A 121,896-nucleotide genomic window follows, 5' to 3' on the forward strand; every position below is an offset into this window, starting at 1 on the left:
AGTTTACTGGGTGTCCTGTAAATACCTCCAACTTAATAGGTCCAAAATAGAAATCATTCTTTCCTTCCTAAAACAACCCTCCCCCAAACTTCTCTATTTTTGTTTTGGGAACCAAGATCCTCCCATTCCTCCAGATTTATAACCTCTAAATCATCCTTGGCCTCTCTCTCCTTTAGACCTCCCCTCCATATCTAATCAGCTGCTAACTCCTGTTGATTCTACCTCCCCACTTCTCACATCCATCATCATCTCTCCACTTATATGACCATTGCCCCAGGTCAGGGCCTCATCACCTCTCACCTGGACTTACGGAGGAAATGGCCTTTTCAGAGGTCTCCCCACTCCTCTCCAATCCATCTCACACAGCTGCCAAAATAATCTTCCTAAGGCACAGCTGATCATGTCACTCCCCTGCTCATAAACCTTCAGCAGCTACCACTGGCCTCTTGGGCAAGATACAAGTTCCTAAGCCTGGCGTTTAAAGCCCCCCAAGTCGTTTAATTGTTCATGCCCTTTGAGGCAGAGCTTGTATTACCAGGATTATATTCCAATGAGCTTCACAGGGTCATATAGACTTCAAGCTCTCACTTCTAATAAACAGCTCATCCTAATATAGACTTTCAGGTTTACAACTTAAGTTGCTTTTCCGGAGGTTATCACAGAGGTCATCTAGTCCTCTTTTATTTTGCAGGGGGAAAACTGGGGCTAAATGCCTTGCCCAAAGTTCCACAGGTGATAAGCAGCAGGGCTCTGGGGCTCTAACCTACTCTAACTCCCTGTCTAAAACTCTTTTTACTCAGACTTTGTGACTCTGGATGGAGAGATCAAGGACTGAATGTTCATGAAGGGATGGAATTTTCTGAAAAATCTGATAAATGAGTGTCATGAAAGGATACTCCTGCCTTTGAACGATGATTCTGTCACTTTCAAGATCTATAGATACTGAGCAAGTTATGAAACCCTTCAGGCCCTCTTTCTCCATCTGTAAGTGAATGGCAGGAGATCAGCAGTCCTCAGACCTTTTGGCTTCAACCCCTTTTTATAGTCTTAAAAATTGAGGACCCTAAAGAACTTTCATTTGTGTGAGTTATACCTAACTATATTTCCTGATTTTAAAAATTAAAAAAGAAAATGTATTGTAAAATTTTAGTTACTTTATTAAAAAGTAAAATGAATATAATAAAAATATCAATTTGTTTAACAAAGTCATTATGTTAACATAGTTTTATTAAAAATAACTAGTTTTCCAAAACAAATAGTAAGGAGTTACTATGTTTTACATATTTTTACAACTATCTTTACTGTCTGGCTTAATAGAAGACAGATTCTCATATTGACTTCTGTATCCAATCAGTTGGTGGCAGAGTTGTGCTAGGTGGTGCAGTGGGGAGAGAGCTGGGCCTGGAGTTAGAAAGACTTGAGTTCAAATCAGGACTCAGATATTTACTAGCTATGTGATCCTCAGCAAGTCACTTAATGGATCTCAGTTTCTTCATCTATAAAACAGGAATAACGATAGCACCTAACTCCCAGAGCTGTTGTGAAGTTAAAATGAGATATTTGTAAAGTTCTTTGAAAAACCTCTGAGCATAAACACTTTTTTGTTGTTTAGTATAGCTGACTCTGTGATCCCATTTGGGGTTTTCTTGACAAATATACTGAAGTGGTTTGCCATTTCCTTCTCTAGCTCATTTTACAGATGAAGCAAACAGGATTAAGTGACTTGCCCAGGGTCAGTAAGTGTCTGAGGCTAGATCTGAACTCAGATCTTGACTTTAGGCCCACTACTCTATCTGCTGGACCACCTACCTGCCCATATACTAGTTATTACATGTTTTGGTTGAAGCATTTGAAGAAAATTTGGTCTCACACAGATATCTGTGTAATGAGGAAAGGAAAAAAGGAAAGGAGAATTTATATAATGCCTACTATGTGCCAGTCACTGCATTAAACTCTTTACAAATATTATTTCATTTGATTCTCCCAACAACCCTTTGAGATAGGTGCTATTACAGTCTATATCTTACAGTTGAAGGAAAGTTACTTGCCAAAGGTCTTGCAGCTAGTTAAATAGCTAAGGCTGAATTTGAATTCAGGTCTTTCTGACTCCAGGTCCAGCTCTATCCACTGTACCATCTAACTATATAATAATAATAATAATAACTAACATTTAGAGTGTTTACTATGTGCTAGGTACTGTGCTAAGTGCTTCATGATTATTATCTCATTTGGTCCTTACAATAACCTTTCAGCTATTATTACCCCCATTTTACAGATGAGAAAAGAGGCAAATAGAAGTTAAGTGACTTGTCCAGGGTCATACAGCTAGTAAATGTCTGAGACTAGATTTTAACTCAGATCTTCCCTAGTCCAGGTCAAGCTCTCTATTCACTGTACCATCTGGCTAGTAAATAAAAAGTGTTATTTGCTTAAGTGTTATTATGAAAAAAGTTTTGACCCCTCAGACTTCCTGAAAGGCTTTTGGAAACCTCTGAAATACTCAGACAACACTTTGAAAACTATTGGACTAGATGGATCAGGCTCAAAGGATCTGTTCTAAAACAAAGCTGCCCCTTTCCATCGAAGTTTTGCAAGTTCCTGACCTGAGTTTTGGTCTGAGCAACAACCCTGTGGGCTCACCCTATTTAGAGTCTCAGTAGATCAATGGTGGTTTCAGTCCTTATCAGTCTGCTGGACAGCTCTGCTATTTTTGAGTTACAGAACTGTAATCTTCCTTTTGGTCTACAATTCTTGCATTTGGTTATTCCTTTACGGATTTCAGACTAGGCTAGAAGCTAGAACTAAAACCCTCTTTTGTTCCTGGGGTCTGAGCTTCACAGTTGCCACTTGCTACATAACCTAGGACCTACAACCACTTCTCACCCTGGAATACTACCCCCAGGGACGGTCCTCTTCTATTCTACCCTGAGTCTATGATCTGGAACTGGGTATTGACAACTGACAAAGCTGTCAGCACCTGCTCCTGCATCCCAGCTAGGTGCTGGTTCTGCTGTAAGGCTTCTTCTTTCCCTGGGGCACAGTCATTTAAATGTTCTTCATAGGGTGTTTCCGGCCAGACCATATCCCCATTGTCCTCAGACCTCTTGGTTTATCTCCCTGTGATAACCTGAGCTGGAAAAATGACTCTTCTTCTTGGACTTCAAGATTAGAATTCCACCTGATGCTAGATCTGTTTGGAGTACAGGGGGCAGTTAAGGAGGGAGGGAAGAGTTCCCTATATTTGCAGCTACTCTGACATCTTTCTTGACTCTGCCTGGAGCTATACTTTTACTTGGGTGTTTGTTGGGAAGTATCTGTTGTGTAAAAATCAAATATAAAAGTACTTTTTAAAAAGCCAAAATAAAGCCCTTTAAAATCTATTTCCAAACTACTTTTCCAGCTTTATTATATAATACTATCTTTCCTACACTAGATGTTCTAGACAGCCTAGACTATTAGCTATCCCCAAATTAGATTTAACATCTCCTACCAGCCATTTCCCAAGCTTGTGTAGCACTTATAGTCTCTGGAGCTACTCTCCCAGCCCCTATTCCAACTAACAAGTTGGGTCTCCAACGCAAAACACATTTTGGCTATTAGATCTCCCCTTAGAGTTCTAGGGGTAACCCTAAGGAGTTGCATGGGGGAGCTGAGAGGAAGGGAGCCCCCACTCGGATTCTTTCCCATAACTATTATTTAATATCAATTAGTCATCCAGGCTTTCTCAGCTTTTGGAAAGGGGCAACTATTAAAGTGGCATGACAAGAACAGTTGGTACAAAACATTCTACCCAAAAGTCTGTAGCACACATTGTAATACAAATTCTGTAGGCACAGAATCCTAGGGGAAAGAGGGCCCCCAGGTTTAGAAAGCACATGTGGCAAAGGGTAACTCAAAGCTCCTGGAAATCCTTTCTTTCTGAACACTTCAATATATTCTTACATATAACTTTTCTGCTAGACTCCTTCGATCTACTTTTCCTCATCATATTCAGCCTTCACCAGCTCCTAATGCTATCATATATTGCTATTCTAGAGACACTGCTAGGATGCCCTATTTTTATTTATTATTTATTTTTTAAATACTTACCTTCCTTCTTGGAATCAATACTGTGTATTGGTTCCAAGGCAGAAGAGTGGTAAAGGCTAGGCAATGGGAGTTAAGTGACTTGCCCAGGGTCACACAGCTAGTAAGTGTCTGAGGTTGGATTTGAACTCAGGACCTCCCATCTCTAGGCCTGGCTCTCAATCCACTGAGCTACCCAGCTGCCCCTATGCCCTATTTTTACAAAAAGTCCAAATCTTCAGGTCTTTTATAATTCATGAAGTCCTTCTTTGGGTCAAGAGGGGAGAGGAGGCTCAGACTATTCCTTCTCAGGAATTTGGCTGGAGGCTTCTGCCATTAAGCTTGGAGAACTTCAAATCCTTGATTCTATCCTAGCTCCCTGACTTTATGTAAGACCCAAAGGGTAGGGGCAATTTAGTTTAAAAGCCTAAGTTTTTGTTCATGCCTTGTTCACACCTAGCTCTCACCAGTGATTAATTTGGTTGAAATACATTCTCACCTGACAAAGTTATCAAGGCCTAGAATCTTGTCAGGTACTTTTAATGGGCTTGGGGCCATTGATTGACTTGATTCCATTATACCTGGATTGCTCATCCTTCTCAGAATCCTTATCTTGTTCAAGGCTGTCTTCCTTCTATGAAGGTCCTTCCTCATGCCACTAAAAATTAGCCCTCTCTTCTTCCTGAAATAATTTTCTATTTACTTACCTGTATGCATACTGTATCTGCCAGTAGAATATAAGCTTTTTTTTTTTAATTGCAGGAGTTGGGGGGACTATGGCCACCGAATATTGTCCATATTGTCTGACAGTTGATAGATGCATTTTGCTGAACTGCTTTCATTTATTTTTTTTTTATTTTTGTCATAAGGGATGGCTTGCAGGGTAAGGGAAGAAGAGGATTATATTCAGAAATGAAACTGATATAAAAACAAGAGGTATCAGTAAAAATATGAAAATTTTAAAAGATATAAGCACTTTGAAGATAGGAACTATTTCCTTTTTCTATGCTTACTGAATTGAGTGAGAGTGTTTCCAGTTTTTCATTTTTGCCTAGGTCATAGCTATAGACAAATGATCATTTACTAAATGTAGTCCTTGAGTACAGGAGGCCAGTCAATAAAAATAAGATCATGTTGTCAAGAAATTTTTCAGTCCTGACTGACTCTTTGTGACCCTATTTGGAGTCTACTTGGCAAAGATACTGGACTAGTTGGTGGTTTTCTTCTGCAATTCATTTTATAGATGAGGAAAAAGAGGCAAACAGGGTTAAGTGACTTACTCAGGGTCACATAGCTAGTGAGTGTCTGAGGCTATATTTGAACTCAGGTCTTCTTAACTCTAGGCATGATGCTCTATCTACTTGACCATCAAGCCACCTAAGAACAGAATGATGAATCCTAAAACGGAAGGGGACCTTAGAAGGTATCTAGTCTAACCTATTTATGAGTAGGAATCCCCTCCTATAATGTCCTGACAATTCATCTTCCTCTTGAAGGAATTCAATCAATGATGGACAACTCATTCCCTTATGCCTTAGTCTAGACAGCTCTTTTTGGGAAGTTTTTCCTTATATGAAGAAATTGGATTCTGTTGAATGCTTCTTCATTACTTCAAGCCCTTGGGCCCCAAGCAGGATAAGTCAAATCCTTCTTCTACAGAAACAATAACATATACACAGAGAAATAAATAAGTACAAAATTCAGTTCAGTTATTTTTCAGTTGTGTCTAACTCTTTGTGATCTCATTTGGGGTTTTCTTGGCGGAGATATTGGAAGAGTTTGCTATTTCCTTCTCTAACTCATTTACAGGAGAGGAAACTGAGGCAAACTGGGTAAAATGACTTGCCCAGGGTCATATAGCTAGTAAATGGCTGAGGTCAAATCTGAACCTAGGAATAGGGGTCTTCCTGACTCCAGGCTCACCCTATTCACTGTGCTACCTAGCTGCCCCCTCAAATACAAAATATATAAACAATGATTTTGGGAGTAGGGAACTTGGGGGAACCAAGAAATCCTGATAAGAGGCAGGAGGTAGCATTTGATCTGAGCCTTAAAAAATGAAACTGGAGTTCTAAGAGGTAAGAGAGAGGAGGGAGTCCCATCCAGAAATGGCGGACAATTCAGTACAATACATGTTAGTCCTTTAAATGTTAGAAGGCAGGCATCATAGGCAGTTAGCGTCAGAGTGGACTTGGATGGAGGAAGACATTGATTCCATTATGACCCAGACACTTATTAGCTGTGTGACCCTGGGCAAAGCATTTAACCGCTCTCTGCCTCATTTGTAAAATTTTGTAAAATTTGCAAAAAAAAAAAAGTTTCCTTATTTGTAAAATGAAGAGGGCAGACTCGATGGCAGTCCCTTCAAGCACTAAACCTATAAAGCCGTGACTCTATGTTTCTTCTTTCAGTCTTAGGAGGAACAGCCCTAGTTTCTTCAACATATCTTTCTGTGGCATGGTGGGCCACTCTATCCTGATGGCCCAAGTCTAGGGGACCTACTCCAGCTTGTCATTACCCTGACAGGTCCCTAGAAAGCAAGGGAGCTGTTTCCTCTGGCCTTGTGGAGGTAAATATGCCTGTTCTCTTTGAGAAGGGGGGCCAGAAAGCCTGCCCCACGGTGCTCCCAGATGTGGTCAGCCCGCCTTCCAATTTGAAATGATTGGCATGTAATGCCTATTTCCAACAGCAGGTGGTGACAGTGTCCTTTCGAAATATGATTGCTTCTCATAGCTTTTGTGAATAGCTGCTATTTACATGATATTCTGTTTTTTAAAGCAGGTCACCACCAATTGTCTGATTTGAGCCTCACACCAGCCCTATGAGGTAGGAAAATCAGGTACTGTGAATCCCAAGTTGATGGAGCAAGTAAGGAGGAATTGAATGATTTAGTGGTCACACAGCTGCTATATCACAGTGGCAAGTCAGAATTGGAACCCAAGTCTAATGCTTTTCCTTGCATACCAGAGATACCTCACATAGGTGTCTGTGTATGGTATTTAATTCAATTAAAAAAAATAATCACCTTCTATGAGTACAGAAAAACAGTACGACAATGTCTCAGGATACAAAGATTTAAAAAAATAACAAAAACAATTAAAAACAATAATATAATAGAAATGTAACATAATCATTATAATCTTTTCTCCCTGGAACTGAAACAGATTTATAAAAGTGATATTCATTCTGTGATGGAGAAATAGTCAAAAGGCATGAACTTTTTGGAGGACAAAATACAAACCATTACTAATCACTTGAAAAATTGTTAAAACTCTTTAATGATCAAAAAATAAAAATCAAATCAAAACAACTTTTGAGATTATAATTTATACCTACCAACTTGGCAGAAAATAACCACCACCACCACAAAACAGTACAATTCAGTGTTGACTTTGCTGGGGGAAAACAGGCACTTTCCCATATTTCTGTATGATAGGATGTTTCAAATTTTTTGGAAAGCAATTAACAATGTTAAATTGGCCTAAGAAAACAAATCTTTGACTTCACTAATTTCACTCTTGGCCACAGCTGTAACAAAGGTGAGGCAAGCTAAGTTTAAGGGGCAAAGAAAAAGAAATAAGACATTCAGTACTATCCTAAGAATGCTATGCGATTATATTAGGAGGGCAGTGTCAATCTTGGCTCAGTAGCAGATTTCACTAGTTATAATCCTGCTCTTTGGGACTTTATTCTAAGGAGAAACTATTTTTTATTAAAAGATTGGTGATGGAATGATAACTTAAAGATTGGTAAAATGATAAAGATTGGTGGTAACTTATTGGTGATGGAATACTATTGTGCTATAAAAAATAAGATGATTTCAGAAGAAGCTGGAAAGATCTGTAGGAACTGCTGCAGAGAGAAATAAGCAGAACTGGGAGAACATTGTACACAATAATAGCAATATTTTATGATGATTATCTGTGAAAACTTGGTTATTCTCAGCAATGCAATGATCTGGGACAAACCTGAAAGACTTATGACAGGGAATGCACTTCCAGAGAAAGAACTATTAGAGTCATCTTTCACATCAGTGTATTTTGGATTTTATTTTGGGGTTTTGATTGGGCCTGAGTGTGCTCTTACAATAATGAACAATATGGAAGTGAGTTTTACATGGCAATAAAAATAAAATAAAAGATGAGGACTTTGTCTTTTACTAAAAGAAAAAAGATTGATATGTATCAAAATATTAAGAGGCTTTAACTGTAGTGATGGCAAACAGGAAATAATCTGTGTCCAAAGATTTGGGAATGGTCGAAAGAACTGTGGTGCATCCACAGAACAGGATGTTATTGTGTCACAAACAGGACAAATATGAGGAAACTAAGCTTTCTTTGAAGGTAGCATAGTTTTTCACATCAGTCTCCAGCAGTGAAGTCTTGGATTTAGAGTCAGAGGATTACCTCTATCAATATTTACAACAGAAGTCATTTTTTTCCCTCAGGTAAAATAAAGATAATTTGTTTCTCCTAGTTTAAAATTGTGAACTCCTTGAGGGCAGGAACTGTCTTTTGCCTCTTTCCAAGTTCCTAGTACTTAGTACACAGCCTGGCACATAGTAGATGCTTAATAAATATTTATGGGTTGATTTAAATCAGTGATCTTGTAATGTAAAATGAGGTCAGTAGAACAGAACCCAAGAACAAAATTGACATTGATTAAGAATGTGTTGATCAGGGGGCAAGAGGTGGCTAAATGGCCAGGAATTGGCCTTGAGATCCGAAGTCCTAGGTTTAAATCCAGCAGGCACTTTCAAGTTATTGCTCATCTGCTTTAAAACCAAAACATAGTATTGATTCTAAAACTGGAGGCAAAGGTTAAAAAAAAAAGGTTATGTTATAGAAAAAAAAACCCTAGCAACAAAACAACTCCTCCTTACCCACTTAAAGTGTTTTGTTTCTTTATGATAATAATAGCTAGAGAGCTTTGTGGTTTGCAAAGCTCTTTCACATGTGCTACTTCACTTGATCCTCGCAATAAACCTGAGTAGGTGCCATTATTTTTATTTACATTTTAATATTAGAAAATTGAGGCACAGAAGGGTTAGGTGACTGTCCCTGGGTAAGTTGAATCCTTCAGACTAGCACTCACTCACTATGCCACCTAGCGGCAGCACATACACATCTGGTATGTCCCAAAGTACAGTGCATTGTTTGTGTCTGGTCCCACTTAAGACTTCGCAATAGTACAGGGACCCCCGCCTCAACAGTTCACCCAGTTCCATTTACTGCAAGGGTTTTAGAAATAACATCCTCCTTCCATCGAGGTCGGGGCCCTGCGAGAAGAGGGGGAAGTTTGTTAGAGCTGCCGTTATAGGAAGAATGACCGTTAGCCATACCAGATCGTTGTCCTGGAGCAGTTAAGAATCTTGGTTTTCTCTGCTCAGCCAGAATCTGGGATTCCAGATGAGGGCGGGCTACAAGGGTTATGAAAGGGAAGGTGATTGGTTGAAAGGGAGCTTCCGGATGTCCTTCCGGCCTAGTCTGGGACGCTACTGAATGCTGATAGGACAAATTGCTGTCAGGCTGCAAGGTCTGCCGGGAAGTGTAGTTTTCCTGGATCCGTATTCTCAGACCCCAGAAGGGCTTCCATGCAGCGGCCGCCGGCGCCATGTCCCGGGTGCAGGTGCCCTGTCACATCAAAGGGGCTGTGGCGCTGCAGGTGGGCGATGTGCGGACGGTTCAGGGCCGGCCCGGCGTCCTGGTCATCGACGTCACCTTCCCCACTGCCGGGCCTTTTGAGGTGAGCGCCGGCCTGAAAGGCTGGGGCCGGGCCGGGCTGGGCGGGGCGAGGAGGACCGGCCGGCAGACTGGGATTGAGGAAGAAGGCGGGCGCTGCGGGCTCCCCTGAACCATGGAGGAAAGATGGGCCAGCCCTGCAGCTCCACGGCTGGCCCTCTCTCCCTGTCCCTGTGCAGCCTGTACAGTGCCAGGGATGGAGGTGGAAGCCTGCTGCCCTGGAGCAAGCCCCTCCATCCTTTGGGCCTCAGTTTCCCTATATTTAGAAAGAGGTTTGACCTTAGAGGTCCCTGCCCAGCCGAGTGCTTTTGAAAATGATAACGATCCTCCATTCTCCTGCTCTGTGTTCAAGAGCTTTTCTCACAGTGATTCTAGGTGTTAGATAATAAAACACTTACATTGCCCTCAATAAATTGGGGGATCTGTGATCAAATGGGCATGAGTACTTTGACCCATCCTATTTTACTCTTATCTGATGTCATCTTCAAATCACCCAGAAGGGCGTCCACCAAATGTCCTTCCTCTAATTCTCTTGACATTTGTGTCGGTTAATTCTAGTGGAACCAATAAAAAAAATAAAGTAAAATAAAAACTGAAATCATACAATGCTTTAAAGTTTGCACAGTACTTAACGGGCAGATCATTTTGGTTTTACAACTAGTAAAGCAGACAGTTCAGGCATTGTTATCCTCATTTTGCAATAGAGGAAATTAGGGCTCAGAGTGATTCAGTGAATTATCTAGAGTCAAATGTTAAAGGTAGATTTAAACCTACATTTTCTAACCTCTTTCTAGGAAGCCTTAATGCCTTGGATCCCAGGGCTTCACTGGTTAACTCTTTTTACAACTGACCAGCCCACCTGTCATTTTTCTAGTCATACATCTTTCTGGTAAGAATATCCATTTCTGCTATTTTTCCTGCACATTTCTTTGGTAATTGGTGGAAGCCTGTTTCATCCCATTTTGGCCATTTCTTGACTGTCCTCTGGCTGTCCGATTGTTATGGTATTGAACTCAGACCTTTAAAGCCTTGCCATCAACAACTCCTATGCACATATCAAAGTGATAAAAGATTGCTTAAAAGGTGACTCAACAGAGTCTGTTTGACAAACCCTCTGATTATTAATATTAAAAAGCAGCATAAAACAGTCATTTGCCACTTTATGGAGGATACCCAATGCAAGGTCCAAATAGAAGAGGGATTGAGCAGATTACAATAGGCAATTGGACAGAAATTTATAGAATGGATCTATTAATTCTTATAACTTGGACAATCACTGCATAAGTAATGGCCTGGGGCCTGGAACTGAAGAGGAAGAGAGTGAACTGGATTGTTTTGGAGAAATGATGAAGTTCTTTTAATGACTGAAAGCTTTTATCTAAAACAAAGGCCCATCTTTTTTAACATCAATATCCTTTTGATGATGCTATGTGGCTCTGAGTCATGACTTGCTGCAGTTTAGGAATAATTAAAGAACAATGGAGGCTGTAACAAATTGCCAGTGAAGAATTGCATAGAAGTGGCAGATAGGATAACAGAGAGATGTATGATGGGAAAAAGATGTGGGCACATAATGTAATTGTATCAAAAGGTAACTACTGAAGTCTGTGTGCTTCATTGGTATCTACATAACAAGAAGCCTAGAGGATCTATCATATTGAGGGGGATTTATAGTAAGACATGGATTAGAGATGAGGCCTGCTTGGGTTAGGGTGGGAGTATCCACTTGGATGGGATGTCAGATCCATTGACATGTCTTAAGAAGTCAAGTTACTAAGCATGTTATTTTGAAAGTTTAAATTTTTCCTTAAATAAACAGATATCCTCAAGTGAATAAGTTTTCAGAGCTTACCTGGATACACAAAACCTTGTCCACTGTATTTGTCATTGGAGCATAAAGTTAGAAATTTTGCAGATCTGGCCTGGTATTTTTCCCCTCCAAAACTGTGCCAGTCTTCAGTGGGGACTTTTGTGTGTTTTTTTTTCAGTTACAGGAGATCACTTTTAAAAATTATTATACAGCCTTCTTGAGTATCCGTGTGCGTCAGCTTGGATCCCCCAACCACTCACCCAACAAATGGATTACCTGTTTACGAGACTACTGTTTAATGCCCAATCCACACAATGAGGAAGGAGCCCAGGAATATGTGTCTCTATATAAGCATCAGGTCAGTGCCAACTTTCTTTCCACTGGAGTTAAGGTGAGGAGTAAGCTCTGGGGAGAAGAGACCAGACTTCCTGCTCCTAAGGGAGTATGAAGATTTAAGAAAACCCAAAGGCTAGATTTCTTCTTAAAAAGAGAGAGAGAGAGAGAGGTGGGGGCTGGTTATTTTATACTGGATAAATACCAGCAATGTGAACATTTCCACATAAAAAGAACAGAAAAATTAGATTATGCATGAAAGTACACATCTCTGTTATATAAGGCTTGTTTCTTTTCTTTTTTAAAAAAAGCCTTACCTTGTCTTGGAATCAATGCTAAGTATTCATTAGGGTTAAGTGATTTGCCCAGAGTCGCACAGCTAAGAGGTGTCTGAGGTCAGATTAGAGTCTAGGTCCTCCCTACTCCAGGCCTGGGGCTCTGCCCCTTATTTCTTTTTATATAGAGAATTCATTCAAAATATTACTTCAAAAATTGTCCCACTTATCTGTGTTTCCTCTGATTTCCTTCTGTTCTCTGAGAATTTTTTAATGCTTCATTGATGCTTTTATCACTCTTTTATTTATTAATAACCCTTACTGGGTTATTATAATAATCAATATTGGGTATTGGTTCCAAGGCAGAAGAGTGGTAAGGGCTAGGTAATGGTGGTTAAGTGACTTGCCCAGGGTCACACAGCTAGAATGTGTCTGAGGTCACATTTGAACTCGGGACCTCCTGTCTCTGAGCCTGACTCTCAATCTACTAAACCACCTAGCTGTCCCCTTTATCATTCTTTTATTGTGTGACTCTCATCTCACTCCTCTCCCATTCTCCACTCCCAAAAACAAAAATATAAACATCCCTCCAAGCCAATAAGTATAGTTAAACAAAAAAAATCTACACATTGGCTGTCTCCAAAATTTAGGTCTCATTCTTCACCTTTAATCCCTCACCCCTCTGTCAAGAGGTGGGTAGCATGTTTTATCATTAGTCCTTTGGAATCAGTTTTTGCACTCCTAGGGCCTTTTCCTCTATCTTTTAACTCATTGGCATATAACCCCTAGGAGTGCTATCACTGCGTCTATAAGGTTGTAGAAAGTTTAGTGTTTTTTTAAAAACGTATTTCCAAAGTGCTTTCCAGAAAGACTGTACCAATCCACATTGTGGAGCTAGATGTCTATGGTACCTAATCACTTTCTAGAGGTTTTCTGGCCTGGGAAAATAGATTTTCAAATTGGAAATATTGGGTCCAAGAGAGTATAATAATTTTATATGGGCAGTTAGGTGGCACAGTAGATAGAGTTGGATTTGGACTCAGAAAGACCTGAGTTCAAATCCAGCCTCAGACACACACACACACACACACACACACACACACACACACACCAACTGTGTGACCCAGGACAAGTCATTTAACTCTTATCATCCTCAATTTCCTCAACTGTAAAATGGGGAAAATTATAACACCTTCCTCCCAGAATTGCTGTGAAGATTAAATGAGATAATAACTGTAAAGTGCTTAGTATAATGTTGGGAATATAATAGGTGCTATATAAATGTTAGCTATAATATGGCTCTTTGAGGCTTAAAAAGGCTTAGACCTTGTAGACAAGGACAAATGGCAAGGTCTTCTGGGCTGCATCCCCAAGGACTTGGAATGAAGTTGACTCTAGGTTCTTAGGATCTCCATTCCTAGGGAGGAAGAAGTTCTTTCGCACCCCAAAGGATGAGCCTGGGTTGGGGCAGAAGCTCCCCTGGTTATTCCCTGTGACCTGAGGTGGGAGGGTCCCCAGGGGAAGCCTGCTGGTAATGGAGGTGGGCCTGCCTTTATGCAGATGCTGTGCAACCTGGAGAAGGTGTTGGAGCTCCGCCTGATCTTACGGCAGCCATCTCCACTGTGGCTTAACTTCACGCTGGAGGAGTTGCAATTTTTTCAACATGGGCCACAGGTGGGAGACTTTTTCCTGATGGAGGATCAAAACTATCAGATAAGATCCATAATGTTTGTTCTAGGGCTTGTGCTAGACTACAAATTAAACTCTTTAAAGGAACAATAAATCTCAAGCATTTAAAAAAGGCTGGGGAGGTGGGTATACTGAGAATCAGTTCTGGCATACCAAACTCTTTTGTGTGCTTATAGTTGTGGGTATACACTTTCTCTTTGGGATCAAGGCCTGGATAGATTCACTCAACAACTGTTGACTAAATATCTACTCTGTAAAGATGGACCCCTTTATTAGGTATTGGGGAAGATACTGCACTTATATATGACACTGTTTAAACATGTAATTTTTTTTTAAAACCCTTACCTTCCATCTTAGAATCAATACTAGGTATAGGCAGAAGAGTGGTTAGGGCTAGGCAATGGGGGTTAATGACTTGTCACTTAAGTCAAATCGCTAGGAAGTGTCTGAGGTCACATTTGAACTCAGGATCTCCCATCTTTGAGTCTGACTCTCAATCCACTGAACCACCCAGCTGCTCCCTAAATGTGTAATTTAGTAGAGTGAAAATAAATGAACTTGGGGCAGACCATTGGCATGGAAGGGCAAAGCCAGAAGAGCATGGGTGTGTGAAATGAGTGTGAGGGTTAGCAGCCAAAGTAGAATAAGAATTGTGAGGACTATGACAATGAAGAGTTCTGTGGCTTTAATTAGGGCTGCAAATTGTTTACCAGATATCCTGAGAATACTCTGACAACCCTCAGAGTGTCCTGGAATAGGAAAGTGGAAGGTAGCGGGTATAACTGATGTGGGGTCTTCTCCAAAGAATTAATGACTCTGGCAGTCTCCAGGTTGAGGGGGCAAGCTTTATTGAGAGAGGGAGGAAGATGGTGGAGTGGCTCTGATGATAAAGTGCCTTGGTGATGGAAAGGCATGGTGGTAGAAAGGCCCTGAGAGCTTTTCTTGATTAGTTTCCAAGGAAGGGGTCATTTGTTTGGGCAGTTGTTGTCCTGCTGTTCTCAGGAACTGATGTCACTTTTCCCTTGGGCCACTTTGGTCTGTTTGGCCTTTACCAGTGATTCACTCACAATGTAAATGGGATGCTAATGATCTGTTAAACACCCCAGGGCAACTTTTGGTCAAATTTTGCTCTTTTCTGTGCAGCCTCTAAGGAAGGCAGTGATTATGGAAATTGAACATTGTTTGAACCTAGTCCTACCTGACTGACTGGGAAACTGAACCTCTTGTACTTGCTGTGCAGAGACTCTCAACCAAAGACCCGGGTTATATCTAAAGACTGATGTGAGAAGTTTTCCCAGAATTGCAAATCCAAGCCACCCATATGTCTCATCTGAAAGGTGGCCCCATACTCATCAACTAGTTATTATTTCAGGGCTCCTTTGATTGTTCCCAGCTACTTGGCTGTTTGTGGGACATTTCAGCCCACATCACAATGGGGAGACTAGTCTCTCAATGATCATCAGGGGGGATTGTGAATCTTAAGTTTCTCAGATTGTGAATCTTTAAAATTCTCAGACTCTACTTCAGAATACTTGGTTAAGACCATTTCCCATTTTAAACAATGAAGGGACTTAGATCAGGAATGTGAGAACTCTACTCCACCCATACTTAAGCATACTTTAGGGGAAGATAAAGTTGTAAACTCTTTACTGAACAATGAAAAAGTACTTAACTCATACTTATAGTGAAGCAAAAGCCTTAAGCTAAGTCTATTTTTAGGAAGGTGCCAAGTACCTGTGAAGGACAGGCAACTTGCAAACTTGTAAGGGACAAGCCTTAACAAAAGAGGTGTGAGGTTTTAGTCTACTCAGGTGTGAATTACTCAAAAGTTTAATCTACTCAGGTGTGAATTAAGAATGGTCTGTCCTTTGGAAAACGTCTACTGTGATTGGTAGATGTGAGAACTTAAGGGAGGTAACATAGGAGAATATTCTCTTTAAAAGGAGGTCAGAAGCTGAGAGAGAAAACTCTCTCTGAGAGAACTCTCGCTGAAGGAGGAGATTTCAGCCTTGGAAGCTGAAATGGAGCTCAGGAGCTGAACTGGTGGGTCTCTCTGAACACTAGAATCTTGCTTGGGACAAATCTTGTGGTGAGTGGATTAAAGACTGACTGATCTCTCTCTTAGGGCTTGGGCCTAGGCTGGCCTAGCCCTTTTCTCATTGTTTCCTCTTTCTCTCTCTCATTAATTCCTTATTTGTTTTAATTAAAATCTCCATAAAAACCCAGCTGACTTGGGTGTATTTCATATTTGGGAATTTTTCCCTGGCAACCACTTTATATTTTATTTAACTTAAGACACTGTCTTGAAACCATATTTTCCAGGTCACAGTTTAAGGCAACCACTCTTTTATCTGTAACAGTTTATGCCAGACACTACTTTTTAACTGTTACAAAAGTCAGTATGATTTTTTTTAATCCTTACTTTCTGTCTTAGAATTGTCAACTAGAAAAAAACACAGGACTATTAAATAGTCAAAATTACTCTTTAATCAAGGGCTAAAGGGGTTCAGCACTAAAAGAACTCAGCGCTAATAGGCCATGACAACAGAGCTGCTCCCTCCCCAAGACTGCACAGAGTCCGGACTGAACTCTGGCCACCCTGGTCACTGACCCCTGGGAGTGCCACAGACTCAGGATGGACTCCAGGGAGCAAAAGAACTTGTAGAAACTATATACCATTCTAGATGACCCGGGGGCTTAGGGTGAGAGGGACAGTTGATTGACTTTACAATGGTAAGAAAGGAAAATGAGGAGTTCCAGACAGGAATGACAGTGAGGGGCTGATGCCCCACAACAGACACAAAAGGGAAAGACTCAGCCCAGGGCTGGGCCGCCCTGGTAATGGACCTTAGCCTAGGGGGAGAAACCATAGGGACAAAGGACATAGGGCTGGGCAATGGGGGTAAGTGACTTGTCTAGGGTCACACAGCTAAAAAAGTGTTTGAGGCCAGATTTAAACCCAGAATCTCCTGTCTCTAGGATTGGCTTTCAATCCACTGAGCCACTTGATTAGTAGCTATGTGAGTCCTTTGGTGTGGCAGCAATTAGGGCTGCAGAACTCTACCTTGTCATTTCTAATTCCCTAGGAAGACTGAATAAAGCTGAGTTAGGGAAAGAGAGAAGATTTGCATCAATAATGCTAGTCACTGAACCTCTGATGGGATTAGCTATTTCCACCCAAACTACCAGGATGTGTATTGTTAGCTTGAGACCAGTGAAGTAGGACCTTCCCTCAGGGAGAAACTTCCTGTGACAAGGTCAAAACCTGGGGTTTCTACCTCCAAACTAAATAAACTGGGGACTCCTAGATTCCCATTAACTGGAGCTTGCAATCTAAAGACAAAAATGAAACAATTACTATCCTTAAGGAGTTTGTCTTCAATTGGGAGAGGCAGCATATACCACATCTAAGTATTTACAAAACACAAGGCAATCTTATTAGGGAGACCTTGGCCACTGAGGGTATATTTGGAAGATGGCCTTGGAGCTAAACTTTGAAAGAAACTAGCAGTTCTATGGAGAGAGCGCATTCTAGGAATGGAGGCTAGTCTCTTCAGAGATCCAAAGAAGATGGACTGTCTTTTGTGAGTAGTAGTGGGAAGAAGAGTTTGGCTAACCTAAAGAGGGCCTAAAGGGGAGTAATATATCTAATAAGCCAGGAAAGGTGGATTGGTGTCAGGCTGTAGGGTTATGAATGCCAAACAGAAGAGCTTATATTTAACCTAAAAGAATAAGGAGCCCCTGGAGTTTATTCAGGGGAGTAACATCTGACCTGCAGCTGACTGGCAGCTTTATGAAGGATACATTAGAGAAGGGAAAGATTTGAAGCAGGGAGTCCAGGGCAGAAGTGTGAGGGCCTGCACCAGGTTGAATAGAACTCCATGTGAGGAGAGAAAAGTGGCTCTATCCAAGAGATGTTGTGAAGACCGAAGTGATGAGATCTGGCAACTGAATGGATATGTGCGATGAGGGAGGGAGGAGTTGAGAATGACTCTGAGTCTATGAACTTACATAACTAGAAGATGATGGTGCTGTCATTGGAAAAAGAGAAATTTAGAAGAACCATGGAAGGGAGCAAGGAGATAACATGTTCTGTTTTTAATATGTTGCATTTCTTCCCCCAATCCCACCTCCTATGGGGATGTTTTATTTTATAGAGCCCTTCGTCAGCCTTTACCAAGTGGCTCTCCCACCCAGCACCCTACGAACAGCCATCTCTCCTCCTTCAGGTAAGTTCACCTTTTGGTTCGTATTTGTGGCTCCTGCTCCCTCCCCCATCCTCCTTCCTGAGTCTCCTCTCCCCAGATCTCATAGTACCTAGCTCAAAGCTTTCTATTTCCAGATTATCAGTGCAAGTTTGTCTCGATGAATGGGGCCCAGTGCTGGGACTCTGACATGCCAGCAGAACTAGTCTAGTGACACTATACCCACTTTTCCCTGAATCTCCTACGTCCCTGCTTCCAATTCCCTAATGACTTTGGTCGAGACAGGGAGTGACTGTGGCTGTTTTGGTGTTGAGATGGGACTGACTTGTACATCTGTGTGGCATATCTGAGTCACTACCACCACCCCTCTCCCCTCCCATCCCTAGGCACATCTCAGACCTTTTGCCTTCCGCTGGACTGCTAACTGTTGCTTCTAGACCTGTTTAAAAGCTATGATCATTACTCATGGCTGTGGAAGCCCCACTGGTCAGGATTCGAAACTAGAGCTAGAGCGGCTTTACTTCTAGCTACCTACTCCTTTCTAGTAACTCACCCTTGTTTCTTTTAGCAAGCCCTCCCTGACCCAGATAAGGTCTCTTCAGAGGTACAGCAGATGTGGATGCTGACTGAAATGATCCGGGCCAATCGTACTACAGCCAGAATTGGTCGCTTTGATGTGAGTTGTCCAGTTGCCTCTACTTTTATATCCCTTGCTTTTATGGTGGCCAGAATTGACTAGATCCGTTTGTGTTACAGGTGGATGGCTGTTATGACTTGAACCTGCTCTCCTACACGTGAACCCTCCCTCGAGGTTGTTTGGCCTCCAGACTTTGTTCGTGACTGAAATGCTTTACTTTTTATTCCTGCTGAGGACCAAGGCCATCCTCAAACAAAAAGAGGCCCAGTATCCCTTGTCTGCTCCCAGAATATCATTCTCCTCTTTGCTTCTAGTTAGGATTGCCAAACCTTCTTGGTATTGATAAACAGCTTGAATATAAGCTCTGGTTGGAAACTCTCCCATTCCCTGACTTCAGCCTGAACTCTGAGATGCTGACTTTCCCTCCTTCCCTGCCTCAGCTTCATCATAAAAACTCACCAATGTTTTTTCTTTAGAACCATTGTGTGCATAGTATTGACATGCTCTATTCCTTCTAGCACCTTTCACACCTGTGGATAGTTATAAGTCCTACCTGTGTATTACCTAAATAGTAACTTATGTCTTCCTATTGTTTCTGATCCTGAGCTCATTTGGACTTGGGATTACTCCTCCCTAGAGTATAATTTTTGTCCACATACCTGTCAGCAATATCAGGTCTTTCAACCAAGCAAGTGTTTTTTAAAGGGTCTACTATGTGTCCCATACTGTACTAGGTGGGGAGGAATACAAAGACATAATCCCTGCCCTCAAAGAGCTTACATTCTAAAGACATGTACATATATAGGTATATACAAAAGACCGAATTTGAGCTAGTTTTCTACCTCTTTCCTGGATCTGGCTTAATTCTAAACCTTTAAAGCCAAACCTGAACTAATATTTTGGTCTTTGGAAATTTCACAGTCATGGAAAACTGCAAGCAATAGCCATTGTCTAAATAATAGTCCAAGTAGAGAGAGCCCAAAGGTATTTGGGAAAGGATCCCCCATTTCATCCTCTGAACTGACTAGAACCCCTCTCAGATACCCCTGAGATTCCGCAGGTTGTCAGCTGCAAAGCAACACCTTTTTTCCTAGTCAGATTATGCAATCACAGATTGGAGAAAGAAGAAGAGTTGAGAGAGAGCTGGAGCTGGATGGATTGGGACCTGTTTTAGGACTAGATTACTCCTCTCTTTTTCTCCCAGTCTCTCTTCCAGCTCTCTTCCCCTTCCCCACCTCCCCAGACAGGTTTATCTTTGCCGATGCTGAGCTATGCTGAGCCAGGCAGACACTCTACCTATCATCTAATCCTCAAAGTCTATGCCATGCTATCAAGGGTACTTGCTTCAAATGAGTCTTCTTTTGAGTATACTACTTCCAATAGGTAGCCAACTTCCCTACTGTGATTAAAAGGAATAATGCATTATCCCAGTTTTGGTGCCCAGCACAGTTTATTACTAATAATACTTCAGTACTTGGCAAGCCATGAATTAGTCTGTTGAACTCAGGGACGAAGTACAGAACAGGAGTTGGCAGCAGAAAGATATTCCTATAAAAAAATATGGGCCACTTTATTCAGGTGGACAGCAGAAGCCTGCCAGATCTTTGTTCTCTTAACTACTGCAGAATTTTGGTTGTGTAGCTCCTGCTAGGCTAGCAGTACTCTAAAGACTAGATTAGTACTCAGAAGTAGGAGCTTATGATGGCTCAGCAGCCAAAGAGTTAATTGTTTTGACTATTACTTCCCCCCCCCCTCCTTTTTTAATTAAAGTTTAACTATTTTTCTCCTTAATGTCCTCTTCTGACCACAAAAGTAGGGCTTGATCTCTTCCAAAAGCTAAATTCCTTCACATTCCACACAGGCTTATTTGCTCAGCTATCACCACAGTGCAATGACCCCAGCATTCCCTTGGGAGTCAGGGACAGGTTTAGTTTATTTTCAGATATGGAAGCCAAAGAGATAGAAATTCAGTTGGGGTGAATAGACCATTCCTATTGTGTGTACCTGGATGAGTTGACAAATTTCTTAATAAATTCAACAAGTATTGTATCTTAAAGCTTACAGGGATAAGCAAATCCACTCCATAGGGCAAAAGGGGAGGGAAGAGGTGGGAATGATTTCAAACTGTTGCTAGGATTCCCAGATTCTGATCCTTATCTCCAAGCAGGCAGGCCTCTAAGTTCTGCAGGCTTTGGTAATGTTATAGATGAGGGAACAATTTTCCATAAAAGTTGTTTTGTTGACAAGTCACAGTAAGAAGCAGATACGGCTTTCAAACTCGGGTCTTTTGATTCCAAATATATTGCTTTTCCCACGATACAGGCCATGCTCTATTGTCTTCCTGTTTCTCTGGTGGTCCATGATTCTTCGATCATTTTTTTTTATGCTTTAGGAAAATCCGCACCATGGGTGGGAGTCTTAAATTGACATAGTTTTATGAAACATTCCCCGATCCACACGAATACGATGATGGTGGATGAATTTACCTTTGTAAGGTCTGGAAGTTCTCGCACACAAACGATACCATGACCTGTTTAGCAAAATCTTGGACTCTCTCATTCTTGCCCTGCGGCCGAGACGGAAACTCCTAGACCCCCTCGGGTCAAGTGGGAGGGGAGACGGGACTACAACTCCCACTGTCCTCTGCTGCTCAGCCGGCCAGCACTAGCGCGGTCGGAGAGCAGAGCCCCAGGCTAGGGGTCGGGTTCCAGCCCTCTGGCTTGAAGATGCAGCACGCTAGGAGCTCGGCTTGGCGACTCTGGGGGCATCTCGGCGCTGCTGCGGCTGGGGCGCGAAATAGTCGCCCCACAGCAACCCGACGGTCTCTGAGTTCGGGGCAGGTGGGACGGGGTTCGGTTGGAGCGGCCTAGGGGACTAGACAAAGTGGAGGGGCTGGAGCCCTCGTCTGGGGGTGGGGAGCTTCTGAGAGAAAAGGAGACCGAAGGCCCAGAAAAGTGGGCGGGGAGGTTGCGGAAACCTTGGGGAAGAGATGAGTAGTTGGGGTCTTGGGGAGAAAAGAGCAGGAGCCTTGGGGTGGGGGCTCCAAGGTAAAAGAAGCGGGTTGGGGGGCGGGGCGGGGGAGACGGCCATAGGGTGGGACTATGGAAGGAAGCAGGGACTGGGGTCCCAAGAAAAGGATTCAGGAAAGGAGTGGGTGGAAAGGCGTCCTGGGGGATGGGCTACAGGTAGAGTAGGGGAAAGAAGGGGAAAGGGGGGTGGGGAAGGGAAAGGCCCCGGGGAGGGAAGATTAGGGTTTCTAGGAAGTCTTTGAGCAGAAATGGGGAAAGAGGAGCTGAAGCCCCTGAGAGGGGTCTCTGAGAAGGAAGAAACCCTTAAGGTGGGAGTAGAGGAGAATCTTCTTGCAGGAAAAAGGAGAGAGGAGCTAGGGAAGGAAATCCTGGGGGAGTCTAATGTGGACCAGGAAAGGAAGAGGAGCTACCTTGGAGAGGGAAAAGTAGGACTATCAGAAAGGGCTGAAAGTAGGGGGGAATGATACTTTTGGGAAGGGGGTTCAGGTAGAGATGAGGAGGGACCAGATGATCTAGAGAAGCCAGGAAAAAGGAGAGAGGAAGCAGTATTGAGAATGAGAGAGGAAAATGGGGCTTATCAATATCAGAAAACCGGTGGCTGAGCTCTGGGAATACAAAAAGAGGCAAATAACATCCCCTGCTCTCTGGAAGCAGTCTAGTGCCAGAGACAACAAAAATAAGCTATATAAAAAATGAGATAAATAGGAAATAAAGGAGGGAAGGCCCTAAGAATTAAGAGGAATTGCAAAAGGCTTCCTGTGGAAGATGAGATTTTACTTGGGACTCAAAAGGAGAGCAGAAGAAAAGGAAATGTCTCCCTGAGAAGATGGGGAACTGTCAAAGGTGAAGAAAGAAGACCTCAGGAGAAAGTAAGAGTGTATGCAAAGGGCCCTAAGTAGAGGCAAACCTTACCTGCCTAGGGTGGCCTCTCAGACCAATAATTTTACTCCCTAGCAGGAAGCCTTGAAGAAAACCCCACTGTTTGATTTCCACAAGAGCCACGGTGGGAAGATGGTGTCTTTTGCTGGTTGGAGCCTACCTGTGCAGTACCAGGACAGCCACTTAGAATCCCACCTGCATACCCGAAGACATTGCTCACTGTTCGATGTGTCCCACATGCTACAGGTGAATGCTAATGACCCAGTCCCAAGTTCAGGATGAAAGAAGGAAGTCCAGTTCTGACAGTTATAATGTTTTGGCCACTTGTTTTTTTCTGGGCTTTTGGAGACGCTAGCCAGGAACTAAGTAGAACTGAATATTTAAGAATCCCAAAATATTAGAGCTAGAAGAGACCTTAGATTATCTAATACAATTCACACACACACACATACACACCAACTTCCCCCAAACTTAAAGGAATGTTGGGCTTGATTAGTGGGAAGACTGGTGAAGAGATTCTTGAGCAGGCTTTTGAAGTCTGAGAGGCATAAAGCTAAATAGTAGAGCTGTAAGAGGAATGGTTTAGCATTTACTCTAAAATACTGAATTTGGTTTCAATCTGGGCTTTGGATTAGATCACTATACATGGACCCTCTGTTTGTGGGTTCAAAAATCACTGAAAGCTAATACATATTTGTGCTGAAAAAAGTCAGGTTCCAGACAACTGAGTAATGCTAAGAGATATTTCTTATCTACTGGAATAAATGAGATTTTTGGAGTCAGAGGATCTCAATTCTAACCCCTGGCTATACATACATAAATAATCCCATTCCATCTGTCTCCTCCAGCATATAATCTCATTAATCTTCAATCTCTTCCTGTCATCTGACTGCTTCCTTACATACCCCTGTCTCCCATCCTCAAAAAAAAAAAAAACCCTTACACTTCTGCAGAAGTCAGTCTGTTTCTTATTCTCTTAACTCTGCACTTTGGCTTCTAGTCTCAATCATTCAACAGAAATTGCTCTACAAAGTTACCAAAGCATTTCTTTACTATGAAATCTAATGACCTTTTTCTTATCCCTCATCTTTTTTTTACCTTTCTGAAGTTCTAATATTTGGTAAAATTTGCTAAGAATGAATAAATTCTAGTATAAGATTAACATAAAATACATTTTTTAAAAAGCATTTTAATTAACCTTATTAACTATTAGCCTAGCACCAACACACTGACTCTGGGAAAAGACTTGGTCATAAAACTCTGAAGAGCCTGTCATGAGTATACATCTTCACAGGATCAAATAACACCTGGACATGCCAATGCACACTCACCATTCCAAATGAGCACAGCTCATCTGCTGCATGAGTTACAACTTCCCTAGTTAACTATATAGACTATATATTAACTATATATATAGTTAACTATATAGTTTTTATTCCTTCAACAGAAGTTCTTAATCTAGTTAGTTGCTATAATATTCTAAAACAGCAAACTCTATTCTTTCTACTACTATAGTTAATATTCTATTATTATAATTTGATATTGTTTATACAGTTAGTTTAATCACTGGCTTTGACTAAAAATCATAGTTGCCGTTACCTACCCAAAGGATTATATGTGATTACTTGGCTTATGATTAATAATATAAAAGCAATAAAATGCAATTGTTTTTTTTTCCAGAATCCAACTTCTGACATGCAGGCCCAAATCTCCAACTACCTATTGGACATCAAACTAGCTGTCTAGTGGACATCTTAAGTTCAACATGTCCAAAACTAAACTTACTGTCTTTACCCCCAAAGCTCTTCCCTCTTCTTAACATTGCTAATTCTGTTCAGGGTACCATCCTCCACCCAGTCACACCGGTTTTCATTTCAGTTGAGGATATTAACTAAGTCCCCATCCTAAATTCATTCTTAAATCATATCTAATCAGTTGCTAGGGCCTGACAATTCTGCCTTCCCAGCATCTCCCATAAGCCCCTCCTCTCCTCTGAAACTGCTACCACCTTGATGCACACCTTCATCACTTTATACTTGAACTATTATAGTCTTCTGGTTGGATTCATTTATCTTGAAGGCTTGTTCAGTTTGTCCAGTTAGCTGTCAAATGAGCTTCCTAAAGTACAGCCCTAACTGTGCCACTCCCTATCTAGTATCCCCCAGTAGTCCCCTATTAACTACAGAATCAAAAATAAAATCATGTGTCTGGCTTTTAAAGCCCTTCATGACCTGGTCCCTCCCTACCTTTCCAGCCTTTTTACACCTTAATCCCTTTCACATATTCTGGGATCTGATGATCCTGACATCTTTGCTATTCTTTATACAATCCACTCCATCCCCCAAGTTTGGACATTTTTAGTAGCTTTTCTTCCATGTCTGAAATGCTCTCTTTCCTTATCTCCATAACTTCCTTCAAGTCTCAGCTAAAGTCCTACCTTCTGCAAGAAGTCTTTCCTGGTCCCTTAGCCTTCCCTCTATTGATTGTCTCAAGTTTATCCTGTGTATATCTTATTTACTGATATTTGTTTGCATATGATCTCCCCAGTTAGACTTTGAGCTCCTTGAGGGCAGGCACTGTTTGTTTTTTAACCTTTCCTTTTACCCCTAGGACTTGACACAGTGTAGGTAATTAGCAAAGGCTAATAACTTTGTTCTGCCACATATAATCTATGTGGTCTTAGATGAATCCTTTAACCTCCCTGGGCCTCAGTTTCCTCCTCTGTAAAATGAAAGGTTTGGATTACATTACCTCCAAGGTCCCTTCTAGCTATAAATCTAAGATATGATGAACTTAACTTATAAGAGCCCCACTTTTAAACAGCAAGTCAGACCTGAAAGGGTTCTAGGGCCCAACTCTCCCGTTTTACTTTTGTTGAAAACAGGTTCAGGTAGCAGAAGGAACTCGGCCAAAGGCCACCTGCGGAATTAGCAGAGCCAGAGTTGGTGCCTAAGATCTGACTCTACTATTGGGCTCTTCTCATTAAACTGCTCTGCCCCCCAGAGTCCAGTTTGTTGATTTACAATGGTTGCTCTACCTGTCAGGATAATGACTCAGTCATGGACAGTGAAGGACTGTTTTAATAATCCAAGTGAAAAATTATGAAGGCTTGAATTAGGGTGGTGGCCCATTAAGCAAAGAATAGGGAACAGAAGTAGAATCAACAGGTCTTGGCAACTGCTACTATGTGAGTGTGTAAGAAAGAGGGAAGAGTCCAAATGACTCTTAAGCTTGGGGGATGTTGTCTGCAACAGAAATGCGCTTCTTTTGTCAAAATTTAAAGCACCATCTTTATTAGAACCAAATTATATTGACTCATGGCAGGTGCTTAATAAATGCTTGTTCTCTTCCTTTCCAGTCAGGCCTCTTGGCCCTAGATAGTACAAAATTATTCTTGGACTCTTAAAAAAATATTATAAACTTAATATAAACACAACTAATTTAATTTGCTTTGTAACTATTAAGATAATAATAGTTAACATTTTATAGAGTGCTTACTATGTGCCAGGAATTCTGCTAAACGCTTTACAGTTGTTTGAGATAATTGTAGGTGAAGTTATAATCAACATTTGACAGATGAGGAAACTGAGGCAGACATTAGTTAAGTAACTTGGCCAGGGTCACACAACTAGTAAGTTTCAGAGGCCAAATTTGAATTCCAGTCTTTATGATTCTAGGGTCAGCATTTAAGTAAATTAATTTTTGCACCTAAAGCATCCTGGCCTTTCAGGGGCTCCTCCTAAGTCTCTTATCTGGAGTCTGTCTGTTCATTTTCACCCACTTTTCACCTCTTGTGTGATTGGTAGTGTATACTACTGTGCCTCTTTGTTCTGCCTTTTTTCCCCTTTTTATTTTGTATTTCATAAAGGTCTATCTTGAGTTCTACTGCTTAAGATTATTTATCTTAATTGCATTTTAGAATTCTGTTATATTAATGTAAAATTATTTAGCCATTCTCCTTTTCTTGAGATGTATCTAAACCCAATTTTTCCTGCCACACTGCTAACTGATCTTTTCACACATATTTGTTAAATAATGAATCTCATTCCTCATTTTTTTTATTTTCCTGTAGGTTTATCAAAAGTTAATCTTTTGTATTAGTTTGATTGTTGTCTGATGTCTCTAGTCCTGACATTTTCTATTCTGAAATACTCTATTTTTTGCCCAGTTTTGATAATTATTACTTGGTAATACATTTAGAATTGAACTAAATGTCAGAGGTCCCTTTCACTTTGAGTTGAAATGATTCTATGATTTATTTCATGGGCTTGTGCTCGTCCTCAGAGAGACACATGGGTGTCTTTGCTTGGTTCTGCTGCTAAAATCATTTAATCTCTTCTCAAGACCAAGATATTTGGTCAGGATCGAGTGAAGATGATGGAGAGCTTGGTGGTCAGTGATATTGCTGAACTGAAGCCAAACCAGGTAAGGGTCTTCCTTGTCAAGTCCCAGCTATTTCTCTCTCCCTCCCTCCCTCTACCCCCATTGGTTTAGCCCCCACAGAAAGGTCTGCTTAATTTTGCCAGTATCCCTACTACTAGAGGGATGACCCCTTGGGGTTTAGCCCCACGTGAGTTTGCATCGCCTGTGAGCCCAACCCAGGCTTTATATTAGGGCTGCAACTGGCCGTTAGGATAGGCCCACTGACAGATTCCATTTTCAAAAGCAGATGCACTAATACCATGTTACCTGCCGTGTACGTTTGGAGATCCTGCCACTCAAGTCCTATTCACATGCCTCATTGTAACTTGTCCAGGGGTTCCGGTTCTCACAGGCCTTGCCAGTGAAATTCAACCGATGGCAGGTTGTACATATTGAGTTGGTGCCAGTCTGTGTCTGATTGCATGGTCAAGGCTGCTTGAGTTGGTGCACCTCGTCGTCGTCGCAATGTTGGCTGCAGATAATATCAAGCCACAGCACCTGTCAGAGACCATCTTCTAAATTATGAAATGATTTTTCTGTCTGCATTGATAGACCATCCCAATGAGGTGTTTTTTGTTTTTAACCCTCACTTTCCATCTTGGAATCAATACTGTGTATTGGCTCCAAGGCAGAAGAATGGTAAGGGCTAAGCAATGGGGGTCAAGTGACTTGCCCAGGGTCACACAGCTGGGAAGTGTCTGAGGCCAGATTTGAATCCAGGACCTCCTGTCTCTAGGCCTGACTCTCCATCCACTGAGCCACCCAACTGCCCCCACCAATGAAGTGTTCTTGAAGAAAAGACAGAAAGAATGCCATGTAGCATAGACTGTCTGGGTTGTGTTGTGATGCTGTATTTCTGAGGAAAGCTCACTTGTGATGGGGGCAGAAACATGATCAAGACCATTAGAAAATGCCACTGACTTTGCTACTAACAGAAATGCAATGATCTAAGACAATTCTGAGGGACTTATGAAAAAAATGCTATCTACATCCAGAGAAAGAACTGTGGGAGCAGAAATGCAGATGAAAACATGATTTATCACTAATTCATTTGGGTATATGATTTGGGGTTTGGGTTTTATAAGATTATTCACTTACAAAAAGGAATAATCTGGAAATATGTCTTGTGTGATACTACATGTGCAACTCACTAGAATTGCTTGTCAATTCAGGAGGGGGGAGGAAACGGGGAGGGAGACAACATGAATCGTGTAACTTTGGAAAACTTATGTGTAAGTTTGTTATTGGAATAAAATAAAAAGAAAAGAAAATGCAGCTGAAGGGAATTTAACCCCCATATGTAGAGAATAGTGTTAGGAAATAAATATTTAGACCCTTTCTGGGTCCCTCCTGGTCCTAGATGTATGCACCCAGTCACAAATGAAGACTTAAGCCTAGTGCATCCTTTCCTCTGGAAACACAACTCTTAGCACCAAGCTTCCGCTAGCCTGGGAGAGAGATCTTCCTTCAGAGAAGATTCTTAAATTCTCTTGTTAGCTATTAAAGATTAGCATGGTTCTCTGCAGGAGAACAGTTTATACTGTAGCATTGATATTGCATAAAGCAAACAGTTCTGAAAGATTTAAGAGCGCCATCCCACACAGTAATCGGTATTAGAGGGCTGTGATAGAGACGGCTGCCCGCCTCCTGGCAGAGAGGTAATGAACTAATACGCACAACGAGGAACACAATTTTTGGATGTGGCCAGTATAGGAATTTGTATTGCTTGATCGTGCTTAGATGCTACAAGGGTTTTGCATTCCTTTTTTTATATGGAGGAGTGGTAGGGGAAGGGCAAAAAAAAAGTGCTTGATAATTAGGATACAATTATTTTATTAAAAAGATGAGCATGCCCAGTCACTGAGGCGATCTCCTAGATCATAGTTTCTACTCCGTAGTTTTGTAGGAGTTTCCTTTGTAGCTTTTGGCAACTTTGGACCAGAAGGTGATAGCTTTGGTCTTGGCGACAGGGGACGCTGACTCTTTTCACCAATGAAGAAGGTGGTATCATAGATGACCTGATTGTGACAAACACATCTGACAAGTACCTCTACGTGGTGTCCAACGCTGGCTGCCGAGAGAAGGACCTGGCCCTCATGCAGGTACGGGGTGTGATCCACTGCGAGAAGGACTTTTCCCTAAGGATGGCGGGGGAGCATTTCTCTGCGGAGAGCAGTAGAAACTGGGATGGAGAACCATTTGGGACCAAGCCTTTGTCTCTGCTTCCAGAACAAGGCCTCGGAGCTGAGAAGTGCTGGCTGGGATGTGAACCTGGAGGTGACTGATCATGCCTTGATGGCTCTACAAGGTGAGTGCCTTGCCGGGGTGATAGAGACTCCTTTTGAGCATGGCCGTAGCAGCCTGGAACTTAACCAGCGAGGAGAAGGTGGGAGAGAGGCGTCTCCTTCCCGTCTCTTTTCTGGCCCCAGTCGTTCCTGGAGAGCCACAGAGCAGCAGCGGGCAGTGGTCCTAAGTAAGGCTAGGCAGAGCTCTGACCGCTTCGTCATCGTGCCAGGTCCTTCGGCGGCCCACGTGCTGCAGGCTGGGGTGTCCGATGACCTTCGGAAGCTGACCTTCATGACCAGTGCCGTGATGGATGTGTTTGGAGTGCCCGGCTGCCGTGTGACCCGCTGTGGTTACACGGGGGAAGATGGTGTGGAGGTACACGAGGCCACGGTAGAAAGAGCGTTTCATTTAGAGGCAGAAGACCTCGGCTCTGATCTTTAGGAGCTGGGCAAGTTCCTTCCCCTCCTACGACTCAGTTTCCTCTCTTAAAAAATGACAGCAGTGAGCTAAATGGTCTCCAGGGTCCCTTCTGGTTATAAAACCTCCTATGTACATTTTCTCTTTTCCCCAGTTTCTCAGCAAAAATTTCCTTCTTCTGTGGACCTAGGATGATGTCTGCCTACTTTAGAGTAGCTGTGTTTGGGGGGCAGCGAGCTCGCCTTCCCATAACCTGTATTCCACACAGATCTCGGTGCCAGCAGAGAAGGCCGTCCACCTGGCAGAGGCGCTGCTGAAGAACCAGGAGGTCAAGCTGGCAGGGCTGGCAGCCAGAGACAGCCTGAGGCTGGAGGCAGGTCTTTGCCTCTATGGGAATGACATTGATGAACGCACCACCCCTGTGGAGGGGAGCCTGGGCTGGACCCTGGGTGAGTCTGGGCAGGGATATCCGTGGTAGCTTCCCATGCTGGGTCCATCCATGCCAAGAGGTAGGGGCGGAGCCAAGTATAAAGTAAATTTTGAAGTATCCTTTGTGCCTTCATTCAAACTTTATTAAGCACTTCCTGCATGCTGAGCCTTATACTTGGGAAGTGAGGAAGTACAGAGTTGCTGTGACATGATTTTTTTCTCATGGAGCTCACATTGTAATACAGCAACAGGAAATAGATATATTTTTGTATTTTAGCAAATTTTAAATCTAGAGCTGGAAAGATCCTCAAAGGGAAGCTTCTCTAACCCCTTCATTTACAGATACAAGAAAACAAAAGCCCCAGGAGATGAATTGACTTGTCCTGGGTCTTACAAGGGATTCTTATCCATGTTGCCTCATCCTCCAGAGAAGCCTTTTTCTAGATACTTTTACATTTTAAAGTTACCAGTACATCACTTAGGCTGGTTATCTGTTATCCTTTGTTCTTTATTTAATTTTTTTAAACCCTTACCTTCTGTCTTAGTTTCAGTTCTAAAACAGAGGAGCAAGATGGGCTAGGCAATAAGGGTTAAGTGACTTGCTCAAGGTCACACTGCTAGGAAGCCAGATTTGAGCGCAGGACTTCTCATCTCTAGGCCTGACTCTAAATCCAATGAGCCACCTTGCTGCTCCTATCCTTCATTCTTGCTATGTGACTCAGTTGATTTCCTGAATGGCTACAATATGTGAAAAGTATATTAGGGAAGTGGAAAATGCTGCTGAGGAAGTGTGGTATAAGATAAAGAGCCCTAGATTTGAGTAAAGAACGTTTTTTATTAAAATTTTTTATATCATCCAAAATCCACCTTCTCTTCCTCCCAAAAAGAAAAACAAAATTACTGTTATATACATCTGTAGCCAAAGAAAACAAATTTATGCATTAGCCATGTCCAAAAGAAAATTTGCCTTGTTCTATTACTTTCACCTTTCATCAGATTGAGAGAATGTTTCATTGTTGATCTTCTGAAATCAGAGTTAGCCATTATGTTGATCAGAGTTCTTAAATCTTTCAGAGTAGTTGATTTTTATGATACTGTTGTCATTGTAGAAATTATTCTCCTGGTCCTGCCCACTTCACTCAATATCAGTTCATATAAATCTTTCTCTTTATTTCCCTCTTCCTTTTTCTTTCCTTCTTTCTTGTTCTTTCTTTCAAAAAACCCTTACCTTCTAATTCTTAGATTAGCTACTAAGTATCAGTTCCAAGGCAGAAGTAGTAAGGGCTAGGCAATCAGGGTTAAGTGACTTACCCAGGATCACACAGCTCAGAAGTATCTAAGGCCAAATTTGAACCCAGGTCTTCCTGTGTCTTGGTCTAGCTCTCTATCCACTGAGCCACCTAGCTGCCCCTCACTTCATTATTTCTTACAGCACAATAGTATTCCATCATATTTATATACCATAATTGATTTGGCTGTTCTCCACTTGATGGACATTCCCTCAGTTTCCCATTCTTTGCCTTCTCAAAAAAGCTATAAATATTTTTGTACATTATTTTAGAATTTGTTTTACTCATGGTTCAGTCTCTACCTTCATCAACCTTCCTTTGTACTCTTCCTTCTCCCTTTTCTCACCTGTTTCCTTATTGAGTGAAATGCATTTTTGTACCCAGCTGTCTGTGTAACTATTCTTCCCTCCTTTGACTAGTTTAGATGAGAATAAGGTTTAAGTGTCAGCCACCACCCCCACCACCCCCATCCCGTTTTCCTTGTTTGTATAGACTTCTGGTTGCATACCCCAGTTATGTGAGACAATTTTCCCTATCCTTCCTTTTCCGCCCCAGTGTATTCCTCTTCCCTTTCCTTTCCATTCTTTTTTTTTTAACCCTTACCTTCTGTCTTGGAATCAATGCTGGGTATTGGTTTCAAGGCAGAAGAGTGGTAAGGGCTAGGCAATGGGGGTCAAGTGACTTGCCCAGGGTCACACAGCTGGGAAGTGTCTGAGGCCATATTTGAACCCAGGACCTCCTGTCTCTGGGCCTGACTCTCAATCCACTGAGACACCCAGCTGCCCCCTGCTTTCCATTTTTTTAATGTCATCATGTTATAACAAATCATTCCCAAGTCTCCTGTCAGATCAGACTACCTCTGTGAACCCTGATGATGATAGGGTTCAGAGAAGAGGACACATATATTGTCTCCCCATTTTAAAATGTAAACAGTTTATCTTTGTTTAGTACTTTATTCATGTTAGTTCATGTTTACCTTTTTATGTTTCTCTTAACTTCTGTATTTGTACTTCAAAGTTTCTCCATAACTGAACTTTTCTTCAGGAATATTTGGAAGTCCTTTATTTCATTAGAACTTGATTTTTTTTCCTTTGTGGGATTATACTGAGTTTTGCTGGACAAGTTATTCTTGTTTGACAGCTATATCCTGTCCCTGAATATCATATTCAAGCTCTTTGCTCCTTTAGAATGGTAGCTGCTTACTCATATGTGATCCTCAGTTCTTGAATTCTTTCTTTCCAGTTATTTTTAGTATTTTTTCTTTGATCTAGAAACTTTGGGTTTTTACTTTAATGTTACTGGGAATTTTCATTTTGGAGTTTTTTTAGGGGATGACCAATAGATTCTTTCTGTTTTCTACTATTTCTGCTCATAAGAGATCTATGCAATTTTCTTTTAAGATTTAAAAAAAAATCTTTATTTTCTGACTTAGTAACAACTCTACATTTTCTTCTACCTTTTCAGTGTTTTGACTTTTAATGTTTCTTGTTTCATGAAGTCATTAACTTCTGTTTAGTACATACTAATTTTCAGTGATTTTATTGCTTAAACAAGGTTTTGTACCTCCTGTGCCACTCTATAAATTACCTTCCCAATTTTTTCTTCCATAGCTTTTATTTCTCTTCCAGTTTTTTTCAGTAGTGTTCTCATTTATAACTTTTTTTTAAAACTCTTACTTCATCTCTTCCTATAATTCTAATTGAATTTCTGTCCAAGCTGTGTTTTACTTTGAGTCTTTGCTTGTAGGAGTGAGTTATGAGGTCATTTTGTGCTTCTGGATTTGTATCTTGAGTGTCTCTAAAATTAAAATAGCTTTTTATGGTGGGATTTTTTTTCTATTTGTTCATTTTTCTAGCTTCATTTTCCTGACTTTTGGACTTTATTAGGGCCAGGTTCTGTGTACTCTTGGAGGGACCTACTGCTGCTTTCTTGTGGTATAGAGTTATAGTGTTATTCTAGGCTCTCAGGGATAGCTTGGGCTGGTGACCCCCAAAGTGCTCCCAAAGTGATATGGTTTAAGGAAATATCTGATTGTTGTCCCCTCTGGTCTGAGCTCTGCAAACTCCTGACCAGGGCTGAGGGTCTGAATTTCTGTTTGGAGTTGTGCTGGTCAACTATAAGCTAGCTAGAAAGCCTGGTGGTTCTGAGTTGCAGAATTGTAGTTTTTCTTTTGATATTGGATTCTTGCCCAGGTTATTCTTTTGCAGGCTTTAAATGTTGGAATTGAGACCTCACTTTGCTTCTGGGGCTCTGAACCTCACATCTACTCCCTACTTCTGAATTTGCATCTTACTAGTGTAAGATTTAAAATTAGGTTTGACAAAATATGAGAGTTCTAAAAGTAAGATTGTGGTTGTTGTTTATAAAATATTAACCCTTAAGTCAGAAAAACTGTTAACAGCTTTTATTTATAACTGAGTAGAGATATGAAATAGGAAAGAGGTAGGGGGAAAAAATCGCCTAGCTGTATACAAATACCCTAATCCTAGACCACGAAGGCAGATCCAAAAGCAAGTCTCACCAGAATCCAAAGTCCTAATTAGAAAGCTGAAATCTGAAGAGCCAGGAGATGCTGAAAAACAGCCGAGAGCCTTCAGCATACACAAGGCTAAGCCAACCGAGAATCTCACCAGAACTCACACTGAAGAGAGTGTCCCACCAAAGCACTAACCAAGAGAGGGTCCCCTGGCTGAAGCACCCAGGAAGCCAAGAGTGCATCTTGTCCTTTGGTTTCTCCTTTTATAGTCCTTTTCCCATGTTACTTCCTGTCTCTCCCACTTCACAGGAACCAATCACAGCCTCCTAATTTGCCTAGCACTTGCAGAGGGGGGGCAAGGAAGTGCATGTGGCCTTTGGGGGTGTGAACTAGTAAGTGACTTGTGAGCTCTCTTAATGGTTAGCTAAGTACTAAATAGGAGTACTTTCTTTAAGTTCAAGTTTGCTGATTGATTACACATTAAAAATAAACTAAGAGGGTCTAATTCTCTCTTCACACTAGTACCCAGCCTAGAGCTCCAGACCACTTCTTACCTTGGAACACCAATCCTAGGCACAGGATCTACAATCCACACCTGGGTCTTGACTGCCAAGTCAAGCCTGTACCCTATACAAGTTTAGTTCCCTCTATCGGGGATCTGGAATCTCTTCTTGCACTGGTACACAGCCTGTTTCTGAACTGAGATGGCCTTGGCCAGACCCTGCCTCTAGTGTTCACAGACCTCTCTTTCTCCTTATGTTAACTGTGGCTTTAAAAACGACTCATTGATTTGTTTTTCTTGAATATCCTGACTCAGATGGAATCTGTTATGGTTTTGTGGAGTTTTGAAATGACTTGGTCAGATTTGCATTTATTTTATTTTTTTAACCCTTACCTTCTGCCTTAGACCAATACTGTCTTCCAAGGCAGAGGAGCGGTAAGAGCTAGGCAATGGGGGTTAAGTGCCTTGCCCAGGGTCTCACAACTAGGAAGTGGCTGAGGTCACATTTGAACCCAGGACCTCACATCTCTAGGCCACTGAGCCACCCAGTTCCCCCCACCCCCACCCCCGACTTGCATATTAGGAATATCCCTTTGGCAGCTAAATGGAGGATGGATGCAGGGGGGGGTCTTGAGACATCCTTCTCTATAAAATGAGAATAATTATTGTACCACTTACCTCCCTGGGTTCCTATGTGGAAGGTGTTTTATAAATCCTAAAGCACTCTAGAAAACAGAGCTCTTGTTTTTTAGGTTCTAATAGTCTGTTCTTCTTGGTAGGGAAAGCCATTATTGGTTGGGTCAGTAATCAAAGAAAACTTTCCAAAGAGGGCACCTGTAAAGGGTTTGTGGATAGGATTTAGATAAGGAAGATTAGGAGAATGGATAAGGGAGGCTAGAAAGTATTTAGCATGTCTGGAGATAGCTGCATATTAAGTTAAGGCTGGAAAGGTACTCTAGGGTCAGATAAATGACCCTCAATGACTGGCAGAAGAGCTAGGACAGAAGATTCAGGACTATAGGACTATATCACTTGTTCACTAAACATCCTCCCCCCCCCCCCCTTGAATGAGTTTATTTAGTCAATTTAGAACATTATTCCTTGGTTACAATAATCACATTATTTCCTTCCCTCCACTTCACCCACTCTTCCCTCAGCCAATTTCATTGGGTACTAAACATTTATTAAGCACTGATCTGAAATGGATTTAACCCTGGAATTGATGGAGGGGATCATGAACCCCCCCTCCCCCAGGAGAATACTAAACATCCATCTCCCATATCTGGTGGGTACTGTTACAGGAAAACGTCGAAGAGCTGCCATGGACTTCCCTGGTGCTGCCATTGTTGTCCCCCAGATAAAAGGAAAGCTGACCCGTAAGCGTGTGGGGCTGACATCTACAGGAGCACCTATTCGACAGCACAGCCTCATCATGAACACAGAGGGAGCTGTTATTGGTAGGTTGAATCAGGGGAAAGCTGGGCAGAAGGCAGTCCTCAGTGCTACCCTCTCCCATATGTTCTCACAAGTGAGGAGAAGGTTGTATGTGGTGTGATGGAAAGAACACTAGATTTGGAATCAGAGGACTTGAGTTCAAATCCCAGCTCTACTTCTTACTGTCTGAAAGACAAGGGTCTTTATCTCTCAGTCTTAATTTCCTTCTTTGGACTGGGTGATCAATGAGGTCCTTTCCAGCTCAGGATTCTGTGGCTAAATGTCCCATTCCTGGAGGCAGGGCTTGGCTTTGAACTGTGATCAAGAGTCATCAACTATAGCAACTAGGTAGTACAGAGGATAGTGTGAAGGACTTGGAGCCCCAAAACTTGAGTGTAGTTTGTCTTCAGACATGTACTAGCTATGTGACCCTGGGCAAGTCATTTAGCCTTTCTCTAACTCTGTTCCTCATCTGTAAGATGGGGATAATAAATGCACTCATAAATACATAAAATATACATGATATAATAACTGCCTCCCAGGATCATTGTCAGAATAAAAATGAGATATTTCTAAAGTGCTTTACAAATTGTAAAGTGCCATATAAATGTTAGCTATTATCAACTGTAGGCAAAAGCTATTAACAGGTTTGTCATTCAACTTTTGGGGTTGCAGTGCTTTTATGCAGGCAGAGCAGTTACATCCAGACCCTGCCCAGGGAAAAGAGGGAGTGCTGTTATTGTTCAGTCATTTTTCAGTTCTGTCCAACTCTTTGTGACTCCATTTGTGGTTTTCTTGTCAAAGGTACAAGAATGGTTTGCCATTTCCTTCTCCAGCTCATTTCATTTTATTTTATTTTATTTTATTTTATTTTTAAAAACCTTTACCTTCAGTCTTGGAATCAATACTGGCTGTTGATTCCAAGGCAGAAGAGTGCTAAGGGCTAGGCAATGGGGGTCAAGTGACTTGCCCAGGGTCACACAGCTGGGAAGTGTCTGAGGCTAGATTTGAACCCAGGACCTCCTGTTTCTAGGCCTGGCTCTCCATCCACTGAGACACCCAGCTGGCCCCTCCAGCTCATTTTAAAGATGAGGAAACTAAAGCAGAGTAAAGTGACTTAGCCAGAAAGGGTCTGAGGCCAGATTTGAACTCAAGGCTTCCTGACCCCATGTCTGGTGATCTATCCACTGTGTCACCTAGTTGCCCAAAGAAATTGAAAAGTAAGATGAGAATAGGATTGGCGCTAAAAGAGCCCTTAGAAATCACCTAGGCCAAACCCATCATTTTACAGAGGAGGAAATGGGCACAGAGAAAGGAGGCAACTTGTCCAAAGTCTCATAAAAAGAAGTAGCAAAGCTGATATTTAAACCATTTTGTTAAATCTTGTTTCTTTTGACTGCACAGCTAGTGTTTTGCAATTATTTTCTAATTTTTCCTAATTAATCAATAAGTATTTGGTAAGTATGAGGTTATACCAGTGGCTGCTGTCTAGTTGCTGAGTCCCAGCTGCAAAGAAATTCTGGAACTGGAAGTGGTCTCACTTGCAGAAGAACCCTGGGGTATGAGTCCAAGACAGCAGGTGGGAGCTGCTGGAAGCAAGTAGGGAGGGTCCAATTTGTGTTTAGTTTGGGAACTGCAGAGTCCTAGGTCACTATCAGATGATGGCGGGGACTGGTCCATGCTGCTGAGAAGTTACCCTCAGGTGGAAAGAGACAGGAATGGCTGGTGTTGACGGCTACACAGTCTCTGGGCTAAGTCAACTGGTGGGCAAAAAGTCTTTGCTGTCACAGTGCCCGGCCTGGATCATCAGGTGTGGTACTCATGAAGACATCTCTTGAACGTGCAAATACTTATTGTTTGTGCACGTGTAGTAGATGCCATGCTAGGCACTAGGGATAAAAAACACAAGCATGAAGTAATCTTGCCTGCTAGGAGCTTACATTCCATCAGAAGAGAGAGAAAGAATGTGTGTTTGTGTGTATGTATATTATTTAATCTGCTGTCTCCTGCGTGGGAACAGGTGTGCCCTCTGCTCTCTCATTCCCTGCCTTGTTTCCTATGCCCTTCCCAGGGGAAATCACTAGTGGCTGCCCCTCTCCCTGCCTGAAGAAGAATGTGGCCATGGGTTACGTGGATGGACAATACAGCAAAATTGGGACCCCGCTGATGGTGGAGGTACGGAAGAAGCAGCAGGAAGCGGTGGTTAGCAAGATGCCCTTTGTGCCCACTCGCTACTATACTTTGAAGTGACCTAACCCACTAAGCTCTTCTTCCTGCCTTTTTATCAGGCTGAATGGGACACACATCCATACAAATCCTCCTGTGGTTAGTTGATATTGTCTGGGAGAGGGAGGAAACCCTAACTCCTAAGTGGAGAATTCAGCAGCTCTTCAAGGGCCTTCTAGAGAGAGATGGGTATAGAAGTCAGGGGTTGGGTAGGGAAGAAAAGAATTAGAGGCAGCATGAGTTAAAGAAAATCTGGAGGACATAGGTTTGAATTCTGACTCTGCTCGTTATTCTTGATATGACTTTGGGTAAGTTGTTTCTCTTTGAGCCAGTTTCTTCCTCCATCAATTGAGAGATAATTGGCCTAGTGTCACCTACTTCACATATCTTTTGGGAGGAAAAATGCTTTGTAAATCTTAAGAGTGATGCAGAAATGGGAGCTATGATTATAATAAAGGCACCCATAGATGAAAAAAAAAAGCACCCAAGGTTGAGGAAGTTGCCTTAGGGTGTACTAGATATGGGGTGGAGAGGAACAAGGCAAGATCCTCATGTCCACAAGGAATCATGTTCTGAATGCCAATAGAAGGGACTTGGCCAAATGCCAGCTGCCATTTCCATTGTTTTCTAAACAGTCAACTCAGTTTTCTGGGCTGTGGTATGTTCAGAACTTTTGAATAATTCAAATTACATAATCTCAGAGGATCTAACATAAAATGGTACCTCAAGTGTGAATCCCCTCTTTGATATTAACAAACCCTAACCCTCTGCTTGAAGACCTCCGTGAGTGACAGCCTTCTGTGTTGAGAATGTTTTCCTCGTGGTAAAACAGTTTGTCTCTTCAACTTCCCCCTCCCCCCCATCCTAGTTCTGCCTTCTATGGCCAAGCTGAATTAAGTCTTAATTATAGAATCCTAGGTTTTAGTGCCTTGACTATAACATGTACTTAATAAATATTTGCTGAAGGAACTTTAGACATAATTTCAGAGATAACCCAACCTCTTAATTTCATGATGAAGAAATTCGAGGACCAGAAATGAATTCTCTCATTTAATTTTCGTTCCTTTCTCAGTTTACCTTCCTAGTAATGTGTTCTGTAACTAATATTGTTTGCCTTTCCTGGGCCTATACATAACTCATTTATTCATTCCTTCAACCAACATTTATCAAGCCTGAACTGTGAGTAGAGACAGCTTTGCTCAAGATGAACCAACACAAGATTCCTAGACAGGGATATACATTTTCCTCAAAACATTTGACAGAGGCAGTCCCAAAGTATGTTAGGCAGGGAAGGCAGCCTGGGTGTCCATGATACATAGCATAAAATATCTGTTAAGTCGAGTCTTGTGTTATTTGAGCAATGGAGAAAATTAGGTTGCAGATACATGAATGACCCAAGAAGAGACCCTTCTCCATTTCAGTTTACAGGTTGTATGGGAAGTGTCAATGCCCAGGCAGCCATCCTATAAATAAATATAGGACTACTTTACAAATGTATACCTACTCCCTTGGCCAGGTTGAGCTAGGGAAGGTCTATTCTACAATACTGTGACATTCCAAGGCCTAGGCCTGTTCCCTCCAATCACTGTCTGTATGGGACTGGGCTTGACTATTTCCTGTTGTTGTCTTATCATTTCTTTAGATAAAGAAATCCTGATAATTTCCAGGAAAGTCAGAAGTCTATTTATTTCACGTCTGAGTCTCTGGTTCATGTTTCCTTCAGTGGACATTACCAGACCTAGGGCTGCTTCCATACTCCTTCCCTGCCTGAATTTGAGTTAGCTGGGAATAGGAAGTGTGACAGCTTGATTTTAAGAGGAGTTCCTGTTTCAGAACTGATCCTGAATAGGTTTCCTTTGGAAAGTCCAAGAAAATCACTGGCTGATTCACTTAGTTTCTAACTAGAATTGGTAGCTATTTAGGGGGAGTGAGGAGGCTCTGAGGTCATATGCTGCCTTGCATGACTCTGGACAAATGACTTCCCATCGCTCAGCCTAAGTTTCTTCCTCTATAAAATTGGGATGATAGCCCCTGCTTTATGGCATTGAAGGTCACATGGAAAGTACTGGGGGAAGAGAAGAGATTTTATCAGTCTTTGATCCCTATATGGTTTCTGCCCTCACCCAAGATGTGACCCAGACTCCCCTACCCTTCTAGAAAGGGCCAGTTTCCCTCTATGAAAAGTGGGGGATCACAGCGCCTGCACTTACTAATCCTATGACACTGTCAGCAAAGTCTAAATTTGAGCTGAATCACAAATAGGAGCCATTCTTAACCCTCTGGGGCCTGGCAGTACGCCGATGCCTTTGCTGCCCCTCCCCATCACCAACATAGTGGTTGGAAGATTGAAACTGTAGAACCTGAAGTGAACACGAGGTGGGGACGTGGCCATCAGAGCCGCCAGACCAGGGGCAGGCCTGGCCAACTTTACAAGTTGGGGGGCTGTGCACTCCCAATTGATCCTTAATACCATATGCTTCTGTCCAGACCAAAAGTGTAAAGTATTTCACATAGCCAGCAAGGGAGGAGGTAGGATGGATTACACCCTCATTTACAGCTAAAATAAATGTAAAAGCTTTTTGGCCCACCTAGTTCTTCCCTTTCATTTTGCTGAAGAGTAGTGTCAGCCCAGAGTTTCCCAGTGCACACCCACCTCTTCCCAGGATAGACCCAGGAGCCACCAGCAGGTTGTTTCAAAGGTAGCTTACTAGTTGTAGGCAAAGGTCATCCCTAGGAGGACTCAAGCCATGACCATGCTCACATTTTAGCTGGGTGTAGGCCGAGTTTAAGCAGGTCTTAATGACCAATTAAATACCCCTGAAAACTGTTGTTTTGTCATTTGGAAAGAACTTTCCATTTCTGAATGCTGTGGTGTGATGGACACACCTCTATGGTAAGAACCACAAATATTTTGTGTTTTTAAGTGTTCATTGGTTGAGATTAAAAGTCAGTGGACATGCAGTGAGCTCAGTCGAAAGATGGATTGATCAAATACGGGCTTCTCCCAACGCACTTTAAAGATGGATTAGCAAAGACAATTTGAAAATGTGTCACAAATATGAGCTTTTATTAATTTGTACCACTGAATCAGTGGAGGAGAAAAGGCAAAAATGTAGTAGCCAGATTTGGGGGTGGGAGAATGAGGTAGCAGCTGACTGGCCTGTCACAAGTTGATAACAAATATGAAACCATGTTACACTGGGCCTTTCCCCTTCCGTCATCCTAGATGGGGCTCTAAAACACCCAATTTACAAGCTTCACTCCATGCTAATTGAGCAGTGAGGCCCGAGAAAAACATCCTGCAAGCCAGTGCTGGCCTTGTCCAGACTCCTGCTGCTGAACCTACGATCATATTAAGCTGGTACCACTTAAGAGCAGAGGGTGATCTGGCCTACTCCCTTCAAAGGTCCTTTGTATACATGGAAGAGTTGAGAGCAGCTAAAAAGGGTGACTTTCAAGGCACATGCTGGCTATGGTCCTACACATTTCTTCTCTTCTTTAGTTTTCCCACAGTAGGGCGAAAGGAGGGAGGGGAGAAAAATTCCAACAGAAAGATAGTCAATCTGAATTTGCTGGCTCTCCTGTCCAGTTTGTTCTGTTAACAAGCAGTGGAAATAGAACCATAGAAGTTGAAGCCTTGCTCTATGCCTATGTCCTAGAATTGGTCATGAAGACCCCCCACGTGGGGGAGCTCTAAGCACAGCCTCAAATGGAAGACAACAGAATGTATACTAGGTAGATCAACAGCATGCAATTACCCCTTGGAGGCTCTGGCCCAAGAGTCTATGGGAAACTTCTAGTCCAATCCTGTCTTACTTCTCAGACCCAGGCTGGCTCAGACCCCAACCCTGAGGCCCCCACTCTACTAGGATACCTTGGAGGAGAAAATGGGTTTCAGCAAGGCTGGAAGTAGAAGTCACTTATACCTTGAGCATATCTCTTGCCCAAAGGCCTCCTGGTTAGTGGAATTAATTTAGGACTTCATTTTTTCCCCCTTCAAGAATGAGATTCTACTGGAGAAGTCCCCATAGGCCAACAAGCAGAGAAAGTTTCTATCCCAAGTCACCTCATAATTGCAGCACCCTATTGTAACAGTGCTGGCTGTGATTCTCAGCCTTACTGCAAAGGCCTCAGAACTGAAGAGGAAAGCAAGGCTGAGAGTTGGTCCTCCTTTTCATTGCCTCCCTCCTGGATTCATTCCAGGCATGAGGTTTTCCCAGGAGGGCCAACAGTCAATGGCCCACAAGGAAGGAGAGGCTACAAGGAGATGTCAGACAAGCCATGCTTCCTCAAGGGCCAGGTCTCAGGGCCTTCTCCTTTCCCCCAGTAGGGGAAAGAACATCTAGAAAAGGAAAATGGAGAAGTGAAGAGCCTTTCTGAGATTTGGCCCCCAGTAAGATTTCCTGTTTTCCTCAAACCTACACCATTCCCCTCCTGACTAGTATCTCTCCAGAAAAAAACCCCAGCCAGTATCCCTGAGACTCTTGGCAGACAGGATTCCAAAATAGACAGGCAGCAGGAAAGCCAGGCCCATGCCTCTTCCTTCCATTATTCACGATGGGTTTTCATTGATTCGTTTTCTGAAGTTTCCCTGAAAGAATTGGGAAAAGAAATGGATTTGTCATTCCCACATAAGTATCACTCTTACTAAGGTCTGGTACTTGCAGCAAATCTATACCATCCCTTCCTGTCTGCCCCAATCAGTAGAGCTAAGTAGAAAGAAAATCAGAGATCCTGGGTTCAAATTGTTTCTTGGTACCTATATGCAACCTTGGGCAAACTGTTTAACATTCTTGGCTTTGTTTTTCTTCCACCTTTAAAATGAGCCGGTCAAGATAATCTCCAAGTTCCATACCAGCTACCTTCCTTTCTATATGCTTTCTCTATTCTCTGATATCCAGGCAATATCTGTGTGCAAAGCTCTATAATGAATGGTAAGTTTAGTAGGAAGATTTAATTAAGATATAATCCCTACCCTCATGGAACCTTAAATCTCAATAGTTTCTGTAATGGCCAGAGAGACAGGATACAATAAGATAATTGACTGTCCAATCAGCTTTGGCCTAGGAATAGAAGGAATTAAAAAGTACTTACCTCCATGCCAAAAGCCTACTCTCCATTAAGTAAGGTTTTATGGAGATATTTTAAGTGTTCCCTGGGTTCTGACCTAGGTAGGATGGTAACAATCTAGCGAAGACAAAGACTTCTGCCTGAAACTTGGAAACCTCAGTCTTTCCTAGGCCTGGAGGAGCCCTTAGAAGTCATTTGAGAGGAGTGCGGTATGACTAGCAGTCAAAACTTGAAGATCTGGGAGAAACCCAAGTTTGAAGCAGGATCTTGCCCAAAGAATGGTAGACTCAAACTCCTCAATCCAGAAGAAAAGAATTTTTTTAAAGAGGTTTATGGTGGTATAATCACCTAATAGCTGGTGAAATAATGTGGGGCTAATCAAGTAGCCTTAGGGTTGATGGACAAGCCCTGGGGCTAGTAGAGTAGCCTCTTTGGAGCTAATGGAATAGCAGCTCTCCAGATGGGAAGCAGCAACTCTGAGTAGAGGATAGCAGCTCCCCTGTAGTGGCAGCTTCTACAGGGTTGGCATATTTACTGGAGTCTTGAGAGTTTGTCATTTTCCATTCCAAACTCAGGTAGAGGTATGTTTTGGGATTTGTTGCCACAGGGAATAAGAAGCCATGTGCAAGATTGGGAAATTGTTTCAGAATGCCAGAGTCCCCAGCACACAGGTCCCATGTTCTTCCATTGTCCACCTTGTCATCATTTGTCAATGTGGGAGAGGTCTCACTATCCTAGAATAAAAACGTGGGGGTGGGGGAAGATGCAGCACAGTGGAGGACCACTATGGTAATTAATCATGTCTTTCAGTCTAAGAATAGGAGTAATTAATAAAAGATTAGGCACAAAGCTGATGCCCAGTACAGAATATTAGAGATCAAGGACACAGAATGGGCAATTGATCAATCCACAATTCAGCATGCTGACATGCTGAAACTACAAGTTTTGCAGTTGATGTTTAACCAGTGCTAAGGTGTGAGAAATGCAAGATTGCAGAGTGAGGGTCCTGTTTGTATTACCACTCACTGCCCATTGTCAGCCCACATCAAAATCAGGAAGAACTGGGCTTCAATTCCATTTCAGATTACCAATTAGCTTTCTACCTCATCTGTTTCTCCCAACAGAATGGGAGGTCCTGGAGGGCAGGGGCTTTTCAGTTTCTGGTTTTGTATCCTCAGGGTCTAGGAGAGTAGGAGCTTAATTAATGCTTTAATTGAGTTTAACCCTTCTCTGAGCAGGCCTCCCCTCTACTCCATTCAATCTCTGTTTGAAGATCCCCAGGAAAAGGGAACTGAGTGCCTCAGTAAATAGCAGCCCCTACTATTTACAGGTGAGAGCTATAATTGTAGGAATCATTTACTTTGTACTGAATCACAATCTGCTTCCTTCCATTTTAGGCTGACATCATAACTTAAAGCTATGAAATATCTAGATCAAGCCCTTCTTCCCATCACCCTCATTTTATAGATGAAAAATCTGCAGTCAGTATTGAAAAGTGACTTACCCAAGGTCACACAGTCAATAGCAGAACTGTGATTTGAAACCACTTTTTTACTCTAAAACCAATGCTCATTCCACTGTAGATGCCATTGGACTAGCTAATCTCTAAGATCACCTTCCAGCCCTAGCAGGCTGTGATTCTGACTCATGAAGGGAATTGCTGTTTCAGTTTTAGTATTCTAAGACTAGAAATACCCTGTCAATTTCAGCAAGAATTAAGGTTATGGCAAATGATTCAACACACACAAAATGACATGAAGTGGACAAGCCATGCAGTGCTATATTAACAGTAGTTAGCTAAGAGCAACAGAACTTCTCAACTCTGAAAAGCATAGGGAGTCCAAGAGGAAGGCAGCAACTTGAAAGGGGGTCTTTGAGAGCAGAATTACTCAAACTTTTTGGTTCAGATACCAAAGTAAACTGAAATGTCTTGGGAGAAGGCATTTCCCATACCCAACATTTTTCACACGGGTTGGATCAGATGTCCTATGAGGTACAAATTATAAGATTCAGCTCCCTCCCATGGGTAGTTTATTCAGTCTAGTGCCAAATGGAAGAATAAGGGGAAACATCTTTCAACTGGCCTCATTAAATTACAACAAATTGCCAGCATAGGGTTCAGGAGAACCAGGGAAGATTTCCATATTTCTGAATTTAAAAGTTATTAAGCCAGAGACCCAAGAAATTATTTTTCTTCCTTTATTGATCCATTTGAATTCATTCAATACCTAGCACTGAAACTTGAGCATCAGAGGTACTTGTAGCAAAAATGTTGCTAAGGAGCGTAAATCTATTTCTAAACTTAATTCAGCTTGGATTTATTCAATGCCCAAATGCCCCCAATACTTGTTTATGTTCATTAAGGGAGTATGTTATTTAAGTGTGAGCAGAAACACCTGCTCCACACACCCAGCTTAGCTGGCTCTGTTTTTTCAGTTACTCTGGGAGCAAGCTGTAAAAACTTTCATCCCTTTTACAGATAAAAATAGTATAAATGAGTGAAAAGAGCCTGGTCCCAAGTCTGGTTGCTGTGTTATAGCTGGCTAGACCAGGAGGGGTTCAGGTTTCTAAGGGCCACTAGGATATAGGGAGCCACCAGAAATTCATGAGATGTTCAGTTCAGAGCTAGTAGGGAACTCCAGGGTCATCTACTCCCACTTCTTCACTTTACAGCTGAGGAAATGAGGGGCAGGTATGTATAGTGGGGTCATTGTCCCCCTACCTATGACACTGGGAAGACTGTTCTTAGGAAGAAGACAGCTATCTCCTTTACTTGGGTTAATAAATTAGTCTTGCTGAAACAAGGGAAAGAGAGTGAACTTTATACCTGTGCTTTTAAACTGATGTCTGGAAACAACATCCAGCCTAGTAGCATGCAAGTTTCCTGTCTGAACTGCTTCTACTATAAGGAAATAGGTTTTGAGTAATGATATATGTAAAACCCAGTGGAATTGCTTGTCAACTCTGGGAGGGGGGAAGGTAGAGGGAGACAACATGAATCATGTAACCATGGAAAATTTTTTAAATTAAATTTGAAATACAAATAAAATGAACTGCTTTTATTGGAGGGCGATCAAGAACCAAAGAACCACTGTGACCCAGCTCTGAGGAAGCCATGGATGATTCTGAAGGCAATCCCAACCCATCCAATCCTAACATATCAAATCTTGGTCAGATAGTGGGGGTTTCTGTCCTCATTGTTGATAACCGTGGTCTATGACTCAGCTACCTGGAGTGTTTTCAGAATGAGATTGTGCCTTTAGTCCTTTCTCTGTGGGGTAGGATCTCAGGTACCACAAAGGATGATGGGCAGATTTCTTATTTCCTTTTCTTTTGGTCTGCCCAGCACCTGTGTTTGTACCTGAACACTAACCTATAATAAAAAATAAATGATGGTGGTCTATTATTTTTTAGTCATTTTTATTTTTCTAGTCATATATCTGACTCTTTGTGACCCATTTGGGGTTTTCTTGGCAAAGATACTAAAGTGGTTTGCCATTTCCTTCTCCAGCTCATTTTACAGGTGAAGAAACTGAGGCAAACGAAATTAAGTGACTTGCCTAGGGTCACACAGTGAAGACTGAGGCCAGATTTGAACCTAGGACCTCCTAACTACAGGCTTAGTACTCTATCCACTGTGCTATCTAGCTGCCCCTCCTACTTTGCACTCCTGAAAATTTAAGTCAGTCCTCTTTCTCCTTTTATGTTGCCCCAATTACTCCCTTGTCACAGAGTATAATGAAGCCAAACAAATGGAAGATTAATCCTGACAAGAAATGCCTCATTTTACACCTGCACACATATATACATAAATACACATGTACACATTTTGCCACAAAGAGCTGTTTCAGCCTGTTTTCTTAAGTCAGGATTTTACTGTTCTCTTCACACCCAAACTGTCATTTGCCATTTCCATCCACACTCTCCCACCTCTGCCTTTGTTCACCCCTTGTTATCCTGCTTTCCCCAAATGCCTCTAGACTGCCTATCCATTCTTCCAGGCCCAACTCAGTTGCTACCTCTTCCTCCAAGAGGTCCCCACCAAGAAGGGATCTCTCTTCAACTTGAAGAGTACTTGATCCTCATTTTATGACTTTGAATCAGCCTAATCTGTATTACACTTATTTTACTTACCCAGCCTTGAGGGCAAGTATGACTTATTGGCCTTTGAATCTATCCTGCTGTTATGCCACTGCACATGGTAGATATTTAATAAATGATCAGAACCCATGTTCCTCATTTATACCTCTTCTTGGGGAAAAGCAAAATACAGACCCTCCCATCTACCTAAGCATTCACTCTTGTCCATAAAATTTATTTGGCATTCAAGGCCCTCCACAATCTGGCACCAGCAAGTCTGGCCCCCTATGTGCCCTGTATGATTCTAACCAGACCTTTTTTTTTTTTTTAAACCAGACCATTTCCTGAAGATATTTTGTGCTTTCTGCCTCTGGACCTTTGCTCACATTATTCCCCATATCTGGGATGCCTTTTCTCTTCTGCTGTCAAATCCCTAGAAATTCTTTAAAGTCCACCACAAACACAGTGTCTTTTAGGAAATCTTCCCTAATTCATAAGGCCTTTTCCCTGGCAGATTTCCCACAGTACAGTATTTATCTCTTTCTAATATTCCTATCAGACACTAAAAGAGGAATTGTGTGGCAGAGGGGAAGAGCCTTGACCAGGAGCGCTGGTCTGAGATTCTCACTCCCTGTCCTCCTCAGTGCCCCAATGTTCTTATCTGTAAAATATGGATAACACCTACCACAGCTGATTTTTATGAAGTGTTATAAAGCTTAAAACATTATATAATTTCAGCTCTTAACAATCCCACTTAAACATTTATTGAACTCTTACTGGATATAGACACTGTGGTAGGTGCTGTACACAATGACCAAACAAAGCACAATATTTGCCTTTGAAGAGCATATAAAAATGAGAAGGTATAGGGAATATATCTATTCTAACCTCTCCATTTTACAGATCTTATAATTTCTAATGTGCTAGGAATTTCATGAAAGCTATCCTTCAACATCCCAGTATAGTGTTCTGTACACAAAAGGGGCTTAGTAAACATCTGATAAATGCTCTCAAGATCATGAGAGGAGGAATGGAGACAGACACTTTAGGATCCTGGAAGAGGTGGAGTCAGCTGGGGTTTAAAATGTGGATAGTAGGAATTGGTTTCTTTTCACAGACCTGTACTGTTCTGATAACACTTGTGATCACTGATAGAGCAGCTTAATTTATTGTTATCCTTGGGGGCAAAGGAAAAGTCAGCTATGTAATCAATTTTTCAAAAGAATGTCAATGATGGCCTCTCCAGACTTTGTAACACTACTGTGCTGTTCAAAGCTGTAGAACTCACTTGCCTAGTGAGTGGGACAGATCAGACAACACCATCCTGCCCCTCCTGTGCATATGTTTTATGGCTAAGCAAATTGGGGCACATAAATATAATGGAATACTATTGTGCCTTAAGAAATGGTAAATAAGAAATTTAAGAAATAGGAGAAATTTAAGATCTGTATAGATTGAGGCAGAGTGAAGTAAACAGCACCAAGAGAACAGTCAACAGTGACCATCACAATACATACAAAATACCACGAGAATAGGATCAATTCAATGGCCAATTCTGGTTCCAGAGTTCTGGTGATGAAACACTCCTCCCACCTGCTGACAGATAGGTATCGGATACATCTGTGGAAGGAGGTTGATGTCAATGTGCCTGTTTCTTTTGTTTACGGAACAACTCTTTGTCATGTGATAGGATTTTATTGAATATCGGGAAATAACAGCAAGGTTAAAAATCAATAAAGTAATTAAAAAATAAAAATGAAGTCAAAGTGGAGAGAAAATATTCTAGGCATAGAGTATACTTGAGTCAAGACAAGGAGTGGTGAGAGTACCTCATGTTTTCAGGGTGCAATGGGCTTTTCAGTGTGGCTGGGAAGTAATGAGACAAAGTTGGAAAGAGAATGCCGGGTTACAAAGGGCTTGGAATGCCAGTGTGGTAGTTAACCACTAAAGTTTTTATGATCAGTTAACTGACATGACCTGATAGAAATATAAGAAATACTCTTCTGACAAAGGTATGAAGAATTGATTGAAGGTGGAAGACGAGTAGAAAGAAGGAAGATGTCCATTGATAAGGAGATTAATATAATACTGTTGGCAAATGGTGGTAAGGACTTGAACTAAGGTAGTTCCAGCAGGAATAAAGGGGGGGGGGGGGGGAGGAGAATATATGAGTGAGAAGTTGTAGAGGTAGAGCTGACCAGATCTGATAATTGACTGGATATGAAAGGGGAGAGAGAAAGAAAAGCTAAAGCAAACACACCAAGGTCATGAGGAGGTAACATGGGAAACAGGAGAAATCAGACTGAAACACTGAACCAGCTACACCTTTAGCATGGAACTTGGAGACTCTTGGGAATCTAGATCTAGTGATCTCTGAGGGCTCTTCCAGCTATGATAACCAAAGGAAAGTAGTTTCACCTGCTTCTACCATCCCCTTCCTCACTCCCTCTCCCAAACACAGACCTAAAGCTTTTATGAGAAATGGAAATGATGCTGTTTTAAAGAGCTGACAAATGGAATTCTGTTCCTGGCTCTGCCATTGAATTACCTCATAAGACCTTGAAGTATTCCCTTCTCTAACCTCTCTGGGTATCAATATCTGTAAAAATCACAGGTTAACAGATCAGGATGATTCATACTTCTACAGCTAAACTGTAGAGAATCCCAAAATACTTTCCAATTAAAGGTAGTATTAACAACATTATCCATATTTTACAGTTAAGGAAACTAAATTCAGAGAGAAGTGAAAGAAGTCTTGGGTTCAAATCTAAGCCTCTGCTAGTTGTGTAAGTCCAGGTAAATCTACTTCTCTTGGGGTCACAGAATTTGAGGGGGGAAAAATAAAGTCATCCCAAAAAGTCTATTCCAGCTCTAAATTCTAGGATCCCAGAAGTTTTGCAGCCAGAATAAAAACTCAAGATTTCCTGAAACCAAAGTCTCATGCTCTACCCAGGTCTATTTCCAGTTCTAATATGTTATGAGTCTCTGATCCCATATGGGAAATGAGGATAACATCACCTACCTTATATATAGGGGTTCTTGAGAAGCAGAGTGCTTTGTCAGGTATTAAGTGGGATAGAAATGAAAGATGTTAAGGTTTATCCTGGACAAGCAGGAATATGACTAACCCTGAGCTGGAATACTTACCATGGAGGAAACAAGGAAGAGCCATCGGGAGTGGAGCCATTCTGGCCTCCCGGACCTAAGGGAGGTAACAGGATCAACATTCAGGGCTAGCCTGGAGGAAGAAGATGTGATCAAGGCCAAAGGGTCAGAGGGGAAGCCAGGCTCTCCCGCTGCCATAGCAACACTGGCCGGGAGGTGGCCAGCCATATGAGGGTGATTAATAAATGCTGATGGATTGAAAAGTTGAGTTAGACCCGAGGCCCCAGCCACCTTTTGTTAGAAGGGTATTGTGGACTGCCTAATTAGGAGATTTGGAACCTCAGGATAGGCTGCTGTGGGGGAATCCTAGATGAGGGGACGGACTTTAGAGACCTAGCACCGCTGCTACTGCCCTCGTCCCCACCTGCCGAGATGGAAGGGCAGTGGTACAGGCCGAGGAGAGGGGTGTTAGTAGGGGTTTCTCCCAGGAATGGCACAGACTGAGAGGTTGTGGGGCGGCGGTCAGACGGGCAGGAGTCTGGGAGAAGCGGGGCCGGGGACGGCTCACCCGAGGACGGGCGGTGATACAGGCCAGTCACAGTGCTTCCGTACACCCCCCAGGCCAGCTGGATCCCCAGGAGGCTCAGCACCAGCCACAGGAGCAGCAACTTGAAGAGGGTCACACGCATGTCCTGCGCCTCCCACTCGCGCAGGAACTCGCTGCCCAGTGTGCTCAGGGCGCCCAGGACGGCCGTGGGCAAAGCTTGCCAACCCAGCTCGGACCCGGACTCAGCCGCCATGCTAATAAACTTCACTCTCACCCACCTAGCCGCGGGGGCTTACTGCAGCGGCTACTGCGCAGGCGCCGAGCTTTCTGGCGAGGACGGCTGGAACATCAGGCAACAAGAAGAGTCCCTACCATCCAAGCCCGAAAAAGCAAAGCCAAAACGCATGCGCAAAGAGGTGGCAGTTAAAGGTGGAGAATGGCTGACACGAAACCACGCACGCGCAACCAAACACTAAGCCGCTCCCCCCCACCTACCTATAGAGTGGGTGACTCGGGAGCACAAAATAGTAACCAGGTCTTTTATAGCCCTGTGACTCCCGTGATGCCCAGCGCGGCGTTCGTGATTGGTTAAACGGCATCTTCTTCGGGAGGTTACGTGATTTGGAGCAATCGTTGCTTAGGGGCCGGGCTCTGAGAGCGTGGCCGCAACCAGCCACGGCTCGAGCCCGTCCAGGGCCCGGGAGCGCGCACGTTGCGACCCGCCCTCCAGCCGCCGCCGCCGCTGCCGCCGCCGCCCGCCCGCGCTCCCGCTCCCCGCCTGCTTGCCCGCCGGTTTCCAGTGAAGAAACTGCCTGAGTCCTAGAACGCGCGCCTCGCGGAGCAGCCCGCCCGGCGAAAAGGGACTCGAGAACCGCCTGAGGTAAGAGGCTGCCTGCCGGCGGGGGCGTCCCCTCCCGGGGTCTTCCTCCTTCCTTCCCTCCCTTTCTTGGCCCCCCGAGTCCGAGGTGCCGGCGCCTCCCTGGGCCTGCCTCACCCCACGGCGGCCCCCGCCCGCGTAGCTGCTCCGCTCTCGACCCGAGGTTTGGCCGACCGCTGAGCCGGCAGCCCCTCGGGCGTGGGTCGGTGGTGCGGGCCCCACCTGCTGCTTCTCTCTAACTCCTCCGCCTCGCCCCCGCCCCGAGGGGGGGCTGTGTGTGTGTGTGTGTGTTTGTTCGTGTGTCCCGGGGAGCTCGGGGGCCGCACCCCGTCACCGCCGCTGCCTACGTTTCCTCTGCTTCTTCTGGCTTGTTCTCCCCTCTTTTCCCGGAGCTTAGCGCTCGGTGCGCGGCCGCCGAATGGGTGTGGGGCCGCTCGGACTGCGAGCTTGGTGCGAGCTGAGTCCCCCCCACACACTTCTTCCCCCGCCTCCGCTCACTGTCTGGGGGAGAAGCGGCGGCTCCCTAGGACCTTGGGCTGGCCCTCGGCTGCCTGGCCGCGGCAATGGCCGAGTCTCGATGGTCTGGACCCTCGCCTGCTTGGCTCAATCTCCCTGTACCCCTCCCCGTAGGCCACGGCCTGGTTCAAGCCTCTGCTCCCTCTCTCCCTCCCTTCCTTCCTCTTGGGGCACTTCCTCACACCGCCTCTTGGTTGTTTTCCTACCTGTTACACGACTGGCCCCAACCGGGGATCTCCTCGGCGTCGCCCAACCCCGCACCACCCCGCACTGAAGGGAGACCACGTCCTGCCTGACCGCGCCGAAAGGCCGAACCCAGTTAAAGAACGCTCTCCCGGGGTCCACGGGCTGGGATCACAGACCATTTTCTCCCATCCTTGAGGCTTTTTCTTTTTTTAAACAAGGTCCCTCAGAGCTTCAAGTGTATAGATCTCCCTCCCTCCCTGATCGCCTTCAGAAACTTGCTTCTCTTCAGAACCCACCCAGGTTGTGAAATTGCTAGAGAGCAGGTAGTGAAATGAACCCTGCAGTAAATAGACTCCTAGATATTGACTCCTCTCTTGGGCACCTTCTTGTGTTCGAGGCATTGATCGGACTGAGTGGTGGGCTTGGAGGGGAGTAGGAAGCAAAACGAGAATTCTGCCATCGTGTAGCTTGTTTAATGGGGGGGGGGGACCGGACCTCGTCGACATGGCTATTTGCTATAAACATGATATGTATGGACTGGAGTTTGAAAATGGTTCCTTAAAATCCCACCCTACTTTAACCAGAGACGGTTTATATAGGTCCTTCATAGTGTAAAATAAGATCAATCTAATCTGTTCTATTTGGTTTTGAATACAGTAACCAGTGAACAGAAGGAAACAACCACTTTTATTATATATCTTCCAGTTTTCTTATGCTTCCTTGTTTTTGCTGTGATTACAAATTTATTTTATATGCTAATCTCATTTTTCATTAATCTAAACATTTCTTTTGGATTGAAATTAGAGAACTAATCCTAACACCCCCAAAAAACCCATCCACATGATTTTTCTCCATTAAAAACTGCCTTTATTATTTTAAGGATCTTGTTGGATCTGGGTGGAGTGAGTTTCCCATTTCAGATGGTAATTTAAATCAGAAAATCAGAACCAATTGATATTTCCAAAAAGTTACTGGTTTAATTTTCTTAACACTTTTTGTACCCTTACCTATTCTTTGCAAATAAAAAAATATTCTAATTCCCCAACTCTCAAATTATAAGACCATACCCTCCTCTAAGGGATGGATAAGATAGGAAGGGACGGTTAGTCTTCCCTCTTCACCTTCCCAGTTCCTAGTCTGCTCCTAGCAATCTTGCATATACCTGCTGAGTAAATGTTTGGCTTGAATTAGATTACACTTTTGTCATTTTTGACATTTTGATTACACTTTTTAGTGCATTTTGTCTTTATTCAAGAAATTTTCATTTTGAAAGTTGTGGTTATATTGACAAGTTGAGACAAAATCTGGAGCCTGATGTTTCATTATATGCATTTATTATGCTTGTTGACTGACATTAAAATGTTGATAACTTGAACTAAATTTACTAATTTGGCTAAAGAGCAACTTAAAGATCAGTTTTGTTTATAAAAGTCCATCTCTTGAGGGCCATTGCTACTTTTCTTTAAAATGTATATGGGGGGCTGTGCAGCTAGGAAGCCCAGTGAATTGAGAGCCAGGCCTAAAGATGGGAGGTGCTGGGTTCAGATATGAGTGAGTCACTTAACCCCTTTGCCCTGCCCCCTTACCACTCTCTTGCCTTGAAACATTATGTTGATTCTAAGACCGAAAAGGTAAGAGGGTTTTTTTTTTTAAGTGTCTAACATCCTTTGTCCGATGACTTTTTTTTTTAGAGGAAATCCTTTATACAAAATACAGCTTACCTTGAATTAATCTCTTTTTTTCTTATTCTCATATGCAAGTTATATGGAATATTAGGAGAGAGATGGTAAGAATAGTCACTGGCCCAAGTTTTCATATTTTTTTTTGTTTTGAAGAGACAATCGTCTAATTAAATTTCATTTTTACAGATGAAGAAACAGAGGCAAAGGGGAATGGAAAAGGGGGCAAGGTGCATTCCAACTAAACTGTGTTGGTATTGAAATCTCTACATTCCATATCCAACCTCCCTGCCCTTTTTTTTTTTTTAAGTTCCTTCTAAACTAAATTCAGGTGATAACTCCTTTGGGAAGCCTTTCCTGATTGATTAACCTATAATTGATAGTTGCCTTTCCCTTCTCACATCTTGCTTTGTAAAACTTTTTTTTATATTTTTCCCAGTAGAATATAAGCTCTTTGAGAGAATTTCCCATGTTTCTGTTTTCTTTGTTCCTATGCACATAGTAGGAGTTTAATATATATTTGTTGACTTGAATTGCTCAGAGTAGAAAAATTTTGGATTAGAGCCCAGGTCTCTGATTTCCTAGACCAGTACTCTTTCTAGTACACTGTATTAATGGTCTATATTTCTAAGAATCTGCAGAAGTCAATTACTAAATGAAAATCACAATTCTTCAGCTACCAAAGAATTGTCAAAGCAATCTCTTTGCTCTCTGAACCTGTATGGCAGCATGACAAAGTGTAGTCAGTGCAATAGTGATCCATATCCAGAGCCAGCCAAGTCCTGGACTCAGCTCAGACATTTATTTTTCACAAGTCTGGGCTCGCAAGTTTAAGCTTACAATTCCAATCCTGAATATTTTAGGAAGACCAGCTCAGCTGTAGGGTTTAATTAAAGATTTCCAGATGTAAAACTAGAAGAGACCCCAGAGATCAATTAGCCCAAATCCTTCATTAAAGATAGAGAAATTGAGATCCAAAGAAGATAAGTGACTGGCCCAAGGTCACTGAATCTTATCAAGATGCCTTTTTTGAGTACTTGCTGTGTGCCAGGCACTATGCACGGTGATGGGTATATATATCTAAAGAATTAAAATAATCCCTTCTTGGTAGATGCAAAATAAATGCCAGATGTAGTTGAGGAAAAAGAACACAATGTCCTGTAGAACCAAAAAAGCTTCAAGATGGTAATTGAGTTTTCTCTTGAAGGAAGAGTCCAGGTGAGGAGGGGAAGTATATCAGAAGCATCAGAGAAATCTTGAGGAAGGAGAATCAGTTAGAAGGACATTGCAATAGTCTGTGAACTGTGATGACCAAAAAGGTAGTTGTGTGAGTAAAGAGAAAGACCTCATGTCCTTTAGAAATATTGGGAACTGGCACTTGATTGGAGATGGAGGAGTGCTGAGATTCCAGTCCTTAGAAGGATGTTAGTGCCTTTGACAAAATGTGGTTTGGGGGATAAAGGTGGTGAATTCTATTTTTGGTATATTGAGAGGGTGATGGCTCTGGAGCATTTGCTCTGAAATACTCAATTGGCTGATGATAATATGGGACTAGAGCTTGGGAAATGGCTACACAGCTAACATTAGAGATGGGATTAAAACCCATTCCTTTGGCTCCAGTCAGTGTTCTTTCCACTGACTCATGCTTCTTTACTTAAGTGGAGAAGTAGAAAAGAGCACTGGAACCTTGATGTCAGAAGGCCTAGGCACTTGTCCTGCCTACCTCTATTAGATATGTGTCCTTGGGCAAGGCATCTAACCTGAGTCTTTTTCTTCATCAGTAAACTGGGATTAATATTTCTACTACTTCAGGAGATGTTCTATAAGGAAAACACTAATCCATTAGTACAAGTCATCTTATCCCCACTGTATAGATGAGGAATTAACATTAAGCAACTTGATAGGAAATGATGACATTTGTCATCCAACCTCTGTACTTGCTATAAACAGATGCCCAGCTAGGGTGTCTTAATACTGAGTTGGTAATTTCTCAGGACTAAAGATAATTACATTGGCCTGGCCCCAAGTCTTAAGGTATTCATTTGGTAATAATCAGATGAGCCTTGTACATAAGAGATTGATTGACCTTTTGACTCTTTGAGCAGCTCTGGTTTTTATATCAGTTGTAGAAAAAGGCATGTGCTTCTGATAATAAGCTCAAGGAAATGAACCCTTCCATTAAGAAGTCACAGACTTTCAAAAGTAAATCTAAAATGCAGAGGTTCTAATTCACCTTTTTAATGGCAGTCTGGAGAAGTCAATGGACCTCTTCTCAAAATAATAGCTTTAGATGCATAAAATAAAACACATAGAATTACAATTATGTTGAAATCCAATTATCAAAGTTTTTTTTTTTTAAAGTAGCTTCATGGATCCTAGATTAAGAACTCCTACTATAGTTTACAGTGTACCCAGCAAATATTCATCCCACCTTTGAAGATCCCAATTGAAGGGGAACCCAAGGAGTCCATTTTTGGATGGCCTTATTTGTTGGGTAGGTTTTTATTACATATCTTAAGCTGCTTCTGAGTAGGGGTTAATTTCATTCTTGGTACTTATATCCCCAGTTGCCTAGAACAGAGAAGACAGGACTTGATGAGTTCTTGTAGTCAATTACTGTAGTTCTGTGTTTACCTCTTCACAACTTCTATCCTAACTCTTAAATCTTAATAGCTTTTCTGCATGACAACTCTTCACCTACTTTTGAATACAGCTATCATAGCTCCATCCCTTCACATAAAGCCTTCCCCTTCTTCAGGCTAAAAATACCCCTTTCTTTGACATGATCTTGAAGTCCTTCTGACTGCCCTCAGGAATTTTCTAGCTTTCCATTTCTTCTTAAAATAGGGTGCATAGAAGTAGATGTGGTACTATACCACAGGTGTGGTCTGGCCCGGGTCAGAGTACAATGATATTATCATTTGCTTAGTTCTGAACACTGCCTTTTTAAATGAAGCCCAAAATCACATTAGCTTTTTTTGCTGTGATATTACACTCTTGATTTATTGAACTTTCTTTCCTCTAAAAACCCCAGTTTTTTGTTTTTAAACAATCCACAATTTCCCCATTTTGTATTTGTAAAGATGAATTTGAAACCATGACTTCACATGTATCTGTATTAAATTTGACCCACTGTTATACTTTCTGATTTGATGTCATGTGTAAATTTTATAAGTACAGTTATCCAAGTAAAAATGTCAACTAGCATAGGGTAAAATTCAGAACATTCCCTTCTAAAAACCTCTTTAGTTGATATGAACTCGTTACTTTATCCTGGGGTCCTACCCTTCATCTTATTTCTAATTCATCTTTATTGTATTGTTATCTAGCCCCCATTTTTCCATTTTATCACAAGAATAGCATGAGAAATTTTTTTAATGCTTTTATAGCTAGGTAAGAATTTCTTTCCCTCCCCCAAATCTTTTTTCCCCTCTGTATGTGACCCCAGCAGAGACTGACTATAAGGTTTCTTAGTATAGCCTGAGCCATTATCCTGTTCATTGTTTTCCTGACTTGAAGAGAAACTTAAAAAAAAAAAAAACTGGGCAGATAAGTGGCTCAGTGGATAAAGAGCCAGACCTGGAGTCAATTCTAAGATAGAAGGTAAGGATTTTTTTTTTTATGTTGTGTATAGTATATTGTTTTCCTATGAAACATATTTTCTGACCATGAGTAAGAATTCTTGTGTGTTTTTTGTTTGTTTGTTTTCCTTCCACTTCAGTGTGGCTGCTTAATGTAGCCAAATTTTCCTTGTCATTTGAACTTGGATATGTTATGGAGAAGATATACAAAGGAGAATCCTTAAAGAAGATATTCCCTGATAATATTTCTTACCAGTTGATAGGATCATAGATCTAGAGGGGCTTTAGAAATCTTGTCTACCTCCCTCATTTTACAAATTAGAAAAGGCCCAGAGTAGTTAAGGTATATTGTCCAAGGTAAGTAGAAGATATTCACTAGGGTTTTTTTACTTCACATCAAAGTCAGCATCATGATGAGATGGATAAAGCACTATACATCTGCTTTAGTTTTTTCATAGAAGGGCTTAGAATCATAAAATCATAGTTTCAAATCTGGAAGGGATTATAAAATAGTGGATTAATACATCTTTCCCTTTGGGCTACCCTCTATGTGTTTAGCCACCTCTGTGTTCACCTTTATGTATATAGTTCTTTACAGCTGAGGAGTTTTGGCCATTTTGGTTTTGCCCCTAACTTGATTAGGACTGAATAAGCATATTTGTGTGTCTCTCACCAGATTAGTAACTCTCTTGCTCTTCCATTTTAGACACATTTAATGTTAAGTGTTCTTGAGATAAGGAGACATTTAAAGTTTCTAAGTAGCAATTTAGTTGAAGTTATTAATTCCTATTTTTAAAAATTATACACATTCAGGCCATGGTACTGAAACATTAAGGAAAAACTTTATGTACCTGTAATTATGATAGACATCTGATAGTAAATAGGAAACACTACTACTTTCTCTACGTTTCCCTTGGTTTCATGTGCTTCCCCATTAAAATATAGAACTGCTCCTGACACTTTTATAGTGGTTCATAAGCATCTATTTTGAGACACATAAATGGTTAATTGCAAGTAGTTTGTAGTACAAAATGTTGTTGTTAAAGTTAGTGGTGTATTCTTTAAAGAGTAGTCAAAATAGTGTATCTATTTAAGCATCATTAGGAGCCAGAAAGAAATCTTTAAGTTCTGCTGACTTATAGAAAGCAAAAACATGCCTATCAGCAAAATAAGAGTTTTTTTTAACGGTTAAAAATAAAGTTAACAACATATGATAACAAAAATAAAGTTAACAACAACAAAGCTTCTTTGGGACTTAATGTGTATCCTTCCTTTAGATTGTTCCAGACAAAGGTCTGATGATGCTAATATTTTCTTTTCTATTTCAGTCACAAAGATGCAAATAGGTGTGTTTTTTGGTCTAGAAGTAGCAATTTCCCTAGAATGTCCTTGCAGGTCTCTGACTTCAGTGAAAAGTTAGATTTTAGAGAAAATGTTCCATTGGCAAGTAAAGTCCATTTATTTAGGTTTCTTCTTTAAAGAAAAAAAATTCATCCCATTTAGCTGTTTAGAAAATGATTATGTTTTCAGTGTTGAAAATACATGTATCCCTTCTACATCTCTGCGCCCCTTAGATCTGGAAAATCAGAGTAAAAATTTTTGACCCTCCTTTCCTCCCAAAGAAGTCTGAATTTTTTCCTTCTCTTTTATGTGGTGTTTTCATTTCTCTTATTGTAAATTTGGGTTACGTATGCATTTATAAGTTTCTAAACTTTTTCATGTCATCTGGTGGCCTTCGTGTGTCCTCTGCTGCTTCAACAAAACTCCAAAAATTCCGATATAATTTCTTATCCCAACCTGCAATATATTAGAACCAAGATGGTGAAAGTCACAATGTGGAAGAAATAATTTGGCATAGTGTACATAGCATGTGAAATAGGCCATGGGAAGAATGAATAAATACGTAGATAGATATGTTGAATATCCTAGCTTGTCTCAGGAATTAAATCCCAGGCATCTCTCCCATTGTCTACCAGATTTCATTGGGCATCTTGGGGCAAGCCTATTTAGGTTACTGTACTAAGGTTACCACAGCAAAATTAATCAATTTTAATTCCCAAATTTATTGTTGTTTTACATTTCCATAGTGCCTTTCCTCTGAGAAGTTCAAGATACTGCTATACAGGTGGTATTTCTCTCAACATTCCTGTGAGGTAGGTACATGCATCAGAAACCTGCTCTTTGCTACCTTTTCCCCTCACAGGAACAAGTAATAGAAGGTACTGGGGAAACAGATACATCACTATCACTCCTCAGTGTTATCCAGTGAACTCTGGTTTGTTGTGTTGTTTTTTTTTTAAACCCTTGCATTCCATCTTAGAATCAGTACTATGTTCCCAGGTAAGGGCTAGGCAATGGGGCTTAAGTGACTTGCCCAGGGTAACAGCGCTCAGAAAGTGTCTATGGCCAGATTTTAATCCAGGATCTCCCATCTCTAGGCCTGACTCAATCCACTGAGCCACCCAGCTGCTCCCCCAATGAACTCTTTTTAAAAATATTTTTTAAATATCTTAAAGTCTTCTTACTGCTTTTATTTCTCATTAAAACCATCCCTCCTCACCAGAGATCTAGTTTGGGTAGAAAAGAAGAGTAGAGGGAGAGAATTAAAGCAAATTAAAGCAAAAAAATAAGCCATATCAACTGAGTTGACAGTATGTAGTGTTTCATATCTTTAATCATAGTCATTGTCATCCCCTTTCCCATCTTTGCCAAGAAGCAAGGTGGTATATTTTCTTATTCCTTTTTGGGGGGATCTACACATGATCATAAAGTAATTACATGCCATTCAATTTTTTTTTGTTCTTTCCATTTATATAGTCATGGTTCAGATTCACTCTTCACTTGTAGTTCTGCTTAATTTTTTTTTCTAGAGTCCTGTATATCCTTTCCTTTCAACTTTTTTTTGTGATAAACTCTCTAGCTTTCCTGCTATCTTCTACTCCTAATTATAGCTCTTCCTATATTTCTAAAGACATTTCTATTTTTACTGAATTTCTAGATGACCTCACTGAATTTAACTGTTTGCCACTTTTGAGCTATGCCTCCTCTTTTCGTTGTTTTAGTTTATATCAATTGATCTTCTTAACCTTTTGCCCATGCCCTGATTGTTACCTGGATATGATTGACTACAAAGGAAACAGTACCAATAACAGTCCAGAAAAACAGGGATAAAGGGAGTAAAGTTCACCATAAAGATATTTGAGCAGTGACTAGTTTTAGGGTGGAGATACACATAATATACACCTAACTCTGTGAGTTTCCAAATACTTAGGTATAAAATGGAACATGAAAACAAATTTCTGATTTTAACTTAATAGAATTAAACAGCTTGACCTAAACTTGTATTGCTGCAGGACTTATTACTGCTTGCTTACTGATTTCCATTGTCTAGAGGAATTATATAACTTGGAATGTACTCTTAATATATTTGTAGATAAATTTCTACTTTGCAGGTGCGTGCGTGCGTGCGTGCGTGCGTGCGTGTGTGTGTGTGTGTGTGTGTGTGTACACGTACATACGTGCTCATATAATAATCCTTGAGGCTAAAATAATCCTGCCCTTTCTTTCATATATTGTACTACTCTGACTTGTCTTCATTGAAGCACTTTTTCCCCCCTTTAAAAGGTCTTATTTTCTCTTCCATTGTGGGTTAAAACACTTTGTAACAAATACTTAATTATAGTTTATCTTAAGTCATGGACTCTTGGCTAATTTATTTGGTCAAGCCATGGTGTTGAGGTCATAGATTTAATCCTTATAAGGGATTTAATTTTACATGGGGGGGAAAACTGATGCTACAAAATGAACACTTAGCCCTTGTCTCTTGTTTTCTACAGTTTTATTGATACTTTTTGTTTTCATATCACATTCATTTCTGAATGTCTCCTTCTCCAGATCAAGGAGTCTTCCTTTGTATCAAATATGTATAGTTTTTAATTTCAGCACAATCAACTGGCATAATAATTGTTTGCACATATAAAATTCTATCACCCAAGCCTTTACTTCTCATAAAAAGATTAAGGTACATTTTTTTCAACTGTCTTCCTGAGTACTATCTTTAAAATTCATGCTATTGCTAGTGAGGATGTAAGCTTGACCTAATACAAACCTAACATTACTGTTGAAATGAACTAAGAAAACAGAACTGGGCATCGCCAGTGTGTTTCGTAAGAGTATAATAGAAGTAGTATCTTATGTACTCTTGCTTTGACATATGGCATTAATTGATCAACAAGTGTTTATTAAGCACTATGTGCTTGACATTATTTGAGGTTCTGGGGATAAAAAATATAAATATAAATATATATTATATAAATATAAAGAATGAAGCTTTCATTCCTTTCAAGGAGCTCATATTCTATTAAATAGGGCAGTGTATGTATGTTATGTATATATTGCTTATAGTGCATATCCTACAGATGATTAATAGAATTTTCCTTTTAAAGCGACAGTACTTGTTTTAAAAGTGCTTCTTCTAAGGGGCAGTTAAGTGGCTCAGTGGACAGAGTCAGGCCTAGAGATGGGAGGTCCTGGGTTCAAATTCAGTTTCAGACACATCCTAGGAGTAGGTAAGTCAGTTAACCCAAATTGCATAGCCTTACTCAGTATCAATTCTGAGATAGAAAGTGTTTTTTTTTTTTAATTGCTTCCTTTCATTAATAGTGGTCCTTTTATCTCCTTTGTCTTACTGCCTTTTAAACACTTAAGTTGACTTTTTTTGCCCTGTAGAATTTGTTGAACATTATTAGTTTATTAGAGATGTTGATGGCTCTTTTTGAGATCTGGTTAAGTGAACAAGGTACAGAAATGAAGTAGATGGTTCTGAAACCTAGGTTTTATTTCCGGCTTAGCCAGTGATGTGCCATGTGACCAAATGACCAAGTTATTCAACCTACTTTTAAAAAAAAATCTGGAATGGTATTACTTGTTCTCTTCCAAGCACAGAAAGTATAACACTTTACTTTTAAAATAATTTTATTAATAACTTTTGTCTTTATAAAGTATTAATTTCCAGCTGTATCCTCCTCTTTCCCCATCCCATAAAAAGAAACGAAGTACTTCTCTCCCCAAGATTTCAAAGCAAAATATTCAAGGATTTTGTTTTGGTCATCTTGCTGTACCAGTCTTCCCCTCATTTATTATCCATTAGTAGGAATTAATCCTTTTTGGCTCTTTAAAAACAGAAATGATTGATTACTAACTTTGAATTACATATTTTCTTTGGCTTGTGTTTTGCCACTTTATATTTGTGGTGGTGATCCTATCATATATTTGAACTTAACTGTCTCCCTATATCCATCTCTGAATATCAATTATAACAGTTGCCAGTTCTGTATATTTACCATGTAGGATAGGGACTAGACATGACTTAATTGGTATATGGAACTCCCTCTACCAGTTAAGTCCCTTCTCTGAAATTTGGTCTTAGAGAGTTGTCTAGAGTACTGAGAACTTAAGTGATTGATTTGGGTTCAAACAGCCAGTATATGTCAGAGTTGTGATTTCAACCTGGGCCTTTCATTTACCAAAGTACCCTGCAAAATATAAATAAATAAATTAGATACTCTCCTTGTCTTGTCTTTTCTTTTTCTTTCTTTCTTTTTTTTTTTTGCATACAGGTATATACTAAAAAAGTAGTACTGCAAATTACTATATAAAAACAGTCGGGTGATTTTATGGTCCAGAGTTGTGTATAGTATTAGGAAATTCTTTGGCAAGAATGCAAGGAGCAGAAGGGAGGCAACAACAGGCAATATTGCTATATTCAGGTACCTAGGTTCTGACTTCGGTATGACAGTAAGAAAAAGAAGTCAGTGGGCTGAATTCATACACTTCCTCGCTCTGACTACAGGCAAGTCATTAACCCCACTTGCCTAGCCCTTACCACTCTTGTCTTGAAACCGATACTTAGTATCAATTCTAAGGCAGAAAGCAAGGGTTTTAAAAAAGAAGTCAGTAGGGACCAACTGTAAGGTTTTAAAAAATTATTACTTAATATCTTTTTTGTTTTCAGATCACTTTTATTTCCAAATATATGCCTCTCCTGCTTCTCCAGAAAGCCATCTCCTAAAACTTAAGAATTTTTTAAAACATAAAGATGAAAAGGTAGAAAGGGTTTTTCAGCAAAACACCAAATAGTCAGACACCAAAGGAGTCAGACAGTATGTGCAATGTTTCACACCTATAGTTCCCCCTCTTCTGCAAGAATGGGAAGGCGCATTTTCTAATTTTTTCTTTTGAGTCAAGCTTGTTTTATAACTATAGTGTTTAGGGGTCTTCTTTACATTATTGCAGTAATTGTATATATTGCTTTCCTGGTTCTGCTTGTTTTGCATCAGTTGACATGTTTCCCCCTGTTTCTCTCTATTCTTCATATTGGTTTATTATCCTGTAATAAAGACCCTAGTGGGTATTAGCTTTGTTTTTCTTTTGCTAATACAAAGTTGTTGCTATGCACACAAATGGACTTGAATTTCTGTCTTCGACATCTTTCTTAGGGCATGTGCCTACCAGTGGGATCTCAAAGGATATAAAGTAGTGATGGCAAACCTATGAAATGAGTGCCAAAGATAGCACACAGAGCACTTTCTATGGACACGTGGTGGGTCCCGTCCCCCCCCCCAACTGTGCCCAACAATATTTTTTTCTCAGCACCCCAATGGGGAGCGAACAAGGAGTAAGGTGGGCGGCTCACAGGCAGCGGAGCTAGAGGGGAGCAGTGCACTTTGGTCACTCCCCTCCCCCTCTCTGCACTCACTGATGACATTCCTCACTTCACCTGCCCCTCTATGCAGTAGCCCAATGGGAACACTTTCTACCTTCCCTGTGTTGGGGGGGGGGGGGCATTCTATCTCTAAAAGGTCACTGGTCTAGGCATTTTAATTGCTTTTCTTAGCATCATTCTAAATTGCTTTCTAGAATGATTTAATAAAATCACAGATACGCCAGCAGTATATTAATATCCCTGTCTTTTCACAACCCATCCAGTAGTGACAATAATAGCTAACATTTATATAGTACTTACTATGTACCAGACATTGTGCTTATTAAGCACTTTACAATTTTTATATTACTTGATCCTCACAATAACTAGGAGGTAGATGCTATTATACACATTTTACAATTGAGGAAATGGAGACAAATAGAGCTGAAATGACTTGCCCAGGGTAACATATAGTAAGTATGTCTGAGGCCATATGTGAACTCAGGTCTTATTGGCTAAAGCTCTTAGGGTTCCTAAACTTTTTACACAGGGGGCCAGTTCACTGTCCCTCAGACCATTGGAGGGCCAGACTATAAAAACCTAACTGTATTCAGGCAGCAATATACACAGTGCAGAATCCCCTCCCCCAGATTGCCACTCACCATGCTGACATCTTCCATTGTGCAGCCACATAATCCTTTGCGCAGCACCTAGTTCTAAGATGCCATGCAAAGGATTATGTCACCGGAAGTAGTACTGTACGTGAGCGATGACACCACATACAGTATTCCTCTCACCACCAGTGAAAGAGACCGCCCTTCTGGAAGTGTGGTGGGGGTTGGATACATGGCCTCAGGGGGCCTCAGTTTGGGGACCCCTGCTCTAAAAGGCTGAGAGATGAGAAAAGATTATGATTTGTCGATTAAAAGATCATTGATTTCTTAAGGAAATTGCTCTTTCAAATATGAGGTTGGAAGCCAGATTCAAAGTGTTTTGAGAAGTCAGAGAAAGAGGCAATAAAATACAACAGACAGATTTTTTAATGAGAGTTTAGTGATGAAAGGAAGGAGCTGTATAGGGTAGTTATTTGAAAGAATGGTAGAATAAAAGAAAGTGAAAAACATTTTGAGGAAAGATAATTAGTACAGTTTGACTGGAGTAGAGTATATAAGAGGAAGTAATATAAGACAGTTGTGTCCAACTTATATAGAAAGAGGTCACTAAATGTACATATGTCTTCCTTAGGGCCACACTCTTTATTTAACCGCACATTAACATTATATTCTGTTGTATTTTTGTTTAGTTAAATATTTCCCAATTAATTTGTAAATTGGTTCTGGAGTGTTGTCACACATCGCACAGCTACTTGTTTGACCTCTCTTGTAGTCAAGGCCAGTCTAAGGGACTAGGAGTCAGAAATACCTGGCTCAGATTCCAACTCTGCAAGTCATGATCTCTCTGAGCCTTAGTTTTCTCATCCTTAAAATAGGAATAAGCAAGCACCTACCTCAGGGATATTGTGACTATCAAATGAGATGTATAAAATACTTCATAAACTTTAAACCCTAATATCCTCTATTATCAGTGTTATTACAAACATAATTATAATATGAAGCCAGATTTTGGACAACCTTAAATGACATACTGAACTATGGTCTATAAATAAAAAGCAAACTATTTAATGTTTTTTAACGGATTTATGTGCTGAGTGAGTGCTTTTTAAGAATTATCTCATTATTCCTCACAACAGCCCTAGAAGTAGGATATTATTCCCATTTTTTAGTTGAAGAAGCCAAGGTAAATATTTTGCTGACTTGCCCAAGGTCACAAAGCTAACAATAAGTATCTGAGAATGGATTTGAATTCTGACCTTTCTTATTGTGCTGTGGTGCTTCCTACCTATCTCAGTAAAATACATCTGTACTCACTCTGATGCTGATATTTCAGGAATTATGTAGCCAAGATATGGGAGGAAAAGACAAGTCTTACCTTGGGAGGATAAGCTGCATAAGTATGCCTTTTTCTTTTAAATGAAACCATGAAGATCTAATAGTTAACCTGTTTTCAAAAAGTCATGCAAATTAGTATTGCCTATGATGAATAAATTTCATTAAATGAGGAATAAAATGGGTAAGTTCATGTTGATTCATGTTACTGCCCTACCTGTTTAATGTTAATTCTAAAAACCTTGTCTATTATATAGAATATATAGTCCAGTTTAATCAACATGAGTTGGGCTCTGAGCTTTAAAAAAAAGTTATGTTTTAAAGTAAACTAGAATTTATCTACTCCCATGGCTTTCAGTTATTACCTCTTTGCGGTTAATTCCTAAATATACATTCTAGCCTTGACTTTTCCAGTCCTTTATTTCCAACTGCCTGCTACACATAACCACTTTTATACCTTGCCTACATATTTCAGCCAGTTCAAAATAAAACAACTCTTGCTTTTAAAGCATGCCCTACTTAATTTCACCTGGATTACTAAGAATTTTGCAATAACTTTCTAATTGGTTTCTCCTTCTCCAATTTGTCCTTCCCACATGCCAAAGTAATTTTCCTATATATGTTTGATCCTGCCCAAGCTTTTAGTGACTCTTACCTATGGAATAAATTGCAATTTTATTGCTTAGCAGGATAGGCCCTCCAAAATTTGATTCTAACTTATCTTTCCTACTATTTCATACTTTCCTCTTGTTTACATGTTAGACAATCTGGTTGTTTCCTGTTCCCCATTCTCTTGCTTTTTCCAAATTCCATTTAGTTTAGGCCTGTTACTGTCTCACATTCCCATCTTCGGCCACTGTCCAGGCTCAACTCAGATGCTATGGCCTTTTTACTCCTTATTGCGTCTCCTCAGAAGTGGTATTTTCCTTCTTCAAAAGCTGTTTTTTAACTTCATTTGAAAAAATTCATGTTATTGATGCCTTTTGTCTTTATATCAGCCATTTTCCACCACCATTGAATCCCACCTTGTGACAAAGTTAAGCAAGAATACCCAGAAACACTGTTTGATAATGCACGTAATACTCTGTCCTAGAAATCTCCTCTTTTGCTATAAGCAGAAAGCTATATTTCTTTTTTAGACCTTCATTTGTTTATCTATTGCTAAGAATTCACTTTCTTTTTAGTGATCTTGTTAATGTTATTGAATATATTTTTTTTTTTTGGTTCTTCATATTTTGCTCCTATAGTTTACACAGCTGTGTTTTACACAACTGTTTAGTGTTTTAAGAAAAATCTTCACTTTCATAATTTCTTACTGCATAATCATATTCTTATATTCCTATAGCATAGCTTTTTCAGAGTCTTCCAATCAATGAGCACCTGCTTTTGATTCTAGCTTTTTGTTACCACAAAAAAATTCTCCTTTGTTGGAAATAAATTAGACCTTTTTCATATCTACCACTAAGAAAGTCAGTTTGGGGATCACTGAGTCTTAAATGATTCCAAATTGAAATTAAAAAATAATCCAGAATGGTTGGGTCACTGCATAGACCACAAATAGTACATCCATATACCTGCCTCCAGAAAGCCCCAGAGATGTTAAAGTGAACCATTTATTAGATATCTCCTGCTATGAGCTGCAGGCATTATGTGAGCAAGTAGAGACAAAAATCTTAACCTTCAATGTGCTTATATTTATGCCACCTTAACATCTCTTTATTCAATTAATTATTTTCTAATTTGTGTTATAGTTATATACATCCAGCTATCCTACCATTTTATCATACTCTACTTGGTGTCCTTGATGTGTAGTTTCTTATCTCTGTAATCCTAAATTACTGCTTAATTGAACTATATTTCATATTACTTTGCTTTAAAGAAATACAGAGGCTGAAGATTTGTGCCTTTTCATTGCCCTCAGTTAAGAAATCCCATTGTAAATAAAGAACATTTGGCCATGAGATAAGTCTACCTTTATAGTATTGATCATCAGAATTCCTCTTCCTCTGGCTGCCTTTCTACTATCAACATTTTCTAAGTTTCCAGGTCTAAAGACTCTGAGCATAAAAGACTCACCAAAATCATAGAATAAGCTCAAACTCTAAATATAAATAATTAATAAATTACAAAATCCTAATGAAAGTGACCCACGTCCTTACAGACTCTGAGTTGGAAAGGATTTTCAGGGGATATTTTGTCTACATTGTACCTGAACAAGAATCCTTTTTTACAGCATACCTACAAGTGGGTATGATTACAGGCTGAATTTTCCCCAGTAATTTTCTCTGGGCTCATTTTCTTTGTAAGTAAATTTGCATATCCCTGTGCCTAGGACACTTTCCTTCTTACCTCTATATCGTGACTTCCTTCAGAAAACAGATCAAACCCCACCTTCTACAAGAGCTCTTTCCCCAACCCCATTTTACTTAATGGCTTTCCCTAGAAAGTCACCTTCCACTTACATTGTATATATCTTTTTTATACATAATTGTCTTCCTCTTGCCTCCTCCATTAGACTCTGAGCTCCGCTTGGGGGGGAGAGGAGGTCGGAATATTTTTTTACCTTTCACTGTATAGCACAGTTTGTGACACATAGTAGGCACTTAGTAAATGAGTGCTAACTGACTGACCTATGTAGAAGGAATAGAGGGGGAATATTATCTTCACTGGATCTTTCATTTAGATTCATAGTTGCTTTTGATTTATTTTGGTATTTATTCCTAAACCTAATATTAAAGCACCTCCCTGGAGTCAAATGTCTTTGTTCCTCTGTCCATTCTACTTCTCCTAAACAGATTTTTCAGCCTGAGTAGAATTACAATTTCTTAATTTCCCCTGCTCATCAGGAATTAAGAGTAATTCCTTTTTGAAAATTGAATCTTTATGCAAGTACAGTAAGGTCTTGTTTTTCTTTTAGATCATTGTCCGCTAAACATTTTTTTGATCCCTCACCCTTCTCAGTTAAAAAAGAGTGATTTTTCACCATGGCATCCTGTCACTTAATGAAGACAGGATTCTATTATTATTGCCCTGAAAGGACCAAACTGGCTCAAAAGATGAATCAGAGAAGACTGGGCACAGCTGTGAGAAGGGACAGTTTTGGGGTTCTGATAGGTATTAGGTGTCCTTATGTTGGAGGCAAACTTCATGATTAGCTATTTCTGGGCATTGTAGAGTATGTTTAATAGTATCTTTTAATAGTTTTTTAATAGTTTTAATAGTATCTCTCCTCCTGGGGGCCCCCCCCCACTCCTGATAGTGCCCCCCCACCCTGTGAAGATGTTATCACTTTAAGTACCAAAACTTTTAGCAGCATTATAAATCATCTCCAGATCTTATGTTTTTTATAAATTGTCATTATCCCTTTCTTCCCTTGTTATTAGCACTTCTTTCTTTTTACTTTCCTTTCTTTCTGCATCCCTTTCTCCCTTCCCTATTATCTCAATGGGATGTGGTCTAGGAAACGAGTTGACCAAGTTTCAGTCTGGTCAGAAATTGACAAAGAATCAATTTCTCATGTTTTAAGGAACTTTTCTGAGTGATGCCGAAAAGATTTGTGGCACAGACTTTATAACATCCATTTTGGCTGCTGAGATCCTTTTTTGTTTGTTTACTAGTTCCAGGTAGTGTTTCAGAGTTAAGATTATTATGTAAGTAAACTCTAGCTCTGTAAGGCATGGTGTCTTGTAAGGCAAACCCTAGAATGGGGGGTGGGGGTGGGGATAACATTTTGTCTGGAAGCATTCATTTTTCTTTCCACTTTTAGAAACAACTAATCTTGCTATACAACAGCTTTGCTGGAACATAGACTTTTTAAACTGTTTCTGTTGGTGGCAATGAAGCTTAAATCAGGAAGAAATATTTTTATTAAAACCCAAATGAAAATCATTTAAGTACTTTTGTGTCTGAGCACTTTGTTAAAAACTAAAGGAGATATGATGCTTAAGACTTGGTTATCATCAAAGAACTTGTAAATCCTAGGGGGATAAGATGTCAGTAAAAACATCTACAAATATATACAATAAATGCAATATGGTAGAGGTGTCAACTGCTACCTCTAAAGCTTGAACCAGATTAAAATGTGGTTGGGAAATGTTAAAGTTAATTTGAGTTTGCCCAAGTCAATATATTGCTGCAAGGAGGTTCTATTTGACTTTTACACCACTGCATTAAAGAATACTGCTCAATTTGAAGTTTTGGGCACATTTTATTATTTTGGCAAGGACTAGTTATAGAGAAAATATTGCCTTTAGTATGTAAGAACAAGTTCTATCCAAATGGGTTTTCAGTCTTTTAGATAGAATGTAAAATTTTCACTTAAGATTCCAGTCAGAAAGCTTAGCAGATCTATGTGACATACAATTAAATATTGACCCCATTTCCAGACACAAATAATACAGAACACTAATCTTGAAGAATATAACCAATAAGTAATTACAGATCCCTTAATAAAGTCTATACAAATAAATATTCAGAATTTTGGAAGCTTCCTTAAAATTATTTTTAAGCCTTTTTTAAAATTTTTGATAAACATTTGGTATTCTTGTTATCTATCTTGTCATCAAGCAGTACTTGATGGTTATTTTAAAAGTTTCTTGAAAAGTTTAAGTGTACATCTTCATTTGACTTAATACTTAATATAAATTTCATTATTACAGTTACACTTAATCATTGATTTCACTAGATATCCACAGTACCTGACACATAGTAAATGCTTAATAAAAGCTCTAGCAGCAACGGATAGTTTGTTAAGCCCTGTTATTAAATTATACCCACTTTTCACTTCTCTACCACTTTTGATATTTTGCTTTTTAAAAAACAAAACAAAACTTTTTTCTTTTCTGCTAAATTGTCATGTTCTTGAGAGGTACAGGAACTCTCTTTTATATAGTATTTATTACATCCAAGTACTCAAAGCTTTTATAAAAAAGGATGTAATGGTTGTAGCAGCAATTATATTCTTATATTGAATCAAAAGTCATCTGGTGTGTATCAAAGGGTCAGTTTAGAATGGTGATTTTTCCTTTCATATTCAGTAAGATTCCTTTTTTTTTTTTTAATCACCTCATGTATATCAGTTTAATATTGTACCTTTTTGAGGACTGTCTGAGTCTTTAAGCAAGAACTATCCTACCTTTGAGGAAATTTATATCATTTTTGTATTATGCTGAAAAGGAATTAATAAAAATATTCCACTTTGACTAGAGAAAGTTGAGTCTTAAAAAAAATAAGCATTTCAAAACTTAAAATCTTTAAATAGCTTCATCAGCTTTTAAAAGGCACATACATTCCTTTAATTTGGGGAGAAGCATTTTATGGTAGAATTTTAGGTCAATAATGTAGTTATAATGTATATATGTAAACAAGAAATATATTTTCAGGTATGATCAGTGTGAGAATTTGTTTTTCCTGACTACAAATCTTTGTTTGAAGGGGGTTTTTTTTCTCTTTCTTTTCCCTCCATTAGTGGGGAGTAGAAGGGAAAGGGAAACTAAGGATAATATTGCGCCTCCCCCCCGCCAAAAGAAAAGAAGAGAAAAGAAAAACTGGACTTGATCAAAATTTTCAGTTTCATGTATAAGCCTTTTTCTGTTTCACTATGTGATGGCTAATTTTACTTGCTCTATGTTAAGAATTTTTCAAGTTTAACTTAAAAAATTAATAGGATACACATTTAAAATCATGTTTCAAAAAGGAAAAGTTCTTTTCTCTGGATTTTCTTGTGATCTTAAAACATTCTAAATTCTTTAAATATAATTATTTATAATTATCTAAAATGGTTGTCCTTTGGCAGCTCCACTTAAGGATTCTTACAGCCTAGTAAAGGAAATATACAAAAGACCCTTTGCTTGAACACTAAGTAGCTGGGAAAGTGGAAAAGAAGTAATAATAACTTTTAGTAATTCCCTGGCAAGTTAGTGCTCATCGTTGTTATGTTGTGGTCAGTATTTACTCTGTTTTTGTATATCTAGATATCAAAAAGGCCGTTTTTGTAAGTATATAATAATCCACCCCTACCCCACAAATCTGCTTCATATACATTTTGTTCAACTATTAAACACTTGTGTAAGAGACTTAAAGAGATGATTAGTCTTAATTCTCTGAAATAAACAGATTCCGGAGAACATTGTACACAGAAACAGCAATATTGTGGAATGATTGAGATAGATTTAGCTTCCTCTCCCCCTCGCCCCCTACAATGATACAGGACAATTCTGAGGGACTTATGACAAGAAAGAACTGTTGGTGTTGAAATTGAAATCAAAGCATACCATTTTTCACTTTAGGTTATTTGGGTTTTTATTTTGAGGTTTTAGTTTTATACTTACAAAAATGAACAGCATGGAAATCTGTTTTGCATGATAATACAACCCAGACTGAATTTCTTGCAAGTTCTTGGAAGGGGGAGGAAGGAGACATTTGGGATCTTATAACTTTGGACAACTTGTGTGGAAATTTGTTTGCCTACTTTTAATCATGTCTCCTTGATCAGGAAATTTGTTTTGCTTATAACTATTCCTTCCCTGGCAACATTTTCCCTGTTAACCACCTCCCCTTCTCACCCTTGCTTCCCCCCCCTCACCCCCCCCCACCGTTAAGTTTGATGTATTTCTACACCAAATTGAGTGTGTATATTCAATCCTCGTGTCCATTCATTTAAGTATGAAGTTCATCTGATTTGCATTCCTCTTACCCCTTCCTCCATGGCTTTTCTGGTGGGCCTTTTGCCTGAGGGCTTCTGCTGATTTTTTGTGTGTGTGCAGTTCTGGAATGGAAGAAGTTATTTACTGTGATCAGTCATTTGATTTCTTGATCATTCGATGATGTGCTATTATTAAGTTTTTTCTAGAGTTAAAGTATGGGAGCTAGGATGCCTGCCTTCCTTCAAGCAGACATCTTGTCTTGAGGTCCCTTGAAAGAGGGCTATAGAGACACAAATTAAAATATAAATGTGCTTTCTTGTGAAGTCTTCATTTTTGTAGTTGAAATTTGGATCATAAGGCAGTAATTTTCTTTAAATTTCTTGATAGATACTTGGTGGAATATAAACATAGATACCTTCTGTCTTTACAGGGTTTATCTGGTTCTAAGATTGTAGAGGATGTAATGTGTGTGTTTGCGTTTGTTTCTCCCACTGTTTACTATTCTCAAACTTCCTTGAGAGGAGTAAATAGTGTGGATGCTTAATTAGTCATATTTGGTAAAGAAGAAACCATTTAGAGAAGATGAAATTTCAAGTAAATTAACAAAGAAGAAAGTTAAGGTGGAGGCCATTGTCTAATTCTTATAACTTGAATTCAGTTACTATCAGCCTTGCCATTAAGGAATCTAGAATTTGATTGTGAGGTCCATATGTTAACACATGGAATAATTAGTACACAATATTGAAGAATGGGGAAATTCTTTTGAAAAGCTACAATAGTCAAGGAAATTTTCATGGGGAAACTGACTTTGTAAAGAATTTGAATACAGCACAAAGAGATTACTATTCTACCCCTAGTGAAGACAGGTGAAAACAAACAGAATAGTGAAGAGGCAGAATGCACATTGAGGAGACCAGTTTGAAAAAGCAGAAGGAATGTGATGGGGAAGAGTAGGAAATAAGATTTGTTAAGGATGGAATGGGGAACAGATTATAGATGATATAAAAAACTGGGCAATTTAGGCTTTGTTCTGCCTGAAACATGGAGCCAGAAAGTAGAAGGGAAACATTAAAGCATTGTGTGAGGGATGAGTAATATAATGGCATTAAGGTGCAAAATGAATTGTATAGAAATAGGGTTTTAGGAATCAAAGAATGAGGAACCGAAAGCCAAGACTATGGTGATAGCAGTGAAAATGCAAAATGAGAGTTAAGTAAAACATGTTTTAAAGGACAAGTTTTTTATAGGACTTGGTAGTAGAATACTCTTAACTTTAAAGCATTGTTATGGTGCATTTGTTTATCTCTCCTGCCACATCCAAAAGGTTATTTTTCTTTATTTGTAATTTGCCTCTTTGTGTTACAGCTTCTTTAAGACTGCCCAGAAAAATCTAAATTTAATCAAAATCAATAGGATTAAAATTCACAGATATTTATTTAGGCCATTGCTTAGGTTAATATGTCTTTCTAGGAAGAAACTTACTGGAATTATTGGAGTATTTTTGTACTTTATTGTTAACATGAGTAACTGGATTATAATTAAATTCAGATTAAATTGCACTAAATAGTGCAATTATTAATGGAGAATTTAAGAGCCCATATATTTAGAGTGCTTAATTTAAAAAACTTTAATTTAAAAAAAAACACAGAAATAATTTGAGTTTGTAAAAGGCTTTCCTTTCTTCCACTGACCCTCTCCCTATTTCCTATCCCTATCCCCTCCCACCCCCCTCGACATCCATTTAAGGTTTTTTGAATTTGATGCCTTTTGCTTCAACATAATTATATCTTATCCCATTCATTAAATCATCTTTCATAACAGACTGAAAAAGGAGAGAAGGCAATGTATGCAACTGAACAAAATCAATCAATACATTAACCTTATCTGATAAGAGCTCAGCACCAATAGCAGCCCCAGTCACTACTTCTACAATGAAGGAAGGAATGTATATTTTCTCTACTCTTCTTGAGGACCAAGCTTGGCTATTATAATTGCACAGCATTTGCTTCATTGTATTATTCTTTCTGTTTGTATTTAGTGTGGTCATCATGTATATTGTTTTCCTGGTTCTTTCTTCATTTTATGTTCATGTATGTGTTCCTTTGAATAATTTGTATTTGTTGTTCTGCTACAACAGTATATTCCATTGCATTTATGTAACCATTTTTGTTTAATAATTCCCAGGGGGATGCACACCTTTGTTTCCAGTCCTTTACTGTCACAAAAATACAACTATAAATACTTCACTTTATATGAAACTTATCTTCAATTTATCCTGGTATATGCTTAGTCAAGGGATCTTTGGGTCCAAAGGATATGACTATCTTAGCCATTTTCTTAACAGATCCAAACTGCTAATGGTTAGATCAATTCACAGCTCCCCTGACATTGTTAGTGTGTCTCTTTTTCCTGCAACCTTTCCAAAATTACTGTGTCTGTCTTTCATTGTAATTGCCAGTTTGCTGGGTGCAAAATGGAACTCTTCTTTGGATTCAATTTTACTTATTAGCAATTTGTAGAAATTCACCACTGTTGTGGACCAATTGCCATGCTTGAAGGGTACTTGAACTGCATAATGCAAATAATTAGCAGATGGTGCCATTCTTAACAGTTTACTTTTTAAGGAGTATTCAATTTAAAACAAACTTCATGAAATTCAATATAGTTTTTCTGCATTGTGGTGAAGCATCATAAAGCCAAGAGATAACTTTGATTTTGCCACCAGTTTTACTCTGGAAAATTGCTTGACCTCCCCAGGTCTATTTGTTCTATAAAAATGAGGAAGGCTACATTCATAGCCCTAAAAAAATTAATACTTAAATGTTTATTGTCATTCTTGCCTTGGAAAAATGATTTGACATTTGGTAGCTCATTTAATTCTCCTTAAATGCCCTACAAGCATTTCGTAAAGCAGCTGGCTATTTTTCTCTGATCTTTTTCATTCTGTACATACTTGGTTTTTATACATTGGTTTTTGCACATATTGTGGTAAAATGATCTAGGAACTGTTTAGACTTAGAAGGTTAGAGATTTGAAGTTATGACACCCGAAATCGAGATCCTAATGCTTTTATACTAACAAATTTATTCTTTCCTGAAACTATCACGAGGACAATACTGAATGGCCACATATTAAATTAGAGGACCCTTTTATGGAGCAGGCTACATTTGGAGAGGACTTTGAAGATATTTTATTTTACCATTTAGAGCAGGCTACTTCATAAAATAAGCAGCCCTCTTTTTGCACTACATCATAATGCAGAAACATTTTTACAGATACAGAGCAGAGTGGCACATCCAAAGCCAAGATTCAAGTATGGGTGTAAATGGTCTTTAATTTTTGGAATAAAAAATATATATATTCTCGGCCTTCTTGCTTAGTTTTTACAACCCTGAAAGTGCCTAGCAAATCAACATTTATAGAAAACCTTCGTAAACATGGTATTTCAGAGTACTGTGGTGCAGGAACCAACAAATAAACATATTGAAGTGTGCTGCTTAATGCACTGACATGAATGGACCATTTTGAAAGATTATAATATGATTCTTGACAATGGTTATATTTTAAGGGAGGAAGGGTCGGCATCTTCATCCTCATAACCATGTGCTTTTTTTGTTTTTTAACCCTTCGCTTCTGTCTTAGACTCAATACTGGTATCATTTCCAAGGCAGAAGAGTAGTATGACTCTTCAATGGATGTTAAGGGACTTGCCCAGGATCACCCAGCTAGGAAGTATCTAAGTCTAGATCTGAACCCAGGAGCTCCTATCTCCAGGACTGGCTTTCTATCCATTGAGCCACCTAGCTGCCTCAAACCAGTACTTTTTAAGGCTCTGCTAATGGAATGAAAGCTCAAGCATATCCTACCAAGATGGAAGAGCTTTGTGTATGGAGTTAATGACATTCTTTATATAACATCTGGTCATGGAACAGCTTCACCTAATTTTGCTTAAGCTCATCACAAGGTTGACCAAAATTATATATGCATTTAGCTATTTTCTAGTTAAAGTAGTTCATAAAGTTGTAGACTGAAGTATATAGGTATTTCAGTCAAAGAGCTACCCAAACCAGAGAAATCGTGTTTTATTGAAATGTTGAAGCAAAATTTCTCTCTTACCTAGACAGGCAAGTTATATCTTGCCAATGAATCTTTGTCTATCTCTTAAGTCCAATTCAGATTAACCTCTTTAATGAATTCTCTGATTCCCTCTAGTTGCTAACAAACTTACCCTTTGGGAACTTAGGCAGTTCTAATGTAACATCTTACATTTATGTTTGTTTTATCACTATTAAACTCTAAGCTCCATGAGGCTAGAGGTTATCTTATAAAACCATTGGGTCTTTTCCATCACCAAGCAAAACATTTGCATTTCCATTTTATTTTACTTAATATTTAATATATTACAGCAGATTTTCCAAATTCCCAGGCTTGATCATGTCAGTCTGCTTTTGAAAATAAAATAATAAAACCTGTCAGTTCCCTGATTCCTTAGGTCATGGAATTTAAGGCCTTCTACAACGTTTCCAGCTTTATCTTCCAACCTTATTTGACAGTACTCATAGTAATAATAATAATATTTTATACAGTGGCTTCTATATGCTAGACACTGTTCAGAGCATTTTACAAATATCTCATTTGATCTTCACAACAACCTTGTGAGGTAGGTGCTATTATTATAATTTTACAATTGAGGAAACTGAAGCAGAGTTTAAAGTGATTTGCCTGGGCCACACAGTTAATAAGTGTTTGAGCCTAGAGTTAAACTCAGATCTTTCTGAATCTAGCGCTAATATTCTAAGTACTCTGCTGCCTATATGTTTCTTGTCTCTTTTCCTACTTCATTGGCTTCACCAACAGTTAAACACACTAACACATTCCATCTGAAGTCCTCCCATCTCACCATCTATTTCTTCCCTGAAGCCATTTCTTATTTTTCTCTTGTCAGTTCCCCCTGCTGAAAGTATTCACTCCTTTGTCTTTGTCATATATTCTACCTTTATTTTTGTGCATATATCACATACACCTCTAGGTTGTGATTTCTCTGAGATTAGGACTATCATCTCTATGTCCTGCTAAATTTAAAGTGTACACTTTTTATAATTATTGTTTTAAATTTAATAACTGAATGAAATTTACAAAATAGAAAGTAAAATCTTATCTAAAACTAACCATTTTAACACTGAATAATCAAATGAGTAAATTAATTTATTTTGCATCTATTAAGTCCATTTGAACTTCAGCTACCCTAATGCTCCACTCTAGCCCTGTAAATTTCCAAACCAAAATATGCCTTCCTGAACATCATTCCCTACCTTGTGTTGACCCCCTTGTTAGAAGATTATTTAATTATTTATTATTATTAATTGCTATGATGTGAACTTTGGGAGGTTGGGACCTGACAGTGAGTTTATATTATGCAGACTAAAAATCCAATCAAGGTATTACAGTATTGTAATGTAAATTGAAATGTAAATTGTGAGAAAGTTAATGGTACAGAATTCCATTCAATGAATCAAGGACATATATAGTAAGCATATTACATGAGTGAGACAAGGACTGAATACATATATACACATACACATTGATAAGTAGAAATTAATTGTTATTTCTAACAGCAAACCAAGTCATCACTGATTTATGTGTGCCAAGCATTGTGCTAAGATCTTGGAATACAAAGAAGCACAAAAAAGTCCCTGTTTAATTTAATGGAACTCAAAGTCTAATGACAAGAGACAAAATGCAAATAACTATGAACAAACAAGATGAATTAGAAATAATCTTAAGAGGGAGGATGCTAAAGTTAAAAGAAGACTCCTAGAAAAGCTTCTTGCAGAAGATAAAACTTAAGTTAGAACTTGAAGTCAGGGAAACTAGGAGACAGACAAAGAGGAAGAGGATTCAAGGCATGGCAGATAGCCAATGAAAATGTTCAGCGCTAGGATAAAGTATCTTCAGGGAATAGCAAGGAAACTATAAGTAGGGCATAACTATTTTAATTTATTTATTTTAACTGAGAAGCAATTAGGTTTTTATATTTTATAAATATATTGTAGTTGTTGGTTTTTTGTTTCCTGTATTGGTTAGTAATATTAATAGCTAACATTTATAAAATTAAATTTTGTAAAGCACTACATATTCTTTCATATTTTATCTAGTATGACCTACTTTAAAGGTAAGTCTCTTAAAGGAAGGAATTTATATCTGTAGCACTTAACCACTGGGTCTGGTAGTATGCAGTTAAGCTGCAGAATATTTCCAGTGATTAGCTATTGTTTAGGAATAATATAAATAATAAGAAATATATGATTGAAAATAGAGGCATCAGGGGCAGCGAAGTGGCTCAGTGAATTGAGAGACAAGGGCTAGAGACAGGACATCCTGGGTTTAAATGTGACCTCAGACACTTCCTAGTGTGACCCTGAATAAGTCACTTAAGCCCAATGGCCCAGCCCTTAGTGCTCTTCAGCCTTGGAACCAATACATAGTATTGATTCTAAGACAGAAGATAGGGTTTTTATTTCTAAAAAGAAAATGGATATACAAGCTGCACTATTAACTGGGAAATGTAAAAAAACCTAGAGGAAAATTTTTACTTCTGGATTTAATGTGGAGAATTTTAGGGAAAACACAAACAAGAATTGCACCCAGCTTAAAGGCATGTTTGTAGTCCATGAATCTCCTGCTGATTTTGCTTTGCATAACTTTGTTCAGATTTTTCTTATTGTCATTTTGATCATTTTATAATAGGGGAGGAAATCTCTGGACCTGGCATTTCATTAGCATAGGGAGCTCCCCAGTGAGAGAAATTCCTCTACCAATGCAAATGAAGCTCATTTGGACACCATTATCCTCAAGAGTCAGTGATATTTGCTTAGGATCACAAAACTGGTATATAATACCTAGAGTGGAACCCAGATCTGTCTTCCTGACTGAACCTGGCTCCCAGGTCATAGATCTATATTGCCCCTTTCCATTAATAGACCATAATAGCCGTTCTCCTATTATTGTACATATCAATTTCTAGCTTTTTACTATCAGAAATATATCACAAGTGAATATTGTTGTACAGATATTATCCAAAAATATCACAAAAAGGAAAATTATTCCAAGCAGTGAATCAGTGAGTCAGAAGATTAAACTTGGATTTGTTTTTTGGGGTTTTGTTTTCATAAAAAAAATTGGTGTATATTTGATATTATATATTAACCATTAAAGTCCTAAGAAATTAGTAGCCTGAATCTAGAATGTATAAACTTCTAGAATAGGCAGATTCCCCAAACAAACAGTGGCCATTTGGTAGTGTTAGGTCTGGTTTCTTTAAATAGTTGTGTTGGTCCTTTTTTTAAACTGTTGGTAAAATCTTTACATTTTCCCTTCACTTTTTTTTGGATGCTGGCTTTTAATTTAAAAATGAAAAGTAGTCTTCTGTAATGGCTCCTGGCTGGAAACATTAATAAGCCTGCTTTCCTTTTTGTGCTCCTTTTTTCTTTGGATTTCTTTTGAAGGGACCATTGCACCTTATTTCCTAATATTTTTCAAAAATGTTTAGGAAAATTTAACTTCTTTGCAGATCTTTCTTAAGCTTTCATAGGTTATTCCTAATGGATAGACAAGATTTTGTCGTGAGACCATCAGAAATTTTGAGATTTAAATACTTTTCATCACATCACAAGATATAATGACCCTGCTTAGAGCAGGTGGTCTGCAAAGCTGCTTTTCACTTGACCAAATAAACCATCTAACTTAGTTTGAACTCAAAATTAAATTACCTTAAGAAAAAAAGCTCTCCTAAGACAGTATTTGTTGTTGTTTTATCCTGATGTCAGAGAGCAGAACCCCAGTACCTTTGTTTTGAATAACCCATTGTAGTGATGGTAAGAATCAGGAAGAAGCTATAACTCTCTAAAGGAGAGGTATGGTGTCCTCACTTTAGAGTTTTGTAATGTTATTTAACTTGTCCCCTCCCCCAAGTCCAGCTAGAAATGAGGGGTTACATTAATTAGAAGTAGTAGTACTTAATAGATGCTTTGATTTTCTTTTAGACGCAGTGTCTTAAAACTATGTCTTAGGTGAATGATGTATTTTAATGTGGCTATATAGATTATGGTAGGATTTTTTTGTTTGTTTCTCTTAGGGACCCCTTCAGCAATCTGAAGCCAATGGACCACTTCCTAGAATAATGTTTTTAAATGCATAAAATAGGATTACAAAGGGAAACCATTATGTTGAAATAAAGTTATAAATTTTTCCCCCAGAAAGTTCACAGACCTTAGGTTAGGGATGTTGGCTGTAAATTGTTAAAAAATTAGCTAAGCTTAACAAGAAATCAGTAAAAATGTTTTAATTGACTGAACATATAGATAAATGGGATATGCCTTGAGTATTCAGTGACATCTTGGGAGATTAAGAAGCCATTGGGTTTTTTTGTTTTTTAACCATTATCTTCCATCTTTTATCACTATATTCTATCTTACTTACAAATAAGCATTCATGTGTATTTGGTTTCCCTTCTCCTTTACTAAATTTTAGTGGTAGCATATTTCCAGGGGTTCTAGACAGATCATTTTGCAAGAAAATTGAGGTACTAAAATTTTTTTTTTTTGACATAACGTAAAAACCAAAAGAGGGAGTATGAATCTTCAGTGTGAGGAAGGTATTTACACCAATGAAGTGACTTAAGTTCTTGGTAACCATAAAGAAATAAAAGAAGTTAGTTAGATGTAGAACTGGGTGATAGTTGAAAAGGGATGGGGGAGTATATGAAGGGATTGTACTGGTTAGAGTCCTATACTGAAAGAGCTCATTGAACCACTTGAGTTTAACCAGTTTTGAATAAAGTTTAGTTTCAAATGAGATGTCAGCTATCAGCCAATTTAACTTTGTAAAAATGGTTGTGGAATAAATACTCCTCTCCCCAGGGTGTGTTATTGTGTACATTAGGAAGGAAAACTTGTTTAGTCTGATGGGAGGGGGCCACTACAAGCCTAGTGAGTAACAAAGGAAGCATCCGTTTCCTCTTAATTTAGTTGCTGCCTTTTAAAGTTTGTGGTTCTCTATGGCATATTCTTCTGCAATTTAAACAGTTTTAGTGAGTGTCCATTGTTTAGTATTATGTGAAAAACTTCTGTTTTATTGTTCCTTTAGTTTTGTTTGCTCCATAATGTTAATTATTTCAGCTTTGATAGTCTGAAGTAGTTCTGGTTCAATAATTAAATACTTGTTTTCTACATTCAGCTCCACGTGTAAGTCAGGGCCACTAAAGACAGTTAGCAAAGCTATACCACCCAATCCCCAATTTTAAAAAAAAGCAAATAATATAATGAATATAACTATGGAACAGGAAACCAAAGTATATGGTTAAAGTATCTTTTTGGTCAGTGATAGTGAACCCGTGGCAAAGATGGCATGAGGAACACTCTGTGGGGACTTGGTGGAGCTGCTCCCTCCCTCTCTCCACTGTGCCTGAGGACATTTTTTCACATCCCCCTGCCCCCTTGCCCAGCAGCCCAATGGGAGCACACAGGGGTTTAGCTGCTTACAGGTGGCAGAACTGTAAGGGAGTGGAGCAACCGGCCCCCTTCCCATCCCCTCTCCTACACTCCCTGACATTCTTCACTTCACCCACTCCTCCACCCAGCAGTCCAATGGGAGCACTTTCTCCCTTCCCTGTGTGGAGTAAGGGGGAGGATGGGCAGTGGCACAGCACTCTGGCTCTAAAAGGTTTGTCATCACTGTTTTAGGTTCTAATTCATCATACTAGGAAGGGGTGGGGGTGGGGGTAGGGTCTTTACCTCTTTCTCTTTGTTACTCTCCTTAATAAATCTGCTTAGAACCAAAGATAGCCAATGGGAAGTGAACATTTAAAGGGATATAGATCCAAAGAACTTATTTCCTCAGACAATTCCCACCACCTTCCAAAGAACAGGTAGCAACTACTTGGCCTTTGTGAGCTGGGTGAATCTTGGGGATTTTTTTTTAAACAGTTTCAGAAATTTAAACAGATGCTAATGGTGAAGTTTTAGAACAAAGCTATTAGAATTTTCTCTTTGCTATGTGAAAAAGAGGGTTTTTGGTGGGGTTGTCCTTTAAATGTTTGATCACAGGATTTTGCTTATAAAATTTTTTTAGTGTTAGAATATTTAATACACTAGCTTTTGAAATTGATTTAGAACATTTTAATATTTTTCTGCTTCTCAGTGACCTACTACTAATTTTTCTGTTGGTGATAGTTACTCATGTTGTTGATTTTATTGGTTTTGTTTATTTTTCATTATAATTGAGGCAGCATAATATAATGGGAAAGAGGGCAGAATGAGGCAGTAAAGACCTGGTTTCAAATCTAACCTCTTAACACTTACTGGCTTTATGACCTTGAACAACTCATTTAATCTTTCTAAACCTCAGTTTTCTCATTTTAAAAATGGGAATAATAATATTGCCTATAGTAGTTATATAATGGCATGGTTTTTATGGTCATTACTATAACTGCTTAGAAGGAAGGGAGTATCAGAAGCCCTCCCTACTTCATAAGTAAGGGAAGGGGAAGAGGAATAAAACATTTATATAGCACCTACTATGTACCAAACACTGTGTTAAACACTTCATAAATATTTCCTTTGATCTTCACAATAACCTATTAGGTAGGTGCTATTGTATCCATTTTAAAGTTGAAGGAACTGAGGTAGATAGGTTACATGACTTGCCCAGGGTCATACAGCTAGCATATCCTGGGATAAGAAACAAAAGTTGAGAACTCCTTTCACTCCCATTTGCTGTTCAGTATGCAATTCTTTGCAAAGATTGTGGCTACTGTTTCCATCCCTGCTTAAGTTTTGTGGTCAGCCTTTTGTTTTACACTAAGAACCAAGGCCCAATTGATGCAAAAATAAATATTAATTTTACTTTGAAATGATGTTTTATTTCTCTCCATTCACTTTGCTGTATATTTGTTTTTTTAATGCACTGTGCCAAGTGACACAGCTTGGTCATTCAGGGTATTCTTATGGGTTCTTCTGGTGTTAAAGCTGCTCTTTGCTTAAAACTTTGGTATTTACAAGAATTTCTTTTGTTTGTTTCTCTTTGACTTACAGTCCCCTGTTTTCATGTGAACTGTATTCTTTCTGATTGATTGAATTTTTAAATTTTCCCTCTAGGGCCATGTTGGCAAACCTATGGCATGTGTGCTAGGAGGGGCTGCTCCCTTCCCCCTGAGGATATTTCTCATATGACCCACCCCTCTGCCCAGCACCCAATGGGAGCACTTCCCTCCCCTGGGCAAGGTCTTGCATGCAGCACAAGGTTTGTCATCACTACCCTAGAATATTCTTTTTTTTAAAAAACCCATTCCTTCCTTCTTGGAGTCAATTGACTCCAAGGCAGAAGAGTGGTAAGGGCTAGGCAGTGGGGGTCAAGTGACTTGCCCAGGGTCACATAGCTGGAAAGTGTTTGAGGCCAGATTTGAACTTAGGACCTCCCATATCTAGATCTGACTCTCAATCCACTGGCTGCCCCCCAAAATGTAACTTTTTAAACTACTTGCCTCGTATTCAGCATATGAATTTTTTCCTATTTGCTAAAACTTAATTTTATATTGATCAATAATTCACAAATCCTTTTCTAAACAGTCTTCCTCATTGCCAGGAGTGTTTTAGTACCTCAGTTATTTATTGCTGCTTTTAGTTAAAAATATATTTCAGTGACCTTTATGGAGTTTTGCATATGCTAGATGTTTCATCCAAACTCATAACATTCAATATCTATAATAGTCATTTGATTCTTTTTTTTTTTTTTAACCCTTACCTTCTGTCAGAAGAGTGGTAAGGGCTAGGCAATGGGAGTTAGGTGACTTGCCCAGGGTCACACAGCTCAGAAGTGGCTGAGGCCAGATTTGAACCCAGGACCTCCAGTCTCTAGGCCTGGCTCTCAATCCACTGAGCTACCCAGCTGCCCCCTAGTCATTTGATTCTTACCCATTTGGATGTAATAGTTCCTAGAGCTTGACTTCAAGTTACTTGAGTATAGAAAATCTTTTCCATATTCCATTATATCCCACAGTAATTATTACTCTTGATTCACTGAACTAGAATGGGATGGAATGTTGACTAAGGAATAGAAAAACAGCCTTCTCTCAAAATATGTCCTTTTACCAATTTGGTATCTATTTGAAAAACAAATGTCCACTTGGCAAGATTCTTTTCTATCATTCATATTTTTATTAAGAATCACTACAATCAATCTGGTTTCCTCCTGGCTAAATTAGAGAGTGTTCACTAAAGACATGGTTAAATTTTAGTTGGCAAGGGTATAGTGGTACCCCAGAGTTTCATATAATGGAAGGATACTGGGGTGTTAACAGAATGGTACGAAAGACAAATTTTATATACCTTGTAATTTTACCTGGAATGCTGAAGGCTATTGAAAAATCATCTGGTATAAATTAATCATACCTATTGTAGACTATCTTCATATAATAAGGACTTATCATGGTTGTAGTGGATATCTTCGTAAAAACAAATTTCTATCCCAGATTTAATATTCTATAGATTATTACCCACTATGACTTGCTTATGAAGCATCCCCTTGCATTCAGAAATGGTCCTAACAATTGCAGTCAAGTCTCCTCCCCCTCAGCCTGTTTGTCCTTCATAAACTAGTCTTGAAGGGTGCGCTCTCTAGTTAAGGTATATCTGTCCCCAAGGGCAAAAGGAAAGTTTAACTGAGAGGCAGCTAGTGGTCTGTTCTTTAGATTCATGGGGACTCCAGTTGGTCAGCAGAATGCTAATATAGTATAGGCCTAACCCAGATTTCCAGTATCTTAAAAGATTAAGTAGGATTTGGTATTTTTAGTGTTGACCTCAAAGGTCAAATTATCTGCCAACCTTACCCCAATCATGATTGCCTGACATATGATCATTAAGGCTAAACTTGAAGATCTCCTTTCCATAATTGGGAATTCAGTGGCCCCTACCCTGTTTTATAATAGTTTCCATTTAAGTTCTTATTGAGCTAAAAATTCTCTACCTTAACTTTTGCCCCATTACTCCAAGCTCAGCTATCTGGGCTAAGCAGAACAAGTAATTCCCTTTCAACATTACTGGTGTTCAAATATTTGAAGATTGACATGTTACAGTTACTATCATCATTTCCCCTATTCATCCCAGTTTTTTACTTTTTCAATTAAACCTCAGATCTGAGTCTTGTACCACTGGTGTTACTTTCCTTGCTATATCTCTCTGCTTGTTAGCCCCCCTTGAAAAATGTGGTACCCAAAACTCTCTATAGAATGACCAGGGGGCCATGCAGTAAGGTCATCACTTTTTTTCATTTTGACTGCCATATTACCCAACTGACTCAAGTTGAGTTTGAAGTCCACCAGACTCTCCATTAACCCTTTATACCTAAGCAATTAATTTCCCTAAGTTGTAAGGAGGTGACTACACTACCATGCCTAAGCTGCCTCCTCTCTCTACCCCTGCACACCCTTCCCAATGGAAGGTCCTGCTCTTTAATGGTATTGTAAATGTAAGCTCTTCGAGAGCAAACTGTTTACTTTTGCTTTTGTATTTACAATATCTGACAAGTAGTAAGTGCTTGATTGAGCCTCATGTCATTGACCAACTGCATAGATATTTTCTCTTTTGGAAAATTCCCCAATAGACTCATGCCCCCTTGTACTTGAGAACTTTTGAATATCCACATAGATGCTTCTTCCAACTCCCTAACCTTTCAGTTCCTCAGCCTCCTTAAATCCTATGGCATTCTCCTTTACTTCACCTCAGCCATACTTAGAGATTCATATTCTGGATTTATCACTAACCATGAGTGTTCCACTTTCTTAATAAAAAAAAACCTGACATTTCTCTCTGACCATGCAATATATCTTTCCGCTCCTAAACTTTACCTTTCCCCACTTGGAGACTACCATTCCTTTGGTCTCTCAGTACCTTCTTTGGCTATTACCCATGTTCTTATTTCTCCTTCCTCACCCTTAGAGTCAGCCTCTTTTTTTTTCCCTCCACGCCTACTCACAAGTCTGTGAATACAGCTGAAGGAAGTCTTAAAACCTTGCTAATTGGGAACATTACAAATACTTGTTCTCCACCCTCCACTGAGCTCTCACTCCAGCTAGCCAGTCAAGCTATTATTCTTCCTTAATTGATTGCCTGTTTTTACTCCCCACAGAAGCTATTCTAAACTGCTCCTCCACTTCAGACTTAACACTCCATCTCCACCTCTTGCTTTCTGTCTCAGTTAAAGCCAGTGAGAATTCTCTTGTCCCCAGTGTCTGAAAATGAAGCGGTCCTTATCTTTGCCAAGGTCTTTGTGTCTTCTCTCTGACAGATTGGCATCCCCTGTCATCTCCCTACCTCCTTTCTCTTTCCTCCCTCTATTTTTTGGTTTCCCACTGCCTTCAAACATGCCCAAGTCTCTGTCAGCCTTTAACAACCATTACTAAATCCTGCCATACTCTCAGACTTAGAGCTCTCTTCCCCTTTTCAGCTAAACTCCTTGGAAAAGCTATGTACTTTCTCCTCCCCAGTGAATCCTTTGATTCTCAGATTCTTCCTCTTGGGCCTATTTTCCAGGCCAGTTGGTTTTTTGTTTTGTTTTTTAACCCTTTCCGTTTTAGAATCAATACTAAGTTTTGGTTCCAAGGCAGAAAAGTGGTAAGGGCCAGGCAATATGGGAGGAAAATTAGATGGCTTAATGAATTGAGAACCAAGCCTAGAAACAGGATGACCTGGGTTCAGATTTGGCCTCGGGCACTTCCTAGCTGTGTGACCCAGGGCAAGTCACTTAACTCCCAATTACCTAGCCCTTACTGCTTATCTGCTTTGGAACTAATACATGATATTGATTCTAAGAAGGTACGGGTTTGAAAGAAAGAAAATGAAGCTTCTATGGACTGTGATTAATCAATGTATATTATTTATAGTTTTCAGCCTTTTGTTACTACTTTGTTACTTCGAAAGAAAATATTCTCATATCAGTAGGCCATGGAGGCAGAACCTCTTCCTAACTTTCTATTCTAATTGAGCAAAGGACCATAACAAAGATCAAGGAGAAGACCAAAATGTCAATAGAAACAAGCCCAGAAAAATAGGCAGACTAATTTGTAATAGCTTAGAATTTACCATTTTAGAGGCTACCTTCTCAAATCACTCAATTTTAGTTTGGTGACTACATAAAGGGGAATGACCAAAGCTCTGAGAATCCAGTCTACATCTGAGACACATGTGAAAGTATACCTTCCTTAGTATAGAAAGTATAACCTTCTTAGTAGCCTGTGACTCCTGTTATGGGCAAAGTCACATGACTAAGTGTTAAAAGGGAAGCCTTTCCAAAGTTGCTAAAGTCCAAGAAGGGATGATGTTTTTTTAATGTTTCCACCTTAATATTTCCTCTTAGTATCATCAGCCTGCTGCATCTGTAGTCTCTTGTCTATCTCTTGAGCTACCTGGATAACTCCCTAGTTTTCCAGGGAAATTTTAAAACTATTCATTAGAATATACTCCATGACAATGAGACCCTTGCCTTACATGTGTTTTTTTTTTACATCTTATGTCATAGTGAATGTCCTAAAACACTTACTTTGGGTAATGACTTTTCAAACTAGACATTTTTTCCCCCTACTTCTAAAAGTGGATGGGGTGGGGGAATAACTACAAGCCTTGATACAGTGATTCTTTTTTACAAAACTCCTAAAAAAGCTGTATTTAAAGCATTCAGTTGAACAGGTGTTTTTTCTAGCCTCTTTGTAATCTGACAGTTTGCTTTGTGGAATAGAGAAGTGATTAGAAGTTGCTTGAGACCAATGCTTTCATAGCTTTCATTTTCCCCCAGTTTTGTGTCTTTGTATTCAAAGTTGTGTGAAATTGATTCTGGCTCATGTGTGTAGATACTATTTGCTCTAAGAGTCTAGGTGAGCCATACCCATAGCCAGCAGTATTTCCCACAGGAAGAACAGGATAACCTTAAAATGGTTAGAAACTTTTTTGTTTCTGATTTCTAAAGGGAACATTTTGGGATAACAATTCAAATTTTTTATTTGTATCCAAACCAAGACAACTTTTTCCTAATTTGGCAACTATTTGAAATGTGAACAGTTTTAATCATAATAGTTTAAAAAAAAACAATGTTTTATTTGTTAATTTTCTTTTCAGTTCAGTGTCGTCTAGGCTTTAATACCAGTTTGGGATACTAATTGTTGCCCAATGTGGTTTGGGTCTAATGTCAGAAAGTCTTTTAATCTAGAGTCTGTTACTTACCTTTAGTTATTAATCAGATAGAGCTCAGAGAGTTTCCTTGGCATGTCGGCTGAGTAGAATTGGCCTATTTCATTAACTTCCCAATACAGACTAACATGGGTGGAGTTGACTTGGAGGCCTTCTTAGCAGTGAGTAATGTTCTGACTTAAGTTCTGCCTTGTCTAAACAGATTTCACAAGTTATATTTATAACTACCTCATTTGCAAACAGACCTAGCTTTGTGTGCCATCCAAAGCATAGTTTTTTATATATAGTCTAGACCAATGTTGAGCCTTTTTCCCCCCTCTTTTTAGAAAGGCAAATCTCCAAGGAGTGAGTACCCATGAGGTTGTAGTTGTCTTATTTGAACAGTAGCAGATAAGTTGTACATACAATATTTTAAAATGTATTAATAACTTTTTAATTATGTAGAACCATATGACTTGATGACATCCTGGCCTGCTTGTCGTGAGCTAAGAATGTGATGACCAGTTCTCCTGTCTTCAGTTCCGTGTAGTGATATGTGTTCATATATCATCTAGGTTAATTTTATTTCAAGTCATGAGTAAAAATGTTGGTTCACATTAAACCTTTTATGTTTTCATTAGACCTATTTTAAACAATGGAATATCTCCTATTTTTAAACAGGTGTCAGTGCCAAGTTCTTCATTTGTAAAATAATGATTTTTGATCTCCAAAGCTCCTTCTAACTTTATGATGGTATTCAGTGCTTATTACTGTTCAATGGGGATACTGTGGGCACTGGAGGTGGGGATAGGTTGGAGTGGGGAAATAATTCCAGAAAAATATGGACTTTGTATTAGTCTCCTTTTTTTCCATTTTTAAAAAAATATTATTGGGGGCAGCTGGGTAGCTCAGTGGATTGAGAACCAGGCCAGAGACAGGAGGTCCTAGGTTCAAATCTGGCCTCAGACACTTCCCAGCTGTGTGACCCTAGGCAGGTCACAACTCCCATTGCCTAGCCCTTACCACTCTTCTTTGGAATCCAATACACAGTATTGATTCCAAGACAGAAGGTAAGGGTTTTAATTTTTTTAAAAAGACATTTTTTTTAATTATGATTTTTCTAACCCTTACCTTCTGTTAAAGTCAAAGCCAAAGAGCCATCAAGGCTAGGCAGATGAGTTAAGTGACTTGCCCTGGGTCACACATCTAGGAAGTGTCTGAGTTCAAATTTGAACTCAGGTCCTTCTGACTCCAGGCCTCTATCAAAAGAAAGAAAGAAAAGTTAGGCCAAACTAAACTATATAATTGCATCTTACAATGTAAAACAAAAGAGTAAACATTTACTAAGCTCCTACAACATGCCAGGCACTGTCCTAAATGCCAAAGAACAAAGAGGCCAAAAAAGTACTGTTCTGAGTACTTTGGTGCATATGTCTTTGCCCTCATTGGGGGAAGGGATGTGCCCATTAATGGAATCTCTTATGTGAAAAAGTATGACATGCCTTGTAAGAAGGCCTTGTGCTTTAGATTCTATTCTAGACTCTTTATATTCATACCTTTAATAATTCAAATTGATGGGGGTACAATAATTTTAAAAGTTAATATATACTTGGGCAGCAAATGATATTTTCAAATTAGGCATGTTTTATAGATTTCAGAGACTGACCATTGTAGTAGCTGTATTTATTACCATGAACAAAGGAACCAAAAAATGATCCACATTAAAGGTGCTTTCCTAAATAGTCATTTACTGTTATAGGATTGATTTGGTATTGAAAAATTATTGCAGACATTTACCAGAGCTAAAAATAATTATATAGTAGGGTGACTAGATGACTCAGTAGATTGAGAGCCAGGCCCAGAAATGGGAGGTACTGGTTTCAAATATGACCTCAGACACTTTCCTAGCTTTGTTGCTGAGCAATTCAATTAACCCCAATTGCCTAGCCCTTTCTACTCTTCTGCCTTTGACCCAATTCTTTGTATTGATTCTAATAAAGAAGAGGTTTTTTTTTTAATTATAATATAGTTAATTTTCCAACTCTCTACACTCATATTTGTCCACCTCTAAAATTAATTGTGATCAACTTTATTTCTTTTGAAACCAAGTCTTTGGACCAAAGCTATGTAAAATTGGTTGGAGTTTGATTTGTACCAGGAGCCATGAGTCATAACTTAAGTTTGCTCTGGGATTCCAGACTAGCAATAGTTGTCAGTATTTGCCAGGTGAAAAACAGGCTAACTTAAAATGTTTTGAGATTCTATTTGACTTGTGTTCACTGAAGCAATCACTTTTGGCTAACTTAAGTCAACTTATCCTTTGGTTAGAATGCACCAAAGAGTATCTAGCCCTACCGTTCTCAAAACCATTATCTCCAAGCTGATTCTTTGGTTGTTTGGCTTTTTTGTCCCCACTGCAATTACATGACAGTTTGGCATTCACTCCAAAGCACATTTACTCAGGGCTGTTGAACAGATGCTGTTATAATCTTCCCATTCTCGTGTATAAGCCAGAACAGAGCTCAATTAAATGTGTAAAACATCAAAAGCTCCTCACCATCTTTGCCATCAATGTAAATTTAGCCAAAGGATATTCTTATACAAGATTTAGTAGTATAAATTGTACATCTGAGATATTCTTTTATAAAGTATGTTTTTTTAAAGTTACTATGCTTCATTTAAAAATATCCACTTTCCTACCTATTTCATTGGCATACTCATATTAAATATTTGTTTATTTTAGAATATTTTTCCATGGTTACATGAATCATGTTCTTTCCCTCCCTTCCTCCCACCCCCCTATCATAGCCAGGAGCTATTCCACTGGGTTTTGCATGTGTAATTAGTTGAGACCTATTTCCATATTATTAATATTTGCACTAGGGTGATCATTTAGAGTCTACATATCCATAATCATATTCCCATCAACCCATGTGATCAACCAGTTGTTTTTCTTTTGCATTTCTACTCCCAGAGTTCTTGATGTGGATGGTGTTCTTTCTCATAAGTCCCTCTGAATTGTCCTGGGTCGTTTCATTGCTGCTAGTAGAGAAGTCCATTACATTTTATTGTGCCACAGTGTATCCATCTCTGTGTATAAGGTTCTCCTGGTTCTGCTCCTTTCACTCTGCATCAGTTCCTAGAAGTCGTTTCAATTCACATGGAATTCCTCCAGTTCATTATTCCTTTGAGCACAATAGTGTTCTATCACTAACATATACCACAGTTTGTTCAGCCATTCCCCAATAGAAGGGCATCCCCTCATTTTCCAAGTTTTTGCCACCATGAAGTGTGGCTATAAATACTCATTTCTGAAACAACTATATTTCTCAAAAAGTTTTAAAAATATAATCTTTTTTCCCTCAATTACATGTAGTAACAATTTTAACATTCATTTCCTAAAATGGTGTGTCTTGAGTTTCTCCCCTCCCTGAGACATGTTAAGCAATTTGACTTAGAGTATACACATGCAAACATGCAAAATATATTTCCATATTGTTCATTTTGTGAGAAAAGACTCATATAAAACAAAAAAGCCAGACTTTAACTTTGTTAAAATACAAATATAAACATTTAGTTATGGTTGTGTTCTTGATAAAACATTTTTTAAAGTTCTTTCCAGAACTATTGTCTTTAAATTGTATGTATAAATTGGATGATAAAAGAAACACATCTATAATTTAGAGGCAATGTTACTCTGAAAAATCCAACCAAGCACTCTGATAAAATTGCTTAGTGCCAAGGTGGCCCAGTAACTAGATTTATTGTACCATGGCATAAAATATAGCAAAATTATTTTGAAAAGTCATTGGACAGCTGTAAGAAGTGAAGGTGGTACATGCAGAGCAGTGTGGAAAGATTCATGTCACTGATGCCAAGTAAGATAAACTAGGAATATACACAGTATGTCAGTATTGAAAATAAAGAGTAAAGCCACAAACAATTGCAACACAAAAATTATTATAAAGAACAAGTTTGGCCCCAAAGAAGAGACTAGAAGACATCTCCTTATATTCAGCTTTGTGGAAGTTGGGGTCCACAGGTGTAGAGTATTACATATGAGGTTAAATTGTTTTTGTTTGAGTTGATTTGATTTTGCTAATTTTTTTTTTTAAGCCCTTACCTTCCATCTTGGAGTCAATACAGTGTATTGGCTCCAAGGCAGAAGAGTGGTAAGGGCTAGGCAATTGGGGTCAAGTGACTTGCCCAGGGTCACACAGCTAGGAAGTGGTTGAGGCCAGATTTGAACCTAGGACTGGCTCTCAATCCACTGAGCTACCCAGCTGCCCCCAGATTTGATTTTGCTAATTTTTAAAAAAACACTCTTGCTCTTTTTCTTTAAAAACAATTCTAAGAGCTGACTCTTTCTTCTGGGAGGAGGTCAGAAGAAAGCTAGAAATGAAATTTAGATGATGCAAGGAAAATTATTGGGCAGGTAACTTTTCTCTAGCTTCTAGAAGCCATTCTTAACTGACTTGGATAATGATCTCAAGGCTGAACAGCAGTGAAAGATTAAGGCCTCAATTCCTGGGAAGTAGTAGAGATCAGAAACAAGTAAGATAATTATATCTCCCATTTCCTTGCTTCAATAGTTAAAGATTCCTGGCCTTTTCCTGTGTCCTGAGAAGCAGCTGCATCAGGGAACAGAGGGAGACAGGAAGTGAGTGGGAAGATGGCTACTTGTTTCTTCCAGGGCTGTTAGTGGTGTGGGTGTAAGGAACAGTAGACTGAAGTTATTTGGGGTTTGTATTTTTTCCTAACTCATAGGCAAGTCTTTTTAAATAAGGTAAATTTGTTCCCTATGTGAAGATGGCCTTCATTCTATCACCTTATGTTTAATTTAATCTCCTATTCAAGAGTCAGGAAATGAGAATGAAAATCTAGGGCTATTGAAATGCTTTCTATTCTTAGCTATGGTTGTTGTCATTATCATAGCCATTGCTTGCACGTTAACCAATGCGGAAATAACTGAAGGTTGCTAACACAGTGTGGTCACTTACTCTTTACCCCTACCCCAAAGAGTGAGCATAGGACTACAGCTGAGCTATGAAAATACTGTAAATCAATCCATTTGTACACTAACTGCATTTGGGGGGGGACAGAAATCTGATAGTAGATGTCATCATTTACAATGTTGTGAAACCCTACTGAAGGACAACAAATTGAATACTACTATCTTTTTATGGATCGTTGTGGACTTTATCCTTCATTGGGTTTTTAGTGGAAATAAGCTAATGTACATTTTGTGTCTGGCTTTAGGAAGTAAGATATCTGGTTCAAAATGGTTTTGTAGTAAAAAAAATGTGAAAAATGTGTAAATCTGATAAAGCGATTTGGTAGAATGATTCTGAGAATATTTGAGGGATGTGAAAAATCAAGTCAGAAAAGGAGGATTCATGATACCTAGTACAAATCTTTATTTTTTTGAACTCTTATCCTCTGTTGTAGAATTAATATTAAGTTGATGTTAAAGGATTGGTCTACTGCAGATATGAATAACACGGAAATAGGTTTTGAACAATTATACACAGTGGAATTGCTTATCAGATTCGGGAGGGAGGTGGAAAGAGCAGGGGCAGGAGGGTTCATGAATCATGTAGCCATGGGAAAATATTCTAAATTTTAAGGAGGGGTTAATATGAAGTACCAGTCCCAAGGCAGAAGAGTGGTAAAGGAATTAATTGACTTGTTCAGGGTCACATAGCTAGTATGTATCTGAGGCCAGATTTAAACTTGGGGAAAATGAGTCTTCCTGTTAATTCCAAGCCTGGACTCTTATCCACTGTGCCATATAGCTGCCCCCACTGTCTTTTCAATACCATTGATCATTTTCATCTTCTGTCTTATACAGTTTCTGGTAAGCAATTAATACATTTTTGTTAGAGTGGATTGAATTGAATCCCCAACTTATTTAAAGTATTTCTGTTGTGTTTCAAATATTAAAGATGGATTATCTGGCAAATTTAAAATATGTGAAAGCACTTAGTGAAGTTGTAGCAACAATAACGGTATTAAATGTAGGGCTGGAAGGGACTTGAGGGTACAACACCTTCATCTTGCTAGATAAATTAGATTTCTCTCAGGCTCAGAACAGTTAAATGGCATAGTAGACTGAAACCCACGTCTCAAACCCAGATCCTTAACCTAAAAGGACTAAAGAATGGCAGTTATTATTTGTGAAAATTTTGGTAGTCCTACTAGAGGAAGAATTTCTCTCAAAAAATGGAAAGTAAAAGTACAAACAGCAAAATTAAGTATTCAGAGTTTGAATTGTATGTTCCTGTTGGCACTTAGCAATTGTCCTGACATCAGATAATACAGTGATTTTGGAGAACGCCTGTCTTGAAGAGATTCAACATATTTTGGGGGTTTAATTTTGAAGTACCTTGTAAACATTTGTTGTAACTAAGAGTGGTACAATCAAACCTTAAAGAAAAGCTCTTGCAGTAACATTTAGACGAGCTGGACTCAGCTTTGGAAATGTCCTCAGTAAAACCTTCATGAAAATGAGTCAGCTGACCCATGCTGTGCAGGGAGAGCCTGGGCTGGTTTCCTTTCTCAAACTGGCAAGCAGCTGTGTTTGAAAAGAAATATGTAATAACAAAGAAAAAAAGATGATTCAGTAAAGACATAAGGAAAAATAATGCTTATTGTGTTCTATTGTCTGTCCTGCAATGTCTCTGTTCTCATATTGTTGACCTCCTAGTCCTATGTTGTCCAGAATTACCTCCTAATTATAGAGCTTTCCTTTTATCCTCATGTTCACAGTTTTCCTTTGTTCCTGCTCAAGCCAATATCTACAATAGTGGTTCATTTCTCAGTATCAAGGCACTTTCCCTAAAACTAGAGTCCATTTGTACTGCATTTTTCAATTTTCTCCACTTGGAATTAGATGGTTAGAATTGAGCTTTTGTTTTCAATAAAAAGCTCTCTGTTTTTGTTGACTTTTCACAAAGCAGTACAGCTCAACCCTGAGATCTAGACATGAATGAGAATAAAAATAAATTTATGAATCCTTTTAGGCTTGCCACTGACATTTGTTTTAAATGGTTCTTTAAAATTTTAATGCTGAAAACTGATGGTTAATTTTACTTGTCACAGAAGAACATAGTAAGGAAAAGAGTTTATGTTTAAGGTTAAAAATTACCTCTTCTGAAGTTCATTATAAAGGTAGGTAGTTAGGAACCATTATCCCAACTTTATAGATGAGGAAATCACCCCTCAAAGTGAAGGACTTTCCCATTTAGAGTATACAAAATAAATATTACTAAATAAATATAGATATTAAATAACTGAAATATTTAGAAATCACTTCCAATTTTCACTCAACATTTGTATAGACTCAATTACAAAATATTCCTCAAATAAAAAAACTTAAATAACTGGAGGAATATTCAATGGTTATAGTAAGGCTCTACCAATATTATAAAAATGACTACTACCAAAGTTGATGTACAGATTTAATGCTATACTAATTACACTACAACAGAGGGGCATAGTTTATAAAGCAAAATATAACAAAATTCTCTGGAAAGGGAAAAAAGATCTAGAATGTCAACGGAAATAATAAAAAGTAGGAAGGGAAAGGAAATAATTCTTCCAAGCTTTAGACTATATTATACAAGAGTAATTACTCTTCAAAACTATTTGATACTGGTTAGAGAGTAGGAAAGTGGATCAATGAAATAGGCTAGATAGAGGAGGAAAAATAAGAAAGAATAGAATGTAATGACCCTAGTGTTGAGTAGACCTGAAAACAGAATTATCTAGAAAATACTCTTATTTTCCAAGAATCGCTGGAAAGAATAAAAAGAATTCTGGCAGAAATTAGGTTTAGGCCAACATTTTATATCATAGCATTAAACAAAAGTAGAAAATTAGCAGATTATATGTCTTTCACAGGGGGTAAATAAAATAATTTCGATCATGTGAGATTGAAGTCCTTTTGCATAATCAAAATTAATGTCACTAGGATAAGAAGGAACAGCTAGATAGTGTGTCAAGCCTTTCATCAGGAAGAAAAGACTCAGGCACTTAAAAACAACTCAACAAAAAGGATAAAGTGATTATGAAAAATATTATATCTCATTGAGATTTGGTATCCAAGAACAGCTTTTTTAAAAAGGAAAAAAAAAGATATTTCCCAAAAGATAACAAATCAGTTCTCAGAAGACTTGACAATTATTGACAACCATGTGAATGAGTGCTTCAGATCTTATACAAAAAAAACAAATCAAAATAACCCTTGAGCTTCAGTGCTCACCATATTATTAAAAATAACAAAAAGATGGGATAGAAAATAATCTGTGTTGGAGGGAGTTGAAGAGAGAGGTACACTCAGCCATTTGTTGGTAGAGCTATGAATTGACATGTAATTGTTCCAGAAAATAGGCTGGCATTATGCAAAGTAGATAGCTAAAATATCCCATGTCCTTTGATTCAGAGGTTCCACTCATTGACATATTATACCTCAAGAATTTCATTGACAAAAAGAGGCTCATTTTACATTAAAATGTTGATAGCAATATTTTTGGGATATGAACTGGAAACAAAGATTATGCAACAATTGAGGAATGATTAAATTGTATGCATTGATGTAAAAAAATTAGTGTTCTAAAATGAACATGATAAATATAGAAAAGCTTGCAGAGTTTTGTATAAACTGATATAAAGGGAAGCTGAGACACAATAACTAGTATAATATAAATGGAAAAAACAACAAAACCATCCAAAAATTGCTGCCAGGTTAGCATATCCAAGACCCTTCCCCTGCTCTTTACAAAATCGGTTGGCCAAAGACATCAGTAACTTAAGCCTTTTTTGAAATTATGGGCCTTTCCCCACCCCTTTCAGTTCTTTATTACAAAGAGGTGGCTCATTGAGAAAAGGATACAGTAGAAAATTTAGGTAAATGTGAAGGAAGTTACTTAGATTCAGATAGACAGTAGTTGATCTGGATTTTGAACCCATTTTCCAGTGCTTTTCCAGTACATCATGCTTATCTTCTTTTCCCTTGCGGTTTTTAAAAGTGGTAGTGCAATACATCAGTGCTTGTTGGGTCTTTACAGTGTGCCCAAGAAGTTGTTTCAGGACATAAAAAGAAATATATCCTTTAGGGGGTTTATAGTTTAGTGGAAGATTCAATATGTATTTTCAGTCTTGAATTGTCTGGGGCTATGAACAGTTAAGAGTTTTAAAAGAAAGGAGAAATATTGGTAAGCTCGAGATGTTACAAAAATCCCCTCCAGAGAAACTCTAAATGAACACTCTAATGCAAATACCGACAACATGGAAATGGGTTCGAATCAAGGACACATGTGATACCCAGTGGAATCGCATGTCGGCTATGGGGGGGGGGGATGATCTTTGTTTCCATTGAATAATGTTTGAAAATGACCAAATAAAATAATGTTCCAAAAAAAATCCCCTCCAGTTTTTTTTCCCCACTTCTTTGCTTTGCCTTTTTAGGGGTTCTAAAGTAAGTTCAAAAATATACCAATTGGTCTCAGACTTATCTTTACACAGCATGATCCTCTACAGGGAGTCAAGCTGCATTCCTTCAGCAATGGGATTTGCTTTGCCTTCCCTTGACATGGGATCTTTCAGTCATTATAAAGAGCTCTAATAATAATTCACATAAAGTGCTTTCTTCTTAATCACTTGTGAAATGAGTTCCATTATAAGTGTTTTAACTATAAGGAACTGAAGCTTTAGAGAGATGGAGTCATTAGATCCCAAGGCTCCTGAGTTTGGTTCTCTCCTCATCTGTCACCACAACTCTGAAGGTATTAAAGGATGTCTCTTTCCTCCTTACCATCATCTTCTTTCTCCCAACATGATGTGTAAAATAGAAATAAAAAAAAATTAAGTAGGCTTTTCAGCTGATACTTGAAGTTCATGCTCTTGGAGACTTTTATTAGAACAGGGTGTCACCTTTATTCTAGTCTCATGTATTTTCATTTAAGCACTCTTGCATAATAGTTGATATTTAGGGGCTTTAATATATTGTCTCAATTAAACTTCACCAAAAAAAAATCCGATGAGATTAATATTATATTATCTTCATTGTGTTGGTAGGGAAACTGAGGTTTAAAGAGGTTGTCTTATCTGTGCTTGCACAGTTAAGTATCACAGCCAGGATTTAAACCCAAATTTTTCTGACTACAAGTCCCCAGTTCTTTCCACTATACCAAAATATATTTCAGACTTTTCTAGACAACCTACTCTTCAACTTGATTGGAGAGAAATGAGTTCTTCAAGGGTGTCAGTTTCATTGGAGCCATTTATCCTGGGCCTTCTCACAATTCACCCCCTCTCCCTAAGAAAATTACCTTGGGAAGTATTTAGGAGAAGGATACAAACTAGATGATTAAGTGCTCTAGCCCACCTTTACAGACAGAGAATCAGAGCAGCAAATAACCTCCATTTCCTATTTCTCAAGCCTTTTTTCCCTTCCGTGACTTATGCTACATTTAGATTGTTAGCTAAAGACTAAACAAATGGACTTTAAATATTTATAGGGGGCGACTGGGTGGCTCAGTGGATTGAGAGCCAGACCCAGAGATGGGAGGTCCTGTGTCCAAATCTGGCCTCAAACACTTCCTAACTGTGTGACCCTGAGCAGGTCACAACCCTCATTGCCTAGCCCTTACCGCTCTTCTGACTTGGAGCCAATACACAGTATTGATTCTAAGACAGAAGGTATGGGTTTTTTTTTTTTTAATGTATTTATAACTAGCATTTATGTAGCATCTTCCATGTGCCAGACAGTGTGCTTTGCAAATATCTTATTTGATCCTCACAGCAATCCTGGAAAGTAGGTGCTGTTGTTATCACCATTTCAAAGATGGGGAACCCAAGGCAAATTGGTTAAGTGCCTTGCCAAAGATCACACAGCTTGTGAGTTCAATTTTGAACTCGGGACTTCCTGATTCTGGGCCCACTGTTCTATTCACAGCAACACATGTTGTCTCTATTGATTGGGAAAGAAATGGTTTTAGGTTAGAAAGTGATATGAAAGTGGCTGTCTTTGCCTAGAAACAATGGTTCTGAATGGAAGTGGGAAGGAGAGTGTTTCTGCATTTACAAAGTTTAGAAATCTCTGTTCTAGGTCCTAAACGTGTGTGCGTGCGTGCGTGTGTGCATGCATAAACACATAATATACACATATTTCATTGATAACAATTATTTTCATCCCAGCTAGAAAATCTAGCTTCTAATATGATTCTGTTCAATTCCTATATTTTTGGACAAGTAGCAAAATCCCAGGGCTACCCGTTCCAATGATTTTATGAACGGAAGATAAAAGCTCCTTGCCTTTCCTTTTACCTGCCCTGTATACACTGGTAACCTTGTATCTGCATATGCTAGGGGTAACCACAATTGGCTACATAGCAACTTTGGTAAATGTACTTGATCATCAAATTAAATTTCTCTCTTTCTTTGTTTTCCAGCTATGGCCGCCATCCGAAAAAAGTTGGTTATAGTTGGTGACGGTGCATGTGGGAAGACATGCTTGCTGATTGTATTTAGCAAAGACCAGTTCCCTGAAGTTTATGTGCCCACCGTGTTTGAAAATTATGTAGCAGATATTGAAGTGGATGGAAAACAGGTAAGCAGGTATTCTGTAAAGAGCTACTTATTGTGTCATACATAAAAGTAGTGGGAATGTATAGTTTTCAAATATATTTGCAGACCATAGAGTAAGGTCTTTAGGTCAAAAGAGTGGTATTAAAAGATAAAATTTCATCCCTTCATTTTTAAGCATTGACCCAGTCTAGGTCCATTATAAGATAGACTAGACAGAGACTTCCAACGTCAAAGCAGTGTTCAGAAGTATTTTTGAAAATATCTTAGTCTTATCCTAGTCTATTTCTAAATTATATATATTACTGCCTATTCATTGATAAGATTTATATTCATCCAGTCTGGAAAATCCATCTAGCTTCCAAGTTGATTATGTTCAGTCCCTGTATTTTTTGGACAATTAGCAAATCCCAGAACTTCTTGTTCCAGTGGTTTCGATAACTAAAAACTTTGCTTTTCCCGCCACCTACTCTACTGGTATATCTGGTAACCATGTATCTACATGTGCTGGGTGTAACCACAATTGGCTACATGTACCTCTCATTTGACCCTAGCTATTTTTCTTCCAAACTGTGACAAAAGAACCAGGAATACTCCTCAAACAGAAAGCTTCTTGCATTGTTTTCCTGATCTTGCCATTATCAACAGATGTGGACTTAAAGGAAGTTCACTTCTTTAGAGTAAGATTTTGAATGAAAATGATCTTACAGTCAACCCATAATTTAGATTACATTTCTTGGTTTACCATCCCATCCTTACATTCAGACATAGCTTTCATGTGCCACATGCTGAAGCTTTATCTGCAGCAGAAAAGAGCATTTTTGTTATACCTGCATATTATGGAAGAGAGCTATTTATCACATGCTGGACCAGGAGTTTGTATTTGTTATTGGTAAAACTATATTACCATGGTATATCTTTTTTCCATGGTATTCTAAATGGTCATTAGACAGAGTCAATTGTTGAATCTAACCAGTAAGCACTTTTATGACAGCTTATTACTTAACCCAAAAGTGTTTTTCTTACAACCCCTTTAGTGTTTATTAATTGATGATTACATGCCAGGCACTAAATCCTAAGAGAGTCACGTCTTCATTTTACAGATGAGGAGTCTGAGGCTCTAAGAGGAAAAGTGACTTGGTCTAAATCACACAACAAGAACATAGATCTCATTCTTATAAGTTGTCCTCCCTTTTAGACTATATCACACTTCCTCTTCTCTTCCACTTCAGCCACCCTCATCCTTCCCACTTAATATTTCTCGCCCTCCTGAACCTCTAAACTACAGATATCCATGAGTTTAATGACTGCAAATAGATCTCCTTTTTTCATTTGTTAATTACAAGAGTTTTTTTATCCCTTCTGTTACAGATAATCATGGGGGAAAGCACTGTGCTTAGAGACGAGAGCTCTGTTATAGGCATAATTTGGTTAAGTGTTTTTAGAGTTAGTTGCTTAGACAGGCAGAGTTCAGAGTTGGGGGAGGAAGAGATAATGAGCTATATTATTGGGATTTCAGAAGTTGTTTGAATGTGGACAGGACAGACAAAGGAACTAAAATAGAGGTTCAACACTGGTATAGGATGGTCTAAGGCTTGGGGAAATGAACTTTCTGTTTTTTAAAACCCTTGCCTTCTATCTTGGAATTGGTATAGAGTAACAGTTTCAAAGCAGAAGAGCATAAGGACTGGACAATTGGGTTTAAGTGGCTAACCCAGGGTCACACTGCTAGGGAAGTATCTGAGGCCATATTTAACTGACTTAGACTTTAATCGTTCCATAAGTCGTAGGATTAAAAGCCAAAATAAACCTTAGAGATCATCTAGTTCAACTTCTTCATTTTGCATTTACAGATCAGTGAAGAAATAGGGGCTCAGAGGTGAAATTAGTTATCTAAAGTCACACAAGTTGGGATTAAGTTCTGGTCCTCCAGCACCAAATCAAATATTCTTTCCAATATTCTGTGCTTCCTCCAAATCAGAGAGCATTGATGAGTCATTCAGGAACTATCATGAGAGATAAAAGACTGGTCATGGTTTCTTCATGCAGACTACAGTTGTAGTCAGTGTATCCTGGTACAGAGAATCATAGAATGAGGGGAGCTGACTATATATCTAAGACACTATTTTCATCCTTCTATTCTAACTCAATTTCTGAGGAATCCAAATGAGGCCTGGAGGCCTATTCAGACCCTAGAACTTATTCAGCCAAGTGATTTCTGCCATCTATGAAAATCTTGGCCAAAGGGAACGTTCTGAAAGGTTAACTAATATGTGTGAAGGCCAATACATGAAGTAGATAGTAATAGCCTGCCTTATATTCTAGACCTTAAAGGGCCTAAAATAGTCAATATTCTTTCTTCTCCATTATATTTCCATTGACTCCATTTTAAAGATCATATTTTTGGTTTTGATATGTTTTGGAGTTTTAATTTTAGTACTATTGAAAATACTTTGAGTAAAGCTATGGATGAGATCGAGAATTACATTTTTCCAAAAACATCTCCAAGGGAACTGGAAGAACTTCCTTGGAAGGGAAATGTTTTTAAGGGTTAAAAAAAGGTAAGCAAAAGTAAATGGGATCAAGAGAGACATCCATTGTTAGATAGTGGAAGTGGTGGCAGTAGCTGGAACAGAAGAGAAAGCCAGTTCCCTAGTGGAGTAATGCCAGGTATAAGTTCAAGAGGGACAGTATTGCCAAGGAAACAGGATGAAAAATCCTAACAGAAATTGCTCAACTCTACTCATGATACTAAAACTTTACTTACTGGTGCTATGGGTTTGTGGGAAGTAAGTGCCTTGTTGGGAAGAAAAGAGGAGAATGCCCCTTCTCCCTCCCCCTCCCCCCCCCCCCCCCATAAAGAGAGAACCATAGGTCCAGATGCTCCCTGATATTTCATCTTTATTGACCTCTGACTGAAAAGTGTGCTAACAAAAACTCTCCTTAAGGAAAATCTTCAATGACAGGAGTTGGCTGAGTTATCTGTTGAAAGATTAGAATGTCATTTCCATAAGGTACTACTCACAGCTGAGAATTCTTAACAGACAGTGGTTATGGAATTTAGAACTGAAAATGGACCTAACTCAACTCCCATTATCCCTGAACCCAACCAGAAGTAGTGATTTGCCCACAGTTATATAAACTAGAAAATGGTTATCAAGATTTGAGCCTAGCTCAAAATACCATTCGAGCGTACTTATACTGCACCAAACAGGTTTATTTCTTTTGTAAAACCTTTTAAAATGGAAATGGATACATACCATGTAATAATAAACTGAGAGTGCTTTATGTTTTGCAAAGCATTTTTTTTAAACCTCAACAGCCCTCTGAAGTAGGTGCCACAGATATTATGGCCAAATGTACAGCTGACAACTTAGCAATCTAATCATGGTCCCATTTTATGTTACATGCTGTGATTAAATAGCTATTGTGTGGGATAAATAACCAAAATAATTATTGAATCATGCTTTTACCCTTATAAGTTTATATTGAAAGTTGTAACTTGTTACTAGAGTGATAAGTAATTGAAGGTGCATCTTAGATTTCCCAGATTGATTACTGTTTCTGTAGAAATCAAAATATATATCCTGTATATCTGACAGACCTAGAAAGGACCTCTATGAAGTCTAAATTTCTTGGTTTATAGGAAAAGCACATATAGGCCCAGGATTGTCTTAATCCATAGTATTCCCTGATAATGCCCTTTAAGTGAACACTTTGCATAGTGCTCCCTCCCCACCATCATGGGAAAAGGTAGAAGGTCTGTCCTTCCCAACTTCCAAAGCTAAACTGTTGCTAGGGGGAGGGGGGTGCTGAATCTTAAATCTTTAGGACTCTTTAAATCCTTAAGGATTAATTCCTACAGCCAGGCTAAATAAACATCAAGAGAGAATACCAGACCTGAAGTCAGGAAGAAACAAATTCCATGAAAATCCAGTCTGTGACCATTGACAAATCACTTAATTTCTCTCCATCTATAAAATTTTTTCCTCATCTATAAAATGTTTTACAGGGTTACGATGACCAAGTGAGGTAATATTTGTAAAAATGATTAGTAGAATGCCTGGCACATAGTAGACCCTAAATAAATGCTTCCACCTTTAAGTCTGTGTTTTTGTTGTTGTACGTCAATTTTTATCCTTTGCTACAGAAAATAAACCTTTTGAAATTAGGAAGAGCAAGGTGATAGAGATCTCTTTTATGATATTCCCCTATAAATAGAATGTCTATAGATAAGGCATAAAATAATCTGTGCCTTTCTACTGCTGATGATCCCCACAGATATACTACCCACCCCACCCCCTGCTCAGCTTTATCCTCAGATGAAAAAAAAAAATCTCCATTAGTCTCATCAGCCCTCAAACAAAGGGGTCCTGCTTTACTTTCTTTTCTCTTTCTGCCAGTTCTCATTGGACATTTTTTCCTCTTACTCTGTTTCTGTTGTAGCTAACAGAGGCACTGAAATGAGAGTTCTAGAGTTTTTCTGACTTGAGCATGTCATGGAAGGTTAGGCTGGAGTATTTGTGCAAATGTAAAGTCTCTTGAACTAGCTCATACTCTTTCAGCCAGTAAATTGCTATTTATAGTTCATTCGGTTTCCTTGGCAGCTCATATTTATGCTTTTCTGACTCTGCCCACTTCCCCTTCTACATTAGAGTTTAGTGACTGAGTTGTAAGGTCATGAATAATCTCCAGTCGTGCTATAAAATTTATTTAGGCCCTGCCCAGTCCCACCCCTGGGCTTAGAAAGTTGCACAATATAGTATGAAAGAGTACTGATCTTAAATTCCAGGGGCCTAAATTCAAAGACTAGTTCTACTATTTACTGTCTGTGCCCCATTTGTTCTTTCAACCTTTCTACATAAAGGCTTTCATCTATGTAAAATGGCACTTCACTTTGTAACCAAAAAGTTTTCAGCTGTTGAAAGGATCTGTTTTGTACAAAGTGAATACTTCATCTTTATTTATGAGTTATGACCTTATCTGAATAATTCTCCTGTTATCTTCATATAGGTAGAGTTGGCTTTGTGGGACACAGCTGGTCAAGAAGATTATGATCGCCTTAGACCTCTTTCCTACCCAGATACTGATGTTATACTTATGTGTTTTTCCATCGATAGCCCTGATAGTTTAGGTAAGTAACAGAGGCTTGTGAGTGGGTAAATATGTTGAGGAAGAAGTAATAATCTAATAATGTACATCTAGTAATAAAACTTACATTTGTTTGACTGTAGCTTCCTGTTAAGTAAGTTGTAATGCTAGACTTATATTCTTCTGCCTCCCCCCTTCCTATCACTAAGTAGCAAGCTGCATGTACTAAGCAGTTAAAATGTCATATGGTGAGATGTGGGCCAGATTGCACAACAGTTTGAGGGAGGGTTCATGGAAATTAAAGGAACTCAGCTGAGAAATAGTAGGTACTTCCAAGAAGAGAAACAGCAATAACAGTATCAAGGTCCTGCCATCTAATATGTCTACATCTAAAGAAACACTAGTTTTTGCAGCTACTGTTTTGTCCCAGGAAGAAATTTCTGTTTCAGGAATTGGCTTGTCTGATCTTTTTTTTTTTTCTGTGATGTATAATTTATAGCCATGACATAGTCAGGCCTTTTCAAGCCAGTAAACTTAGGATAGCAATGTGAGAAACTTCCAAGTTGAGCATACAATTTCAGAACTTGAAAGTTGGTCACCCTGGGGGAAAGGGTATATTCCAAATATAAATTTATTTCATTGAGATTTTTTATTTTTAAAAAACTGGTGTTTTTTTCCCCATTTGCAATGCTGAATGATACTGATTTTGTTTAATGCAATTATAATGGTTTCCACTTATACGATATTTCTAAATGCTGCATATCTGCTATCTCATTTGATTCTCATTAACAATTTTATGAAGTAGATCATATAAGTGGTCATATCTCTATCTTTATAAATACAGATGGTAAAATTCAGAGGGCAAGTCACTTTGCCCAAGGTTACATAGACAATAAATAGCCAGATTTGTTGCTTGAGCCAAGGTCTTTTCAGTTCTAATTCTGCCTTGGTATCCAAGGTGTTTTTGTTTCTGTTACTCCATGTGTGTGTCTTCCCCCTAAAGAGGTTGTTCAGAAGTAGAAAGATGTGGACAAAATATAAATGCCAGAAGAGAAATAGTAGTGTATTAGCAGTATATGTAGTTGGTGAAGCATCATCATGTTCTCTATTTTGTATGCTGAAAAATATTGTCATTGAGAACTACCATGAGGTGTTGATTATTTTGTGTTGTGACAAATGAAGCTTCCTATCTCTGAGGGAATATTTTGACCTTGTGGCATAATGCCTTTCCTGATTCTATTCTTGGGAATTAAGTAAATGTCTCAAACTTGGGGAATAAGAATAAATTGTCTTTAAAGTAACTTCCCAACCCTCTTTTAAGGTTGCCATAATGTTGCCAAAAATTAGTAACATGTTCTCATCCTTCAGTTGTGTCTGAAATATATAAGGTTGGCAAAAAGCCAAACTTTCCCTGATAAGCTCAAAACGAACAAACAAAGAGAGTTTATCAAAGTTTTAAATTAAAGGGGGTTGGAACAGACAAGGTTTTCTGGCACACTGGCCTTAAAGTAATTTTAAAGTTTATTTCATTTCCCGCTGTGGCAGCCAAACTGGTTCTTGTGAAAATGTGTACTTAATTAGAGAGCTAGATTTAAATGCTCAGGGTTGTTCAGTCATTTTTCATTTGTGTCCAACTCTTCATAACTCCATTTGGGATTTTCTTGACAAAGATACTGGAGTGGTTTGCCAATTCTTTCTCTAGCTCATTTTATAGATGAAGAAACTGAGGCAAGCAGGGTTAAGTGACTTACCCACAGTCATACAACTTAGTAAGTGTCTGAGGCAAGGTTTGAATTTATGAAGATGAGTCTCCCTGACTTCAGGTTCAGCACTCTTTATCTACTGTACCAGCTACCTTTAAACACTAGCTCTACTTCAGCCAACACTTTCCCATTTGTAAATGGGAACAATGTCTCCACTGCCTTAACTATCTATATCTCATTGGATGGTGGTAAAGAAATACTGTATAAACTTAAACTTTGATGTGGCTGCTTGGAAATGCCAAGAAATTAATAGTGTCTTTGCACTGTTTGGGGGAGTTCAGTTTTTGCCTTTTCCCCAAAGTATGAAACCAAAGGGATTTCACTGAATATTTGGCTTTACCTTAGCAATTTAAAGTTCTCTCCATAGTTTTTTATGTGTTTACACATTCTCATGACTCTTTATTTTTGGTCCCTTTAGAAAACATCCCAGAGAAGTGGACCCCAGAGGTGAAGCATTTCTGTCCCAACGTGCCCATTATCCTGGTTGGGAACAAGAAGGATCTTCGAAATGATGAGCACACAAGGCGGGAACTGGCCAAGATGAAACAGGCATGTCCTGAATGGGGTGTTAGAATATTTCTAAAAGGAAAAGGTCAATATTTAGAGGACCTCCTATGAGCAGCTTTGAGCTCTCTTTGAGGCTCTGAGCCTCATGTCTTTTTGGCATCTTTATAACTAACGGGGGTGGGGGGTGGTAGAGGGGGACTGTTCTGCTCTCGACCTTTATCCATTTGGGCAAGACTATCTGGAAGATATTCTCTGTGCCCATCCCATCCCTGGGAGACATGTTAGACTAGAGAAACCTTGAGATTCAAAGTAGTAGGAGCCTGACTATCATAGCCTGCGGCTTCACTCACAATAGCAGAAATTATCTCCCTAGTTAAGAAGAAAACTGGGGATCCAAAGGCTCAGGAATTGTCCAGAGTCATGAAGTAGCAGGTACAGGAGTAACGGGTGGGTCAGCTGAACTCTCAGTTCTGACTCTGCCATCCACTTAATAGCCTTCCTTTTCTGGGTCTCAGGTTATCTATCAGTAAAATATGAGAGGCCTGCATTCAATCTCTTCCAGGCCCATTCTGTTATGGTGTTCTACCATAAACTGCTGCTTTCAGGACCTTATGAGCCAAAGAATCAGATATTGATGTCCTAAGAAATCTCTACTTTCATGATTATTCCAAATAGGAATGAGTGGGATTAAGACTATTGTGTGCTTTTTTTTCTTTTGTTTTAAAAATCATGAGCCCATCACTTTTATATAATAACTACTCATCAAAAATGAATGTTTGTAGGGATTTTTTTGTTTTGTTTTGTTATTTTAAAATTTTTCCCGTGGTTACATGATTCATGTTGTCTTCCCTCCCCCTCCTGAAGTTGACAAGCTATTTTCATATTATTCTTTTTTTTTTACCTTTTTTTTTTACCCTCACCTTCTGTCTTAGAATCAATGCTGTGTATTGGCTCCAAGGCAGAAGAGTGCTAAGGGCTAGACAATGGGGGTCAAGTGACTTGCCCAGGGTCACACAGGAAGTATCTGAGGCCAGATTTGAACCTAGGACCTTCTGTCTCTAGACCTGGCTCTCAATCCACTGAGCTACCCAGCTGTGTCGTGCGCCGCCCCCCCCCCCCCCCATATTATTCATTTTTATAATAGAATAATCTTTTAAAACCAAAACCCCAAATCATATACCCACATAAACAAGTGATAAGTCATATGTTTTCTTCTGAATTTCTACTCCAACAGTTCTTTTTTCTAGATATGGATAACATTCTTATAAGTCCCTCTGAATTGTCCTAGATCATTGCTTTGCTTTTAGTGGCGAAGTCAATCACTTTTGATCATCCCACAGTAATTCAGTTATTGTGTATAATGTTCTCCTGGTTCTGCTTATTTCTCTGCATCAGTTCATGGGGGTCTTTCCAGTTCTTATGGAAATCCATCAATTCATCGTTCCTTTGAGCACAATAGTATTCCATCACCATCATATACCACAATTTGTTCAGCCATTCCCCAATCAAGGGACATCCCTCATTTTCCAATTTTTTGCCACCACAAAAATCACAGCTATAAATATTTTTGTTCAAACAGATCCTTTTCCACCAAAAATGAATGTTAATAGTGGCTTAGGAGGACAACATAGGTAGATGATTATTTCCAACTCCATCAATCGAATATATCAAGCATATCTGAAGGAATGCTTTAAGAATAGTTACTAGAGACCTACTTTGACACCTTGGGTCTGCTGCTTAATTGGTTGCACAGCCTTGAGCAAATTACTTCACTTCCATAGGCCTGTTTCATCATCTGTAAAATTAGGATGTCGTACTGGATGGATTCAGAAGTCTCCAAGGTCCCTTCAAACTCTCTGTGACTATAAAGATAATGAGCTCATGAGGACTTTTTTCTCTACCAGAATTGAAGTAATTAGCCCTTAGGGTAAACAGCCCAGGAGACATTGGGGTCCTGAGTTTATTCTTCAATGACTGTCTTATATTTCAGACCAGAATTTGCCTGTCTGGGTTTTTAGTCCCTCTATATATTGAGGTCAGAAATCCATCCACCATCCTCTCTTAGGAGCTGATATTAGAAGACCTTTCTATACCTTCCACTCTTAAATCAATATCTTTATTCTCCTCATTTTTGCCGATATAAAAGAGAAGCTCTTGACACAATTATGGTCTCTGAGGGAAGTGGCTTTGAGACTGATACTATAGAGAGCAGTAGATTTAGCTCATATCAGAGACTCTGGGGTCATGTCCCAACTCAATTACTTCTCTGTGTTTATTTCTTCTTTTGTCAAATGTGGGGGATGGAATAAATGATCTCTTCCAGCTCTGTGACAGTCTTTGATCCAGTGAGTAAAATCTCTCTCTTTCTCCCTCCACTCACAGGAGCCGGTGAAACCTGAAGAAGGCAGAGATATGGCAAATCGAATTGGTGCATTTGGGTATATGGAGTGTTCAGCAAAGACCAAAGACGGTGTGAGGGAGGTTTTTGAAATGGCCACAAGAGCGGCTTTGCAAGCCAGACGTGGAAAGAAAAAATCCGGGTGCCTTGTCTTATAAACACAATGGAAAGCCCAACCCTCACTCGGTTAATTTTTGAAGTGCTGTTTATTAATCTTAGTGTATGATTACTGGCCTTTTTCATTTATTCTATAATTTACTTTAAGAGATTTACAAATCAGAAATCATCTTGCTACCAGTATTTAGAAGCCAACCATGATTGTTTAATGACAGTCTGTGTCCAACACATCTGTGCACACCAGGGTCCCTCTGACATTACTCTTAATAACCTTCCTCATTCTCCCAACCAGCACATCTGGCACTAATTCAAGGGAATTCTTAACTTCTTGCTTCTTTCTAGAAAGAGAAAAAGGTGATAACTTTTGTGAATTGGGCTTTAACTACTTTTATACCTAACACGTCCTGTTGCTGTCAGCTGCAGGGCCCTCTGGGGAATAAATACAGAGTCACTTCAGAGCAGGACTTCTTACAAGGCTTTTATTGGTATAGCTCTGGGGTATTATTCAATTGTTTGAAAGGGGGACAAGCCAAAGATGGCGAGTCCCCATGCAGCTGTGGCAAAGCTACAGTTCTGTGGTTTCATGTTAGTTACCTTAGAGTTACTGTGTAATTAGTGCCACTTAATGTATGTTACCAAAAAATAAATATATCTACCCCAGCTTAGATGTAGTATTTTTTGTATAATTGGATTTCCTAATACTGATATTTGTTATCTCTATAGAAGGTCTCTTTGGGTTTGTTTTTTTGTTTTGTTTTGTTTTGTTTTTTTAAGAAAGTACATTTGAACATAAAGTCAGATGGAAAAACATTTAAAACCCCCTTTTGTCAGTTTCTCCAGTGAATGACAGCCATTAGCAGTTCTTTTCTGCACAACATAACCCAGTGTCCACCCCTGTCCCTGGAGCTGGGCTTAGTGAGTGGGGATTTGGTTCCACCCCCAAGGCAATGCAATGGTTCAGAAATTGGGATGAACTCAAGTTGGTATATAAAATGTTTCTTTATTTCTTACTCTTACAGTGGTGGGTAGCTCCCCTTATCTCCTAGGGGAACTTGCTACCTATTCTCTTTGTTGGTGGCCAAAGTCCCCCTTGGAACTCTCATTCCTCTCCAGCTGACTAAACTTTTTTCTGTATCAGTTAATTTTTTTCCAACTACTAATAGAGAATAAAGGCAGTTTTCTAAACTTCCTGTATCCTGGTGTTTGTCTCGATCACTCTCTAGGTTAGCAGTGCTAGGGTGAGGGGGGTAACCCAGGACGAACTTGAGATATAGGTTCACTTCAGTGTCTTAGTGGGGCATTCAGAAAAAAACATTGAGTCTCTCCTGTGTTCGAAATACTGAGGGGCATCCAAGTGTCTCCGTGGATAGAGCCAGGTCTAAAGAAGGGAGGTCTCAGGTTCAAATCTGGCCTCAGATACTTTGTAGCAGTGTGACTATGGGCAAATTGTTTAACCTGTATTGCCTAGCCATTTTTGTTTTTTTAGGAAACAAAGAAATATTGTACTAATCAGTGTTTAAGCAAGACATACAAGTTTTGTCATCGTGGAGTTTAACTAAGAAAGGAGAGACTCTTGACACCAATAGGAAAATAACTATTATGCCATTGTTAGGCAAGAAGTACATTAGAGTTGCAATGAAATACTTCAGAAGGACTTACTACTTGGTAAAGTTGGGAACTATTGAAGCAGAGCAACATGACCAGAAAGATTATCTAGCATTGGCATGAAGGACCAATTTGAGAAGGAAGTAATAAGCCTGGTAAGGAGGGTGTTACAAGTCTTGAGTGGCAGGTTATTGGAATTTTTAAAAACATAGGAGAGAAAGAAGCAACCTCCAAAGGACCTAAATTGCTGATGATATTGGGAAGTGTGGGAGAAGGAAGGAGATTATGAGAATAAGACTTGGGTATTAGAGACCAGCTGACCAGTCCATCTTCTAGGACGATAGGATGGTATTTGTGACCAAGATTTCCACTGAAGTCTAACTAAGGACGGAAGAGGTTTAAACAAAAATAATCTTTTTTTTCTCCCCATTCCACTAATATGATTGCTTCCATTAAGAAGAAACAACATGGGGCAGTTAGGTAACTTAGTGGATAGAGAGCCAGGACTGGAAACAAGGCCTCAGATGCTTCCTGGCTGTGTGACCCTGGGCAAATCACTTAACCCCAGCTGCCTAGCCCTTCCTGCTCTTCTGCCTTGGAACCAATGTGTAGTATCAATTTTAGGACAGAAGGTAAGGGCTTTAAGAGAAAAGAAGCAACATGGATTCTACTTTTGCCAGCTTTTTTTTTTTTTTGCTTATCGTCCCTTGGTCATAGATGATGATGATAATTCATAAAATAGCAGAACTAGTCCTCAATGTCAAAATTGATGAGACTTCCTCCCATGTCATCCAGTTCACATCGCTTTTACTTCATTGTCTGGCAATAAGGGCTCTACCATGAAGGTAATGAGAAACTTGAAATTTACTGAAGGCTCACCTGTCACTCATCATAGTTCCTAGTTCACACTGGTTTTGTTTTTAAGCTCTTCTTGATTTTGGATTGTATTGACCTACCCAAAACATAAGAAAGGAAAGAAATAACCAAAAGAAATGTTTTGTGCTATTTTGTACTCTTTTGACTTATCTGTAATCAACCCACCCTATATTAGAGCTAAATTTTTGTGACTGTGTTGTCCCTCAAGTGGTTGCTGGGTACTAGAGGTAGAAACAAAAGATGATGTATTCTGAATATAAACTCCACGTCCTTTCAGGTTAAGGTGTAATTTTATTTAAACTCAGTAAACAATGTCCCTACCCCATGCAGAATACTATTGGTCCTGAGGAGGGTTAGATTAAGGAAGATAAGCTTTGTCCTTAAGGAGTTTATAGTCTAGTAAGAGAGTAAGATGAAGGGCTGTCCTTACCATTTCCCTACCTGTCCCATCGGCGTATCTTCATGTACAAAATTAACTTGACTTCCCCCCACCCCCACACTTTTGTTGGTTGTCAGATCTTGCCATTTCTACATGAATAACATCTCAAATCTGTTCCCTTAATTTCTATATGCCCATCACCTTAGTTTATCCCCTAAATCAACCCTAGCCTGGACTATTGCAAAGGTCTTGTAGTTGGTCACCTTAAGTTTCTTTCCCTATTCCAATTTATCTTCCATACTTCTGCCAAAATGATTTCCTTAAAAAAATGTGTCAAGGGCAACTGGGTGTCTCAGTGGATGGAGAGCCAGGCCTAGAGACTGGAGGTCCTAGGTTCAAATCTGACCTCAGACACTTCCCAGCTGGGTGATCCTGGGCAAGTCACTTGACCCCCATTGCCTAGCCCTTACCACTCTTCTGCCTTGGAGCCAATACACATCATTGACTCCAAGACGAAAGATAAGGCTTAAAAAAAAAAAGTGGCGTTTGCCTGCTCAAATTCAAGTGGCTTCCTATTCTAGGATCACAAATGATCCTCTTTTTAGCTTTTCACTATGTTCCTTTCCAACATTATTATATGCTACTTCCTGTCCACTACACTCCTGTCAAACTGACCTTACTTCTTTTCCTCATCCGTAACATTCCATCTCCAGTCTCCATACCTCTGAACTGACTGTTCTCCCTGTATGAAATGAAGCCACCTCCCCTCCACTTCTTAGTATCCCCTTATCTTAAATTCTGCTCAAGTGAGAGCTAGAAGGAACCTTTCCTCTTTTTCCAGCCTCCCAGGTGCTAGTGCCTTCCCCACAAATACTTTATCTTATATACATATACATATACATATATATATATATAATCTCCTGATAGAATACAAAGACTCATTTTGTATTGGTACCCCTGGCACTTAGCATTGTATTTGAAACAGATATATTCCTGTAGTAATGCTTGCTAACTAATTGGTTGGAAATAGAATTAATTTTTCCAGATAACAATTGAGACTCAGTATAATTTCCCCAAACTTTTTTGTTAAGAAAGCCAGGCTTCAAGCCGAATTCTTCTGACTTGGTTCCATTCTCTAACAGAGATCTCAGAGTTGGAAGGGGCCTTGGGCCATTTAGTCCAACTTGTAACTGAACAATAATTCCATCTACATCAAATAAAAGTGGTCATCCAGACTTTGTTCAAAAATTTCCATGAGAGAAAACCAACTACTCAGATCATTCTTAGACTTTTCTTGGAACCACCTCCCAGCTCAAATAAGTGTGGTTTCATCTTATCTGACCCTGAGCCAGTCCTCAATTCCTAGATGTTTCCAAATTGTGTCACTATGGGTGCATTCCCCTTTTTGTGTGCTGTCTTTCCCCCCATTAGAATGTAAACTTGAGGGTGAGGAATATCTTGCTTGCATTCATATCTGTGTAGTACTTAGTTTAACGCCTGACATAGTTAAACCAGAACATGATTTATTCTTCATTTCTTTTTGATTATCTAATTGTTAGGAATTCTTTTTCTTGTCTCAAGTCTAGATTTCCTCTTGGCAACTTCTGTCTCAATTTGTTTTTCTCTCTGGGACCATCAGGAAGCTTAATCTCTTCTCCATATGATAGTCCTTGAAGTTGTCTTCCATGACTTCTCACACTAACCTCTTGAGCTTCCTTCACCACAACTTACATACCATGAACATTAGGTCCTTCAGTATCTTGTTTGCCCTGCTCTGGCCACTTGAGTTTATTATTCCCTTTCTAGGATATGGCACCTCATACTCTAAATGTGGTCTGACCATAATTGACCAAAGAGACCTTTATAGCAAGAGAACCTGGGTTCAGAACCCAGCTTTGACTTTGAGTAAGTCACTTCACTTCCCTAGGTTTGGGTTTCCTTTCTGTAAAATGAGGGAATTGGACTAGGTTCCTTCCAGCTCTAAATCTGTGATCCTAGTATCCTAGTCCTGAACATCCAAATACTTTTAACATGACCTAAAATTATACTAGCTTTCTTGGTCATCATATTGCACAACTCAATGAACTTGCACTCCACTGAAATTTTCAGACAAAATTGGTATAGCCACAATTTTCCTTTGTTGTACTTCTCATGTTGATTAAAAAAAACAAAACTTTATCCTCTGTCTTAAAATTGATACCAATGAAGGCAGAAGAGCAATAAGGGCCAGGCAATTGCAGTTAAATGACTTGTCCAGGGTCAGACAGCTAAGAAGTATCCCAAGCCAGGTTTGAACCCAGGAACTCCCATGTTTAAGCCTGGCTATCTACTAAACCATCTAGCTGCCCCTTCTGAAGTTGATTTTTTTTAACTCATGTGTAAAGATACTCATCTTACTCAATTCAGCCTAATGGTCTAACTTGTCAAGATCTTTTTGAATCCTGTTACTTATTTCATGTGTTGTCCATCCCAGCTTTATGAATTTTTACATATTTGGTAAGCATGTCAACTCTATTTTCAAATCACTGATAAAAATGTTAAATAACATGAAATAAAATAGTTTGCTGAATTTCTCCACTTCTCACCACACCTACTCTACCTTAGATTCATGCTAGACTGAATAATGAACAAAACGTCTTATGAGAAGCGATGGTGACTCCTTTCACCCAAAAATTGCACCAAAAACCCATGGACAATGGGAAAGGGAATGCCATCAGCCCAGATCAACAAGCCCAAAATAATCAGAAATGGGTTAGACAGCTATAACCTGCAGTACTTTTATTAGGAGGCAGCAGGAAACTGAGAAAGCACTGGGACAGGAGATAAGGAAGTAGCTGCAGTCGCAGCATGGTTTTGTCAGGAACCAATGGTAAAATTGTAAAATGGTAGGATCAGATCACCCCAGGACAGGGGTCCCCAAACCTGCCTTCGGGGCCACATGCAGCCCCCTGACGCCATTTATCCAGTACCCTCCACACTTCCAGAAGGGGCACCTCTTTCATTGGTAGTCAGTGAAAGGAGCACAGGATGTACTGTATATGGTGGCACCACCAAGCTCAGTGTCATTCACTTCCGGTGACGTAATCCTATGCATGGCGCCTTGTTCTAAGAGTAACTGAATGAGAACAAGCATCCTCGCAAAGGATTATGTGGCTGCCTGATGGAAGACTTCAGCATGGTGAGCGGAGATCTGGAGGAGGAGATTCCGCACTGTGTATACTGCTGCCCGGTATAGTGGAGGCAGTGATGGGCCTGTGCAAGGTATGACAGGCCCATCCCAGCCAGCGCTGCAGCCTCTGCTATCCCAGACAGCGTAAACGGATTTGTTCATAGTTTTGTTTTGTTTTTAATAGTCCGGCCCTCCAGTGGTCTGAGGGACAGTGAACTGGCTCCCTGTGTAAAAAGTGTGGGGACCCCTGCCCAGGGCTTAAGGATCCCAAGCATCTTGTCCTAATATGAACATAGAAATCCCTGAAGATGCTGTATTCTGTCATAAACAGAAATGATTGATTCCATTCAACATTAAGAAATGGTAGAATAACATCAAAATATTTTTTAAATGATATCACAAAGAACTTACCTGAAAAATTAGTCAAAGATAATTAAGAGTCATTGGAGGGGGCAACTAGGTAGATCAGTGGGTTTAGAAACAGGAGGTCCTGGGTTCAAATAAGGCCTTAGATCTTTCCTAGCCATGTGACACTAGACAAGTCTTTTAGTGTGTCCCCTTACCTCTCTTTGACCTTAAAACCAATATTGATTCTGGATGGAAGATAAGGATTTTTAAAAATATATCACTGGATACACCCTGAGAATTTATTTTGCTTGACTATATCTTTTACCAGAGTTTTGATTTCTTGTCTAGAGAAAAGTGCATAGGAGAAAAGGTAGATTTTTATTAATTGAAATTATTATAATTGAATAATTGAAAATATTAAATTTATTTAAATGAAAAATAAATCATTATACACTGTGATTTAGCCTGGAACACTATATTTCAAGAAATCATAAATGAGAACTATTCATCTTTTAGAACCACAGGGTAAAATTAAGATAGAATTAATGAATCACTTACTGAAAAAAAGCCTCAAAATGAAAAAAAAAACATTAATATTATTGCCAATATCCAGAGCTCCCACATTAAAAAATATTTCAATTTTTTTTTTAAAGCAGATCAAGTACCAAGGAAACACAGTATCACAAGACCTGGCAACTTCTATTAAAAATATAAGGACATCTTAAAATACAATATTCTGAAAATAAAAGATAGTGGCTTACAACCAAAACTAGCTCCCCCTGCAAATCTGAGTAATGAGGTTGAGGTGGTGGGGAGGAAAAAGGGGCTTTAACGGAACAGAGGACTTTCAACATTTCTGATTAAAAGACCACAGCTGACTAAGAACTTTGAAATACAAACACAAAAAGTCCAGAGAAACCTTAGGAAGATAAACTTACATAAACAAATGGAAAGCGGATGTTTAAGGATGTAGTACTGACATTCTAAATGGAGACAGAAAACAAGTGTCTCTTCAAAAGATGTCTTCTTAAGATCTAAGTGTTTTGAAATAAGAAAAACAGAGTTTAGGAGTAAATTGATTCTTTTCTGGAGCTTTTAAGAGGGAAAAGAGAAGGAAGTGTAAAAGGAATACAATAAAAAGGAGAAAGAAGAGAAGAACTTGCTATTTTCTCATGATTTTAATGCATGAAAAGAGTATTACAAACATGGAGGAAAGCGTGAAGGGAGTGGGCATTAGATCAACCTCACTTCTAAAACAAACAATGAGAAATTGAACACACACCATTTGAGGCAGAAGCACATCAAACTCAACAAGGGAACAATTAGTGATGTGGGAGTGGAATAAGAGGGAAAATATTAATGGGCAGAGGGAGTTGTAAGCAAACAAACTTTGTAATCCTGAATCAGGGATTAAAAATGGGGGAGGGGGGGCAGCAAAGAACAAAAATCTAAGTGGGTGTTCAATTTGGGAATGTCTAGACTAGCTTTTAATCTTTAATGTATAAATGTTATGTATTATTGAGGGGGGGTTTTAAGCTTGTATTTTATTTTTTGCATTACAAGCATTTAAGAATAATTCTTACTTCAGAAGAGACCTTCTTTAACAAAGTAAAACTATCTGAAAGTGTATTGCACATCTGTAGCCACCCCACCTCACCTCTCTATTTCTCTCGCTCCCACCCCTGAATTCATTGGCAAAAAACAAAACAAAACAAAACAAATACGCATAGTCAATCAAAGCAAATTCTCTCAACAGCAATATACAAAAGTCATTCTCCAGTTTTCAAAGTCCTCAAAATTATCCATTTTTACAATACCGATTTTATAATTTAAATTGTTTTTTCTGGTTCTGTCTACTTTGTATCTATTCATCTGTCTTTCCTTTATCTTTTTAAAATCACCTATTTCTTCATTTGTTATAGCAGAACAGCATTCCATCACATTCATATGCCACAACTTATTCAGCCATTCTTCAACTGATGGACATCCCTTTATCTTCCTTTTTTTGCCACCACAAAAAGGTCTGCTATCAATATTTTTTTGTACATCAAGGACATTTTCCTATTTATTAAATGTCTTTGAAGTATAGGCCTAGCAGTGGTATATATGACTCAAAGAGTATGCACTGTTCAGAAATTTTTTATCTAATTTCAAATTGCTTTCAATTAAATCAAAGAATGATTATACCCATTTATAGGTCCACCAACAATGCATCAATGTGCTAGTTTTCCCAGGCCCCTCCAATATTTATCATTTTCCTTATCTGTTTTCTTTGCCACTCTGATAAGTGAGAGATGAAACCTCAGAATTGCTTTCATTTGCATTTCTCTTATTATTTGGGATTTGGAGTATTTTTTTTTTTAATATGGCAGTAGCTTGGGTTTCTTCCAGTTAAGAATTGTCTATTTATGTCTTTAGACCACTTATCAATAGGAGAATGACTCTTTTTCTTTAAAATTTGAATCAATTCCTCCTTATAAATCTTTGAGAATGGAACATCAGAGGAATTTGCTTTATAGATATTTTAATCTTGGTTTTTATTAGATTTGTTTATGAAAAGCTTTAATTGGATGTAATCAAAATGATTCATTTTATCTTCTCTCATCCTCTCTATTCCTTGTTTGGTCATGAACTTTTCCCCAAACCACAGATCTGATGGGTAATTTTTTTTCCATGTTTATTGAATTTATGAGGCAACCTTTAATATATTAGTCACATCCCCATTTGGAAATTATCTTTATATATAGTGCAAGATGTTGGTTTAAATCTTTTTTTGGATACTGCTTTCCAGTTTTCCCAGTAGTTTTTGTCAAATAGTAAGTCATCACCCCAGGATCTAGAGATCTTTGTGTTTATTAAATATGAAGTTATTACAAACATCTGTTCTTTGTGTTGTGTACCTAACCTGTTACACTGCTCAATCTATTTTTTAACCAGTTCCAAATTGTTTCACTAATTACTGACTTGTAATGTGGCTTGAGATGTGCCACTTCTAGGCTCCCTTCATTCCCATTTCTTGTTATTAGTTCTCTTTTGACTGTTGAAAAATCTTTGAATGTCTCATTTCATTGGAACACCAAACTCAAACTAACAATGAACTACCAAAGTTAGGTTCTCCCCTACCAGCGTGGACAATTCCCTCAAGTAAGGAAATCTTCATGAGGTCTCCCAGGGTCTCAGGGTCTACCCCCTCCAAGGAGGGAGAATCAGACTCTGTGGAATGGACTTCCAGCACTGTAGCACCTACCTACATTCAATCTTTCTTCTCTGCCACTTTCAGAACCATCCCCCAACTTTTGCCACAGATTATAGAAGTCCTGCTTCACCATGACTCGTTTCTTTTTCCTCTGATCTTTACTAGATGACTTTTCATGTGATGGCCCCTATGAATCCCCATCACCACTCCTTGGCAATCGCTGCTTCCTCTTATGAATGTCTACCTTCTTCCTCTTTGAAAAAGAGTCGCACATTTGTTTCTTAGCTCCAGCTGTCCAGTGGTCCTGGCACCAAAAAGGGTGGGATAAAACATGGAACAGGCAACCCTACCATTCATCAGGGCTCTGTAATATGTGTAATATTTTACAAGGTCTATTGCTCAGAGCCAGGGTATTTTCCATGCCCATGTTAAAGGGTGGCCCTTTCTCCTTTAATTTATTTTACCAGTCTTAAAAATTTCAGGAACTAGCCATGAAATCATTTTTCCTGAGAGTTCCTTCCAGGAGACGAGGATTTTATAAATATGCTATTCATTCTTAAGCGATTTTCCTTACAATATATGCCTTGCATGATTTCACATGTATAATAGATACCATATTGCTTGCCTTCTCAATGGATGGAGTCAGGGCTGGTCAGAGAGAGAATCTGGAACTCAAAAGTTTTGGGTTTTTTTTAATGTTAAAAATAAATAAGCATCGTTGTTTTTTAAGATGTATGTCTGACCATGTCACTCCTCTATTCAGTCAACTGCAGTGGCTCCCTATTATCTCTAGGATCAAATATGAAGTCCTTTGGTTTTTAGAGCTCTTCACAAACTAGCCCCTCCCCACATTTCTAGTCTTCTTGCATTTAACAAACCTCCAGATGATCTAGCCACATTGAAATGATTCTGTTCCTTAAATTCAATACTCCATCTCTCCTCTCTGTGCCTGCATTGGCTATGACCATGGCTAGAATTCTCTTCACCCCTGCCTCTTAGCTTCCCTGGCTTCCTTCCATACTTAGCTCAGGGTCAGCTAAGTGGCTCAAGTGGAGTGAGAGCCAGGCTTAGGGACAGGAGGTCCTGGCTACAAGTCTGGTTTGAGACACTTCCTAATTGTGTGACCCTGGGCAAGTCACTTAACCCCCATTGCCTAGCCTGTACTGCTCTTCTGCCTTGGAACCAATCCTTAGTATACATTCTAAGACAAAAGGTAAGGGTTTAAAAAAAAAAACAACCCTCAACTCCCACCATCTACTGGAGGTTTTTTCCCAGCATCACTACCTACTCTCAAGTGTCTTCCACTCTGAAATTACCTTTCATCTTCTCTCTCTCTCTATCTCTCTCTCTTCCTCCTCCTCTTTACTGCCTTCCTCCCCCCTCCCCCTCTCATTTCTCTCCCCCTCCCCCACACAAACTCTTTCTACCTCATATCAAGAGCCAACTTGTATCTCAAAGCCTAAGAATGGAGTCTGATTCCTGGTTATACTTCCCCATGGATTTCTCACAGCCTCAGAACAAAAAGAGTTGGAATAAAATTGAGTTCACATTTTTTTATATGATATATAT

At 39.3% G+C, this 121,896-nt stretch overlaps 4 protein-coding genes across 9 annotated transcripts; 3 read left to right on the plus strand and 1 right to left on the minus strand.

Annotated features, from left to right (window-relative positions):
- The first annotated feature begins 9,476 nt into the window (after nucleotides 1-9,476).
- Nucleotides 9,477-21,072, plus strand: NICN1 (nicolin 1, tubulin polyglutamylase complex subunit). Its single transcript, XM_056805065.1, has 6 exons — nucleotides 9,477-9,810; nucleotides 11,795-11,974; nucleotides 13,785-13,898; nucleotides 18,071-18,142; nucleotides 18,687-18,794; nucleotides 18,875-21,072. The coding sequence occupies exons 1-6, from the start codon at nucleotides 9,679-9,681 to the stop codon at nucleotides 18,914-18,916; spliced, it is 648 nt and encodes a 215-aa protein (XP_056661043.1). The 5' UTR covers nucleotides 9,477-9,678; the 3' UTR covers nucleotides 18,917-21,072.
- Nucleotides 21,073-21,291: 219 nt separating this feature from the next.
- On the plus strand, nucleotides 21,292-39,815 carry AMT (aminomethyltransferase). Of its 4 annotated transcripts, none has more exons than XM_007499853.3 (9): nucleotides 21,292-21,595; nucleotides 22,739-22,909; nucleotides 27,008-27,088; nucleotides 29,056-29,187; nucleotides 29,315-29,393; nucleotides 29,601-29,746; nucleotides 30,057-30,237; nucleotides 35,786-35,941; nucleotides 37,990-39,815. In XM_007499853.3, the coding sequence occupies exons 1-9, from the start codon at nucleotides 21,482-21,484 to the stop codon at nucleotides 38,166-38,168; spliced, it is 1,239 nt and encodes a 412-aa protein (XP_007499915.1). In that variant the 5' UTR covers nucleotides 21,292-21,481; the 3' UTR covers nucleotides 38,169-39,815. The 4 variants fall into 4 exon arrangements, with proteins under 4 accessions (XP_007499915.1, XP_007499913.1, XP_016279871.1 ...); XM_007499851.3 differs by having other exon boundaries at nucleotides 21,372-21,595; nucleotides 22,742-22,909; XM_016424385.2 differs by lacking the exon at nucleotides 21,292-21,595 and adding an exon at nucleotides 22,010-22,653.
- A 1,375-nt stretch (nucleotides 39,816-41,190) lies between these two features.
- TCTA (T cell leukemia translocation altered) lies at nucleotides 41,191-51,199 on the minus strand. 2 transcript variants are annotated; one of them, XR_001623723.2, is made up of 4 exons: nucleotides 50,968-51,199; nucleotides 50,442-50,496; nucleotides 48,812-48,914; nucleotides 42,607-42,735 (listed from the first exon to the last, which is right to left on the minus strand). XR_001623723.2 is itself a non-coding variant. In XM_001377970.3 (3 exons), the coding sequence occupies exons 1-3, from the start codon at nucleotides 51,197-51,199 to the stop codon at nucleotides 42,693-42,695; spliced, it is 330 nt and encodes a 109-aa protein (XP_001378007.1). In that variant the 3' UTR covers nucleotides 41,191-42,692. The 2 variants fall into 2 exon arrangements, 1 of the variants encoding a protein (XP_001378007.1); XM_001377970.3 differs by lacking the exon at nucleotides 48,812-48,914 and having other exon boundaries at nucleotides 41,191-42,735.
- A 485-nt stretch (nucleotides 51,200-51,684) lies between these two features.
- On the plus strand, nucleotides 51,685-111,939 carry RHOA (ras homolog family member A). Of its 2 annotated transcripts, XM_016424386.2 has the most exons (6): nucleotides 51,688-51,826; nucleotides 59,873-59,938; nucleotides 100,746-100,903; nucleotides 105,892-106,012; nucleotides 108,151-108,281; nucleotides 110,622-111,939. In XM_016424386.2, the coding sequence occupies exons 3-6, from the start codon at nucleotides 100,748-100,750 to the stop codon at nucleotides 110,793-110,795; spliced, it is 582 nt and encodes a 193-aa protein (XP_016279872.1). In that variant the 5' UTR covers nucleotides 51,688-51,826; nucleotides 59,873-59,938; nucleotides 100,746-100,747; the 3' UTR covers nucleotides 110,796-111,939. The 2 variants fall into 2 exon arrangements, with proteins under 2 accessions (XP_007499912.1, XP_016279872.1); XM_007499850.3 differs by lacking the exon at nucleotides 59,873-59,938 and having other exon boundaries at nucleotides 51,685-51,826.
- Nucleotides 111,940-121,896: the final 9,957 nt, after the last annotated feature.

This window comes from Monodelphis domestica, chromosome 7 (assembly GCF_027887165.1).
Source record: "Monodelphis domestica isolate mMonDom1 chromosome 7, mMonDom1.pri, whole genome shotgun sequence".
NCBI classification, from domain to species: Eukaryota; Metazoa; Chordata; class Mammalia; order Didelphimorphia; family Didelphidae; genus Monodelphis; species Monodelphis domestica.

What these genes read in the sequence shown, in the direction of transcription:
- NICN1 (XM_056805065.1), top strand. Translation starts at nt 9,679, where the DNA reads ATGTCCCGGGTGCAGGTGCCCTGTCACATCAAAGGGGCTGTGGCGCTG. An exon ending in CCACTGCCGGGCCTTTTGAG is followed by an intron (nt 9,811 to 11,794) that starts GTGAGCGCCGGC and finishes TTTTTTTTTCAG; the next exon opens with TTACAGGAGATCACTTTTAA. An exon ending in AGCCATCTCTCCTCCTTCAG is followed by an intron (nt 18,143 to 18,686) that starts GTAAGTTCACCT and finishes TGTTTCTTTTAG; the next exon opens with CAAGCCCTCCCTGACCCAGA.
- AMT (XM_007499853.3), top strand. Translation starts at nt 21,482, where the DNA reads ATGCAGCACGCTAGGAGCTCGGCTTGGCGACTCTGGGGGCATCTCGGC. An exon ending in GGTCTCTGAGTTCGGGGCAG is followed by an intron (nt 21,596 to 22,738) that starts GTGGGACGGGGT and finishes TTTACTCCCTAG; the next exon opens with CAGGAAGCCTTGAAGAAAAC. An exon ending in CGGGGGAAGATGGTGTGGAG is followed by an intron (nt 29,747 to 30,056) that starts GTACACGAGGCC and finishes TATTCCACACAG; the next exon opens with ATCTCGGTGCCAGCAGAGAA.
- TCTA (XM_001377970.3), bottom strand. Translation starts at nt 51,199, where the DNA reads ATGGCGGCTGAGTCCGGGTCCGAGCTGGGTTGGCAAGCTTTGCCCACG. An exon ending in GTATCACCGCCCGTCCTCGG is followed by an intron (nt 50,497 to 50,967) that starts GTGAGCCGTCCC and finishes TACCTCCCTTAG; the next exon opens with GTCCGGGAGGCCAGAATGGC. An exon ending in TCTTCCTTGTTTCCTCCATG is followed by an intron (nt 42,736 to 50,441) that starts GTAAGTATTCCA and finishes CAATTCTTTCAG; the next exon opens with GGAAACTTCAGAAAACGAAT.
- RHOA (XM_007499850.3), top strand. Translation starts at nt 100,748, where the DNA reads ATGGCCGCCATCCGAAAAAAGTTGGTTATAGTTGGTGACGGTGCATGT. An exon ending in TTGAAGTGGATGGAAAACAG is followed by an intron (nt 100,904 to 105,891) that starts GTAAGCAGGTAT and finishes ATCTTCATATAG; the next exon opens with GTAGAGTTGGCTTTGTGGGA. An exon ending in CGATAGCCCTGATAGTTTAG is followed by an intron (nt 106,013 to 108,150) that starts GTAAGTAACAGA and finishes TGGTCCCTTTAG; the next exon opens with AAAACATCCCAGAGAAGTGG.